The 144,179-nt window shown below is 43.1% G+C and overlaps 1 protein-coding gene across 6 annotated transcripts; it reads left to right on the forward strand.

Moving 5' to 3' along the window:
• Positions 1–11,347: 11,347 nt before the first annotated feature.
• Positions 11,348–119,182, forward strand: FGFR2 (fibroblast growth factor receptor 2). 6 transcript variants are annotated; one of them, XM_073546611.1, is made up of 19 exons: positions 11,352–11,947; positions 22,402–22,533; positions 49,546–49,761; positions 59,431–59,697; positions 60,132–60,212; positions 60,344–60,513; positions 74,355–74,478; positions 90,915–91,105; positions 92,207–92,354; positions 94,872–95,077; positions 97,768–97,919; positions 108,786–108,907; positions 110,731–110,841; positions 112,699–112,889; positions 113,406–113,528; positions 114,807–114,877; positions 115,664–115,801; positions 117,614–117,719; positions 117,937–119,182. In XM_073546611.1, the coding sequence occupies exons 3-19, from the start codon at positions 49,614–49,616 to the stop codon at positions 118,102–118,104; spliced, it is 2,517 nt and encodes an 838-aa protein (XP_073402712.1). In that variant the 5' UTR covers positions 11,352–11,947; positions 22,402–22,533; positions 49,546–49,613; the 3' UTR covers positions 118,105–119,182. The 6 variants fall into 6 exon arrangements, with proteins under 6 accessions (XP_073402716.1, XP_073402714.1, XP_073402712.1 ...); XM_073546615.1 differs by lacking the exons at positions 22,402–22,533; positions 92,207–92,354 and adding an exon at positions 93,520–93,664 and having other exon boundaries at positions 11,348–11,947; positions 94,872–95,071; XM_073546613.1 differs by lacking the exons at positions 22,402–22,533; positions 92,207–92,354 and adding an exon at positions 93,520–93,664 and having other exon boundaries at positions 11,349–11,947.
• Positions 119,183–144,179: the final 24,997 nt, after the last annotated feature.

The raw sequence follows: 144,179 nt of genomic DNA on the forward strand, positions 1-144,179 counted from the left end.
AAGTAAAGGTACAGAAATTGCACCCCGCTGTGTCTTTGTCTGCTTCCTACCCTTCCGGCACTGCTACATCCCCGTGCTAACCACATCTACACTGCCCTGGGACTACAGCTTCACCTGTGGGGAGCTTTTACATCTTTGCTGCACCATACCATCAGTCCCAGTGGATCTGCACGCAGCGTCGGCTTAACATCTCACTTGCCGAACACCACAGGTGGCGTCACGAACTATTCGTTTAATCCACTTCATTCCACCATTCAAACTTCCCCCATTAATTGGGTGCCCAGGGCCACGGACCGGGTCACCGCTGCTGTGACACATCCCGCTGACACCGGCCCGGTACCGAGTACCCCACGGCCCTGGGAGGGCGACCCAATTGCATGTTGGTTATATATTTTTATTGGTACTATTATAGGGGTTATGGCTAGTGCACAGGAGATATAGCACTGTGCACACAATGAATAGGTGCAGTTGCAGCAGTACATGTATGTAGTACTGTCACATTCACGCTAGTTTGTGCAGAGAGGAGAGTGTGAACCATGGTGGGAGGCTTTCCAGCCGTCATTATAACATGAAATTGAGAGATTGGAAATTTTGTATCTCCCTTTGGTACAACTGTTCTCACACGTATATACTCACCCTGTTTGGTTTTTGGCCTGGAATCTCTTTTTATGTGCTTTAATTGTTTAGCTATCATGCTTTAATAAAAAATTATACTTTTTATGGCAATGCTTTTTTTTGTCTCTTTGGATATTTCTTGATGCTATAAAGTGCCATTATTGGTAGGCTTGATATTTTTGATATATTTTATCTGTGAATACAGTGCACCATGTTCAATATGACAATGTATTGATCGCTATTCAACCATTTCATTCATGATTCTCGTCCTGTATAAACACTTGTCTGACATTGTGAGATGCAAAGAGAGGGATCAAGGAGCTTACGACGCTGAAAATTCCCCGTTTTTTCATCTACTTGTCTGACACTGTTTTCTGGTCGTAAATTATGGTTGCATTGTTCATCATTTAAACAATTATGTGCTCATATAGATGAACCCTTACTCTAGTAAAATCAGTAGCTTCTACTCCCCTATCTCTATTCAGCACATGTTCCGAAGCATCAGCATTATGTGAACATTATACAACATTGATGAGCAGTGTAGCTGTGAATCCAGCACTGGAGTTAGAGTGCACTTATGAGAGGCAGCAGAATATCTATGTGTGTGTGTGTCTCCGCATCTCCCTCTTCACTTCTCCATAGACTTCTATGGGCAGCGTGTTAGCTAATCCCTCAGTGAGATGAAAGTCCATCTAGTTTTTCAAGACAGAATTTCACAGTTTTTGAGACTGATCCCTGAAGGCACTAGAGCAGTAATCTCCAACTGTGGCAATCCAATTATTGCAAAACTACTACCCTTATTGTTTCCTAATAGCCTTGAACAGTAGTCTCTGTTCTGTGTCTTTACAACAGTTGCAAAACTATAACTCCAACTCTTGGCAGACTGAATATGCTGGGAGTTATAGTTTCACAACAATTGCAGGTACCTGCAGTTTTGTAGGATGACGAAGTCTGTGTTGAGTCTGAATCATTTTATGGTTTGATAACAAACCCTTGACGATGAGCAGGAGAGAATCTTGGGTGATAATTAGTAGGTCGATGGCGACCTGGAGGCGAGGAGCTGCCTGCTGATTATTACTCGGTGTGACCCTGAATATTAAACATATGGACGGGAGAACAATACTGCTTGTTATTTATTTTCAGTGTATGTATCAAGCTGGTGAAGAAAGAACAATGATCTTGCACAAGAACAAGTTGCATCATTTCCAGTTGCACGATATGTGCCATTCCTGTATATTAAAATCACTTTTACCAACTATCAGATATGGCATTTATTACAGAAACTGCCTGGGAGTTAGGACGGTTTTCCAAAAAGCAATTTTCACATAATTGAAAGCACCTAAAGCCTAGTAGTAAATGGCATTTTGCATTATTATTACCCTTGTATTTCACAACACTGTGTGTGATATCTAGTGCCTGGGAAATTAGGAATTCACACAGTGCAGAGTTGGGGCAGTTTGTTAAATGCGTTTTTTTTTTTTGTTTTAATTTACAAAACTGGATACAAAAAACTCCAGAAATTGCTTTAGTGTTGTTATTTTTTTTAATCATTTTTTCTATATGCATCTTTTTTGTGTTTTTTTAAAGGTATAGTAAAAATGTTATTGAAATCTATTAAAAATAGCATTAAAACCCTATGCTGCTTTTTGATAAAAAGACACAAATTGAAATACTGTCACCCACTTTTAGCAATCACTTAGTACTTTTTTTTTTTTTACTGATATAACTTATCTGTTGTGTGACGTATTTATAACTAATTTTCAGCAGAATTTTGTGCCAAACAGAGCAAAGCTTGGATGGGACTTTCAGTCTGGTCAGGATTTGGAAACTTTAATAAAATTCAAAAAAGTTTAATCAAACGATCAGTTGCAAAAAAAAACACAGGTAAAAGGATGACGGCTCAGGAGAGTGCTGTTACTGTAGTCAGGGCCGGTTTTAGGCAAAGTGGGGCCCTAGGCAAAGATTAAAATGGGGCCCCAAAAGCTAACATATTGCACATCACACAGAAGCATTTCGGTTGTATTTATATGCGCTAAGTTCAGGCCGCTAAATGAGTGTGATCGACAATATTGAAGTCGCTCAACACTTGTTTCCCCGCCTCTTTCCACCGTCTGAGAAAGAATGATGGGGACAGAACAATCACTAATGGATCACTAACAAATCACCATACAGTATCATGTTATCAGCAGCACATCTACAGTTTACACCCCATAGTCCTCCATATAATATAATGTGCCCCATAGTCCTCCATATAGTATAATAAACTCCTCAGTTCTCCATATTGCATAATTCACTCCCCATAGTCCTCCATATTTTATAATACACTCCCTATAGTCCTCCATATAATATAATGTACTCCATAGTCCTCCATATAGTATAATACACTCCTCAGTCCTCCATATAGTATAATACACTCCCCATAGTCCTCAATATAGTATAATACACTCCCCATAGTCCTCCATATATTAAAATACACTGCTCAGTCCACCATATAGTATAATACACTCCTCATAGTGCTCCATATAGTATAATGCACCGCCATAGTCATCCATGTAGTACAATTCACTTCCCATAGTATAATGCACACCATAGTTCATCATATAATGTATTCTCCATAGTCCTCAATACAGTATAATGCAGCCCACATAGAGCATAATGCAGCCACCCCACAGAGTATAATGCAGCCCCGCCATACAATATAATGTAAACCCCATAGAATATAATGCAGCCCCCCTCTTATAGTATAATGCAGCCACCTCTTAGAGCATAATGCAGCTACCCCTCAGAGTATAATGCAGCTATTCCACAGAATATAATGTAACCCCCCATAGAATATAATGCAGCCCCTCCATAGAATATATGGCAACCCCCTCATAGAGTATAATGCAGCCCCTTATATAGTATAATGTAGCCCTTCTCATATAGTATAATGCAGCCCCCATAGAATATAATAAAGCCCCCATACAATATAATCTAGCCCCCACAGATAATGCTGCCCCCCAATAGAATACAATGTAGCCTCCTCATATAGTATAATGTAGCCCCCTCATAGAGTATGATGCAATCACCGCCCATAGAATATAATAAATATAATACAGCCCCCCATAGAATATAATGTAGCCCCAAATAGAATAAAATACTGCCCACCTCCCCATAGAATATAATGTAAGCCCCCATATTATATAACACAGCCTCCCCCATAGATTATAATGTAAAATGTACCCCCTTGGTATATAACTCAGCTGCATAGTATAAAGCACAGCACCACCATGGTATATAGAACAGCCCACCATGGTATATAGCACAGTACCACATGGTATATAGCACAGCCCACCATGGTATATAGCCCAGCATGGTATGTAGCCCAGCACCACATGGTATATAGCCCATCATGGTATATAGCCCAGCACCACATGGTATATAGCCCAGCACAGTATACAGCCCAGCATAGTATACAGCCCAGCACAGTATACAGCCCAGCATAGTATATAGCCCAGCACAGTATAGAGCCCAGCATAGTATACAGCCCAGCATAGTATATAGCCCAGCATAGTATAGAGCCCAGAACAGTATATAGCCCAGCACAGTATATAGCCCAGCATAGTATACAGCCCAGCATAGTATACAGCCCAGCATAGTATACAGCCCAGCACAGTATACAGCCCAGTATAGTATATAGCCCAGCACAGTATATAGCCCAGCACAGTATATAGCCCAGCATAGTATACAGCCCAGCATAGTATACAGCCCAGTATAGTATATAGCCCAGCACAGTATACAGCCCAGCATGGTATATAGCCCAGCACGGTATACAGCCCAGCATTGTATATAGCCCAGCATAGTATATAGCCCACCATAGTATACAGCCCAGCATGGTATATAGCCCACCATAGTATACAGTCCAGCATGGTATACAGCCCAGCACAGTATACAGCCCAGCATGGTATATAGCCCAGCATAGTATACAGGCCACCATAGTTTATAGCCCAGCATGGTATATAGCCCACCAATGCCACAATAGTATATAACCCAGCACAGTATACAGCCCAGCATGGTATATAGCCCAGCATAGTATACAGCCCACCATAGTTTATAGCCCAGCATGGTATATAGCCCACCAATGCCACAATAGTATATAACCCAGCACAGTATACAGCCCAGCATGGTATAAAGCCCACCAATGCCACCATAGTATATAGCCCAGCACAGAGTATAGCCCAGCATAGCATATAGCCGCTCCCCCCCAGAATGGCCCCACAGTCCAGTACTCACACTGATATATTAAAAAAAAACAAAAAACTATTCTCACCTTCTCCTTGTGCCCGCGCTGCTGGCTGCTCCTGACTCCTGCTCTGCCGGCACACAGTGAGAGTGCGATGATGTCATCGCGCACCCGCTGTGTCAGTGGCAGAGCGGGGAATGATGGGAGAGGGAGCGTTGGCTGATGCTCTCTCCTCCATTATTGCTTTGAACTGTACTGGCAGTCGCCGGTATAGTTCAATGCGGTGGCGGGGGGAGTCGGCACTGGGGGAAAGCGGGCCCCCTGCTTCAAGGGGCCCTATAGCAGCTGTGTGATGTGCCGCTAGCTGGGGGCCCCTGGGGGAGCGGGGGCCCTAGGCAGCTGCCTGGTCTGCCTGCCCCTAACGTCGGCCCTGACTGTAGTATTCATTGTCACTGTAGCCAGTGCGTTCACTGTCTATGGATCTCAGTGCTTGGCTGTTTCTGGCAGTTCCATAGAAAATGAATGCATGCAGTCTAGCATGTGCACCTCCGCGCCATTCCAGATGGGGACCTGCAGAGCCCAGTTCTTAGGACTGTAAGGAGTCCAATCTCTCAGACCCAGCATGCAGTACGTTATCCATTAAGGTTGGTTTTGGAGTAATTTAAAATTTTACACATCTGAAAAGTAATCTGTCATCAAGTTTTTGGTACCCCATGTGAGAGCAGTATATTGTAGAGAGAGAGACCCTGATTCCAGCATTGTCACTTACTGGGCTCCTTTCTTCAGTAGCCGTGAGTGAGGGACTCGCACTCGTCTCTTTCGTCCCGACATATTACATCAGTGTTCCCCAACTCCGGTCCTCAAGAGCCGCCAACAGGTCATGTTTTCAGGATTTCCTTAGTATTGCCCAGGTGCTAACTGCATGACCTACACAGGCAGGAATTCCATCACCTGTGAAATACTAATGAAATCCTGAAAACATGATCTGCTGGTGGCTCTTGAGGAGTGGACTTGGGGAACCCTGTGTTACATGAAGGTGGGGTCCTGGCTGGGTGTGTGGACTTGTGTCATGAGAGCGCTATGCCCTTGCCGGCCGCATGATGCCGGTGATTTCAGCTGGCCAGGACCAGGTGTAAAGTTCAATGAGGAGACCACCACTCAGCAATAAACTGACTGTAACTCAATAGCAACTTTGTGGGAACTATGTACAGTAGATGGCGGGTGCAATACTTTATGTACGTTTCCTTTTTACACATAGAGCATCTTCACGTTTATTCACCTCTCCTATATCTCCACCACTACCCAGCCCAGTTCTACAGTCCAGTTAGTGAGAGTCCTATTCTCAACCCGCAGTTCACATCCTCTTTGTTCTTAAGAGAACTAGTTTGCCCATATGGCCGGTACTTAGCTTCTCTGCATCTGACGCCATGGAACTCCCTTGGCACTCTCTCCTTGCCTGACGTTCTCTTTCCCATCTCGGCACGTTACCTCTCAGACTTATGAACTCGGGGACATACTACTAGGCGACCTGACCCAGGAAGCATCTCCAGTGCATCACCCCATCCTTCAATCACTTCTCTCTTTCCCTCTCTCTCTTTACTCAGGATCACGCTTTCCACTGCCTCAGTCTCCACTCATGTCAGGGACACCCCCGACACGAGTCTCTTCTCACTAGTCAGGCCATAGGTCCGTTTTAACTGCAGGCTGGGCCCTATCTGTCTTCCTAACAGGAAACTGTCTCTGTCCCTTCACCTTAGTCCCTCCCACTCTGGGCTAGTCCCAATCATTAACTCTAACTCTCCCTACGGCCAAGCAAAACATAACACTATCACCAATAACGCATGTCACATTACACATTAGCATCCATATCCTTACAACCTGATTCCAGCCATGTCCCTTACCTGGCTGCATTATACAGTTTTGATTAAATTACAGTTTTATCTGCTGCAGGTCTCTCAGTTCACCGAACGTTGAGCACTGTATAGCCCATCAGCCCTCCTACATTACTGATTGATAGCTTTTCTGTACACTGTGCATAGGCAGAAAGTTGAGAGATAAAGACCTTCAGGTAATGAGAGTTATCTTTTTATGGAGGAAATTTCAAACAACTCCTTGCGACCAACTGCGGCCCACCTGCTGTCACCAGCCTGACATGGGTCATTGGTTAAACAGCTTAAAAAGAAAAACTTTGCAAACCCATAATAAACACTACATTCGCCATCCACCGTTCCTGCTTGCTTTCAATGAATGGAAAAAGCTTTTGTTCTTTTTATTCCAACTAGCTTAAATTACTGTCTAAAAAAGCCGGCAAATAATTATGCAAAAAAAAAAAAAACGCATGAAAATCACGTTTTTGAGGCTGAATTTTCCTGCCAAGAGATCAGAAATTTCTGCACACAAAATACACAACGTGTGTGCACACCCTGACTGTACTTTACTTTATTTGCAATTCAACGAGGGTAAATCTTCACTAGGGCCACAGCGTAAAGTGACATAATGTGGATTTCAAATCCAAAGGAATGGTTAATTTAATCTGCAAATTTTTGTGCATGAGACTTCAAATCTTATTCAAAATGCTGTTTGCTGTTGATTTTTACATAGGGAAAACCTGGATCTAAGGTGACTACATACGCAGTCCAGATTTTGATGCAGACTTTTGTTTCTGTGGCTGAAAATTGATTCCATTTATCAGGGGTTTTTTCAGAAGATTGAGATCGTTACGAAACTTGCCAAAAGAAAATCTGCAGTGTGTGAATTCACCCTTAAGGCTTGTACACACGTTACGTTTTTGCCATCTTCTATTTCATGCCTTTTTTAAAGCTAAAAAACGCTGCAGTTTACAGTGTCAGCAACATAAATGAGATTTCTGGAAGACCATCCACACGCTGCTTATTTTTTTCCTAGCAAATTTCAACCATCAATGTGTATTTTCAAATTCGGAGCACATCAATTTTTCACCCATTGAAATGAATGGGGAAAAAAAATGCAAAAATGCAACTAAAACTCTGCAAAAACATGGCAAACTTGGGCGTACAGTACACTGCCTTTTTCCTGCTAACACTGGTTTTTGGTGCAGAAAAGTCCTATGTGTGCCCATATCCTGTGTATGTGCCCATATCCTATGTGTGTGCCCATATTGTATGTGTGCCCATGTCCTATGTGTGTGCCCATATTGTATGTGTGTGCCCATATTGTATGTGTGCCCATGTCCTATGTGTGTGCCCATATTGTATGTGTGTGCCCATATTGTATGTGTGTGCCCATGTCCTATGTGTGTGCCCATGTCCTATGTGTGTGCCCATGTCCTTTGTGTGTGTCCATATTGTATGTGTGTGCCCATGTCCTATGTGTGTGCCCATATTGTATGTGTGTGCCCATGTCCTATGTGTGTGCCCATACTGTATGTGTGTGCCCATGTCCTATGTGTGTGCCCATGTCCTATGTGTGTGCCCATGTCCTATGTGTGTGCCCATGTCCTTTGTGTGTGTCCATATTGTATGTGTGTGCCCATGTCCTATGTGTGTGCCCATATTGTATGTGTGTGCCCATGTCCTATGTGTGTGCCCATATTGTATGTGTGTGCCCATGTCCTATATGTGTGCCCACACTGTTTTCTTGATGGGTTTTCAAACAAGAAACTTTTTAACTAATCAAATCTCGCGATTTTCAAACTTCTCATGGTTTTTTGAAAGTTTCTGCTTCAGCAACTCTGCAAAAAGGCTTCAATGCGAACACAACCTCATTCAAATGTCACACAGACGGCACAAAACGTCGGTGCAAATTTGAGCTCATGCTGCAGATTTTATCCAGATTGCCTGGGACGTCACCCATTGCTATGCAAATGATGATATATGTTGCAAAATCTGCATGTAGAGTCACAACTGGAAAATTTCCTACAACAATTTTGGCGACGTCTTCACTTGTCTGCACATGACCGCATTGTCTGAATGCTATCCAAAAAACATCGAATTGCACGGAGACCAATGTCATTTGATGAGGCCACATACATGGAAAAAAAAATGCAACATTCACAAATTGGATCCAATAATCGGATCGCACTCGGCCATGCAAGTCAATGAGTCAGCAGAAACCATCGGACTGCACTCGGATGATATCTGAGTGCAGTCCAATTTCCATGGAATGGAGAAGATGGTGACTTTTTTTTCCCACCTTCCCCTCATCCGAGAGAATCGGAGCGCACCACGATCAAATGCTGATCAGAGTGTGATTAGCATAATCCATCAATTCTCTCGAATGAGAAAATATACGCTGATGTGACCCTAGCCTAAGGATCGCTAAATATGACGGCTACCAAAATACAACTTATTTTTAGTTGCAGAAATTTCTAAAACAAATCTGTTGCATGTGATGTCATTTTTTTGTTAGATATTTTCGGCTAATTTCACATTAGCGTTTTTTTGCGCAGCGCATCGTGCGCAATAGAAACGCATGCAAAAAAGGCATCATGCGTTTTTGCACGCGTTTGCGTTTTTTATGCGCATTCGTTCTCTAGGGGTTAAAACCAGTGTCTACACGTTTTTACGCTAAAAACGCATGCGCACGAAAACGCAGAGGAACGCATGTCCATGCTCACGCCTGCGTTCCCATAGACTGCAATGCGTTATTTTGTCGCATTCCGTGTGCAAGCGCGTGCATGCGGTTTTTTTACGCCTTTTGGTGTACCCAAAAATGCAGCAGGTTGCGTCTGGCGCACACCATAAAAAACGCATGCGCACGAAAACGAATATGAACACCTGCAAACACAAGACCATGCGCATGGACGTGCACGATGCGCTGCGCAAAAAACGCTAATGTGAAACCAGCCTTAGAAATTAGCAGTACCATGTGCACTTGGCCTCCTGATTTCTTAAAATCTCCTGAATATAACGCCGTGGTTTATTTCCTGCAGCATGTCAATTCTTTGTGCGGATTCCGCAGCGTTTTTACACCCATTCCATATCTGTGTTCTTGCAGTGTTTTCTTGCACAACTCATTGCTTTCGATAGGTAAAAACCACCGAAGAAACATCGAAAGAAGTGACATGCTGAATTTGGCGGAAACCAAGGTATTGCACAAAATATTGAGGACCAAAAAAAAAACAATATGTGTGCATGAGGTTTATGAAATCTCATAGACTTTGCTGGTACTGTAAACCGCAGCTGGAAATTTGCAGGAAAAAAAATAAAAATAAATATAAAACTGCTGAAAAAACGCTATGTGTGAACATAGCTTTAGGTTCTGGAAACAAAATAAAAACACATGTAATGTGTAACTAAATATATCAATAAGTTCTGGTCAATGCCAAATACCTGGAACTATCAAAAATGAAGCAACTTTATTTAAAGCCAACAAAAAAAGCAATAAAAATGCATAATAAAAAAACGCATTAAAAAACACAAATAACCTAATTTACATAATAGGTGAAGAGATGGCGCAGAAAATCTGCAGCATCAAAAACTCAACGTGGTAATGGAGCCTTAGGGTACCGTTACACGTAGCGATGCACCAGCGATCCCGACAACGATATGGATCGCTGGTGCATCTCACCAGCGACATCGCAGCAGTCGGGGGTTGCTACTTATCTGTCAGACGAGGCGATCCTGATGTCCTCCCGCCCGCGTCCACGCGTCGGTGCCACAGGAAGCCCAACAGGAAGCTGACGACGAGAAATGGCCCAGGCCGTTCTCGTGCGATCAGTGATCATTCCGGGGGAGCCGGTCAGAGGTATCACATGTAGCGATATCGCTAGCAATATCGCTATAACGTCACAAAATCAGTGACGTTACAGCGATATTGCTAGCGATATCGCTATGTGTAACGGGCCCTTTAGGGTATGTGCACACGTTGTGGATTTGTGTGCAGAGTTTTCCGCGCAGAATCTGCAGGTGAAAATACCCGCGGTTTTTTCAGCGGATTTGTCCTGCATTTTTACACCAGCGGATTCCTATAATGGAATGGGTGTAAAAACGCTGCGGAATCCGCACAAAGAATTAACATGCTGCAGGAAATAAACCGTTGCGTTTCCGCGCAGATTTTTCTGCAGCATGTGCACAGCGATTTTTCTTCCATAGGATAACATGTTACTGTACAACACTAGCGAATCTGCAGCGGATCTGCAGGGCCAAATCCGCTGCGGATCCGCACACGAACCCGCAATGTGTGCACATACCCTTAGAAGTTAGTTAGATGATACCCCGAGTGTCAACGGCTGTGACATCACAAATGGCGCTTTATCTGCTTATTATTTAGGGTGTATTTCAAAGAGGTAAAAAGAACTAGAGAGAAAAGAGACGGGAAAAAGAAAAGCCAGAGCGCACATAGCATAGTAATTCCAATCCAAACAAACCATCCCTCTGTGCAGAGATGTGTGCCAAACTGTGCAACAGAGAGAAGGAGGGAAGAAGGATGGGAGGGATGCAGAAAAGGCTGCTGCACAAAGCCAAAAGCAGCGACTCAGGATTGGGCGAGGGGAAGGGCTAGAAGTTCAGGTTTCAGACAGGGAGGAGTGGTCAGGGAGGAGGAGAGGGCTGGGAATGTGCCTGAAGAGTGAGGGGGGAGGGAAAAGCCTCATCCACTTTCCATTGCTCCTCACACTCGGGCTGCACTGCCTGCACCTCACCTCTCTGCTCACTTTTGGAAGTTCACATATTTGTTACCTATGTTGCTTGTTTTGTTGTTTTCATGGTGTTGATACAATGACACTGGTGTCTGGGGGAAATGCTTGAGCTGATGTTGTGGATTGTTGCAGCACCTTGGATTGCTACTTCTTAAAGAATTAAAAAGAGACTTTTGCATCATCCAAGAAAAGAGTCCAGGACTTGTGCTGACCTCACTCATTCACCCTGGATGGGGGATCTGGCTGGTTCCCCTCTTTGGAACCTCACTCCCCGCTTGCTGTTGGGTCCTGCTGCTTGAGGATTACACACCCTGGACTGTTGCTTCCTTGGGATCCTTATGTCCATTTCTTGGAGAGAAGGGAATTAAATCTGATTGCTAGAACTGAACTTGGGAATCTGTCCCTAGAGAGTGATTGAGACCTCTGTGTTTCCTCTTGCCAGGCACACGCCTGCTGCAAGTCAGGGGGATCTTTTTACACCACAGTCTTTGCAGGTAATGCCAACAAAGTTAGTTTCCCTGCTGCGTCTTTACTTGTTAGTTGTACCACACCATGTGCCAAAAGTTCAACCGGCGCTCTCCAGATTTACCATTGATTGACGCCGATTGTTTCTTTACTTAATTCTTGTAAGAACGCCTGGTAAAGAGGTAATATCTCAGAGCGCGGCCATAAAGAATTATATATGGCTTTTAAGGCTACGTTCCCACGATGAGTTTTTCATGCTGCGGATTTTCGAAAAAAAAAAAAAAAAAAAAAAAAATGCAAGTAACCTATGGGTGCCGAAAACCTGCAACAGCAAAAGCTCCTCGTGGGACCGTAGCCTGATAATTCCTTTTTTTAAAATTTTTTTTTATTTTTTTTTTTACATAAAGGCCTATTTTCATACAAGGTTTTTTTTTTTATATAATGAGCATTTACATAATAAGTAAAAAGAAATGTTTTGTATGTAAAATGTGAACACGTGTCTAACGTAGCGACGTAAACCTGACCGGTTGTTGTCATTGTTACGATATTGCGTTCCATGTAAATACAGGTATCAGTAGTACGCTTGCTGGGAAATCGTTTTTTTTTTTTTTTGCACGTAAATTGGCCCCTAGGTAAAATCTTACCAAAAATTAGCGAGTGGTAGGTATGGCGGCAGTGCACGGCTTAGGCAGGGTTAATCTGCCCCGTGTATGAGATCCTGTCTTGTTTCACGTGGGCGAAATATAAGTCTTAATTGTTGAAAAGTGGAACAATAGTAAAGGGAGGTCCTGTGTTGTCATTGTATTGAGGCTCCGCTTTAGATCTCGCGCTTTGGTTCGCTGGGTTCGCCTCTGTGTATTTTTCTCCTATGGGACTGGCTGGAAGTGTTTGACTGGAGAACAAGTTTCTGTTCCTGGTGAAGTTCTCCAAAGACTTTAAGGATTCGTTCTAAACCAAGTGTTCTATAACCTTGAAAAGATGCAGATTATTCATAGACACGTGATTTAATCACTGCGGCCGGTATACTGTGTCCATCATATACCACTTATGATATTCCTAAGTATATGTGACATCATTATGGTGCATGGCAATCAATCAGAAGTTACTAACTTGTCCAATAAATCTCTCCGGTTAATGGTTCTTGCGCCATAAACTCAATAATTATTAATAGAAGGCTCACGATTGGTCATATTATTCAAGAAACTGACCACGCATGGCCAGCCGGACCCCTAAAAAGGCTTGCTGCTGCAGCACCTCTTGGAATATGCCCTTTATTTGTGCTTATTAGCTAACTATACTGTTGCAATAAGTCTTTTCTTCACTTTATGCCTGGCGTGCAGCGGGTTAAACGCTTTAAGGCTTTTCTCCAGTCATTGCATTCTTCAATTCATAGTTAAATGAAAAGTCTGTAGCACTGAATAGGTTGGACCTGACTGGTTATAAAACTGTCTTAACCAGTGACAGATTTACACAGTCTGGGGGTAGGTACAGGAGAATTGTAGGGTTTTGCTCATGTCTGGGGCCTGCTTGGAATGTCACATGCCTGTGTAGTGTAAACCTATTTTCTCTGAGAGGCCTTTTATGTTCCTCATTATAACAAAGAATCCCTCTTCTGTGCAGTGAAAGTTAGCAATCACTGCTCGGTTAACTAGTTACACCCCATGAGAGCTCAGGGGGTACGAGTTATGTCCATACATAGGATTAAGCTGTTGGATGGATGCATAAAGTATAGTTGCATTTATTACTAAACCTTATTTCAGATTTGGGCATTCATTTGTAAAGAAAAAAAAAAAAGTTTGAATTTTTAGGCTTTTTTTTCAGTTTCCAATAGAGAAACTTAAAGGAAAAATAATTAAAATATGCACGAATTAGAGCATGCTTGTTTTTTTAAAAAGAACACAAGGACCCACCAAAAGTGTTAAAAATACACAATAATATTTCCTATTGATAGGCAACAAATGGTGGCAGCGATTATATAAAAAAAAAAAAAGTTGCATATTTCACTGCTGAAACGGTACGGCTTTGCATTCCATCCCACCCTTTGCTAATCTGCAGTAAAATCCGCAGTATAAATGGACAAACTGCACGTCTCAGATCCACAGTGCACAATTTTCTGTGCAGTTTGGATGAAATATGGGGAAATTTTTATGTATCATGCAACTAACTATAGGGGCTCATTCAGACGTCCGTTTTTCACGTACAAGTTCCTTTTGTCGTATTCATAAATAGAACTTGCACCTATAATAGTCTAGGAGGCTGTCTACATATCTTATTTTTTTTTTTCTATTGGACCGAGTGGTCTACGCAAAATCACGGAGACGTGTCTGATAGTGATCCAGGTTTTCGGATCAAAAACGCTAATGGGAGTCTATGGGCATGCAGAAAAGAAAAATCGGATGGCACTTGGATGCTGTCCATTTTTAAGAAGCTGAAAAAAAAAACACTTTTGAAGTTTTTTTTTTTTTTTTTTTTTTCTTGTATGTGAAAAAACGGATATCTGAGCCTTAATACGCAGTCTAGAATGGAAATCCTGGCCAAAAATATGCTGCGTATATACGCATACAGCTAAGTTCTTCCTTGCCATAGATTCTTGTTAACAATCTGACCAATAAAAATTGCAGTGTCTATAGTGATGCAACCATCAGATCAGCTGGAGTTTAAAGCGTTCAAATATTAGAAACTTTTATTGGCTCGAACTTCATTGATGGTGATGTTTACATACTGTCGCAAAAATAAATGTGGGATGATGGATGGGTAAACTTGTTGAAAGAAAACTTTGCCTTTTTCCCAATGGAGAAACACATTGGGAGCTGGTCTATAGTGATGCAACCATCAGATCTGCTGGAGGTAAAAGCACTCATGTATTAGAAACTTTTCTTGGCTCGAACTTCATTGATGGTGATGTTTAGATGCTATCACAAAAATAAATGTGGGATGATGGATGGGTAAACTTGTAGAAAGAAAACTTGCCTTTTTCCCAATGGAGAAGCACATTGAGAGCTAGTCAGTTTGAGGAGGAATCTTCAGGTCTTTGGCCAGCCTGATTATTGTAGATAAATAGCCACAGGTTGCCATCCCTGACTCTAAACACTGGAGTGACTTGATTATGATGCACCTCAGGAGTTTAGTAACATATGCCAACTGCTGCAATTCTTCTGCCTATAATGTGCTCAGTGTTTGGATTCTTCCATGGTTGTCAATGGTCCTTTCATGCTCTGATCCTGAAGTGTTTGGTGGAAAAGTGCTATCTAATTAAAGTAATTATCGGTACTCTCCAAGCTATAAGACCGGAGTGTTTTGCTGGAGAAAAATCTAGATGTCCTTTGTATGAAACATGTATTGTGCCAAGCTCGGTGAATGTACTTTGTGCTCTGGCATCTGGGACTTACGGTTGTATGTTCGTGTGAAATTTTGCATTCTTAACCTGTAACGTGAAGTGTATGTGAGGGCTGTAGAGGCTTTCAGGTCTCATTGTAACTTTTAATGGGGGTTGCAAAAAGCTTCTTGATTCTAAGTAGTGAGTGAAGGAGACGAGGCTACCCCCTCCCATGCCTTTTACAGAATGCCAATTAAAATGCAGATTAGAAGCATTTTGTGATCTCTACAAAGCTTTAGAATTAATATCCATGGTGGGGTGTTAAGGGAGGAGGCCAGATCTTCTTTGAACTAAAATCAGAAATTCTATATGGGATTTGTAAGCGCAATTAATGGAGATGAAGGCACTCTGCCTTCTAGGGATTTAGATTTAATGGGGAGCAGGGGTTAAACCCCTTTTTTACATGGAAGCTTGAAAGAACTTTAGAGATAGCTATGTTAAAGCGCGACGAGTTGTGTAAAGAAGGTGCCATTTTAATGAGGCGAGATGCTCTTACAATTGGAATTCTTGGCCATAGAAAGGAGTTGCTTGAAGTGTGGAGAAAAATGAGACTCCGAGTTGGCTCTGACATTGCTAACTGATAGTGAGTAATGATTTCATAGGTGGCTTTGATAAATTGCTTTGGACTATGTTTATCAGTAGAGTTGGAGGACAACAACTCAACTTTACCCTGGGCCTCTTTAGTCCACATGTGGAGGAGCTCTTTATCCAAGTCCTTCAAGTGCCCTCTTATGCAGAACTGTTGAAATCCCCAATTAATTGGGAAAACATAATAATCGCCAATATGGACACCTTCACGGCTTCTTCATGCAGTTGTCTATTTATGAGCTACATGGTGGCTCAGTGGTTAGCACTGTTGCTTTGAACCATTGGGGTCCTGGGTTCAAACCCCACCAAGGACAACATCTACAAGGAGTTTGTATGTTCTCCCCGTGTTTGCATGGGTTTCCTCTGGGTACTCCTGTTCCTCCCACATTCCAAAGACATATTGATAGGGAATTTAGATTGTGAGCCCCAATGGGGACATAGATGACAATGTTTGAAAAAGTGCTATAGAATACGGCATTATAAAATTAAAATAAATAATATTTGCCAGAAATAGACAAATGAGGCGCTCAAGGTATTTTAGGTGAAATTGACAAAGTATGGCAAAATTCTCAAAATTGTGCACCCGTGTCCCCCCCCAGTCGAAGTGAACAGATTATAGTGCAGACTGCAGCTTTGAGGATCACTATACACAGGCTGTGGATGAATTGAATTGTTTCTGTGCAACTGAAAGACTTTTATTGTGCTAATGTCGTCATTTAAAGAAAAACAATGCCTTATGAGGGGTGGAGAGGCGCAATAATAACCTTCTGTCTCTTTGTTTTGTTCCAATGTCTCAATTAACTCTGCCATCATCCCAAAATTTTTAAAGCGAGAATCAGCCTTTATCAGAAAATGATACGCAACACATAAGTATAGGTTAAAGGAATGTTCCAACTCTACAAAGTTTCTTTTTTAAGCTAAAAAAAACTTTGTTTCCAAACTAGCCCAAAGACAAAAGGAGAGGTGGTCCTCTCTGCCATTGTGCTTCTAATGAACTGCCTAGTGAAAAAGTAAAAAAAAAATAAATAAATCAATGATTGACCAAGAGATAAGGGATTCTTTAAGATGACAGGGTCCTCATTTTCCCCAGAAACAGCTGCACTCTTCTCTATCTGCTTTTTTATGCGCTTTGAGCTGGGATCACATTGGGTGTTTGGTGCTTGATTCTTCCCCCAGGTTTCTAAACTGAAATCCACAGCATTTCTATATAAAAAATCAGCGCATATTTTGCGTACTTATTGGTGTGTGTGTGCATTAGGGTGACCGCAAAAAATCAATGTCGGAATTTTGTCCGTCTGGACCCCACAAAACGATTCCCCTTTCCAGATATTGAGAGAGCCAAAATTTGAGCTCGATCAAACGAATTTAACCCGTGCCGCTCGTCGCTCAAAGTTTGAAAAAATCCAAATTGAGGTATTTTAAGATTTAGGTATTTTGCATAGTCTGTTAGACTATAAAGAATGTGACAACAACATTGCAGAAATAGCCCTGACCAAATTTTCGAACCATTTGTGGTATTTGAATGCAGAGTTGGTGGGATTATCGTTTTTTGATCCCACCATTACAGACAATGAAAAGTTGTTAATGGCTAATAAATTGCTCAGTAGCACAGATGAACCATCAGAGCACGCTAGGGTTGTAAATCCAAAAGTTAGGAAAGAAAAATTAAAAGAGGTAGGAAGTAACCGACTTTAACGACCTTCTGACAAAAGATGAAGAACAAAAGCAATATGTCCTGCAAGTTGTAAGCAAATGCCGAGCATTATATTCTGACGTTTCAAAAACTACTTTAACAAAAGCTCTAGAATAGATTAGATAACTATGTAAAATTATCAACTCATGTAGGTTAGCGTGCTCTGATGGTTCATCTGTGCTACTGAGCAATTTATTAGCCTTTAACTTTTCATTGTCTGTAATGGTGGGATCAAAAAACGATAATCCCACCAACTCTGCATTCAAATACCACAAATGGTTCGAAAATTTGGTCAGGGCTATTTCTGCAATGTTGTTGTCACATTCTTTATAGTCTAACAGACTATGCAAAATACCTAAATCTTAAAATACCTCAATTTGGATTTTTTCAAACTTTGAGCGACGAGCGGCACGGGTTAACGTCGTTTGATCGAGCTCAAATTTTGGCTCTCTCAATATCTGGAAAGGGGAATCGTTTTGTGGGGTCCAGACGAACAAGATTCTGACATTTTTTTCCCCCCCCATATGAGATCCGGTCACCCTAGTGTGCATATTTGTATCATCGATTTAACTTGTATGTCTAGGGTCGGGTCCACATTGAAAATAATGAGTAAAATTCTCACTAAATAGCTGAATGTCCGAATTTGTCTCATCTTCAGTCTCAGAAGAGTACAGTGTAAACTTTCCTCCTCCATGTTTTTTTGATAAGCGGCTATCACAGAGCCCGTACCCCCACTTATCTAAACTTCTAGTACGTGAAAAGTTTTTGAAAGTGACACTTTTGGTAAGCTGCCATACCAGACACTGCCCATGCACAAGGGTGGCACTGTTTTGGGGATGGGGAATTAACATATCTATGTATTCATATAGCTTTTTTTTTTAACTTTAGTTAGTCGAGAAGAAATCCTATTCTATTCCTTTAGGGATTTGGGGGGAAAAAAAAGTTTCTGCGTATTCCCCAGTGTATACAAGAGAACTTTCTACATATGTGACCACTGATATTCCTGTGCTGCTCCTACATTTGGAAGGAGGACATTTCCTTGGCTTGAGGTGTCTCGTTAGGAGAAAGATGTGTCTGCTTGAAATCTCAGTCATTTTGTTTATATGTTTTAGCTCAGCTATGGACAGTCGCCCCCCCACTCTCCTTCTCCAGGGGTCTGTCTGACTGGCCAGATTGGGAGAGGTGTGATGGATGGATTGGTGACTGTGATATGTAAACTGCTCCAGATCCCTTAAGATCTCATCCTGAAAGTGAAAATAAAATAAACAAATATCCAGTAATAGTCTCCAGGTGCTAAAATCCTCACTCCCCCTCCTATAAACTAATTGATTTATGCAGCCCCGTTCTGGAGGTGGACAATGGCTGTTTACTTTGGAAATGGCCAGTTATTTTGTATTCTTTGCCCTTATTCGCAAGGTATATGGCCCATTAAAGGCTATCCGGAGAGGTAGACCTACCTTCACAATTGATTATTTCCATGAAGCCAAGATTGTTCTACCTTTTACCTTTATTAACTTGAATCTTGGACAAGTACAAGAAGTAGATCCATAAATCTATAGATCTATACAGAATGTAAGTTGCTCCAAAATAGTTTATTTCCATCTTCTTCTTTATGGGGCTTTCAATTGTGGCTTTTTTGATGCAAAAACTAGAAGAACATAACGTCAAAACTACTAGTATTGTTTCTTTATACTTTCCCTCCCTTTAAAGATCCCCTCCTGACATTGGCTTGCAAATCTGCATTACGAGGGCATCCACAAGTCAGTGTGTGACTTCACGCTTCCCTAGACAACTAACCAGTGATTGAGTATCTGATGGACGTTTCTAGCATTATACCTATGTCGCAATTTTCACCCACATGTTCTTCTATGTGCCTGGGAATCTATGGTTAATCTTTTTTGGGGGTGACGGCATGTGTTCTTTATTTCGTACCCAAAGTCGGGATCAGCTCCAAAAGGGAGACATATGATATTTTCTTTTATGTTTCTCATCTTGTTAAGATCTGATCAAGGTTCCGAGTAATAATAAAAATACATGTGAACAATGCCCTGCAAGGACTCTCTCTCCATTACCTAAAGGAGGATCCCAGGCTCAACTTATTTAACACAGCGATTGAAAGTACACGTAAGAACCCTTGTGTCTTATGTCATATCCCCTTATGGCATATGTTGGAGAATTCCATTGGAGTTGTATGACAAGAGAATATATATCTCCGAATAAAAAGCTTAAGTGCAATGGCATTTCACCTGGCACCAAGTGCACATGCCCTTAGTTTTTTGCCTAGTGACCTAAGTTTCTTGAAGCTAGCAAGCCTGAGATACAATTCTATCTGCATTCTCCCTCTTAGCCACTGTCAAGGCTGGCTCCAAGTTTTCGTGGACCCCTTTAACACATACCACAGATTCATGATCCACTGATACGGCAGAGAAATATAGGTATAGTGCAATGCCAAAGATTTCACTTCTTACATTACATGAGTGATATCTATTGTAAATTCTACAATGCCGTACAGCAGAGGGGATTCAGGTGATTGACAGATCCACAGATTTCGGTACCTATAGTATTAGAGGTTAACGTGGTATTGATTAATGTACCCTACTAATAGACACTGTCCTCAGAGTTGTAGCCTATGCAGAAGTCATTTTCCTCCTATATAGTCCTCCATACAGTATTATGGGCAACCACATAGTCCTCCATACAGTATTATGTATAAGGAGAAAAAATATATTTTGGTGCACCGCGTTATATAAATAATTATATGTATGAAATAGGGGTGCAACCAAGTAGTCAAACGTAGCTATGATTAAAGCAGAGAAAAAAGTACTACCGGAAAAATGCACACCACAGAAAAATATATATGAAAAATATAAATCACAACAATTTTATAGGCACACAATGCAATTAAAACAGACTTAAAACCACAGAACTGTGTCCACAGATAAAAATTGATACAATAATAACCCACATGCATGAGAGTAGACAATAAATGACCCTCAATTAACCCTTCCCCTAGTGGCTCATGATGCTAAAGCAATACATGTAAGTGTAACCTGTCCAATAGGACCTGGAAAGCTCGATAGATTAATAATCTCAAAGGGAGAATAATCCCAAGGGGAGAGCAAAGAAAAATATATATATGAACCGTCTCACCAGTCTAATATCGATGGACAATATGAACCCAGAAGGAAAGCTCAAACAATGAAATCACATTCCAAAAAAAAAAGCCCCAATGTCAGCATATTACTAGAAGAGAGTCAGGAACCCACTACTCCCAAGAGTCAGAAATCTAAGTGGCCCGCAGACATAAACCGGGTTATGTCTGCGGTCCACTTAGATTTCTGACTCTTGGGAGCAGTGGGTTCCTGACTCTCTTCTAGTAATATGCTGACATTGGGGCTTTTTTTTTTGGAATGTGATTTCATTGTTTGAGCTTTCCTTCTGGGTTCATATTGTCCATCGATATTAGACTGTTCATATATATATTTTTCTTTGCTCTCCCCTTGGGATTATTCTCCCTTTGAGATTATTAGTCTATCGAGATTTCCAGGTCCTATTGGACAGGTTACACTTACACGTATTGCTTTAGCCTCATGAGCCACTAGGGGAAGGGTTAATTGAGGGTCATTTATTGTCTACTCTCATGCATGTGGGTTGTTATTGTATCAATTTTTATCTGTGGACACAGTTCTATGGTTTTAAGTGTGTTTTAATTGTATTGTGTGCCAATAGAGTTGTTGTGATTTATATTTTTCATATATATTTCTGTGGTGTGCATTTTTCTGGTAGTACTTTTTTCTCTTCTTTAATCACTCCATACGGTATTATGGGCAACCACATAGTCCTCCATACAGTATTATGGGCAACCACATAGTCCTTCATATAGTGTAACGTGCCACAGATATTGCTCCATTCAGTATAATGTGCCCCATATATTGCTCCATACAGAATATTGAGCACCAAACAGTGCTCCATATATTGCCCCATATAGTGCTCCATACAGAATAATGGGCCCCATACAGTGCGCCATACACTAAAAATAAACAAATACTCGCCTCTCCCTGTTCCCCTACGACTCCGGTTTCTGCATTCTCCGATCTTTTGACCCTCTGCACTGCTTGTAGCGACTTCATTGCAACTCGACCTCTGCACTTAGATATCACAGAGCGCAGAGGGGGAATGATAGGAGAGGGAGCTTCCTAAGACGGTTCCCTCTCCAATCATCGCTTTCAACTGTGTTGGCATTCAGAATACTGAAACAGTTTAATGTGTGATGGAGGTGAGGGGACGGGCGCCTGATGCCAGCCTTGGCACCGCCCCCCCCCCTCGACTCATGGACTCCATAGCAGCTGTGTGGTCTTCCGCCATTGGTGGCAATATGCTAATGAGCGTGACCACCCCCCCATCCTTTCTACAGAACCCTGGCACTTGTCCGGAAACGCTGGGTAGTGACGCTGGCTCTGGTTATTGCTCTTGGTGTCTCCAGAGTCTACCAATTCCCGAAAAAAAGTCAGATGATGGCAGCAAAGTTCTCGTCACGTTGGTTCCCTGCCTGTTGGGTTTTGTCCTTTTGGACAGTTTTCTATCTGCATTAGATTATCGGTACATCTCGCAGCTGTCATGACACAAATGTCATAAATCTAGAATGTATCGCATTGAATAAAACATGAGGGTTACAATAATATCACCTTTTTTGGAATAATTTTTTTTGCGAGCTGATGCTCAACAATGAACTTAGTGTCCGCGCTCGTCCATTGTGCAAGGGGGGTTACTTTATGTGCGAATGCATTCATATTTTGCTAATAAATTTACTGTTGTTTTTGCTCTAGTGCTAACATGGACACGGAGGAACAAGAGGATGTATTGAGTAACTCTACGACCGGCACAATATGATCTTATTATTATTCACTGGACCACCCCGCCTGGGGCCATAATGTCACAGTTCTTTTGCTGTTACAAAGGTATTTGTAGCTTTTCCCTGCCAAATCTCCTTGGTCTCATTTCTTGAGATTAGCCAAGTCATTCTGGCATTGTCCAGTGTGCATGGCTCACAAACAGAGGGATGGAGAGAATGCAGCGGATTGATGATTGGGATTGCAGGCCTCTGCTTGTAGTGGTGCGAGTTTAGCAGCCTGTGCTTGGATGTAATTAATCATTGGCAGGTTGACAGCTTCACACTGGAGCTCTGCTCTTTGGTAAACGTGAAACTGGCATTTGGGGATGACATAAAACAGACCCCCAAATCTGAGTGAGGAAAAGAATCAACAATTAGGGCAGTTTGAGGCGGCTGCAGGTTAAGGTAGCAGTTACAGACTATTCCAAGCCAGTTAATAAAAAAAGCAAAATGTGGGCTAACTCCTTGTACCGCACATTCAGTAGAAGCAGTCACAGCTTCAAAGCATGGCTATAGTCACTTAGTTTGAGGAGTTGGAGTGTATTCATTCCCACCTTCCACCCCCCTCAAAAAAAAACAACTTTAATTAAAAGCTTAAAAGTGCTTCGAAAAATTTACTTTGATTTACAGTATGTGGGATTCTGCTTTGCTATTCATATGAGAAATAGTTTGAGCATTTTTTTTTCCTGGTTTTTAAAAAACGCCCTATGAATAGAAAAAAATTAGCATGTTGCTTCTTTGTTCCTAATGGACTGCATGGCAAACTAAGCACTGTTAACTCAAAAGGTTGCAAAAAAAAAAAAAACGCTTTAGGAAAAAAGAACTTTGAAAACTCTTCAAAAGAGCATGAGGAAAAGGAGAACGCCTCCAAAAACTTCTCAAAAACAGAGCAGGTTCCTAAAGCAGATTCTGCTTGAGTAAAGGTACCGTCACACTTAGCAATGCACCAGCGATCCCGATCAGCGATATGACGCGGTCAGGATCGCTGGTGCATCGCTAAGTGGTCGCTAGTGAGCTGCCACACAGGCAGATCTCACCAGCGACATCGCTGGGGTCGGGGGTCGCTACTTACCTGTCACACTAGGCGATCCTGCGTCCTCCCGCCCGGCTCCACGCTCATCTCTCCACAGGAAGCTGGCGACGAGAAGCAGTCCTGGACGTTCTCGCGCGATCAGCGATAAGCAGCGGGGGAGCGGTCGGAGGTAAGTATCAGACACAGCGATGTCGCTAGCAATATCGCTATAGCGTCACAAGTTATAGCGATATTGCGAGCGATATCGCTTAGTGTGACAGTACCTTAACGCATTGTCTTTGAACTACGAGTGACCGCAATAGATGTTATCTCTTGATGCAGATACTGTACATTGGAATAGTCAGCGTTTTTTGCTTTTCTTCATAAGGATGATAACCCCTTTAATCCCTATACCTGGAGCACGCATACACGCCTTGCAACATAGAACAGCACAATCAGATGTGCTATTATATATCACTAGATGGAGGCCTGATGCTATCGCATCGAGAGGGCGGTAATGTCAAGATGGGGGCAGGCTTTGCAGCGTTGAGAATCTCTCCCCCCATGTGCTCCCCCACCTATCCACTCTCTCTTTCCCCATGTGCTGACTTCTCCCGTCCATGCTCTCTTCTTTGACCTGTCTACCCCATGTGCTATCCCCATTGTCTGCTGTCTCTCTCCTTCCTGTGCTGTGTTGTCCCGTTTGAGCTGTCTCTCCCCTGTGCTCTGTCTCTCTCACCCCTGTGTCTGACCGTGTACAGAACATACCACAGCTACTGGGCAGGGGAGGAAGCAAAAGACAATACTGACATTACAGCAGGAGATCGCAGAGGATACATTTTGTGAGGTAAAATATTGTTTAAAAATAGTCAGTGAAATATTTTACCTCGCAAAATGAATCCTCTGTGATCCCCTGCTGTAATGTCAGTATTGTCTTTTGCTTCCTCCCCTGCCCAGGAGATGTGGTATGCGCCGTACATGGTCAGACACAGGGGTGTTAACGCTTGTTCACGATTATCTTGTCGTGTAAATGCCCCTTTAGTTCTCCTAATTTACCACATTACTATTAACAAAAATGGAAAATCATCAGATACTACAAATGCAGTTTGCTGATATGATATCAGACCTCAGAGCAAATATTTCTTGGAAAGTGCTGATGACCTTCATCTAGTGTTGTTAAGTGAACATAGGCAAATTGTAGGGTGAAACTTAAAGTACTGGGGATCACTTTATGGGGTTCTTTTCATAAAGGCTAATGGTATGTGCACACGTTAAATATTTGCTGCAGACATGTCGACACAAAAAATGCTGTATAAAAAACAGGTGATTTTGCGTTATTGATGGGTTTTTTTTTCTCGTGTGTGTTTTTTTTTTTTTTTTTTTTTATCCCACTCATTAGAATGGGTGGAAAAGCGCTGCAAAAATACTGAAAGACTTGACATGCTGCAGATTTGAAACTGCTTCAAGTCTGCAAAGAAAAAAACAAGCAACACGTGTATGAGGTTTCAGAAATCTCATTTATTTTGCTGGGAGAGTAAAATTCTGCAAAAAACATGATGTAGAAACATACCCTTAAGGGTTTTTTCTTTTGTTCTTTCATCTGGAGTGCACACAGCTTGCTGGGGGCGGTGCATTCCTGAAGATTGACAGTTCAAACCAGAAGCATGATCATGCCATGGGGTTCAAACTGTGCTCTCCCCCCATGCTGCAAACAGTGACAGCTTTGCCTCTGCAGCATCGAAGGTCATCATGAGGTTTTGGGTGAAGCGCTTGCTAGATGGCTCTAGGAAAACATCAACCTGTGATAGACTTCAGAGGTGGTCAATAATCTAGGCAACAAGGAGTAAACTATAGAAATAAAATCCCTACATACTTGAGAACGGAGAGGACTTTTAATAAGAAGTAAAGTGAAAGTTTCTTGTTTTTGGAAGCACTTTGCAGTTATCCCTGTTTAACAAGATGAGACAAGATAGTGGGTTGTCTGGCCTTAAGATAGTGATAACCTAAACTCAATTTATATATCTACTCAGGAATTGATTTGTAGTTTTCTTCAATGGCCATTAAATAATGAATGAAGCTGAGTTGTTCTGGCTCCTTTCACTGTTTGCATAAAATCATAGAATGTTAAGGCCCCGTTACATTTAGCGATGCACCAGCGATCCCGACCACGATATGACCCGGTCAGGATCTCTGGTGCATCGCTAAATGGTCACTAGTGAGCTGCCAAACAGGCAGATCTCACCAGCGATGCAGCAGCGGTCGTACTCACCTGTCAAAACGGCGAGGGTGACCGTCTTCCACCTGCGTCCATGGCTCGCTCGTCGGCGCCAGCAGGAAGCCGCCGACGAGAAATGGACCAGGCCGATCTCGCGCAATCAGCAATAACCAGCGGGGGGGTCGGAGGTGAGTATCACATGTAGCAATATTGCTAGTGATATCGCTGCTGCGGCCCTTTAGAGTTGGAAGGGTCCTCCAGGGTCATCATGTCCAACCCCCTGCTCAATGCAGGATTCACTAAACCATCACAGACAGATGTCTGTCTATCCCCTGTTTGAAGACTTCCATTGAAGGAGAACTCACCACCTCTCATTGGTCATTTGACCTTAATGGAGTTAAAAACAGCTGACTGGTTGAAGTGCTGGGTGCTAGACTTCCCATTTTGATGACCTATTCTAATGGCAGGTGCAGACAAACGTATTTTTGATCAGTGTGCGATCCAACTAAAAAAATCGGATTCCACTCAGACCAATGTTATTTTATGGGGCCATGAGCTTGTCCAATTTTTTTGTTGTTGCGATCGCATTTGGCCTTGCAAGTCAATGAATCCGTGGAAAACATCAGGCTATTCTCAGCTGACAGCCTAATGAAATGTGATTTCACAGATTGACGGAGTGGAGAAGATAGAGAATTTTATTTAATTTTTCTTCACATCCGAGAAAATTGGATCAAACTGTGATCAGTATGTGATAAGCACAATCCGCCCGATTCTCTGGGATGAGAGAAAATATGGTGGTGTGACCCTAGCCTTAAGATAAGTCGTCAACATCATAAGGTTGGGCATTCCGTGTATTGTTGGAAAGAAATGTGTAACTCTGAAGAATAAACGTAGAGACATGAGCATTTTAAAATTCCTATTGAAGTGGATCCTAATATGTTCACAAGTCTGGACCTACATGAAGTAGTTATTGAAGCTAATGAGACCTAATAGCCCAGGACACAAGCTGCCTGTGGTATAAAGAAGCCCACCAATAGATGCTGGGTATTCTGCCCATGGTATGGGACACATCCTTCTGCTCTCGCGCCTGAAGTCACTGCCAGAACATTGATGTGGGTATGTTGCTGCCATGTGCCTCAGATGTTACATATGGAAGATAGAAATCTGAGTTGTTTTTTTTCTTGACTTGGATCCATTTGAGAAACTGGCTTGTTCGGCCTTGAAAGGTTTTGTAAAACCTTTAAGAATCATTTCCATGTGGGTTGAACAATAGAAAAACACAGCAGCCTATTTACCACTCACGGCTGTATGGTTTTGCGTAGTTAATTAAAATTTACAGTTGCGTGAAAAAGAGCTGCCTTTGCAGTCGTGAGTGATGTGGTGACTTGGAGCCAGATATTAAATTGGGCGCAGTCGGTAAGCAGTGTCAGGCCGCTGCAAAGAGGAAGATGCCTTGTTTTAGAGTAGCCCAACCTCCGGCACTATTATACATCTTATGGCCATCTTGGGGGTACGGTATGAATTGCACCTGCAGCCTTTCCATGAGCTGATCTGGGGACACTAATGAGAGAGATTAATGCTTGCGCCTCATATTATAACTTTTATGAAGAAATCATACATGTTTCCGTTCTCTTGGCCAATGGTAACACAAGGTCTGGCACTTCTTCTATTTCGTCGTTACATTACACTTGTAATTTATTCCATAATGGAATATGTAACAGAAGTGATGGATGCCAAGCGGCAGGGTGTGAGGAAAGCCCTTAATAGCCAGCGAGTAGGTTTTCATTGTTTTTCTTCATCTGGTTTCATCATCACAAGCCCCATTTCCATGTGCTGTTTGGTTCGCATGGCTAAACACATGAAAACATGAGTTTGTTGTGTAGTCATGGGTTAAAATGATGTATGAAAGTAAAAAAACAAATGCACCAACATCATCAATATAGGAAAAGAACCAACGCAAACCATTGTACTAGATCGCTTAGTATGGATAGGCTGCCAATATTCTCAATAGTGCAAGTCCAGTTTACGTGGGACGCTCCACTGCCAAGAACGATAATCTTTTATGCTTCATAAGACGATTTCACCCGATGAAGAACGTTTTGCTTGTTCATCAGGTGATCGGCGGCCTGTTTGCACGGCAAGATGATTGTGAAATAAGCGTTTTTAACAAAACTCGTTCACGATGGAAATGCCCCTTAATTTACCTGAAGAGTCATACAGTGGGGCAAAAAAGTATTTAGTCAGTGAGCAATAGTGCAAGTTCCACCACTTAAAAAGATGAGAGGCGTCTGTAATTTACATCATAGGTAGACCTCAACTATGGGAGACAAACTGAGAAAAAAAAATCCAGAAAATCACATTGTCTGTTTTTTTTTTTCATTTTATTTGCATATTATGGTGGAAAATAAGTATTTGGTCAGAAACAAAATTTCATCTCAATACTTTGTGATATATCCTTTGTTGGCAATGACAGAGGTCAAACGTTTTCTGTAAGTCTTCACAAGGTTGCCACACACTGTTGTTGGTATGTTGGCCCATTCCTCCATGCAGATCTCCTCTAGAGCAGTGATGTTTTTGGCTTTTCGCTTGGCAACACGGACTTTCAACTCCCTCCAAAGGTTTTCTATAGGGTTGAGATCTGGAGACTGGCTAGGCCACTCCAGGACCTTGAAATGCTTCTTACGAAGCCACTCCTTCGTTGCCCTGGCGGTGTGCTATGGATCATTGTCATGTTGAAAGACCCAGCCACGTTTCATATTCAATGCCCTTGCTGATGGAAGGAGGTTTGCACTCAAAATCTCACGATACATGGCCCCATTCATTCTTTCATGTACCCGGATCAGTCGTCCTGGCCCCTTTGCAGAGAAACAGCCCCAAAGCATGATGTTTCCACCACCATGCTTTACAGTAGGTATGGTGTTTGATGGATGCAACTCAGTATTCTTTTTCCTCCAAACACGACAAGTTGTGTTTCTACCAAACAGTTCCAGTTTGGTTTCATCAGACCATAGGACATTCTCCCAAAACTCCTCTGGATCATCCAAATGCTCTCTAGCAAACTTCAGACGGGCCCAGACATGTACAGGCTTAAGCAGTGGGACACGTCTGGCACTGCAGGATCTGAGTCCATGGTGGCGTAGTGTGTTACTTATGGTAGGCCTTGTTACATTGGTCCCAGCTCTCTGCAGTTCATTCACTAGGTCCCCCCGCGTGGTTCTGGGATTTTTGCTCACCGTTCTTGTGATCATTCTGACCCCACGGGGTGGGATTTTGCGTGGAGCACCAGATCGAGGGAGATTATCAGTGGTCTTGTATGTCTTCCATTTTCTAATTATGCTCCCACAGTTGATTTCTTCACTCCAAGCTGGTTGGCTATTGCAGATTCAGTCTTCCCAGCCTGGTGCAGGGCTACAATTTTGTTTCTGGTGTCCTTTGACAGCTCTTTGGTCTTCACCATAGTGGAGTTTGGAGTCAGACTGTTTGAGGGTGTGCACAGGTGTCTTTTTATACTGATAACAAGTTTAAACAGGTGCCATTACTACAGGTAATGAGTGGAGGAAAGAGGAGACTCTTAAAGAAAAAGTTACAGGTCTGTGAGAGCCAGAAATCTTGATTGCTTGTTTCTGACCAAATACTTATTTTCCACCATAATATGCAAATAAATGAAAAAAAAACAGACAATGTGATTTTCTGGATTTTTTTTTCTCAGTTTGTCTCCCATAGTTGAGGTCTACCTATGATGTAAATTACAGACGCCTCTCATCTTTTTAAGTGGTGGAACTTGCACTATTGCTGACTGACTAAATACTTTATTGCCCCACTGTATACTTAACTTGGTACACTGTTTGTAATTGAAGTAACAGGCAGGGGCACCATGGGGGGTGCAGAAGTAGTAGTTGTACCTAGACTCTGGGGCATGAGAGGCCCTTTGCCATAAATGCTACATGGCACATGGTGGATGAGAGCCCTGATAAAAAAAAAAAAGTTGCATTGTGACCCAGGAGTCTCAAATTTTCTTTCTGTTAACCAGTGTTATTTAAAGTCTCCCATACGCATTAGTGCAATGTAGACAAGAACCCCCAAGATTTTGGGAAAAGCTTCACAGATTATATATACTGGGTATAGGGAGTCTCGTGACTCTCCTCTGACAGATGATGTCAGGGTAAAGAAGGGACAGGTATGGTGAAATCTATGCCTGATTATTCTTGAGGACTACCCATCAGAAGAGATATCTTCTCCCGGACCTATTCTGAATATATGCATGCTCTGCTCAGTTGAATGTGTATGGCAGAGTTCAAAAAGTTAATTTTTGACAGTTATCTTAAGTGCATGGTCACCTTTTGAGTCTATTTTAGCTTCCTAAAAAACTGGATTGCCCAGTTTGGATTTTGCATGTTATCTTGTATTTTTTTCTTAACTCTGGATACAAGATTGTGTCATTGTCTGACAGCCATTTACCAGTGTTGCTAAATGACCTTTTGAATAGAGATGAGCGAATATATGAGCTAGCGCCGAATCGGAATTTGCCATATTGGTACCCTACCCGTGTCGAATTTATGTCTGACAATCGTTTCCGAACATACTCATCTCTACTACCACTGACTCCAATGGCGCTCAGCTATGTTAGGCGAATATTGCAAATACAATATTCACCGACGATCACAATCTGAACCGAATATTGAAAAATTCGCTCAACTCTGCTTTTGAATACCAGAGTGAAGATATCTTTCAGCTTCTACTATCATGGGCATTTTATTGGGATCTGCCATGTAGACACAATAAAGGAAACCATGTTGTTCGGGCTGATCTACTCTCCACCCAGCTGCTTTTTCTAGAAACTGGTGAGATCATTACGAAATTAGTCGTGGTTCAACCTAGAAAGTGTCTGTTTCCGCCGCACTTAGGTGGTGTCAGCTTAAAACCTCCATTTAGTTATGTAAGGAGCCAGAAGAAGGGAGCGATTGTTGTATATAATACAGAGAATTCAATTATTAGAAAACACTTGACAATGAATGGGTCATAGTAGAGCAGAAGAAAGAAGTAATCCTTTAAGCCTATTAAAAATTAAGATAAATTAACTAGAATACTGATTTACACATTATCGGATATAAAAAATAATAAAATCCCTTATACTCCTATAAAGGATATCTTTCACGTCTCAGCTAGAGTCTCCTGGACTGAATTGAATCTTCAAGCTTGTGTTCCCTCTGAACAAACGCAGGTTCCTCAATGTTGTGTGTATTAATCCACATCTGCAAGCGCTGGACAAACAACCTTTTCAACCTGATGGACCAGTAACCTGCCCCGAGCACAATCTGCAGAGACCAGCGTCATGTTTCATCTAGCCTTCAGTAATCTAGCCCTGTACTTACAATTCCTGGATGAGAAGTCTGTAAAACTTGCTCGTGTTTAGTCGTCATCTATTGTGTTTACGGGCTAATAGTCATATAAAATGCTGCGACATTACACTTTTACAATGTGAAGCTTTCCCTTTCTTAAGGGCTTGTTTACACTTCGTGACGACGGATAGGCTACAAATTTGCCAATTGGTGGTCGTTGAGTAGTCTATTTAGACAGGCCGACCGCGCTTCTTTTATAGGTCATTCTGTGCACTTAGTCACTGTTCTCGGCAGCATAGGTCCGGTTTACACAATGTGCTGCCGAGAGAAGTAATTTTTAGAAAACCATGTTGTACTTGCTCATTAGGTGATTGGCAGCCTCTTTACACTGGCCGATTATCGGAAAACAGGTTTGGCTAGGAATGCTTATTCACAATAGGCCAGTGGAAATGAACCCTAAAAAAACCCCCCAAAAAACAGAAGTGGAGGACTTAAGCAGTTCACTACAAAATGGCCACCTGGGAACATGTTGGGCACTGGGGTCATGCCGTATGGTTTATATTTGTATTTTGTGCATTTTTTTTAGGATAGGTGAAGTTGAGAAGAAGGGCCTGTACATGGACTGTGAATACGGTAGGCTGGGCAGTTGCTGTAATGTCAATTATTTCTATAGTAAAAGACATAGTATTGTTACAGAGAACAATTATTCTCATTTTACTTTCACGCCTCAGGCGGTCTGCTTAGATTTTGATAACCTTTATCCAACTTTGCACAAAAAATGATTTGTTTTTCGAGCCTTCGAAAACTGAATAAGCCATTGTATAACATCGTTCTTCTTTATTAGGAAGGTCCCTGTTGCAACACAATTATGTAGATGTCAACCCTGCTAAATATACATATACTTATGCTAAGGAGAGGTTAAGTTCTGCCTTAAGGGAACAAAGTCAGGCTGAAACTATCTTCTTCCTTTTAGGCTACCATTATGGCAGTGATCTTCTCAAACAGCGCTGTGCTGGTACAAAGTAAACAGTTGGTTTACCATCTGGTACATCATTACCTTTATGTGACACATCTTTCGGTATAGTCACTTTGACTATTTACCCGCAAAGGAAAAAATAATATCCACAATTGGCTTTACTTTTAGCTTTGCACAATTTCTTCAAGACAAAAACATTGTATCTGGATATAGTTGCATATGGACGCAATATGGAAGGACACCCGAGAAAAATGATTTTTATAGCTCTCGCTTTGTTGACCTATAATTACTTAATTGAATCTAGATTGGAATGATAACAATAGTGAACAAGAGCTGTGGTTTTTGATGGTAAAGGCATAGTAAAAAAAAAAATATTGGGCTGCCCGAGAAAAACCTGTCTGAGAGATTCTGGCTAAGAACTTGTCTCTCTCTCTGATGTAGGACCCTTTTACGTAGTCTTGCCGTTTATCGATCTGCGGTCGTTTAAATGCCTGTTCACACAGGCATACCAAAGTAAGCAATGCGATTGCAGACTGACAATCACCTGATAAATAAGCAAAATGATAATTGTTTTCATCAGAACATCGTCTGGGGGAAACAGGACTCAAATTGCCGAGAACCATGGCAGCCTACGTGCGCTAAGTGATCTATTCTAGATAGCTCAGTATAATCCTTTATTTTGGTCTGGTAAATGTATACCGATCAGCGGTCATATCATGCCCCTAGTTGTTCCTATTAAAGGGACCCATATTCTCATAGGTAGCTAGAGATTTTGTATTTTTGTTGGCTGACCCAGTTGAGATTCACGTGATATGGCCAGGCATGGACTGGCCCAAAGAAGAACAGGTGACTGCCCCCCCCCCCCGGTTCGCCCCCAAATCCTTCTATAAGAGCAGTAGTTCAGTAGTTGGCACAAAAGATTTGATTCACTAAGTACAGGTACAATATTTACATGTAGCTGAAAAGGGGGCCCTCAGAGTCAATGTTACTGGTGGGCCCATGGAATTCCAGTCCTACAATGGATATGGCTGTAATCTGATAACTGGAAGACATGTGAATGGGATTGTAGAGGTTGGATTTTTCCCATAAGATAAGCCGTGCCAGTTATATTTTGCAGTCACGTTTTAACCTTCAGAGAAATACGTCTGACATTTTTGGCACTTTCCAATGACTATGCTACATTACAAAAGTATAGTCCAAAACAAACTTTTTGTTTGGGGGGAAACCTGTGCCTCATGGAGGCTCCATGGGGTGATTCATAGAGCACATATGAATCGGTGTTATGGACCTGCATTTTTAGACTTCGGGTGCTCGGGTATAAGGTCCATGTGCATCTTGTCCACTTACTGACTTGTGAATACTGAATGAGTGCCACCATTTATGTATAAAAAGATGGATATAGACATTAAATAGTAGATCGAATGATCGTTATTGCCTGTTAGTCATTGAGCCTGACCATATATTTTCAATGATAATTAGTGACGGACTAGAGACCTTTCTTGGAATGTTCTTTCAAAGTAAAATCACTTGTGGATGAAAGATTTGTTAAAGTAATGAAAATGTTTTGTCCAATAACAAGAATGCAAATGTGTCCAACATATTTCCAGACAGAAATGGTGTGTCATCCGTCAGCTAAAATGGTCGTCTACTGTATAATGCGAAACTGGGACAATGAGTGATTGTTCATCGGTTGAATGAACATTTGTTGTGTTGATGTCCCAAAACACATCACTCCTACATCAGCCAATATTGGATTTTTTTTAGCTGAAGATTCAGTCAGTCCTAAACATCTTCAGAAAAATAAAGACTCTAGCGCCCAAGGAGAATATGTGCTGCTGAAAGGAAAACGGGTCCTAGTGGCAAACCCGTGGAAAAAGGTAATCAGATAAAAATCCTCAGAAAATCAGAAAAATATCCAACAGGTGTTGTAGATGATTATATAAGTCAAAACAAAGACTCCTATGTTGTGGTTGAAATCGTCCATTTCGTTCAACTTTAACCTCCTGTGCGTGAGGTTCCTTACACCTGAAGAGCTGCTGAAACTCTTCCTGTAAGGGCTCGTTCACATGACCGCATTTTTGGTCCTACTGCTGACTGTGAAAAAAACGGACCGCACTCGGACCAATATAAGGGGTACTTCACACATAGCAAGATGTCACAGGTTTTGTGATGCAACAGCGACCTCGCCAGCAATCTCGCTACGTGTGACACATAGCGGCGACCGGTCCCCCGCTGCGATATCGCTGATCGTGCTCGAATGTCCTAGGCCATTTTTTGATCGTTGGTGTCCCGCTGGCCAACATGCATCGCTGTGTTTGACACCATAACCTCGTTGGCGACTCAGAACTCGCGTCTATCGAGGTCTGAGTCGTCAGAATAGCTGCTGTGTGACAAGGTCCCAACGACCGCCGAGGTCGTTATATGGATCTCCGCATCATTGCTGCGTCGTTGAGTAGATCTGCCTGTCTGACAGCTTATTAGCGATCACGTAGCGACGTACCAGCGATCCTTACCAGGTTGTATCGTTGTCGGTATCGCTGGAGCGTCGCTATGTGTAACAGTACCCTTATTCAGTAGGGCAGTCCAGAGGAGTGATTTTTTTTTTTTTTTTTTTTGTTGTTGTCACTGACCAAATCTGCATGTGAAAAAACATTTGGTATGTCATAGCTTCTTCCATAAATCGGATGAGACTCGCTCATTCAAGTCTATGGGTGCATAAAAAAATGGATGCAATTCTGTACTATAGGAAATGGTGTAAATAATTAATAGTTGCTAGTGGGAAAAAATTCATTGTAGGATTGTATATGGACTGCACACAGTCTGCACATGGGTGACTAGTAATAAAAACTTTTTTAATATACTCGTGTGAACTTTAGCATCTCAGTTGTGAAACTGCTGAAATTACTAGCTCTAATTCTAAACCTTCAACCTTGGATGATCGTAGCAAATTAAAGTCAAGTGGTATAAAAAAAAAAAAAAAAGTGTTCCACATAATCCGTGTTGAGCATTTACATACATTATGTGACTTTACTCGCTAAGCTGTTTTATATGAGTTTGTGGATATGGCTTTTTTTTAATTCATCGCTGTTTACCGAGGCAAATGGCCTACAAGCCGGATTACACAATTCACGTCCTTCACAAAGCATCTCCCCCAAGTTTCTATATGACCAAGGAGAAAGCTGAAAGATAAAGTTCTGTTTACAGATATAGCTTACAAAAGCCAAGTCTCCAGAGACGGTCAACAAACACAACCACCTGGGCACTTACATTCCGAAACGTTTCTTCCTTTCACCTTCTCACAAAAGAGGCTTTTGACTATTGTAACACACGGGCCTTTGTGCCTTTTGTGGTAGTCTGCTGAAGCATGTTGTGTGTTTGTGGAGGTGTGTGTATGTGTGTGCTTAGCGGTTGGAATGTGGGTTGGTTCTTACAATTAGAATTAATTGCCTCATTTTTCCTTCCATGCAGTTATGTTGGGGCATTACTACAAGTCTCCAATATAAACTTGTTCTTGGTATATGTGTCAGTGAACTGGAACAGTTCTTTCCATTGTGTCCTGACCGTGTAAATAATCAGTTCTTCAGCCGACAAATTGATTAACTCTCCGCCTCCCTTCGTCTTAATAAACCCGCGAAAGATCACTGAAATTCATCGTGTAAATTTTCCTTAAAACTTTATCAAATTGCAAACATTTTTGTATATTTTTTTCTTTTTAATATACCAAATGGCCCAGTTCATCAAGACTGGTGACAGTCTTGTTGAAATACAAGGAGCCAAATTAATTGAGAGCGACTTGTGCCTACGTGTGCCACATTTCTGCCGTATAAAACATCCTCACTTTGGATGACATGGATAGGCAAGTGTGTCCACACCATGTCGTTTCTCGACTTCTCCCCATTTCCCGTGATTCAAACTGGCACCAAAAACCACAAAAGTTGCAAAATTTTTGCACAGCTGTGAGTTGAGCAAAAATGTATCTGTTTAGCTTACTTATTTGTATAGCGCCATCATAATCTACAGCGCTTTACAGACACCATCATTGCTGCCCACATTAAGGATCATAATCTACATTCCCTATCCTATAACCCAAAAAGAAATAATAGGACACTGGTGCGTATCAAGTAAAAGAATAAAAGTCTTTATATGGCCAATTAATAAAAACATCAGACAAATTCGAATAAAAAGGAAGAATAAAAAAGGGGAGAAAAAGTGACACCGAAGTGCCACGTCCATACAGGAGGCACATAACACTTGGAGCGACAAAGCGTGAAACGAAAACTTGGAGAATCAAAAAAGGCTGTAAAACTGAGCAGCATTGAAAAGAAAATTCTTCATAATCCCTCAATAGGTCAATAGTAATGCAAAACAGTATATAATGGAGTATGAATCCTAATGAGCTCTATAAAGTGCTTGTGCAGAAAGTAAGAAAATCTAATTATACAGTGCTAATGAGGTAAATCAAACTTCAATTCTCAAAATAGTAAGTTATGCTAGGTTCACATTAGCGCTTGAGTCCGCAGCGTATGATCCGCATGCAAAAACGCACGCAAAACGCATGTTTACGCAGCGTTTTTTATGCGCATCATCTTACGCATGACAGAAAAAAAGCTGCTTGTGCATGCGTTTGTATGCGTTTACATTGTTTATGCGCATGCGTTCAATATAACATCAGACAAAAATGGGCGTGTCTCATGGGATTGCTATTTACATTTTGAAGAACGCATGCGTACGCATGTCCTTGCGTACCAATGTGCTCCCATACAGTAATGCGTTTTTTTTTATGCACTTATTCGCATATTTGACGGATTTTTGACGCCTCAAAAAAATGCAACATGTTGCATTCGCTGCGCCCCGCCGCACACCGCAAAGCGATGCATGCGTACGCAAAAGCATGCAAACACATGTCCCTGCGTACACCATGTTAAATATGTGTACGCATGACGCATGCGGATCTATGTAGATCAAACGCTGCGCAAAAAGACGCAAATGTGAAACCAGTCTTATAAGCATAAGCAAACAAGTACAAACAAAGCCCCATCATAGACACATGCGCATTATATAAACGGCAAGAGATTATAGTTATGACCTAAGAAGTTCAGCAGCCACCATAAGTGAAGATATAATACCAATCATTCCTGACTCCAAGCTAACGATATAAAGCGGAATAATCCCAGGTGTGCAACTTGATAGTGATGTGGATAAGTGGCCCCAACGCGCGTTTTGCTTTTGGCTTCCTTGGAGGGCGTTTGGCGTTTTCTGGGTAAAAGTTTGGTGAATCGGCCCTTAAGGTTATGTTTATTATTTAGTTATTTAGTATACGGTACTCATTTGTATAATGCCATCATATTCCCCATCACTACTTTATACAGACATCATCACTGTCCCCACTGGGGCTCACAATCTACATTCACTATTAGTAGGTCTTTGCAGTGTGGGAGAAAATCGGAGCACCCAGAGGAAACCCACACAAGCAAGTCGTGGTGTTTTTGGAGTTTCTTTTGTTTGCAGCCAAAACTTTCTCTCTTGACAGTAAAATCGCTGCAAATAAAATGTTTTCTTTTTTTGGTGCAGGTGACATGTGGTTTGACAACAGTACATTATTAAAGTTAGTTTTATACATCAAGAAAGCAGCACAAATGTTTTACTTTTTTCCAGTTTCTCATTACTTTCAAAGGGTAAACGCAGCAAAAACGCTGAAAGAATTGACATGCTGCAGATTTTCAAAAATGCAGGAGAATAAAAGCTGTGTGTGCATGAGATTTCTGAAATCTCAAGGCTTTAGCTAATATTGTAAAAGGCATCTTCTTTTGTGCACAAAAAAAATGCCACCAATAAAAAAAAAAAAAAAAAATTACCAAAACGTGTGAATGTAGCCCTAATCTGCAATTCATCTTATCAATATATGTTATTATTGGCCGAATAGTATTTTGGACGTTGTCTACTATTAACTGTTTGTAACTGTGACAATATACTCTCCATAGCTGTTGGTCACAAGCTTGTAAGTCCCCCATAGCTGGCTAAAAGATGGCTAATCCGGTAGCTATCTTGGCTGTTTCTCTGATACCCAGGTGCTCCCGCTCTGCGGAGTGCTTGTGTTCTTTAACTGAGGACTCCCGCAAGACATCTCTGCTGACGGCTTATCTCAGGGAGAGCAAAAGGATTGGCAGTCTGAAATTGGGCATGCTGTATTCATCTCTCCCCCTACTTCATCTGTCCGGGACCCCCACACACATTTAAACTATCAGCTGGACCCATCGATATTGGATAAAATCTGAACTGCCAATAGGTATGAAATGTGTATGGCTGGCTTTACGCTGCCAGCAGAACTCTAGAGATGTGCAAGGAACTTACTTTCCATAAGGGCAAGACCTCTAGGCAGGACAGCTCCATAATATGGCATCTAGATGAACATGCCAGTTTTGGATTCATACAGATTCTCGCCATCATTAGTTGGAATTGGTGGCATAGGGATATTTAAGTCCCGGACTGAGCGTTCTGGACCTGCGTAAAATATCTTTATTATACAGTACCTTTTTTGGCCATTAACAGACTAAATTTACCAGGATTTTAGCTAAAAAATCTGGACAGACCTGGGAAAAATCCAGCCGTCAGCTCTCTCTTTTCTGATTCTCTCATACATAAGGACACTCTGCTCGGCTGATCATTCCTCTCCAGTCTATGGGAGAGTGGCTGCCACAGTCATCGGCAGCAGCTTGTCTCTTCGCTGAACCAAAGGATTGAATTCCAACGGCCCGATCTTATATCCTCCCATATAATCTGTCAGGGGACAGTTTGGAGGCCCCAATACACATCAGATGGTCAGGAAATCCCTGGCGGGTCCAACCAACTTATATCTAATATGTAAGAGGGTCTTTACTCCATAGAAACCAAAGTAAACCATTAAAGTCATGTGTAAAGTACAGAGCAGATACCACTGAGAGATGCTGCATGTAAACTGAAGAAATGTACTTATCAGTAAATAGTATAAAGAATATCATTGTCGTCCCGAATTGTCTGATAATAGGTAATTCTTAGTGATGAGCGATCTTGCTGGGATAAGGTGGTATCTGAGCATGCTTGAGTGGCTTCGTCGTGCTCGAAAAATGTGTCGGCCTGTGTTAATGTGGCGCCCCTGAGGCTTCAGTCGCCAAAGAGGTACTGCACCTTCTCCTAAGGTGTAGTGCCCCACCATCCAGGTAAGGTGGGAACTCCTGACCACGCTCCACACCTGCATTCCACACACAGCATAGTTCAGTGGGGCCACCTAACAGCTTCAGGCTGGGGGTTAGCAGAGCACCCCTCGTGGAACCCTGCTTCGTAACACGAGATGTGCTGGGAGGCGGGTGGAGTGAGATGATACAAAAGAGTGGGAAGAGTGAGAGTTAGTGGGTTAGTTGGAGAGAGAGGGAGAAGAGTGAAGATGGGTGTCTGAAGGATGTGCTGCAGCAGGTCCCAGTGATCTGGGCTGCTGGCATGAGAAAGACCAGAGAAAGAGACTGATAAGATTGATAACCTAACCTTCCATAAGAGAGAGAGAACAGATCGGAACGAAGGAGAATAGAAGGACGGTGGGAAGCTGGTTGAAGAAAGATAGAGAACCCTTCCAGTCCAGAGCGCAAAGGCCGGGGCCCGGTCCCCGAGGTTGATTGGATCTTTATGTCCGGCAACAGACACCGGAGGAGTAGTGAGCGACTAACGCCTTGCTCCCATCATAGACTTGGAACACAACAGCAACTGAATAGAGAGCCAGGACGCAGTGAGGAGTCTCCGAAGCAGGCTACAGCTGTCTGTCATACAAGTAAAGACTAGGAACACCTAGAGAGGCATTCCAGGGTAACTATGTACTGGATTGCTTCGCACCTAAAGGCGCATTTGAGGAGTTGTTCAGTAAGGTACATATTGGCGGAGTGTGGAAGGGAGAATCCTATCCTGCCTGGAGGTTGGCTGGAGCCCTGACCTGGAGAACACAGTACGGAGGCAAGCGTGTGTGTGAACTGCAAACAGTGAGTAAAGCTTTGGAACCGCACACCCTGGTGTCCTCCAGTTATTCCAGCACTGCTACACCTGGGTAACAACATCTATACCATTCTGCACCTCTCCTCATCCATTGCACCTACACTGCCCTGGGACTACAGCTCCACCTCTGGGGAGCTACACCATCTTTGCTGCACCACACCATCAGTCCCAGCGGATCTGCATGCAGCGTTGGCTCAATATCTTACTTGCCAAACACCACGGGTGGCGTCACGAACTATTCTACCATTAACTACATCTACCCTGTTGCTTGGGCGCCCAGGGCCACGGACCGGGTCGCCGCTGCTGTGACACACCCCCCTGGCGCCGGCCAGGTGCCGAGTGCCCCGCAGTCCTGGGAGGGGCGACCCATTAATAAGGACTCATTCAGACATCTAATTTTTTTTGTAAGTTTTTATCCAATTCTTATCCATTGTTGATCTATGTGTCTGTTATTAGCGTTTGCTAAGCAAAAAAAAACCCCTCCAAGCTTCTCCTGCCCATTAAAAAGTGAAAAATGGACATCACTTGGATGAGCCACAAATGGTGTCAATGTTCTTCCCATTTATAAACTGTATCTGACACTAATAACAAACATGGACATATCTGTCTTTTCGTATTATTATTTTTTTCTCTCTTGCTCTGGTCTCGATTCGGTGATTATGCCAGAATTCTGGCATGAAACGCTCTGAAAAGTTGTAATATTATTGCACAAATTTTGCAATTTTTGGTCTTGCGTCACTTTTGGCCAGCTCCATCAAAATGGGCAAAGTGGAATGGGGACGGGGAGTGGCGACTCCTGCTTGCCGTGATATACTTTTGACACAAATCTTACTCCAGTCGTTGACTGGAGTAAGATTTGTGGCGAGGTGCATGCCCCTTTTAAGATGAACCTTATTCAAAAATTAATTAACATTCTATAAATGAAAAACTTGGATAGAACACTTGCGTGAAAATTGGATGTTTGATGCAAACCTTTCCATCACTGGTGCCATTTCGAGGGCTTGAAAACAGTTTGTACCATGTGCTGCCTATGACTATTGATTTCTAGTCATGGGCAGGAAAGATGTATATCTTTGTACCGTGTTAGCCAGTAGATAGAAAAATATTCAGGATTGAGAGTCCTCAGTAGTTGATACCTTTTAATGGCTAACTGAAAAGATGGTAATACATTGCAAGCTTTCGAGACTACTCAGGTCTCTTCATCAGCCTGATGAAGAGACCTGAGTAGTCTCGAAAGCTTGCAATGTATTACCATCTTTTCAGTTAGCCATTAAAAGGTATCAACTACTGAGGACTCTCAATCCTGAATATTTTTCTAGTCATGGGCAAGAACTTTAATTGTAAACTTACGAACTACTAAAGTAAACAGCAGCAAGAAAAAGTGACGACATTGTAGTGTTTATCGCAACTGTCTCAAATACTTGTACACGTGTATGGCAGAATGGATTTTTATACATTTCTAATAAGTCAGTCCTCTTGTTCTGGCTGAACTCGCTGCATTTTTAGCTTAGGGGCCTCTCTTTCTTTCTTTCTTTCGCTCTTCCCTTTTTTTTTTTTTTTTTTGTTCTTGTTGAGCTTTAGGTTAAGAAAAAAAATTGTTCATGTCAAGAAAGTTTAAAAAAAAAATGATTCCAGTCTGAGTAGTTGGCACAAGCCATAAATATGTTTTTATGGAGGCAGCAAGTTTCAGCAGGAGATTGTATAAAGGGAATGTTTGTGTAAGTGCAGTTTTTATAGGGGAGTGTTTATTTAAGTCTTCCATGGTAAAGGCGGGGGGCTTCAAGAGAGGTGTGTATACTGCCCTGCTCCTTCTGTATACCGCCGTGCCCCTTGTGTGTATACCGCGGTCTGCCCCACGTGTGTATACCGCCCTGCCCCACGTGTGTATGTCGCGGTCTGCCCCACTTCTGTGTATGTCGCTCTGCCCCTTCTGTGTATGTCGCTCTGCCCCTTCTGTGTATGTCGCTCTGCCCCTTCTGTGTATGTCGCCCTGCCCCTTCTGTGCATGCCGCCCCGCCCTTTCTGTGTATACCGCCCTGCCCCACGTGTGTATGTTGCAGTCTGCCCCACTTCTGTCTATGTCGCTCTGCCCCTTCTGTGTATGCCGCCCTGCCCCTTCTGTGTATGTCGCCCTGCCCCTTCTGTGTATGTCGCCCTGCCCCTTCTGTGTATGCCGCCCTGCCCCTTCTGTGTATGCCGCCCTGCCCCTTCTGTGTATGCCGCCCTGCCCCTTCTGTGTATGCCGCCCTGCCCCTTCTGTGTATGCCGCCCTGCCCCTTCTGTGTATGCCGCCCTGCCCCTTCAGTGTATGCCGCCCCGCTCCTGTGTATACCGCTCTGCCACTTCAGTGTATATCTACACGTGTACATATAGGTGCAACAGGAAAAAATGATTGTGTATTGTGAGAGAAACCCAAGCTTTAGCTGATGGGGAGGACTTGGCAGCAGTGACGCTTACATGGTGTTTTGTTATGTCCTTGAATGTTAATAAGATGTGTATATATACATACAGATGTAACGGAGCAGAATTTTCATTTTAACCCTTTGGGGCATCGTTAGCTGCTTGTGACTACATCAGGACCGATATAAAACCTCATCTCCAGAGATCTAGCACAATGAATATATATATATATAATGAATTTTTTTTTAAACATTTGAGATCTGTGTAGTAAATCATAACCACAAGTTGAGATGTCGATAATAATCTCCATACGGCGCACATACCATACATTCTCTTATGTTTTTCCTCTTGGCCAGGGAGGACAATCTTACTCCTTTGCGCCGTGGGGCTCCTTATTGTAATGCCAGGATTTGCCACTCATGATAAAGGTCAGCACTGTTGTTTTATAGCGCTGGGGTTCTGTTCTCCCCGTGTTTGCGTGGATTTTCTCCCGGTACTCCGGTTTTACTTCAAAGCCTTACTGATAGGGAATTTGGGATTTTGTGAGCCTCAAAGGGAACAGTGATGATGGTGTCTGTAAAGCAATACAGAATATGTAGGCACTATGTAAGCAACGGCAAGCATAATAGATAATAAAAGATCCTGCTGGCATTTCTTTCTCCATCTACACTATGTCCATGATCCTTGGACAAGTCCTTTCCCTTGTTGTATGCTAAAATTCCAGTTCCTTTAAGAGATGAGTGCCTCTATAATGTGTCCCCAAAAACAGGGGCCCCCAACTTTTCTTACCTCGTGAGTCAAATTAAATTCTGTCAATGGTTGCAAACCACAGAATATGCAAAGAAATCGTGGAACGCCACCTATGAGCCTCTTTGAAAATTAGATTTCCTCGAGTACCCCTTTGTAAGCTAACAATACTTCAAATGCCCCTTTATAAAGTAGTAATACCCCAAGTGCCATCTTATAAAGAAATAATGGCCTGAGACCACCGTTATAAAGTATTTGTAACCCATAGTGCCCCTTTAGAAAATAATAATGCCAAGTGTCCCTATATAAAATAATCTCCCAAGAGCCCCATTGTAAAGTAGTAATTATTTGAGTACCCCTTTAAAAAGTAATAATACCACAAGTGCTTTCTTTGAAATTGATAATACCCTGGATGCCGGTTTACAAAGTACTTATACCCCCTCCCCCCCCGAGTACAACCTTAAAAAGTAGTGCCGCTTATAAGGCCAGGGTCACACAAGTGTATTTTATCTCTTCTGAGAGAATCAGGGCCCCGTCACACATAGCGACTCACCAGCGATCCCGACAACGATATGAACTTGTCAGGATCGCTGGTGAGCTGCCAAACGGGCAGCTTCACCAGCGATCAGCACCAGTGACGACGAGCGGGCGTGTCGCTGTGTACCTTAGTTGCCAGTGCGCTGATGCAGGGAGCTGGTAACCAAGGTAAACAGCGGGTTTCTAAGCTTAGAAACCCACTGTTTACCTTGGTTACCAGCTCCTGCTCGCTGGTCGTTGCTCTCCTGCCTGCCACACGCAGTGATGCGTGCTGGGCAGCGGGAGACCAACGACCCAAAAAAAGTCCAGAGCTTTCAAGAACGATCAGCGATACCTGGCGGGGGGGGGGGGCGGTCGCTGATAAGTGTCACACACAGCGATCTAGCGCAGTCCGATGATTTTCATGCATCCGTAGACTTAAATGAGTGCCATCCAATGAATTGGTACGAGAAAAAACCACTGATCAGCACTGATCCATGGTATAACATTAGTTCTTCAGTGCCCCCATAGTATGTAGTAATGTCCCTGGTGTATTCCAATACAGTTGAGAGTGGCACACAATTGAACAGCCGGGATCCACATGCAAGGGACATGTGAGCCACATATTGACTCCCGAGCCACAGATTGGGGGACCCCTGCCCAAGAAAATACTAGAAAACAGCCACATTTTTTCTTAAACTTTTACGCTAATTGCTAGCTTTACCCTGTCCTCAGACGTAATAAAGCATGGGGATAGGCGTCTGGAACCACTTATCCCAAGAGAAAGCAAGAGTATAGAACTGACAAATCTGTCCGGTTGGATCCATGTTTTCTTTGAAATTAGGTGTCAGGCCAGGATTTTGTCGTTGCGTAGACCTTATACTGTGTACAGGATCCTCTAGTGAAAGAGTAATGTCTGTGGGTAGCATAATTAATACTGCCCTTTCAAGGTTTACATGTAAACATAATTCTTATTTTCTCTTTTGAGCTGCATACACCATAACATCATCCCGTGTTGTTAAGACATAAAACAAAAAGATATTCGACTTATGGGGGAAGACCAATGAAAAGTGGAGATGTATCAATGTTCAATAGTCAGCATCATAAGTACACCTTGTGAGGAGCTGGCCTCGTTCTAAGACTAGTAGACCAATGGACATAGAGCTGAGTCCTCGGCTCTAAGGGACGCAGACTTTTTCCTGCACGGAATACCGATTACCGCCGATTTTATTAATGTGTTTTATTAGAGATTTTCTTGCTCTTCAGTTGAACCTCAGATCTTCACGCACTTCTTCATGGCTAGAAAAACTGATGGAAGCAATCATGATGACCATGCAACCAAGGGATTCAAAGATGAGTGGTTATGTGGACATGGAATTTTCTGACCAGAAACGCCAAGTTTTTGAGGAGGTTTTAGATTAAGAGATTTTCCACTCAGTTTCTGCTCCAGAATCTCATTGAAAAACTCTAGATCATTTCCATTTTATTCCTTACCTTGCGTCCTAAAATAAGTTTCTAAAATATTGATGAACTGCTCTACCTCCCCTATATGTTTCTGTGTGCCCGCGTCCATCCGTTATTCACTATAGGTTTATAGTTTGAGAAAACCAGGTGCATAGAGATTTTATCATTTGCATTCCTAAAGTTGATTTATGGTTTCTCAAAAATAAATAATAAAGTAATAATATAAATATGATTTTATATATAGTTGAATGATTTCATTGTCAGTTTATAAATAGTTGTTACATACATTACATACAATGCATTTAGTGTTTTCTAATTTTACAGGTCATTTACACAGACTTAGGCAATCAAAGCTGAGCCCCCCTCACCCTCTCTGGAAAGTGACGCTCCTTATTCCTAGTAGGAAGGGGGGCAAGTTGGAAAATGCAGCTGTAAAAACTCTGCTGGCAAGATTGAAAAAAAAAAAAATGGTTGTCGGTCCTGCAAACAAACTGTTCTCACAAGAGTCCAGAATGGAGTTTTTGAGCATAAACTTTGCCTGCCGAAAATTCCTGATAAGTTACACAGTCATTTGCCTTAGCATATGCATTAATTTTGTATGTTTGGAATTGTGTAGTAGATGCCATCATCACTTTGAATACATGGGCGTGAAGTATCCTAAAGCGATTGTCCAGGCTCTTGGGCTCAAGTCTTCAATCACTCTATGTGACTGCAGACTTGTGAATCCTCACAGCGTGCACGTTGCGCACTCAGAATTCTCTGGTGCCAGTCAGGTGACAGCCACTTTCCTACTAGACATGTCCAACCTTTCAATTCACTTGTATTGAGCAAGGCCGTAACCGTATGTATGCAAATTGCAGAATCCTGACCGTGTGCACACTGTGCGCTGTGAGGATTCACAAGCCACGAGCCTGGAAAAATCCCTTTAAGGCCACCATACTTATTAGACTAAAATCATCTGAACATGTGATATGGAGGCTCCCAACTTTCCCTCAATAGCTGATCCTTTTCCTTGGGAGATGTGGCACTGCTAAAGGAACTGTCAATTGCTTTCTCAGAGAACACCAGCGCTGAGTGTTCCAGAGTATGGGAGTCGGGGGAGATATCTGCTGTCCGAACAATTGTTTGCCCGACAGCTATCCAGTATGCATGAGGGGTCCTAACTTTTTTTTTTCCACATATAGATGTCATTAGTGCTATACCCAGTGATGATGTGGCCTATATTAAAATCAACTTGTGGCTTCTTCTATATTTTCCCACCAGTCTCGCACCATAATTCGACATCCATAGTGTCATAGTGTCTGTAATCACAGATTTCTTAGTCTGCAAGCTATGTTCAAGGATATGTTATTTTCAAGCAAATGAGAACTGCTTTCCACCCCTTATACAAAGTCAAAATTAATTGTATAAACTTGATCAACTTGCCCTACCTCCGTTGTTGGCCCTCAACGTTTTAGCACCAAACTTCCAACCATAGCATTCACATGGATTCATGAATTCTTTAGCATAAACTTGATCTTAGAAAACTCTTCTAAGCATCTTACTTTTTGGGTTATTTTTAGCTTCTGTTTCACCCTATTGTAACAGCAGAACTATTAAAGCTTCCTATTGTGTAGGCTACCTTCACCTGCTTTATGGGTCCCCTGTGATCCTTCCTACTATAGCCGTCCATGCTTATTGATTATAGCTGTACACCCATCCTTTTCCTGCGTCTCATTAGGGTCAAGCATCTGCTCGAGTATTTAGGAATCCTACAAGACGCAGCACAATCTCCTGAACCAAAATTCATAACCATTTTGATTCATATTTAATAAAGCCAACCACATTTTATGTTGAGATGAAAGTTTCTCACCACATCTTCGTTTTAAAAATGGAGATCTATACTTTTGGACTGAAGGAATTTTTATCGCAGAGATGTGGCAGCAAGTTCTCCTCTGTGTGGTTTGCTTTCTTGCTTGCATTGCAGAATTGTGTTCTACCACCTTAATAAAAGTGGATTACATGGGAAAAATCTTCTCACTCTCCAGTACTCATGGAATTTTGGAACCATTTTGAAAACTTCTGAAGTCTTTGCTTTACCATGGTTGCTATCTTAACGTCTAAATTTTTTTAAAAATTTTTTTTATATCTCATTGCCAAATGTGACGGGAGAAAGGGAAATATAGCGACATATCCAAGCTGTTTTTATGAAGATGACTCACAATAGAGAGAAGATGGCAACATTTAATAGTGACCCTTCAATTTTCTTTATTGTAAGGATCGACTGGATTTCATGGACTCAACCATTCATAATAGAAGTAGCTGTTTTATAGTATAAAAGTACTAACTAAATACTTAAAAATGACTTGCTGTGCTTATGTTCAGGCTTTGATCTCCTTTTAACCGCACTTGAAATAAGTGACCGGACCTTTCTTCAGGCAGTTTCGGCTTGAAAGTTGTTCTCTAGTTTATACAATACAAAACCTAGTATAAAAACAAAATGAGCACATACCCTGAAGTAAGCTTAAATAAATAGTAATAATACATGCAAATAACATAGGATACATAGTTGACACTATTTTGAACAAAAGAGAGTAAAAGCCATCCAACTGCGACAAGGTGACCCAATCAGGATGGTTCCTAAATTTTGTAGTTCACCTCCCTATGTGTCAGCAGACCTCAAAATAGACTGGGGCAGATCAGGACCCACACATGTCTGTTTAGCACCTGCCCTTGGAAAGCTATGTTGAAAAGATGCCCAGGCCAAAAAGGGGAGCCATGTTCCCATATGTGCAAAGTGTAAAAAAAAAAAAATTCTCTTGGCCAAAGATATCGCAATAAAGTCACTTCAGGACAAAAGACACTGGAATGTCTTGGTACGTTTTGCTCCCAAAAAACACGGTGGGTTCACATTTGTCTAAAAGATGTCATATTCATATACCCTATTTTTCTCAAATATTTCCTCAGGGAGCATCAACGGGCAATACTTTGAGATTTCCTATAGTGAAACATGAGTTAATTAACTACAGAGTCAACATTTAAGGAAACCCTAAAGAGTTGGCTTGCGGGGGTTCCCCAAGGATACATTTGAGAAAGTTGACTCTAGAAGATAAACCATAGTTATCATGTTGGGCCAGGTTCGCTAAAGCTGTTATGTAATCTGTGAAGAGCTCTTGGCTAACATTTATGATCCCCGTGAAGGATTGGCGAAGAAATATGGTCAAAGTGGCCAATTCTGTTGACAAGCAGCCGGCAAATCCTGCCAGGGTCCATAGACATTAGATCATTGGCAGATTACTCCCAACTATGGTGGGATCTGTCAACAAGACATTGGTGCCAGAGCTTTCTATTAAGTTCTGTAAGAGTAGAACTACGTTGAAATTATGCGGCGTACTTACCGTATGTTTTCCTAATGATGATGCTTTTATAAAAATGGAAATGTGTAATGAAGTCTATCCATATACTTCAGTAATAAGTGACACAACTGGGGTACAGTCAACATATATAAAGAATATATAAAAATACTAAACATAAACATTACTATTCTGTATGATGTTTTATTCTATTGGGTTACTCTCCGCATTGTAAATCGTGTTGATATTACAAGTCACCAAGGGTTACTATAACCAATGAAACTGCTGCCATGTGAACTTTATTTAATCGGTGAGCTTTAATATCCATATAATTAAGAACAATAACTAATATAGTCTACATAATGGAGTCTTAACCACTCCTTAGTAATCTGTTTGTAAAATGACATTTGCACAATCTCCCACACCTCCCTTGGCAAAGTTCAGGGCAATTTTTTCACCATAAAGGAACACAGTCCCTAATTTTTTGTTTTTTCTTAGAGGATACAAGAGCAATTGGAAGTTTATAAAATACTGACTACACAGGAGTCTTGGCTTGATTTTAGATTAAGTGAGGTCAACACGGGATTTTTTTTTTTAGATTAGAGTTGGCCGAACTCACCAGCTGATCTTCTAATAATGTGTATGGTGGGTGTCTTCTGAATCTGTCCTTGATACTTGATGGGAAAGAGAAGGAGCAGGCAGTTTTGATTACAATGCCCCATCTTTTTGTTCTCCCAAGAGCTATAATTTTCCAGAAATGTCTGACAGCTGTCTACTTCTCCAATGAAAATGTATAAAATTTAGGATCAGCCGATTGTTCTTGTGTTTGGGAAGGATGGCAGAGATGAGTTGTCAGCTGAACAATCGTTTGGGCTGACAGAGAAATAAAGTATATTGAAAACTTTTTGGATCTTTTGCATCAAAATCATTAATATGATCTCTGGTCACTTTGGCGAACAAGTACATTGTTCTGAGATGAACATTTACAAGTGTCGACGTAAAAATAGGCTTAAAAAAAAGAAATTATGAATCCATTTTAATGTTCCCATTAATCTCTTACAGGATCTCCCAAACAGGATTGAGGACCACATAGTGGTGATTACGTCTCATGCTTGCTCACAGCCAGTCAGATGGGGTTGTTCTCGGTGTGGCGCTCAGGGAAAACAGGCGGTGGGTACACTGACGACATGCTGCTGCTACTTTGCCTGTTTCTGGTTGGTTTGGCGATTGCTCGTCCATCTTACAGCCGGGGAGAGGATACCACCATTGAACCAGAAGGTAAGATATAGCAAAAATGTGTCCCAATATAAAACCAGAAACATATCAAGGGACAGTTACAGAATGTTGGAGATGAACGCTCTTGTTTTGATGATTGATGTAATTTATTGAAGACAATATTTGGGAGCGTTTATTTTTAAACTTGGAATTTGACCAGAGTTAACTGTTTTTCTCATACATGGAGAGAACATTTTTTTTCTCCATCTAGTCTTTTCTATCTGTCCATGTAAATTATACCGCACGTGGATGTTATCCAAGTGTGATCCAATTTTTTATTTTTTTTCACGGACTCTTAGACTTGCATTGCCATTTTTGATCAGACCATTGGATCAAAATCGGACATGTCTCCGATATTTTCTATCTACTGCTCGGTATGAGAAAAAAATTGGACTTGTGCACTGCCCGATTAAATATCAAAGGTACAAGTGCTATCTGTAAAAACCATGTAGAGCACTCCTATGAGAAAACTGGCTATGTGTACAAGCCCTCTTATTAAGATATTGATGAGCTGAAAGGTAGTGATGCACAATCTACAATCTAGGCGTGCTGCTTACACACTGTTTATATTGTGAGGCCACCATGTCCATAACATATTAAGACGTGCGATCACTCATCTTCCCAGCCTAAAGATTTCTAAGCACTGGTTGCACCCTTGCCCAGGGGAGATAGTTTGTAAGAACACCGGTGACATTGCCCTGCAGGAGACTCTTCTTGAAGACCTGATGCATCAGAGCATATAGTTATCACTCTGAATTCCAGGCTGTCAGTCCGTCTGATATGTGCAGCTTTAAAAGGTATGGGAGCAATGCCGCCTGTCCTGTTTGCAGTGTCTGCAGGACCACACCTGAACCTGTACAACCCTCCATCCAGTGGTGATCGGTTTAAGGTTGTGCTGCCAACTTTCCTATTGTGCCAAGGTTTAGGTATGGGAGCAGCAAACTGACAACTTTTCATTAAGATAACCGGATTTATAACATTCTTACAGCATAGTTTTCTGTTGGCTTTTGAATGGTTGGATAGGAATCCAATCTTATGGTAAAATAGCGTATGTGTTTTTGTAAACTGTTTTTGCCCTGTGTCTAGGCAGGTGGAGCCATCCATACACCATAGTTTCATTTATTATATGTCATCACATCAGCACTCTTCGTTACTGTTTTTCACACATTTGCAATTTTGCAGTCCTTTTATGTTTTGTAACAGTTTCTGGAAAACCTGACACTCAACATATTCTAGACGTGTGTCAGCGGGTACAATTTTTGACCGGGAGATTTAGTAAATAACAAGCTTTGAATCTGAAAACTGTGTTGAAAACACTTTTGGTGACTTCACTTATATGCTGGAATATAGTAATTGGATGGTCAAGTGATATCACAAACCATTTGCTTTGGCCAGCAAAATTCTATATCCTCTATTGAGGTTAGTTTAAAAACAAAGTGCCTTTTATAAAACTTATTCCATTTCATAATGAGACATCAAAACCTTTGATCTGTGCGGGTCATCGTGTTGAAAACCCCCCAACAATTACTAAAAAGAAAAGAAGGGTGCGAAGGTGCTCAGCCAGGCTTCATCAGCTGTGATCAGCTCTGCGGTAAAGGGTTTGGTGAAGATGGACCTGTAGACATCTATGAGCCATCTTCAACTAAGCTTGCGGTTCAGCCAATTTCAGAGGATAAATGAGGATCCCACCAATCAAAACCACTGACATGTCAGTATAACTATGATTTCATTTGATATATCGCTCCTTAGATTTAAAATTGACATCCAATGTGACTCCTGGAGCTGGACAACATCAGAAAGTCATTACATGTGAGACTTGTTTTCTCTATGTAGGCAGCCAATGTAGATGCTATGTTACCCAAATCAAGTTAGCAAAACTACCATTTAGGGAATTCACCAAAGGATCATGGCAAGGGGTGAAAATTGGCCTGTCCTGCTGTCCTAGGTGGTTAGGAGTTAAGAAGGCAGCAGATTTTAATCTGCCATAGAGACCCCTCACATATATACAGCCATGAATACAGTAACTAGTTACTGTCTCTGCAATGTAAGTCCGTGGAAAAAAAATGTGCGAATACAGCAGCTCCTCTAGAAGGAAGGGTCCATGAGGACTGGGCTCGGGCACCAATGAGAAAATGTTAAAACATAACTTTTACTGTGCATTTAAAAATGGTGAGGAAAAAGCAAAAAAAAATTTAGGGATTCATAAACTTACACATTTTGGGTTAATCGCTTTGAATAAGGGCTGCCAACGCAAAACTTGCAAGCTTACGGATCCTTCTTTTTTTTTTTTTTTTTTATTAATCTTTTTGCTTTTTCTCACCTTTTTTTAATTGCATATCAAAAGTTATGCTTTAACGTTTACTTTTGGCTGCCAGAGCTCAGTCCTCATGGACCCTTCTTCCATTTCTGACCTGGATACCGGCCGGCTTGCTGTGTTTCTGCACTCCCTGCACCACCCCCTCACCAAGTAAGGTCTACCAGGGTTCCTATGTGAATACAAGTGGTTTTCACACTGAATTGTTCTCTTTGGAAGGTGAGCTGATTACCATTTTTCTCCTTCACTGCAGTTTCTCTGCCTATAGAGACTTATCATACATGTTTGCAATAGAAATTAGTGGGTTTTTTTTTTTTTTTTTTGAATACTCTAATTTTTAAGACAGACACTTTTTCCCCGCAAAATTTGGAGGGAAAATGGGGGTGCGTCTTATAGTCGGAATGTACTTACCGGGAGTGTGGCGGCAGCAGGAGTCTGGCAATTCTGGGCTGGGAAGAGGGTGTTCGGTGGTCTGACGCTGCAGGTTGATGATCTGAGTCCCATCCCAGACTGGTGCAGCTGTATTCAGTGTTGCTCGGTGGTGCGGGGGCTCCGCTGACATTTTGTGAAACCCCAGAGCCCCCCCCCGCACATTCATTGCTGCAATGCAGTGGCCTCCAGGAAAATGGCTGCCGGATGCGGCGCATGTGCAGATTGAGATCTTGGCAATTTGTTGTTTGCGACTATTTTCCTGGAGGCCATCGCAATGTAACAATGGATGTGCAGGGGCTCGGGGCTTTCACAAAATACCCCCGTACCACTGAGCACCACCAAACCTACCACATCAGTCTGGGATGGGAGTCATACCAGCACTGCTGATCCCCCACCAACCCGGTAAGCTGAATTTGGACTGTAAGATGGACCCTCATTTGATGCATTAATTTTTTTTTTTCACTATTTTCCTTCTGAAAATTTGAAGCGCGTCTTATGGTCCGGTGCGTCTTATAGTCCGAAAAATTATGGTACATGCAATGCAAATCAGTTCCTAACCAGGAGCACAAAGAGATCACTAAAGTTTCTTTCCATGTATCTAATAGACATTGTGGCTCACCATGTTACTAAGAGAAGGGCAGAATTCTTACTGCGCTCAGTTTCATATTTCGACACTGAAGCCCCCACCCTGTAAAGCAGCACATAATTATCTTCAAGAGCGTACCTCAGGATGTGAGGAACGCACTAGTATTATTATGGGCTTTAGAAGGAAGTTATACCAGAAGCAAAATAGAAATAACTTAAGACGTACATTCCTGCTGATGGCTGATCAGCCAACCTGACAGCTTTGACATTAGATTGCTGTCGGCTACCTTTGCGTGCTGGGACCTGTGGTTCCAGCACTATAAACGATCCATAGGTGTCACTTTCTGAATTCAAAGACATTCGTATCCATTCACACTCTTAGTAATATATATTTTTTTTTAATTGTTCATTTTTCTAGAACTTATTAAACTAACTATTGTGTACTGTGCAGCATATAAATAGAAGGGAGTTGTTGGCAAATACGAGGTATTCCTGGCGCAATCTTCCAAGAACAGCTGCCATGCAGTCACCTCCGTTCTAACAGGACACACAACATTGGGTTAGTAAAAAAGAATTAAAATAAAGTTCATCATTATAAAAAAATAAACATTTATAGAGAAGATGGTCCTGAGCGCTGCCAGCAATCTGCTTAGGCTATGTGCACACTTTGCAGATTCAGCTGTGGGTTTTTCAGTGCGGATCCACAGGTAAAATCACAGGTGGTAAAGTGACCTGCAGTTTAGCCCTGCGGTTTCACACCTCTACTATGTTAAAGGTGTGAAACCGCTGCGGAAACCGCCCAAACAATTGACGTGCTGCGGTTTGTAAACCGCAGCAAAACCGCAGCGTGAGCACAGCGGTTTTGAAAGTCCATAGGGTAACATGGTACTGTACCATGTCAGCGGAACTGCTGCGTTTCCGCAGGGCCAAGACCGCTGCGGAAGTGCAGCAGAATCCGCAACGTGTGCCCATAGCCTTACATCCACCTATACAGAGCTTATACCGCCCACAGGTGAGAGTTTGCCACAATGTATCCTGTCTAAGCAACCTGCTGTTACATTTTTTTTTCTTACTTAGATACTTTGCAAACTAATTGGACTAGGAGATATTTGGGCTTGCAGACTTGAAAGAATTTTATAAAAAGGTAATTGGTGAAAATGATTGGATCTGGATAAGACAAGAATATTTTAGGCAGAAAGAGAAACATTGCCACTTAGACCCCAGTCAGAGGCCTCTCATACAGCTGAATCAGATCTCTTGCTTTGCACTGATGAGGTGCAACGCTCCGAAACATGTGTCTGCAAATTGAGATTTTGGTTTGGCTTTTATGCTGTCATTTGTCAAACACCATTTAAAGGGTTGATATTGACTTTTAGAATTGCTATACTAGAGTTCAAGACCTCTACTCCTCTGCTTGCATATTTAAATTCCCAAAGGGTCATTGCATGGCCTATAAGTCTCCTTACTCTGGCATGTCATTCTCTGCAAGTAGGAGGACAGGAAGTAAAAAAATCTTTCTTGGTGAGCTATCAACACAAAACATTAATAAAGGATTGCAGCCTCTCCTAAGCCCTGTTAATCTGTGGGGGGGCTGGGTCCCGAGAAGCATATTTAACCCTTCAGTCACAACCAACTCTCAGCTTGAGCCCTCGAACAGCAGAGCAGTGACCCATACATTTTCTGATGAGTCCGCACACCAATGCCCACCAATGCCCAAGCAGAAGTCTTTGCCACATGGTTTAAAAAAATTAGTGTGTGACTCGGGACCCGGACATCCACTGATCATTGACAATTTAGACTAGCTGTAATGTATAAAAAGTTTAAATTGTGTAATTTCACTTTTAAACTTTTTCACATAAAATTGGAGTTGCCAATAAGATGAGTTTTAGATATCGATGTCCATTTAATCGTATAAACCAATAGTTAACCAGTTGATTTGCAAGGAGTGGATGACATGTGTAAGGCACGATGCACGTTCTTGATAGGTTGCATTCTTAGGAATTAAAGTTAATCCTCTCCTAAAGTCGCTGCGCTCCTACTGTGTGCAAGTAAAGAGTTAACTTCAAACACGTAGTCATGTAAAAAGAAATCATTTTGAAATGCATTTTTTTTTTCCTCTTTGCTTTATGGCCGTGTTCGGGCTTGTGCCCCTGCTTACAAGCGGGGGCTATAGTTTTACTGGTGGAGCCTCAGCACCCATCCCTGTGTAAACACCCTTATGTAAACCTCGGGAGCCTGTATCGTTGACTTGTCTTGCTTTGCATTGAGATCAGACCAGCCATGACCAAGTACAGCGTGTACAGGTATTTTCCTTTTCGCTAGGTTGTGAGACTAACAAGGTATATGCTTGAAAAAAAAAAAAAGATTTTGATTGATCGGGACGGCAAGGATCTGTATCATTAAGTCATGTGAAACACAAACCAAGACCCATTAGGACAACCCTAATGGATCACATGGACCTCAGTAAGTCCTTCAACCGCATATCAGAGAGCTGCCCTAAGGCTCTGTTCACACCTGTATGGGATGATCACAGATTTCCTTCTATCTGTCAGAAACACATTGGGTCTGTCAGGTGACGTGATGGTCCTGGCACTTTGTGCTTTTCTATAATGTAACGGAAGACCAGAAATTACAATACAGATATAAACTTAGCCTAAAGAACAGCTCCAGTTCTGAAGGACTTGGCACAACTATGTGAATGTGCTTTGTAGTAATACATGACCCTCCAGCTTTCTATGATAATAGATAGTAATGGCCTAATTTTAGCTACCAGACCCCTTAAAGACTGCCTGAATAGGAGCTGTGCCCGTCGCTTTGTTCCTCACAACCGATGTATGGTTGTAAGACAACTGGCTGCAGCAGGAGCCTCCCCCCATCTGTAGGACATAAAGATTGTTAAGCCTTACTCACTTGGCTTCACCCACCGTTCCCCCACATTACAGCCAATTATAGAACAGATGGGCTGGAAATGAGACAACTGTGTCATCTACTGATCATCTCAGGAAAATGCAGAGAATCTCACCGACTGTCAAACAGTAGGGACGAGATTATCTCTGGATTACTAGCTATAATCATTTATTTCTGGTTTTAGCTGAAAGACTTTAAAATAAAAATGGCTTGTATTTTAATTTATAAAAAAAAATTAGAAATTAACTTATTTAAATGGAATCTGTCACCAGATTTTTGCTTCTTCATCCGAGAGCAGCATAATGTAGGGATGGAGACCCTGATTCCAACAATTTATCACTTGCTGCTGATTTGAAAAAAAAAAACAAAAAACCTCACTGTTTTCTCTACTGCAGATCTCCTACTACTCTGAATGCTGAGCTCTGTATAGCCCCGCCCACACCACTGTCAGCTTTCTGCCTATGTAGAGTGAAAGCAGCCACTCAGCGGTGGGGGCGGAGTTATACAGAGTTTGTGAATATGGAGGACTACATGGCAGCAGGTTTACTAGACCTTTATTGATAATCTTCTGCTAAACACTGATAGCAAGCAGCCCAGTAAGTGATACATTGCTGGAATCGGGATGTCTGCTCTTACATTCTCCTGCTCTTGGTTTAGGTAGCAAAAACAGTGGCAGATTTCCTTTTAAGACTTGACCATGTAGTCCTGGGGTACATGGTTGTCTTCTGCACATCGATCATGTTTCTATGATTTTGGCATGACGCCCAGGCTGGAGAGAGCGCAGGCTGGAGAGCGCCCAGGCTGGACAGCACTCAGGCACCCTGGCTGGAGAGCGCGCAGGCTGGAGAGCGCCCAGGCTGGACAGCACTCAGGCACCCTGGCTGGAGAGCGTGCAGGCTGGAGAGCACCCAGGCACCTTGGCTGGAGAGCGCGCAGGCTGGAGAGAATCGAGGCTGGAGAGCGCCCAGGCACCCTGGCTGGAGAGCGCGCAGGCTGGAGAGAATCGAGGCTGGAGAGCGCCCAGGCACCCTGGCTGGAGAGCGCGCAGGCTGGAGAGCACCCAGGCACCTTGGCTGGAGAGCGCGCAGGCTGGAGAGAATCGAGGCTGGAGAGCGCCCAGGCACCCTGGCTGGAGAGCGCGCAGGCTGGAGAGAATCGAGGCTGGAGAGCGCCCAGGCACCCTGGCTGGAGAGCGCGCAGGCTGGAGAGCACCCATACCTTTTTCTCCTACTTGTGTCTGAAGGAGTAAGCTTCTCGCTTGACTTTCTCCTTCTATGGTCATGCATGGAAATTGAGAACACAATTCTCTCTCCACTTTAGTGAATTCCGCGGTGTATAGGGAGCTTCTCTTGTGTCAGCTGGAGTTAATTAAAATGAGCTGCAACTTTTGTATTTTTTTTTTTTTACCGAAATGGTTAATGACGAAGCAGCGATGGCTGAAAGTGAAAACCGCTCCAGCCCTCCGATGCGCACAACCTAGTATAGCTAAAGCTGACAGATTCCTGAAGTCAGTTTAATTTTGAACCAAAGGATGATCCTTACCAGGTTCCCATTACATTGCCCTTGCTACCAAAACAGATGGTCACTTAACTAAAGTGCTAGCAGGCGGCTCGAGCCGAGCTGATAACTCCGTGCGGTGACGTAATGCTAAGAAATGAATCTGTAGCTTCACCAAGGTAGAGCTCCTGCTATCAGTTTAGTGTTTGTTTTGTAACTACTAGAAGTTGACGTAATTCGGTGTAGTAACTTGGTTTCATGTGCACCGTATGTGGCTTTAATGTAATATGTTCTTCCTTGTGTCACTTTGCTAGTCTAGTGGAGGGACAGGGGGGCAGCAGCTCGTACAACTTCTGGATACGATACATTACAAAGACACCGTTTGGGTAATAGGTGGTGAAACTCTGTAGCCAAAACTTCCTTTATTTCGGTCATTAAAGGAGCTAATTATCAGCTCTCCGCAGGATAGGTGATAACTTTAGGATCGTGGTGGTCCAAACCACTTGGACCCCCATCGGTTGCCAAAACGGAGCACTTTATTAATCCCCATTAAAAAGAGCTGCAGTGCGCATGCTTGACTGCCACTTCATTCATTCATTCATTCATTCATTCATTCATTCTCTACGGTTAGGTGCACTGCAGCTCCATTTTTCTGGGGATAAAAATTCCTTCTTCTGGATAACAAATGGGGGTCCCAACAATAGGACCGCCGTTGATCTAAGTGTTGTCATCTGTCCTGTGTATAGTGATAACTTCCAATCTGACAACCTTTTTTAATAGGACATACTCAGGGGCAAACACAGACAGCAGAGAGCCCCGGAGTTGGAGCAGTATGTGGACCCCTTGCACCTTCATCAGCTCAATATAGATCTCCTCCTAGGATGACCATATACAATACAGAAAAGTTGTCCAAACCTGACAATTTTTGCAGGATTGTCCGACTATCTTATCCATTTGGGGGCTTCTCAAATTTCCCCTAAAATCAAGGACCTACTCCCTGCCCACCATTAATGGCAATCTGTCAACAGATTTTTGTTATGCAATCTAAGTACAGCATGAAGTAGGGGCTGAGACACAGATTTCACCAATGTGTCAAATATTAGGCTGTGTGCTATTTATTTCGTACAATGAAGGTTTTATCACCAGGAGTTTATCATTGCATGGACTACAGGGCACTGGAGCTCTAGTCTGACCACACCCCCTCCTCTGATTAGCAGTTCACTGTCAATATACAATATATACAGAAAGCCTGGTGTGGGCAGAGTTAGCTTTCTGAGCTTGGATACATGCTACATCTGAAAACTCTGATTGTGTCACAACTGCTGCACCCAGAAACCTAAGTGATACATCGCTGGAGTCAGGGTCTCTCTCCTTACCCTAAGCTGTTCTTAGATGAGGTAGCAAAAACCTGGTGATAAACTCCCTTTAAAAAGACATACATGCTCCAAAATCAAGCATGCATTTGTGTGCAGAAGTCTGGAGAAATAGTCGAATGGGTCAGCCTGACGTTTATGGACAATTTAACCTGCTCTCGAACAATCCTCCAGTAGTTTTGAGGCAGACAAATCATTAGATCAGACCCTCTACGTGCCATATAGCTGACAGTCGGAGGCTGCCGTTAGTGTGGCAGTGTGCGTCCTCATATAGGATCTATGAAATGAGGGGAGTTGCATTTGGGCAGATTGCAGGTGGTTATACCCGTCGTGTGCATTGTGCGTCTCACACTGGAGCTTTTTGGTGTTACCCCCGTACTACACTCCGTATTGCTACACTACTCCAATGCATGGTTTGTTTAACCTCACTAATATCTCTGCATAGCTTGTACACCAGCAAGTAGGACCTGCACTGCTTGCTGAGAATTGATTTGCTGTGGGTGCTTTTACTGACATGTGGTGTCTTTCCGTTTTCTGCTGCTTCTCCTCTATCCTTTCATGCAGAACCTCCAACCAAATACCAAATCTCCCAGCCGGATGTTTTTACCGTTAGCCCCGGCAAGCCACTTGATCTGCGCTGTCCTTACAACAACGTGTCCCTGGTGCTTTGGACTAAGGATGGGGTGAAATTAGAATCCGGCAATAGGACGGTGATTGTCATGAACTACTTGCTGATAAACGAGACGGCCCTCAGGGATTCAGGGCTGTATGCCTGCGCTGCGCATAAAGGCGGCCAAAGCAATGCGCATTTCTTCCTTGTGAATGTCACAGGTGAGTGACTGGAGGAGAGAGGTGTCCCCTATCAGACCACAATACTCTGTATGTCATCGCCATTTTGTATTCAAACAATAAACTGGATTTAACAATTTGCCATTGAAAAAAGATTAGTGAGCCCTCCGACTCCACTCCATTCTTGGACTAAATGTTGAAGAATTTGACCCCTTTCCAATTTTTTTTACCTCCATTTTTTTTTCTGCAATATCCAAGAAGTATTGTAAAGTTCCACCAAAGCTCACAAACAAGGGTTGCATGTGGTGTTGGCTTACTTCTACGCTGCACAGCTTTCTAAATATTCACTTGAACAAGTCTTTTACTGTTTGGTCACTAGACAACACTAATGCAACCAATGTCCAAGTTGGGGGTTTAATATCAATTTTGTTTTTTTTTTTTAATCTCCATTGCATTTCTGTCTCTTTTTGTTGCAGAGGCCAGCTCTTCAGGAGACGATGAAGATGACAATGATAATGATGTTTCTGAAAATGTCATCAATGACAACAATAATATCAGTAAGTGCGTGAATGTGGTCTCCTTAGTTTATATTGATCGTGGCCATTGACCACAGTGGGGTTCTGGCTTCACATGGCAACTCTTGAGAAGACACAGATTACAAATATGATATTTTCTCCTTTTTTTGCAGAAGCTCCTTATTGGACTAATCCTGAGAAAATGGAGAAAAAGCTCCATGCTGTTCCAGCTGCCAATACAGTAAAGTTACGCTGCCCGGCTGCAGGGAACCCTGTCCCTACTATGAGGTGGCTGAAGAACAATAAGGAGTTCAAACAAGAACATCGGATTGGCGGCTACAAGGTAAAGTCATGCTTTATTATCTATGTCATTCAATTAAATGAGACCCTGGAGCAATCCCCTGTAGTCCCTTTCCATGTAGTTGCAGTGAATATGTAGAACCAGGCGAGCACAACTGTTTTTTGTCTATTGATATAACTTATTTTACAGTTAGGGTAAGTTCACAGTGGGCGTTTTTTCAGCATTTTTTAATGCATTTTTTAATGCAAATTTTCAGCTGCTTTTTACAGTAATTGCTATCTTTTTTATAGGTAGCATGGCCGACAGGTTTTAAGGCTTTGGATTAGGGCTGCAGTCAGAGACATGAGGTCTAATCTCAATGCTGCCGGTAGTCCGAAGTTGCAAAAACGTATTCTATTTTTTACAGTATCTGCTATGCCCATGAGATTTCATAAATCTCTCATAGCAAAGACATTACAGCACAGAGCACAAAATAAGTAAGCACATACATCTCAGCTACAAATACCAACTGGAGAAATAAACAATTCCGTGTGGAAAGATGGTATGTGAGCTAGCAGGTATGCATCTGCATTATCCTGGATATAAAGTGATGCTAAGCCATGTGGGAGAGAGAAGGTGAGGAGCCGTATGTGCCGTAGCCCTGACGCGCGTTTCGCGTGATGGGTTTCCTTGGGGGGCTGTCAAAGCTCTGTGCTGTTATGGCTTTGCTATTAGAGTTTCTGATGAATCGTGTTGCCCGATTTTCCGCCCCCCACCTTTTTTTTTTTTTACTTTTTTTTTTTTTTACTCGTTTTGTACTGTGATGTGGGTTATTTATACCCGTACTATTTATGTGAGCAAGTTTTTCAATAAAAAATTCTTTATATATCACCGATATTACTATGTCTCACCTCACATTACTCTTGAGGACATATTGCTCCACAGTTTCTTTGTAGGACATTAGTTTTTTGTGCCAAAACCTGGTAATGTAGAACAGAATGTTTTTTTTTTTTGTTGCGCTAACCTTTATCACCATGCACAAGAGACAAGTCTAGCATGCCAAAAACACAGCAAAAAAACTCACGCAAAACCTGCTTTTTTTCTGCAGTTTCTTTCCCACCAAGAGATCAGGTTTTGCTGCAGAAAAAAAACGCCTAGTGTAAACTTACCCTTACACATATTTGTTTTGACATTTTGTACTTTGGTCGGAAATCTTCTGATTGTTTTCTGTTTTTACATTCGCCTAAAATGGACCATTTTTTTTCTGTATCACATGTTTTACTTCTACTTTGCATCCATGTTGCAATCATTTTTTGTCCTCATCCATCTTTAAAAGCGTAAAGACATAGAAAGTCCGAACTATTTTTTTTTTTTTTAAATCCATTAAATCTTATTAATGGATCATTTTAGAAACGGATGAAACATGGATGGAACAGTGACATAAAAAAAGTCATCCATTTTTTCATCAGTTTTTATTGGAACCCCATAGACTTTGAGTCTGGTCCGCAAAACAGATTAAAATAGGACGTGTTCGGAGTCTCATGGTTTTTAAAACGTACACGTGTGTGGATAAGTGTAACTCATGAGTCCGAGTTCTGTCTGCGAAAAAAAACAAGCACATGGATGTGTGCAACAGATGTATGAATTCAGCCCCATGGGTAGGATCGCATGACCGTTTTCTAGACATCCGAGAAAAATTGGTCCGACTATTCTGATCAGACTTTGATGCCACTCTGATCAATTTTTCTTGGACATTGAGAAAAAATGAAAAGTATCTCCACCTTCTACATTCAGTCAGTTCGAGAAAAATCTGACCCAACTTGGTCATAGACTTGCATTGCCGATTTTGATCCGACATTCAGATCAAGATCGGACATGTCTGAATTTTTCCGCCTAGCCCCACAGGACATCATAGATACGAGTTCTATATTTGAAAACCATGGGTAGCACTTATCCAAGAAAATCGGTTATGTGCACAGGCCCTAATTATGTTCTAGTAAGAACTCCCATTTCCCAAATGGTTGATCTGCTTATTTAGATGCTTTTATATTATTTATGAAGCATAAAATATAAACCGGACTATAGAGATAGCTGTAATAGGATCCGTCAACAGCAGCGACCTTTATAGGTACCAACAGGTGATAATTCCAACATTATACAAATGTCGTCAAAAGGCATAAAATCAGCAAGTTAGATAGTAAAGGTTTACTTGGGTGGAGCTTTACTTTAAGATCCTAATAACTAGGCTACCTCTTTTCTTAAAGCATGCATGGGAGAATTAAATGTAACTAAATAACTAGAAAATGACCTGATCGGTGCAGATTAAAGGGCAGATTAGAGATAAATTGCAGTTTGGTCAATATTTTTTACAAAATAATGAAAAAAAAAAAAAACTAATTATATGTAGATAATAAAAGAGCCAGGTGCAGAGCAGTTATCAGACCATTAACACGGGCAATTACCCTTAATAGCAGCAGTAGCCTCAGATATGATTGTAGTGTTTGGGTGTGTTGGGACTTTGTCTGGGCCATAATGTTACTATATGGAGTAGTTTGGCAAGTACATATTTTTCTTTTTTTTTTGCCTGCATCTAATAGATAAAAATGTCCCTTAAAGTAGGCGAGATGTAGCCACAATAACAAAAGGGGTAACTTCCTATTGACGAGGCTGTTTAGATTCCCAGGAAATGTAGAGAAGGAAAATGTATTCATGCTTGTATAATCAGGATGTCCCTTGGCCTTAAAATGTCTTCTGTTGTAAATTATGGAGATGTTATAGGCTTTGATCTCTTGCACGTGTCTGAAATCTTCATGGAGACGTAAGAAATCCTGATTAGCATCTGTAGATTGTATGCTTAAACCAAAAGCGAGTGTTCTTTACTGATGTCATTGGCATATTGGGACCTTGTTGTAGAACAGAAGATACTGCAATAACTGGTGGGAAGACCAGTTTTTAGTGGTTAGTTTTATTTTTTTAGTAACCAATGGTAGTAGCCATTGAGTCGGCTTTGAAAAGCCACAGAAGAGCCCAGGAACCTCAGGTTGCCCGGAGTGCTCCTCTATAGGTCATACAACTCGCCAGAAACCAGCATAGTAGAATCCAATCTCCTATCCAAGAAGAGATGAGAATATGGAAGCAAAAAATTCTGGTTATGTGAGTTTTTTTATATCTCCTCCTAATGTAGATGGTCTTGTGATGTTGAAAAAAATCTGAAAAAATACTGCTCTGATAATCTTTTACCCTTTACAGTTTCTCAACTCCAGTCCTCCAATCCCACCAACAGGTCATGTTTTCAGGATATCCTTGGTATTGCACAGGTGATAATTTCATCACAAACATTAATTCCATCACCTAAGAAATACTAAGAAAATCCCAAAAACATGACCTGTTGGTGGGTCTTGAGGACTTGAGTTGAGAAACACTGCTTTACAGGATTGGAATGGGTGCAGGGTGCTACTGAAGAAAGAGCCATGGTCACTCACAAAGGGTTCCACCCCATATATACAAAGACTACAGATACTTGCCACTCCAAAGTACGCAGTTGGGTTTTTTATTTTGGCAATCCAGATAACACATCAGTGATGTTTTGACCACAAAATATGGGCCTATATCAGACTAAGATTGCGCTAGTATCATGGTAAACATTTAGGATAGATGGTGCTGAAGAAAGGCAACATGCGATTAGGTTTGCCTTTCCTAGGACTTTACCACAATACTAGAGAAAGCTAGGTCTGATGAACGCCCATATCTTGGGGCCGAAATATCACTGACTTATCTGGATTGTGATCAGCTGCATACTTTGGAGTGCCAAGTATCTTTAATCTTTTATCCTTTACAGTCATTTCTCACTGAAAATGTCCAGCTGAAGGTTGAAACTTAAAGTGCCTGATCCTTAAGGCCTTCATACACATTAGCTAAAAGCTGTCTGAACCCTGGGCTGCCACTAGGAAATTCAGGGCCCCCTTGAGACTCTGCCCATGCTCCACCCCAGCCCTGCCTCCACCCCTCAAACTGTCCCCAGTCAAAAGATTTTTTTAAACCACCACCACGACAAGGTAGACTCTTTTGGCTGGACCCTACTCTACTCTAACCTATTAAACATTTAATTAAATATCCAATACAAATTAGTTATATTTTTATTTGTTTTTCAATTTTTAAAATGACCAATAATTTCATATACAGGGGACATATACCACTGCACCATGACCCGACACCATATTACCACCACATACAAGGAACAAATGCCGCCACATCATGTCCAGACCACGTATTACCACCACAGTGACCGAATAATACCACATACAAGGAACAAATACCCCCACACCATGTCCAGACCACATATTACCTCCACAGTGATCAAACAATATCACATACAAGGAACAAATACCACCGCACCATGTCCAGATCACATATTACCACCATATGATGACCAATAATACCACATACAAGGAGCAAATACCACCACACCATGACCAGACCACATATTACCACCACATAGTGACCAAACGATAGCACGTACAAGGAACAAATATTGTCACACCATGGCCAGACAACATATTACCACCACATGGTGACTTAATGCTACAATACTGATCAGTAATAAAAAAACAGTACTAATATCACCGGTGACATTATACACAGGAGCTCTGTATATAGTGTTAAGATAATACAGTGATCACTGGTGACATTGCACACAGAACTGCTGTATATAGTATACAGTGTATAGTGTCAGTGTACAGGTAACACATTGACTCACCAGTGAGGTCTCTAGGTGAAGTCCTTCATCTTTGTTTTTCATCTTGATGAATAAAAAAGGCAACAGTGTTGCTCTGCACAGTAACAGGACCGCCTCCCCCGTTTAAAACAGTATCCTCAAAAAATAAAATAAATACATCACTGCAGTAATAATATCTCTTAATTGGCCCCTATGGTAATAATAATCTTTTATTTTTTTATATAGCGCTAACAAATTCCGCAGCACTTTACAGTTTGCACACATTATCATCGCTGTCCCCAATGGGGCTCACAATCTAAATTCCCTATCAGTATGTCTTTGGAATGTGGGAGGAAACCAGAGTGCCCGGAGGAAGCCCACGCAAACACGGGGAAAACATACAAACTCCTTGCAGATGTTGTCCTTGGTGGGATTTGAACCCAGGACCCCAGCACTGCAAGGCTGCAGCACTAACTACTGAGCCACCGTGCCACCCAATATCCTAGCCACCCCGTGTGTCTCATTCCTGGCTCCAGCCATATGCTCTCCCATCCTGCCCCCATGTGATGTCCCATCCTGCCCCATATGATTTCCCCATCCTGCCCCATGATCCTTCCCCATGATCCTGCCCCATCTTTCTCCATCCTGCCCCATCTTTCTCCATCCTGCCCCATGATCCTGCACCATATGTCTCCATCCTGCCCCATATTCCTGCCCATCTGGCTTCATCCTGCCCAGTGTCTCCATCCTGCCCTCGTATCTCTATCCTGCCCCCGTGTCTCTATCCTGCCCCCGTGTCTCTATCCTGCCCCCGTGTCTCTATCCTGCCCCCGTGTCTCTATCCTGCCCCCGTGTCTCTATCCTGCCCCCGTGTCTCTATCCTGCCCCCGTGTCTCTATCCTGCCCCCGTGTCTCTATCCTGCCCCCGTGTCTCTATCCTGCCCCCGTGTCTCTATCCTGCCCCCGTGTCTCTATCCTGCCCCCGTGTCTCTATCCTGCCCCCCGTGTCTCTATCCTGCCCCCCGTGTCTCTATCCTGCCCCCCGTGTCTCTATCCTGCCCCCCGTGTCTCTATCCTGCCCCCCGTGTCTCTATCCTGCCCCCCGTGTCTCTATCCTGCCCCCCGTGTCTCTATCCTGCCCCCCGTGTCTCTATCCTGCCCCCCGTGTCTCTATCCTGCCCCCCGTGTCTCTATCCTGCCCCCCGTGTCTCTATCCTGCCCCCGTGTCTCTATCCTGCCCCCGTGTCTCTATCCTGCCCCCCGTGTCTCTATCCTGCCCCCCGTGTCTCTATCCTGCCCCCCGTGTCTCTATCCTGCCCCCCGTGTCTCTATCCTGCCCCCGTGTCTCTATCCTGCCCCCCGTGTCTCTATCCTGCCCCCCCGTGTCTCTATCCTGCCCCCCCGTGTCTCTATCCTGCCCCCCCGTGTCTCTATCCTGCCCCCCCGTGTCTCTATCCTGCCCCCCCGTGTCTCTATCCTGCCCCCCCGTGTCTCCATTCTGCCCCCCGTGTCTCCATTCTGCCCCCCCGTGTCTCCATTCTGCCCCCCCGTGTCTCCATTCTGCCCCCCCCGTGTCTCCATTCTGCCCCCCCCGTGTCTCCATTGTGCCCCCCGTGTCTCCATTGTGCCCCCCCGTGTCTCCATTCTGCCCCCCCGTGTCTCCATTCTGCCCCCCCCGTGTCTCCATTCTGCCCCCCCCCCCGTGTCTCCATTCTGCCCCCCCCCCCGTGTCTCCATTCTGCCCCCCCCCGTGTCTCCATTCTGCCCCCCCCCGTGTCTCCATTCTGCCCCCCCCCGTGTCTCCCATCCTGCCCCATGTGTGTCCATCCTGCCGGCAATTTCAATAAAAATGTTAAAAAAAAAACAAAAAAACTTTCTCCTTTCCTGGCCATGCTCCTCGGGTGATGATCTCTCCAGGCATTTCAGCCATGCACTCGCTAGTGAATGACAATGACGTCATATGCCTGCGACATGCGTGCTGATGTCAGCTGCCAGCCTCCGATTGGCTGGCGGCTTTAACTATCGCCGTGTCGGCCCGCCCGGGGTCGCAAGGCAATAGAGTAACTGAATCTGCATCTTGGATGCAAGTTCAATTACTGCACCGGCAGAATCCTACCGCTGGGGCCCGATCAGCAGAAGAGACGGGGCTCGATGCGTGCCCACTTTGCTGATCGGGCCCCATATGCCAGTCAGGGCAGTAATGCCCTGATGGCGGCCCTGTTTGAACCTGCTGATTTCTGAGATCTGCCCACCATTCTATTTTTTAGGATACCTCCCAACTCTCCCCGATAGAATGAGGTAGGGAACATTAAGGATAGGGAGTTTAGAATTCAATCTCTTGATCCTGTTGTTCGGTGAGGAGATAATACACTGCTAGATGATTCTGGCATTAACTTGCTCACCGGAAACTCAGGAATACTCTGGTTGTTCCTGTGTGATGAGGATGGGAGAAATTGCTGTCCACCATATGATAGCGTGACCAACAGCAATCTAATGTGTATGGCTATTTTATTTCCCCTGACATCAACTGTCAGGGACAGTCATGTGGCCCCCATACATATTGGTTGGTAGCTGGTCAGGCCGAAATTGGCAAGTTTGACCAACTTAACGTTTATAAGGGCCTTACTTACAGGTAATGCTCTATTAGAAAAAGTAGGAAATTGTCTTGTTCCTTCTGAAGGAGAGCTAATTTGCAAATCGGTCAAACTAGATGCCCATCTGTAGACAGCTGTTCTGGAGTTTGTCAGTACAGAGCAGCATCTAGTTTAGCTATTATGAAAGCATTATTTCTTCCGTCTGGATGACAGCTAATTTGCATACCTGAGCATTTCCTATAACTAAACCTCTATATAGAAGCTGGATTTATAAGAATCAGTACCCCTCAAAGGAATTGGTACAATCACCACCCTACTTCGTACTGGTGGGAGTAAAAAAAACCCAGAAAAACCTGTCTGCAGATGGGTGTCTATTTTGGGTACTATTTTCTTTTTTGCCTTCTAGATTTCTACAGTCAGTGACTAATTCAGCCTTTGACGTTGTAATGGCGTTCCTAATTGTTCATTTATATATGTCAAGTTTTACACTGTGGTTCCAGAATGTTCCTCAGATGCCCAGACAGAGGTATCATGGTTTTGTTCAGTAACATGCAGTGGTGAGCTTGGTGGACCTTAAAAGTATATTCCGCACTCGTAATGCTTCAACACTTTGACTCATGCTGTAATTGTGCTCGGTGGGTTGTGTACTGTACGTGTGCTTCTTATGTGCTTTTGTCTGTTGGAGTTCATACGTGAGCTCTCAGATGGCTGCCTGTTGGTACTTGCGATGGTGCCTGTGTGTTTTCACTGCACATTTTTATAGCAATATGTAAGTGCTGAACCGACCCCCCCCTCCATCGGCCGGTCTCCCTCCCCGCCTGCAGTGTATATGTAAGCACTCCTGGGCGTGCGTTCTACAGCTGTTGTGTGTATTTTCTCTTGTATAAATTACTATGTTGGACATCTACCTTTTTTTTTTTCTACTCTTTGTACTCCCCACACACACACTTTTACCTGTGTCCTGCCTCTTCGGTTTTGTTCCATTTACTCCTTCTACTGTTTGCTTTTCGTCTTTGCTGATGAGGCTCAAAGCCATTTGTAAATCTGGACGTAATAAACAAAACGTACTTACATAGACTTGATAAGGTTGCTTCAGAAAAGTAATTCCTACATACACTGGACCTGAACTGACAGGGGTGATAAAATTAGAACATTTTAGATAAAAAACATACAAAAATTTTATGTCAATTTAGAATTTATTGTATTCTTCAGTTCACGATTAATTTCAGGAAGATGGGACTAGTAATGTAAACGCTTTCTGATGTTATTCTGGATGAGCATATATTTAGAAATATACAGAAACTATATCCTGAATATAGAGATTAGGGGTAATCTATAAATCTATATTCAAACTACTGAAATTAAAGGTACAGTTCTATAAGGGAAGGCATTGTGTGGGTACCATATCGTGTTGAAAGTGATGTACACTAGATGTCTCATTTCTGCTGTCGGTGTTATATCTTGGTGTTGACAGTCTTAACGTATGCCTTTTGGCCCCTTTTACACTTCAAACTTGCCTTGGCCAACTACGCTGATATTGATTGGTTTGGCCGACAGACAGTCTAATGTGTACAGACTCCCCTGACAGATGATATGGGGAGGAGATATTTCAGACTGATGGTCCTTTTGTTCTCCAAGAGATAACCTGCCACCAGAGATGTGTGGCAGCAGGTCTCTCATAGAAGACACAGGAGCCCTCAAGACAGCAAGTGCTCCTGTGTATGGGAGAAACTGGCAAGCCAGTTGCCGGCCAAAAGATTGGCCAACCTCATGTTTGGCCAAAACCTATCCACAGTGTATGGGAGGGTATTCCACTTAGAAAGAAGCATATCTGGCCATGTTGGATACTTTTAGGTTCCACCTAAAGGTAGTATGAGTGGAAAGGATGAGTGTCCTGTCAACAGCTTGGTGGACAAATCTGTCACCTTGATTGTCCTTGGCAAAATTTACAGTATATATTTTGGACACTTAGACCACTGTATTACACTGGGATATTGCAAATGATATAGCAATATCTCATGAGCATGATTAGAGTTACATTTTTCAGTATTATGCCGTTATACATTTTTTCATGGTTCTCCTATAACGGCATGTTGTGTGTAATGTGGGAGGGAGGAGGCGGTACTTGTATATGAGACAGGCAAGTAGAAAAGTAGCACGATGTATGGAATTTGCATGAAAATTCTATGCAAAAATTGTAAATCTAGATTTTTCTTTTTTCAAGTAGTATAACTGCTTAAATGATAAATTTACAATTTTTCTATTATATTTCATTTACATACAAATTTCAGGCAGATTATGTTTTACAATATTCTGAAAATTGCACGATAGCCTAGTTTGATGGATGTCTTTTTATATTTTAACAACTGTCTTTGTGAGATTTGTGCCCACCTAAGCCAACCTTTCTTATGTGGCATGCAATCCATGGTCACAAAATCTAGCATTTCTGCCCTTCCCAAAAACCAAACTTGCTTCATCTTGGGACTTAAGTTTAACATTAACAGAATTCTGTTCCCACATCTGCTGGCCCCGATAAGTCGTTCCCGCCACAGCCCTTTCTACACAGGTTGATGAAGGTAAATAAAAAGCTAAACAAACAGTTTAATCGCTGGGAATTGCCTGAGTACACAGCGCTGATTGTAGCTGAGATGACTGCCCTGGAATGAAGGGCGAGTGTCCTGGAATTTAACAGGCCAGGGGTATACCTCTCTGTTTAATATGGCCTTGAATCCACAGACATGCCTTCTGGTTGATAGCTACTCCTGTTTGTGCGTCTAGGTCTTCTCTGAGTTCTAGACGTGAAGAGTCAGGATTAAGAGATCACTATTGATTGACAGCGAATGGCTTTAACATATTTAATGGGAATACAGAATTTGGGATGGGAGCTATAACACTTGTCACTTGGACTGTCAGGACATGTAGAGCCTCGTCCTACCGGAGTGATTCTGTTTCTTCATTTTGCATGCCTGAGCGACACAGGTGGATTTATCCTGAGTGACCCATTAGCTAGAGATTAGCAAAAAAGCTCTGGAATGCAATTTAACATGGAATATTACTGACGCTCAGTTGAGGATTTAATCTGCTTGTCGTAATCTGCTATTACTCCCTATTGCTCAGTCATCTGGTGCATTGAGGAGAAGAGGTTGGTAGTAAACCGTTCACTACTACTACACTAAGCTAGTAGTCACTTGATAAAGAGACCTCCATAACGACTAGTAAAAAGTAATTCCCCAAATTATTTTTTTGGTGGGACTGGTTTACCATCTAATGCATATGTAGGACTCCAATTCTACCCCAACAAAAAAAGGGTGAAAAGAAAGGTCTGGCATGCTTAAAACTATAGAATGTTAGATTTGGAAGGGACCTCCAGGGTCATCGTGTCCAACTCCCCTGCTCAATGTAGGATTCACTAAACCATCTCAGACAATGTCTGTACAGACTCTTGTTTGAAGACTTCCATTGAAGGAGAACTCGCCACCTCTCGTGGCAGCCTTTTCCACTCATTGATCACCCTCACTGTCAAAAAGTTTTTTTTTCGTAAATCTAATCTGGGTCTTCTCTCTTTCAGTTTAATTCCATTGCTTCTCCTGTTTTAATGTCTGATTTTATTTATTCATCTAGGAGGTACGCCACCTTCATGGATGTCTAACAGAGGTTTACTCGCCTCTGATTGACACTGAGCTGAGCACTTTTACAACTACTACTAGTCTATTTGAACACCAAGTGTGTCATATGTGCATAGAGATTGGCCTCTATGTCAGGCTCGTTTCACCCTACTGACCTCGCTTCATGTTGAGCACCCAAAAAGGTTTCCATACATATTATATAGAAATGGTTATTGGCTGAACAACCATTCATTGTCTGTTCATCTGGTGCACAATTCCGCAATCAAAACCATACACATTTAGTTGGTATTGGTTGTTTGAAGTGGCCATATATGTTCGATTACATTTGAGCAGAAGACCTTCCATGGAACAATTGTTCATGTTTCACGCCCCAAAAAATTAAGCCTGGCCGACTTTGCTCCAGGTAATGACAGTATGTGATTGGATGGTAAAATGATCCTTTATTGTTGAATTTCACCTGACGAACATTTCTTATGCTCAAAGTAGTCCGGACAGTTCTGGTGGCGGCTTACCTCCATTGAGAATAGAAGAGTTGGCTGCTGAAATTTATTCGCCGAGTATCGAGGCCCTATATATTGGCAGCTTTGGCTGTTTTTTTGTCTGTGTATTGACACCTTTATTTTTTATACAGCAAGAACAAACACCATTGTGTCTTATCTTCAGTTTCAGGTTCCGTGTTATCTGTTATCCTCTCTTCCATTTTTTTTTTTTTTTTTTTAAATATTTGCTCAGTTTACAGAATATCAGAACATTTACTTGAGCTTTGAAGAGGAGGCTGTCCTTTCCATCTGCCCTATTGTGAAAACCCATATACTGAAAGGGAATTAAAGGGATTATTTTGAACTGATTATCTCTAGCAATATAGTTTTTGCTTTTATAACAAAAAAAAAAATTTAAAATATCTGCGCTTGTTGGTAATAATTAGTGGAATCATCATTTTTCCTGCTAAAACTCTGGCTTTTGGTGCAGAAAATTCCTCTGCAAATATGCAACTTGTGTGCACATGAAAAGTTGGGTCAAAGGTTTAGATGAGCTTCGTCAATAATAATCTTTACGTTGAGTGTGTTACGCATATTGAAGCACTCTTTTTAGGTGAATCATTCTCTACATAAAACCTAAGGCCTGAGGAACGTTCTGGGATTCCTTCCTAAAAGTGACATAAAGAGCCATTGCATACTCTGGATTCCCCTGATCAGAACTGTCCCTCATCACCCTAAAATGATTTCACAATATGAGCTGCTGACAGAGCAGAGGTCTCTGCTGAATAGGACTTTGTATACTCTGAAAGGAGGCTTGTTACTCCATTAAAATAAAGCGATACCTGTTCTCCCTTCCCCCAATCCATGCCATCACCAGCTCTACTCCCCTCCTCTGCATTCCTCTCTCAGCTCTGCAATTCTTTCTTGATAGATAGAAGTTCCTTAGTCTGTAATTACATTTGGGACCAGTAATGGGCACCAGATTTGCTGTATATAGGTTTGAAGCATGTGGAGAAACCAACTGCGCTGTCTCCGGATCAGTCATGATTATTACCGAGTAGTAGAAGACTTTTACGTACGGCTGTAGTAGATCTTGACTCGTTTTATGGCTGCATTATTAGTACATTTTGATAACTCTGAGATATGATCCATACTTTTACCTCTACTCTTGTCCCTTAAGTTGCTTACAAGCAGGCTTGGTCTGGCCCATAGGGTCACAGGGGAATTCTCCGGTGGGCCCCTGTCCAGATCTGAGCCCCCAACCCAAATGTATAGGCAGTACTTGGCATAATTCACTTGATTCATTCTGGATAGAAAAAAATCAGCATCTCATCATTCATTAACCAAACTACCCAGTTTATGATTGTATAGAGGTGTAGAAACATTTGTAAATGAGGACAGTGTAATATTTGTATGCAGGTGAAAAGTGGCCCCCCAAAGTCATTGTTGGGCTAGTTTCACACTAGCATTCGAGGGTGCAGGGCTGCCGCTAAGCCCCACCCCTGGCCACACCCCCTCCGGTCAGTTCCTCCTTTGATTGCATGACACTGCATGCGATCACAGTAACCTATATTTAGCGTTGGGTACGCTGACCGTGCGCTGGTATGGTTTTGCTGGCGCTGCGCCTAGCGCACAAAAGCGCGCTGTTGCATTTTTGTGCGCTGGGCGCAGCGCCAGGAAAATCATACCAGCGCACGGTCAACGTACCCAACGCTAAGTATAGGGTACGGTGATCGCATCCAGTGTCATGCGATCAGAGGAGGAACTGACCGGAGGGGGCGGGACTTAGCGGCGGCCTTGCGCTGCGCCCGAGAACGCTAGTGTGTAACTAGCCTTACTGGTGGACCCTTGGCACCCCAGTCCAACACTGCTTGCAAGAGAATATAATAAAAATAAAGTGTCACTATGAATAAATTCCTAAATAATGTGTTATGTCTCTGGAATTAATAGCTATTGTGCACTAAAATAGCCTCGGTCTAGAAACCTGCCCTAGAATGTTAGGACTGATCAGATACCCGTGAGCATGTGCAGAAGGAATCTCTGCTGCTGTGACCTGGGAATAGCTTGCCAGTATAGGTAATTTTCAGGTCACAGCAGCAGATCTTCCTTCTGCACATGCTCACAGGTATCCGACAAGATGTAATATTCTAAGGCAGGTTTCTCTCAATATAACAATCCATAGTGATTACCTCCCTACATAAAAACCAGTGTGATTTGCTAATTAAAGGTATTTAGGAATAAATTCATAATGACATTTTCTTTTTCACTATTTTTTTTTACATTTTATTTATTTTTTTACTAATTTTTACCTGTTTTTTTTACATGGAGAACCTATATTTATATATATATATATATATATATATATATATATATATATATATATTTTTTTTTTAAGTCGGCCAACTGCATATGATATATTCCAACCATTTTTGAATGTGAATAGTGTATTGTCTATAAAATGATGAATAATAAACTTTGCCTACCTCTTCAGGTTCGTAACCAACACTGGAGTTTGATTATGGAAAGCGTTGTTCCATCGGACAAAGGCGTCTACACGTGCATCGTAGAAAATGAATATGGGTCAATAAATCATACATACAGCCTTGATGTCATAGGTGAGTGACATTACAAAATTCATCACCACATGTGGTGTCGAAAGAGAGGAATAATCCAGCACACGCCCGGACCGCAATGCACCGTTTAAGATAAGGCTTAATGTATTTTTTTCAATGTTTTTAGTGTATTATTATTTTGCTTAGGCCGGTTTCACATTTGTGTTTCAGGGCGCAGCGACGGCCTGCGCACGGCAGCCGCTAAGCCCCGCCCCCTGACGCGCCTTCGCCGGTAGCTCCGCCTATCGGCGCATGACGCTGCATGCATCCTGCGTACCCTATCTTTATCACTGGGGACGCAGGCCGTGCGCAGTATGCGTTTGGCGGCGCATGTGTCCTTTTGATGGTGCACCGACCAGCGCCAAACGCAACCTGTTGCAATTTGGTTGCGCTCGGCGCACCGTCAAAAGGACGCATGCGCCGCCAAACGCATACTGCGCACGGCCTGCGTCCTCAGTGATAAAGATAGGGAACGCATGCAGCATCATGCGCCGATAGGCGAAGCTACCGGCGGAGGCGCGGCAAGGAGCGGTGCTTAGAGGCGGCCGTGCGCAGGCCGTCGCTGCGCCCTGAAACGCAAATCTAAAACCGGCCTTACTTTTTCATGATACTGGAACTGTTTCTTCAGACATACATGTGCATGAAATTAATAATGCCATATGTTGTTGGTGTATTGGGAATTATGGACCTGGAGCATTGCCTTAAAGGGCAGTAGAAACAAGCAAAGCCTTGGAATATACAGTATGTTCCAGAAACAGAAAGTATGACAGGCATGTGTGAACGCTTCCTTCGCACATACCAGTCACAGCAAAGTACAGCTAGTATAGTATTGCTGCAAAAATGTCAGAGGAGTTGAATATTTTGACCCTTGAAAATGTATTTTAAGAAAAAAGTAAAATATCACATGTAGTGGCGCTGTATTATGTAATTACCATGAGAACATGCACAAAAACAGAAGCCAGAGGGTATAGAAATATGGCTTCCTAGTAGTGATGAGCGGAAGTCTTATCCGAGCGCGCTCGTGTCCTAAACGAGTATTTTTTGGCATTTTTAGTCGAATTGTGTGACCAAATTCATTAGTGTGACCTGCTGTCACATGACATGAGAGGGAGAAGTCGACTTGCATTGAAGCCTATGAGACCAAGGTGGTCACGTGCAAAAGTGTTGGATTTTTTTCTGATGGCTGCACTGGAAGAGGTTGAAAAATTTGCAAGTTCTTAGGTCACAAAACATTGCTGTGTAGCTCTAGCCTTACTGAAACGTTAATCTATCCTTGACCATTTCCGCCTCCGTAGGCTTGAGGTCTATATTCTCTACCCTGGGACTGTATATAATTTAGCAAAGAAGACCAGAAAACATATGGAGAAGCACATCCAGTAATGAATGAATATATATATATATATATATATATATATATATATATATATATATATATATAATAATCTAATGATATTAATCAAGAGATTAAAAGAAGTGAACCAAAATGTAAAAACAACATATTTTTATTGATGGTCTTTAAAAAACATGGGACAATAATAAAAGGCAAGAATGTCTCGAAAAAAGAACCGCCACTAAATAACATGAAAATTCATGATAAACAGGGAAAACACTATATAAATAGAAAGACTCTGTCTCATATGTAAAAAGACCCAGTATATGTCCCCCATTAACAAATAAGTATAAGATTATATACCCAGAATACAGCGCTACAAGGTATCCACAAAACGTATATAAGCTAAATAATTTCCGCCCCGGAAGAAGCCTGCAGTGAAACGCGCTTTGGGGTAGGGAGCCGTCACTTTTCTACCTTCCAGGTACTATGAGTTCTGGGTTATCTTTTTTGGCTTTCACTTGTGCCTATTTCATTGTCACTAGAATGTACGGTAATTTGGGCTGTTTTTTGGTGCAACGTAATAAGTTTTACCCAAACTTCCACATATGTCTTATTTGTTGTTCCCCTCTATCCAGATGCAGATTTGCACAGTATTGTAAACCATTGAGGCTATATATACATTACACTTCCCTACTAAGTTTTTGCTACTATTGTTAAATAATTTAGCAGCTTATATACAACGTTTTTTGGACATATTCTAACTCTATATTCTGGATATATAATCTTATATTTATTTGTTTATGGGGGACATATACTGGGTCTTTTTACATATGAGACCTAGAGTCTTTCTATTTATATAGAGTTTTACCTGTTTACCATGAATTTTCATGTTATTTAGTGGCAGTTCTTTTTTCGAGACATTCTTGCCTTTTATTATTGTCCAATGTTTTTTAAAGACTATCAATAAAAATGTTTTTATATTTTGGTTCGCTTTTTTTGATCTATTGTTTAATATCATTAGATTATCTCTATATATAAATCTGAATGTTTGTGTATCACCAACCAATCACGAAGCAGCAGAGTGGGACACCAACCAATCACGAAGCAGCAGAGTGGGACGCGGCTGGAGAGCGGGGCTGAGGACGGATACAGCAGGACAGTGCATGGAGAGCGGGGCTGTGAGGAAGACAGTCTTCAGGACAGGGGCCGAATAGTGCCGGCACCCTTCCAGGCCTGTTCCGGCTCAGTCGGCGCACCCCGTCGCCAACTGCGCTATCTCCCTCTCCCCTGCAGCTTCCAGGCATAAATTTAGTCCCCGGCATCTACTGCGGCCTACTACAGCGCTAGGCCATGCCCCCGCAGGCCGCCCAATCACACTCGCTGCAGCTCCGCTCTAGTTCCGCCCACTCCTGCAAGCTCCACCCTCTCCGGCCGACTGCACTAGGCCACGCCCCCGCAAGCTGCCCAATTGCATGCGCTGCAGCTCCGCTCTAGCTCCGCCCACTCCGGACGAACGAACAATCTGCGCACATCTTCCCTCTTAAAGGGATCTCCTGTATGGAAGTTAGGGCAAATCCCTCAGAGCTCTGATTCTGACCCCAGGCCCCACTTAAAGGGATCCCTGTTATGGAAGTGAGGGCAAATCCACTCTGCGCTTTGGTACTGACCCCAGGCCCCTATTAAAGGAGTCCCCGGTATGGAAGTGAGGGCAAATCCACTCTGCGCTCTGATTCTGACCCCAGGCCTCTCTTAACCCTTTCGCGCCTGAGCCTGTTTTTGCCTTCGTGACCAGGCCAATTTTTTCAATTCTGACCAGTGTCACTTTGAGGCCATAACTCTAGAACGCTTCAACGGATCCTGCTGATTCTGACATTGTTTTCTCATGACATATTGTACTTCAGGATAGTGGTAAAATTTCTTAGATATGAACTGCGCTTATATGTTAAAAAAATCGAAATTTGGCAAAAATTTTGAAAATTTTGCAATTTTCAAACTTTTAATTTTTATGCCCTTAAATCAGAGAGTGATATCGCACAAAATAGTTAATAAATAACATTTCCCACATGTCTACTTTACATCTGCACAATTTTGGAAACATAATTTTTTTTTTTTTAGGAAGTTATAAGGGTTAAAAGTTGACCAGCGATTTCTCATTTTTACAACAAAATTTACAACACCATTTTTTTTAGGGACCACCTCACATTTGAAGTGAGTTTGGGGGGTCAATATGACAGAAAATACCCAAAAGTGACACCATTCTAAAAACTGCACCTCTCAGTGTACTCAAAACCACATTCAAGAAGTTTATTAACCCTTCAGGTGCTTCACATGAATGAATGGAATGTGGAAGGAAAAAATAAACATTTAACTTTTTTTCACAAACAGTTTAATTCAGAACCATTTTTTTATTTTCACAAGTGTAAAAACAGAAAATGAACCACAAAATTTGTTGTGCAATTTCTCCCAAATACGCCGATACCCCGTATGTGGGGCTAAACCACTGTTTGTGCACACGGCAGAGCTCAGAAAGGAAGGAGTGCCGTTTGACTTTTTCAATGCAGAATTGGCTGGAATTGAGATAGGACGCCATGTCGCATTTGGAGAGCCCCTAATGTGCCTAAACAGTGGAAACCCCCACAAGTGACCCCATTTTGGAAACTAGACCCCTTAAAGAACTTATCTAGATGTGTCGTGAGCACTTTGAACCCCCAAGTGCTTCACAGAAGTTTATAACGTAGCGCCATGAAAATAAAAAATCATTTTTGTTCCACAAACATGATCTTTTAGCCCCCAATTTTTTATTTTCACAAGGGTAACAGGAGAAATTGGACCCCAAAAGTTGTTGTCCAATTTGTCCTGAGTACACTGGTACCCCATATGTGGAAGAAAACTACTGTTTGGGCACACGGGGGGGCTCGGAAGGGAAGTAGTGACGTTTTGGAATGCAGACTTTGATGGAATGGTCTGCGGGTGTCATGTCGCGTTTGCAGAGCCCCTGATGTGCCTAAACAGTGGAAATCCTCCACAAGTGACCCCTTTTTGGAAACTAGACCCCCCCAAGGAACTTATCTAGATGTGTGGTGAGCACTTTGAACCCCCAAGTGTTTCACTAAAGTTTATAATGTAGAGCCGTGAAAATAAAAAAATCATTTTTTTTCCACAAAAATGATCTTTTAGCTCCCAATTTTTATTTTCACAAGGGTAACAGGAGAAATTAGACCCTAAGAGTTGTTGTCCAATTTGTCCTGAGTACGCTGGTACCCCACATGTGGGGGGGGACCACTGTTTGGGCACACGGTGGGGCTCGGAAGGGAAGTAGTGACGTTCTGGAATGCAGACTTTGATGGAATGGTCTGCGGGCGTCATATTGCATTTACAGAGCCCCTGATGTACCTAAACAGTGGAAACCCCCAATTCGAATTCCAACCCTAACCCCAACACACCCCTAACTCTAGCCCTAACTCTAGCCCTAACTCTAGCCCTAACTCTAGCCCTAACTCTAGCCCTAACTCTAGCCCTAACTCTAGCCCTAACTCTAGCCCTAACTCTAGCCCTAACTCTAGCCCTAGACCGCCTACCTGCTTTTTTTTTCTTTACTTTTTTTTTTTAATTTTGTGTTTTTTATTTTTTGTATTTTTGACTCATAGTAACGCCACTTCTCCTCTGATCTCACACTGGCAGATGATCAGAGGAGAAGCAGCGTTACTATGTGACAAGATCGCTGCCTGGCACATAGTAACGCCACTTCTCCTCTGATCTCACACTGACAGATGAGCAGAGGTGAAGCAGCGTTACTGTGTGACAAGATCGCTGCCTGACACAGCTGTGCCAGGCAGCGATCAGCTGTGCCAGGCAGCGATCTAGTCACACAGTAACGCTGCTTCACCTCTGCTCATCTGTCAGCATGATCTCAGAGGAGAAGTCGCGTTATAATGAGGGAGATCGCCGGGAAACAAGCAGCTTTCCCAGCGAGCTCTCTCATTGGCTGCTGTGACGCGACGTCATCAGGACCTGAACCAATCAGGTCTCGATGACGTCGGGGGTCCCAGCATGCATTGTGCACCGGGATCCCCGCGTTATAAGGTATGAGGGGGTCCCGGGGGGCACAAAACTGCCGACAGTAGATAAACGTCGGCGCTGCACAAAGCCCAGCAAGCGCCAACGTTTATCTACTGTGGGCGGTCGCGAAGAGGTTAAAGGGATCTACGGTATAGAAGTTAGGGTAAGTCCCTCAGTGCTATGATTCTCACCCCAGGCTTCTATTAGTAGTAGTCCAGTGACTCTGGCTGACGGGATGATGTGGGATATTGAGGGTAGTAGTCCGGTGGCTCTGACTGATGGTATGATGTGGAATATTAGGGGGAGTAGTTCGGTGGCTCTGGCTGACGGGTTGATGGCTGACATTAGGGGGAGTAGTCCGGTGGCTTTGACGGGATGATGTGGGATATTAATAGTGCGGTGGCTCTGGCTGATGGAACGATGTGGGATACTAGGGGTAGTAGCAGAGGCGTATCTAGGCTTTCTGGCACCCGGGGCAAGAATTTGGTTCGGCGCCCCCTCCCCCCAAGTACATATGCGACTTGCACAGTTAGTCGTGTACCCACGAGCTGCTCTCCCTAATGCTCTCAATGTTCAGTAAAAAACTGAAAGCAGGAAGAGAAGCTCGTTGTCACAGGACCATACCTATGAAAATCGCATATGATTTAGGTGTCCATGTGATGAGTACTGGAACCTGCAGAGCTGAATCCTGACATTGCAGCTTCTGAATTCTCACAACTAATGCACTGCACACATTTAGGATTCTCCCTTGCCGATATACAGTCATGTCAACACAAGTATGTGATTTGTATACTTCTGGCCACATTCCAACTAGACGTGCCCGGCCTCGCTCCGTTCACTTTCATTGAGTGAGGCCACACATGTCTAGTCAGCATGTGACCGCATGTATGTAAATTACCAGCACGAGAGAATCCTGACAGCAATCAGTGAGCACTGTGAGAATTCAGAAGTCTGCAGTCACATAGAATGACTGCAGACTCAGCACAGACCTGGACAACCCCTGTAATGCTCCTGACATAAATAAAAAACATGAGAATTAGTCAATATCACAAATAATATTTACATCCAGGTACCTTATAGATGACGTCATCTCTGGAGTCGTTCTCCTTTTCTTCTTGTCCAGACCCCATGATGAGTTTTCTCATCCACATCTCGTCTCTGCAGACTTCCATCTTCTCCGGTCTTCTGCAGCAAATCCCCACACGATGCCCTTAAAGATAGAAGTGTCATTATAATGCCCCTAAATACAAATATCTGCAATATACTGTCTCCTCACACTATATTCCCCTCCCTCCTCATACTGTCTCCTCATATATTTACCCCCTCACTCTCTATACTGTCTGCTCACACATATCCCCGACTCCCCATACTGTGTCCACATGCATTCACCCGTTCGCACCCCTTACTGTCTGCACCCATCCCCCATACTGTTTCCTCATACATGCCCTCATACATACTCTTCATTTTGTGTCCTCAAATCTCCCCACATACATTAAATACCATCCCCACTCCAAATCCCCCCCCATCCCCAATCCCCCACACACATTAAGTACCCCCCATCCCCACTCAATAACCCCTCGTCCCTACTCCCAAATCCCCCCACACATTATGTACCCCCACTCCAAATCCCCCCCCACATTATGTACCCCCACTCCAAATCCCCCCACACACTCATTAACCCCAATCCCCACATTAACCCCCCACATTAACCCCCATCTCCACTCATTAACCCCCATCTCCACATTAATCCCATCTCCACTCATTAACCCCCATCCCCACATTAATCCCATCTCCACTCAGTAACCCCCATCCCCACATTAATCCCATCTCCACTCATAAACCCCCATCTCCACTCATTAACCCCCACACATTAACCCCCATCTCCACTCATTAACCCCCCCACTCATTAACCCCCATCCCCACATTAATCCCATCTCCACTCATTAACCCCCATCTCCACTCATTAACCCCCACACATTAACCCCCATCTCCACTCATTAACCCCCCCACTCATTAACCCCCATCCCCACATTAATCCCATCTCCACTCATTAATCCCCGCACATTAATCCCCATCTCCACTCATTAACCCCCATCTCCACTCATTAACCCCCACCCCCACATTAACCCCCCTCTCCACTCATTAACCCCCATCTCCGCTCATTAACCCCCATCTTCGGTGGTTCTTCAGCTCCACAGAGGAGCACACTTACCACCAGCGTTCGCTCTGGGCGCCGGGAGTGACGTCAGCAGCGTGATCACATGACCTGATCACGCTGCTGACGTCGCTCTGACCCGGCGGTCAGAGCTTCAATTGTACTGGCGTCTATATATACAATTGCTGCCCAGAACACAGCCGCCGGGGGGGGGGGGGGAGGGAGATACTGGCATACTGCGGACCGCTGCATTAGGCGGCCGGGCGGCTCGACTGCGCCCCCCTGCTGCCTGCGCCCGGGGCCCCCCCCTGGATACGCCACTGGGTAGTAGTCTCGTAGCTCTGGCTGACGGGATGATGTGGGATATTATAGTGAATGGGGCTATGCGGAGTGGGCGGGGCTATACACTCAGCTTTATATATAGATATAATCATTATAATTTGTTATAACTAACCGTAGGTAGTTACTATGCCCGGGCAGCGCTGAGCTCTTCAGCTAGTTATATACAGTATATTCCTGGGACTGTATAGGCTAGAGACGAGTGATTTTGTCAGATTGCGTCAGTAGTACCAGTTTATTCTATGACTTCCATAATGTTAAACCTGACACACCATCACAGAGGGCGGCCAGGAGCCGAGGAGGAAAATTCCAAATAAGTCTCCAGGAATAGGTTCTGCTTCCTGCCAAACTGGGCCCAGTAGTGCCACAGCTTACACAGTAAATTAGTTAAATTCAGCATTGCTCTCGCACCTACACAATGGGCTGCTTTGTATGTGGCTAGATGGGCTCTTGGCATGCTGTACTAGATGAACTATTTTAAGGTAAAGAAATGGCCCTGTTTTAATGAAAGTTAAATGTTTGAATTCAGCGTGCTTAATGCCTTATGCAATCTTTGGCTTTCTTGCTGTTGTCAAACTAAAAATGACACCTCCCATCATCTGTCTCTTACCTGCCAAACGTATTCCTCCTTAGTGCCATGGACTATTTTCGCCTTCTACTCCAAGGAGCATAACCTGTAACTTTTTTTTTCTAACTTTCAACTATTCTACAGTTAGCCATACACATGACAGAGCTGTTAGCCCACGATTCTCCTGCTGACCATCAACTCTCCCGACTCCCACATACACAAGAACTCTTGGCCAAGCGTTTGTGTTCTCCATGACAGCGGCTTAGCTCACTGCGGTACAAAAGGATTGAATTCCAACCACTCAATCCTTACGTTGCCCTACATAATCTCTAGATGGTCGTCCCATCCTACCGATATCATCTATTATCTAATGTGCATGGGGGTCTTCTCTCACGTTATAGACCCAGCAAGGATATATGACCATATACCGTGATAACCAGTCCCTCTAACCTCCATCTGACCTGTATTGAACCAGTATAAAGGGATTGCTCTTCATTGTGCTTCGATAAGATCCGTGTAATTTTTACTACCACGGCAGAAGATCTTGGCGGGAGCTAGCCAGCAGAATAATGCAAGTTATGATTTTCTGCAAAAGTGTGACGATGCATAGACCAGGTGTGCCGCTATGGTGCTCATGCCAATATTGAGGTTATGTTACACCTTTCCTGCATTTAGTGCAGACAGTGAGTGACTGGATACAAGGTAAAGAGGAGATATTCCAGAAGATAACAGGAAGGATGAGGAGAGTGCAATGCTCTATAGATTTGTGGGCTCAGGAGGCGCGAATCTGAAGGACAATAGTCGGGGATTGCTGAAGATGAGATCATTAGATGTTCACTCTTTGCGTGCTGTCCTGCCCTGACTTGCCTGTTCAGCAGGTGGGGAAGAAGTTGTTGACATACGTCGAAAATGGTTAGGTGAGCTGGAAGCGGAGACATGACGGTGCAGAGCTCACGAAGCTGGAGGCATCTTCTGCACCGTGACTGCTACCATGTGCGGAATGGTGATGAGCGCTATGAAAGCACCAAGTGAAGTGGTGGTAGTTTATATTGTGCTGGACGGTGGTAATAGAAAGATTTGGGTGGGGGGGGACTGTACAACATATATTATTTATCCGACTTCAAACCAGATAATGATAAATAGTAATTTATTCTAATCTGGTTTTATTTCCTGATTGTACTTTTTTCTATTTCTTTACATTCATTATTGGCACTGTCCCCATTGGGGCTCTCAATCTAAGTTCTCTATCAGTAAGTTTCGGAGTGTGGGATGAAACCTACATAGACATAGGGGGAACATACAAACTTCTTGCAGATATTGTTCTAGGTTGGATTTGAATCCAGGACCCAGCGCTGTAAGGTTACTGTGCTAACCACTGAGCCACCGTGCTGCTCGGTAGATAGGGCACCACAGTATAGATTATGAGGTCCACAATCGTGGCTACGTTTTCTTTGCAGCATCTAGATATCTTTACAACAGCCAATAGACTGGAGAGGTTCATTGACCTCTATAGTGGTGTGTTGTGGGCATGCCTTGTGATCTGTGCAGAGAGGGAGAGGAGGTGAGCTGTGATATCACCTATTGTGAATGGTGGCTTGTATGTTATCTACTGCATATAGAGGTGTTATGTGTTTGTGGTATCTACAGAACAGGATGTGTCAGCTAATTGTTGTCGGGGTGAAAACTGCAAGATTTCTGGATTAAAAAAATAAAATGAGTAAACATATTTATATTAGAGTGAGAGTGTTGCATGTAAAAGTTAAAAAAAAAAAAAAAATCACATTTCATAAAATAACATTTTTTCTGATGATACATTAAAGGGAACCTGGCACTAGATTCATTCTGCCCGAAACGCAGATACCGTGAATCAGGGCCTAGCTGATTAGTTTGAGTAGTCGGCTGTGCACCATAGTTAGAGACATGAGTACTCCGATATGGAGAACTTCTCCCCGTGCCACTCCAGCTGATTGACAGGTCTCACCCACGTGTGCACAGAAGGAAGATGCATGTCAGCATAAACCATACCTGGCTGCAATATACAGGCTCTGATTCATACTGCCCATGGTTCGGGCAACATAAATCTATTGACAGGTTTCCCCTTGAGCATAATTGTCCCATTATTCGGGGTGTAAACACTTTTTATTCATTCCTGGTAAAAGAACTACAATTGAAATGTTTAGCGATGGAGAACTTTGAGAAATGTGGCATTGTACAAATCACGTTGTAATATTCGCAGTGATCATCCGAAGTGCTCAGGGAACATATTACAATATTTTCGGTTCATACAATTGCTCTATGAAAGAGATCATGAATATGATGACCAGGACAGCTATTAACCCTGTTATTGGTGATGTCCCAGATTGGCCTAGGATGAGTTCCCTTGCTGGCCCCATTAACCAAAGTGCTTCTAGGGCAAAGGAAATGAAATCCGGCTGCTGAGCTCTGAAACCCAAAGCTCAGAAAGTGAAGGAAAAGCAAGAACGTAAGACTTGTAATAACACCATAGCTGCTCCCATAGGATGCAAAGAGAGGGTTGTGGGGGAGCTGTAAGGTTCCAATTATGCAGGGATCATGTGCAGAAACCTGCCTTTTTTTTCTAAACAAAGTCAACTTCCCACAAAATGTTTGAAGGAGAAATGAAAAGGAGCATAGATTCCAAGCCAGACTGCATTAAGCACGGCTTTCCAGCACTCACCGGCAGAGGAATTTGGTGGCGCAAGCACACTTGAAACCTGTTTGTGAAGGAACAGATCAGGGCACTCAAAGGATGTTGTTCCTTGATATAGAAAATCCACTGCACACAGTTATAGAAAAATTCTTCCTAAAGCTGAACCTTCCCAAAGTCATCAGACTGAGATATTTCAATTTCCTTATCTGATCCCTACATACAGAAAAAAACATATGGAACAAATGTTGTAAGAATATTTATTGCCATCTCGGAACGTTAAACAAAAAATTGGACTACCTGGAGGAAACGCTGGCAAATTTCTTAAAGTTAGTCACTTGCATTAGACATAATGCCTCTCATGGTGGCCATTCTTTATATTCCCGAAAGAGTCCATCTTTTCTCTAGACATCCCTTTCAGAGGAGTCTTCTTTTGACCCCCATGGAGAATATATTTGTTCAACCTGATTGGCTCCAGTATTGAAGAATTTTACCGTAAGTGAGTTCAAGGACATCGATCACAGGTCATTCTTTTATAGACAAAAAAAAAATTTGTGTATAATATGCCTTGAAGGGAATTATACCTTAATTTTTATTAGTCGTTTTAATTTTGTAAATCAATAGTACATGTGAAAATAAACAACTTTGTAATATATTTTATCAGAGAAATCTGCTTCTTTCTTCTCCTAGACACTTGCAATTCATGGGTAAAACATTTTATCTCCCTGGATTTTAATAGCTAACTGAAAAGATGGTAACAAGCAATCGCAAGTAGTGATGAGCGAGTATGCTAGTTACTTGAGATTTCCGAGCATGCTCTGGTGTCCTCAGAATAGTTTGGGCTTACTCAGAGATTTAGTTTGTTTCCCAGCAGCTGCATGAGTTGCGACTGCTAGATAGCCTGAATACATGTGGGAATTTCCTAACAAACAGGCAATCCCTGCATGTGTTCAGGCTGGCTAGCAGTCGCAAATAATTCAGCTGCAGCGACACAAAATAAATCTCCGATCACGCCCAAATTACTCGGAGAATACCCGAGCATGCTCGGAAACCTCGAGTAACGATCATACTCGCTCATCACTAATTGCAAGCTTTCGAGAATACTCGGGTCCCTTCATCAGGCATAGAATTGGCTCACTGGTACAAAGATATATACTTTTTTCTGTATCAAAATGAAGGATACCAGAATGTACTGCATCTTTATGGAACAAAATTACAGGCTAACACGGTACAAAGGTATATTTTTTTTCATGGGTAAAACCTGTATTCAGTCTTCTCCATTACTGAAAGTGGAAATGACAGTTGGGGCTTTAAAAATCCATGAAGGGAGGAGCTAGAAGACACGGTCATTCTCCTGAAACAACAATTACTGTTCACCATACACTTTATGAGCACCAACTGTCATCTCCTTTCTCAGTTAAGGGAATATTTGTGCTCGCTGAAGACAGATTTTACCCAAGAATTGAGAATTTTAAGAATAAAACATCAGATCAGGAGGAGAAAGAAGTAGAATTCTCTGATGAGATATATTACAAAGTTTATTTTTTTCATGTGCACTATTGATGGTACATAGTTTGGTCTTTTTTGTGGTAACACACATATGCAAATCATGGATGATAAAGAAATAAGACTGAAGAAGTATTGATGCCTTCAAAATGTGGTGCTAGAGAAGGATGTTACCAATACCATGGATGGCAAGAAGGACAAACAAATAATTATTGGAAGAAATCATGCCAGATATGTCATTCGAAGCAAGGACCACCAAGAGGGCAGGACTGGCCATCTGGCAAATGACAGAAGGGCCTGTGGTCGTGGGCCACCTTGTCTGCTACGTTGTTAATAGATTCGGTGTTCTCAAGACACCCATACTGTTAAGAGTTGTGATGGAGGTATCATTAGAAATGCATGGGCCTGTGTGATTTAAAAAGCCAGGGCTGAATTTCAGCCCCAGTCGGTACCTGATCACCAACCTACAACTTGCCTACTTTGGACACATCATACAATAAGTGCAATCACTGGAGAAGGACATCATGGTTGGAAGAATAGGCAAATAGGAAGTCCGGCCACCCGATGGCTAGATACTATCAAGATAACAGCTCAGAAGACTCTGGTGGACCTTCTCTCGGTTTGCACAAGATCGATCTTCCTACAGATCGTTCATCCATCAAGTCTCCATGGCTCCAGAGATCGAGCCAAAGGCAGTAAAAAAACCTCTTTAACCATCCCTAGGTGTGCTCTTGCATGCGCTACTGAGGATCCATGGTCTACACCAAATCTATTTATACATCTGTAGATTTGTCCGTCGGCCTCTATTCTGTACACATCTGCTTTCATGTTGGAACTAAACAACGTCAACATGAAAACAATTTCCGTGAAAGTCAAGTTTGTGTTGTCTGCTATTTATAAGTTGATTGTAATATGGCTTTAGTTAGCACAGGGTTAATGAAATAGTTCCGCTGCTAAAAGGTTGTCCAGGAAAGGATGCTGACATAGTTTAGGCTGGGCTTGTGATTGCAGCCTTGATAGTGTTCTTGGAGGCTCCACAGCTGTCTTCTGACCACCTTGCTCATATTTTTTGCTTAATGTCTCTTCCGAAGAATGGAAACCGTTTTATTAACTGTTAAAACTCTTGTGCCTTTTCCTCCTCTTTTTATTAAACTATATATTGTTTATACTGCGGAGAGAAGTAGGCAACTACTTATATTGCTCAAAGTTGCTGCTTCGTTGGACATTAGGGATGCAATTGGTTCATGTAGGGGAAATGGGAGTCCTTCTGAGAATTGGCACCAGGCGTTAATTAGGGAACACTGGATCCATACATGGTTCTGGTTTGGTGTCACTACACTGTCTCCATGACTATTGTGCCAATTTTCACCTTCGTTTCTTGTCATCTTATTGCAGTGCTTACACAGATAAGTCCTTCATAGATTCCCTCCACTTAAAAGGTCTGTTAGTAGAAATGGACTATTCAAACTAAGCTCCCTTGACGTGGCCAAACAGTTGAGTGCTCCTTCCTACTTAGTTAATTTACATCCATCTGGATCCGGTTTTTCTTTGATTTGACACCCGTGGCTTTACAGGATTTCCAAAAGGGCATAGAGAGATGGAAAAGAAGTAGGCAAGATGGTGCGCTGAAATGTTCTGTGCAACAAGTACCTGTTCTTGGTTTGAAGAGTCATTTTGTGCTCCATTTTAACAGCAGGTTCGTTTTCACCGGCTGGATTGACCACCATCTAGAAATTCCAGGACAGTCCATAAAAATAGGGCACTTTTGTCTTTTCCATAAGAAAAACTTGTCACCTGTGATTTTTTTTTTTTTCAAATGAAGAAACGTCTACAGATTATTTTGATTTGTAATAATCATCATTTTACACTTTACGGTGAATGCAGCTGATGTCGTCTTATCATAGTTGTGTTGTGGCACACATGTATCACAATCATAATGACTTACCGTATAATGGTTTCCAATGTGTGTGTAAAAAATATTGTCTGCCCTTGATTTTTTTTTTGATGACCTTCCAGCAAAAGTAAAAACTCAAGTTGGCAACCCTGCTACCGGGCGCCCCATAGTAGCTATAGGAGATCCTTATGGTACCCATGCATACAGGAAAATCTTCACCTTTTTCTTTCTAAGGATTCCATGGACAGTCGACCATAACGCGTCATGAGGCCAAATTCGGAGGGCATTTACAGATCTTAGGAGGAGTCTTTCACATGGGGTCTACTTGACGTTTGTTTTATGGAGTCCAGAATGATCTTCTTCTCCATTGCTTTGTTTCTGTCTGGTCTTGGTGAGCTGTGAGTCGCTTGTTTAACTTAATGGGTAGTAAAAATGTAGGCAGGGAGTCATTTATTGTGACTTCAAAGGAAAAAATACAGTTTGATAAATATATCTTTTGAACTACACATCATTCTCCGGTATTCTACATCAGTGCCCGAAATCTGGAGTGATTGTTTTAATATTCCTTTCTTTTTTTTTTTTTGTAAAAATTTCTCCCCCCTTTCCTTCTATGCTTTAGCTTACTGCAAGTTAAACAAGGTTGGCGCTTGTGCTGGGGCTGCCAGGATTACGTCAGCGGACCAATTCCCCACAGAGTGCCAGGGAGAGCAACCTGCATGAAAGCCGCCTTTGTTCCAGGGAGGTGTGCTGGCTTTACATGAGGCTGCTCTCTGGACGTCTGTTTGTGAAACAATTTATTGGAACATGGTATGTGTGTGTGTGTGTGTGTAAGACGCTCCCAGAGATTGGATTCGTTTCGTTCCTTAACACCTTCCTTGCCAGTGGAATACGGAGCGCAATTAAAGATCAGTAGCCCCAGTCTTTGAAAGTTTTGTTGCGGAGATTAAAATTAGAAAGTGTCAATCTCCTTTACTCATCCGCATTATTACTCTTTTCCGCTCTTCTCATAACACCGAAAGTGTGAAAAGTAACGTCATTCGTACGTCAGGAGTGACGAGAGCTTCTGCAGGTGGGAAAACCTCTGGATGGTAATGGGAAACCCGAGTAATGAACCAAGCAAAAGTTAGTTATCAGATGAAATGAACAGGACACTGTAGGGGCATTGCTTGGCACCATGATTTTCTCTAAGTATTGCGTCATTCAGGTCAGTATTTCTACCATTGATGGTGGATTCTAGAACCACACAGGTTAATTGCAGCACTCTCTGTCACAGGTGACACACAAATCTTGGCATCCAAATATATGGGCACAGAATCCATGCCCCTTGTTTCTTTCTTCTCTGGCCTGTATAAACTAGCATGTTTTCTATTGTCCTCCCCTTGGCGGTATCATTTGAAGATTGAGTTATTACCTCCTCCCTCCCCATTACTTACAAATACACATCTCCCTCCCTTCCAACTTGGCACTGATTTTTGCTTTAGGGACCCTTGCCAGGAACTTAACGGGTTTACAGACTGGAGTTATTCCCCCCTCCTTCATTGGCGTCTCTGCCCTTATTTATTTTATAACATGTATAACTTTGAACATATATGCTTGTGGTGTAAATGTGTGATCTGTTGTAGAAGGTCCTTAAATACACTTTACAACTTTAATGTAGAACAGGCTTACAAAAATATCGACCTTAAGCTACAGTTTTTTTCTCTTTGCTCACCAATATATTTCTTTTTCATTTGTGATTTTTTTTTTTGTGGACTAATGTTCTTGGGAACACTGCATTAAGTTCCTTGTGTGCATTTCACTAAAGAAAAGTCCATGTTCCACATCACAGAGATCCTCCTTTAAGATCAAGAATTCTGAAAGTCATCTAGAGTTTTGTGATTTTTTGTTAAAGCCCCCTTCTCTGTGGTTTTTTTCCAACAGAGCGCTCCTCTCATCGGCCTATACTTCAGGCAGGCCTCCCAGCCAACACAACTGCCTATGTTGGAGGAGATGCAGAATTTGTATGCAAGGTATACAGCGATGCCCAGCCCCATATTCGCTGGGTGAGATATGTGGAAAAGAATGGAAGCCGGTATGGAGTAGACGGGATCCCATACATGAAGGTCTTGAAGGTAAGAATCTGTTACATAGCATAAATGTGTAAGGTGTTTTCTAGATAAATTCTTCCTTAAAACCAGAATATTAATAGTTATTAGTCTTGATGAAATTATGATATTCTTTATGACCAAGGTTTACTAGAACCAACTTCTATTGTTGTAAAGGAAGAATAGAAAATTATATAACTCCACCTAAACTTAAGGCCTCTAAACACATTCGGCTAATGTCAGCTAAACCCGTCGAGATTGAAAAGTTTAGTTGACGGTCTAATGTGTATGTTGGTGGCAGCCGACTGATGGTTGGGAGTGATGTCGATTGCACAGGACTGGTTTTGGACTGACGATCGCATTGTTCTTCTGGAGGTACCCCACTGGCTGATGTGTCAGTCGGAGCCTTTCCCATAGAGATCATGAGTGCTCAGTCGATGAAACACTCCTCTGTATTGGAGAGTTGGCCGAGATGGCTGTCGGCCAAAGCATTGTTCAGCTGACAGCCATCTGATGTGTATAACCAGCGTTACACACTTGGATAGATCATCAATGTTTGTTTTGGGGGCTAGATCCCTTGAGGTCATTATTGATTTAAATGTGGTAGTCGTTTTATTATTTTTGGGTTGCTGTGCCTCTTCATTGTTTCCAGGGGCACAGTAACTCAACCTCTGGAGTGTCAGGCCCTTTATATGCTCATCAGTCCCTACTAATCAAACATTACTGATTAATCCTAATTGAAAAATACCTTTACCTTACATCAGAATAACTTAAGCAATATATTTAATATATGTTGTAGAACATTAATAATTTATCATGAGTAACAAAGAGCAAAGTTCCTATTTTGGAACAGAATAATTCAGTTACAGGATTATTCCCATCATTGGATATGCCATGTCTGTGAGATGCAGGTCTAGCCTCTGGGACCCCCACAGACCACTGTGAATGGAGATGTTGCAGCATATGTGTGCCTCTCTCCATTCTGAGATGGGAATACCTCTTTATGAGGTCTATCAGCAATAGCCATTTTTAATGATCATGAGGCATATATATAGGGACACTAATACCGATACACCCGATAGTCAACGGCTCTATGTTTTTCTTCCTGTGTCACCTGACCATGTCTAGCACTCAGGAATAAACAGTTCCAGCGCTGAGGTGCTGAATCTGTACAATGTGACAGAAGCAGATGCTGGCGAATATATTTGCACGGTCTCCAATTATATTGGAGAGGCCAACAAGTCAGCCTGGCTCACAGTGGTGAAGAAAGAACCAGGTAACGTCTCCTGCCTCTGCACACGGGCTGCGAATGGGCTCTTGGTGCTTTTGGCAAAGGTGGCGTTTGACAAAATCTGGAGGTGGTGTTATGCCGTACTGAATTACGGCCATGGAAAAATACCCATTGAGCTTAAGGATTTCATTAATTATTAACCTCTTTTGTTTTCCCCTAACACTTTAATACCCAAACTCATCTTGTGTTATACGTTCGTCCATATTTTTCTGTCTGTCTTCCTCTTATGACCTTCACACACATTGGAGGCCAAGCTATATTCAGAAAGCTGCAACACGTTAATGAGGACACATTGCTTCTCTTAATGAGGTCAAAGGTTCCTCGTTAATTAACAGCTTATCCTGATACGATTGCTGACTTGGCCCACTTAGGTTATGTGCACATACAGTTTTTTAGATTCCAGCATACAATGATTTTGAAGCAGAAGATGCTTATTTTCCCCGAACTGTCCATTTTGACGTTTACTTGGCTGTCTTTTAAGGAAGATTTGCCGCCATATATAACATTGTGTTGCCAGAAGAATGGATCAGTCACTTCATTTAGCCGCATCACAGTTTTCAAAGTCTGATGCAACGAAAAGAAGTGACAAACGATGGAATGTGTGCACAGCAAGTCGCTTTGACATTGCTGTGCATATGTTCTCACTTTTTGGCGATTTTTTTAGCACTTTTTCAGACGAAACCCACCTGAAAAAGACATTTTGTGCAATTACCCTTATTACCTATCTTTACTTTATGAAATGATGGACAGTAAATAAACCTAATTCATTTTTACAGACTTGTTGATTAGAATTAGGAAAGTCGATAGCATTCCGACCCCTTCCCCCTTATCTTGTATAAGAAGATGAAATCCTTACTCATGGGTCTGATTTTTTTCCATGTTCTGTGATTGCACTGCATGCATAAATGGTGGTAATTTCTGGTGATGGGCAATGTGTATTAAACTGCTGTCTGTTTTCATAATGTCTTCATGGTGGCTCTTGGTGTGTTGGGTCTTTTGGAGAAGGTCTCTGTGGAAAGCAAGGGAGATCCTCAAAGGTCAATGTGCCTCTCCAAGGCTTGAGACGTCTCCTGAGCACACTCCACGTGTTTCCTTTTCTCATGGGGTATTGCTTTTCTTTTTCTTTTTTTTTGCCATCGTTCTCTTCCAGGCTGCCGGTGTTAACATTACAGATGAAGAAATAGAAGTCTTATATGTCAGAAATGTTTCTTTTGAGGATGCTGGGGAATATACTTGTATAGCTGGAAATTCCATTGGGATTTCTCAACACTCTGCCTGGTTGACGGTTCTGCCAGGTATTATCCTCCTGTCTTGGGTTTCTGTCTTTAACTTTTCTGTTGCTGGGGTAAACCATGAACACTTCTCCTGTCCAAGGAAACCAATATAAATCACGCAAGGAAAAAAACACTAGTGATACATTTTATATTCTCTGTATGCTTTTGGAATAGAACATTATCCAGTCTGACCTTTAGTTTAGCGGGATTTGGAGCCGTGTAACCGTGTTTACCTCTGCATCTACTTTCTTAGTTCCCGAATTGCATAGCATGGGCTCTTTATGCATTCGGGGGCGAGATGTTTTTGCTTTGTTGTGTTTTAACCCCTTTGGCGCTGCTGAAAGTGTTTAAGCCACAACAGAAAAAAAAACATTGCTGGTGTACAGGACTCTTCTCTCCTTACTGTTCGGTCTCTTAAGACTTTTCATTCTATTTTTCTTCTTTTCCTGCTGCTTTTTTTTAACTTTGGGGGACAGACATCTACGTGAAATAGAAAGGTAATGAACCCCCTTGTCAGTACTAGTTACCTTTTTTTGTTCATCGGATGAATAAGTCAATGCCGTGGAGGAATGTGTGAGTAAATGTGTTTGTTTAGCATCATACATTATGGTAGATTCCACAATCCAATAGGGTAAGAATTTCCATTTTTCTTAAGTTTTTGATTCATAAAAACTAAAAAAAAAAAATCTTGGTTAAACCTATGATTAGATACCTAAATGTAGGCCCTTTACTTACAATTGTTCCCCAGTCTTTCCGTGCCTCATTGTCTAGTTGCTTTTCTGTCGAAACCGTAAGCTAGTGTCAAATCAGGTCAAAGCGTAGTGAGTCACCACCTTGCCTTGTCCGCTGTTGGGCATTATCTTTGCCAGCACTAGCAATGCGTGATTGCACTGTGCTCACAAATCAAGCATCGCTTAATGTCTAGTAGGTTCCCGGATGCAGAGATCAGGTGCTCATGCTGTGCTTGTAGTGTTTGTGGTCTGCTGGGTGCTTCGGACTAGGAAATATTTGCTAGGATTGAAATGCCGTAGTAATGAATTTGTAAAGAAGAGTTAGTCTTATGTTTTTGTTTTTTTTTATTCATTAGCTATAACAGTTAATTCACCACACATTGTGAGACCCATAGGAGTTGACTGTTGGTGTGTTTGTGAGTCTTGATATGGACAATATAGAATATTTGAGATTCCTGGAAATCTTACTCACTATTCCACCCTAAATACTTTTGCAGGTATAGATCCTCCCGAAGAGGTCAGTTCTTTACCGTACTATATGGAAATTGGAATCTACATTGGTGGAACCTTCTTTATCATCGGTTTTATTGCTATTTGCCTGATATTCCACTTTCTCAACGGAGCCAAGAAGAAGAAGACTTTAATTGGACCACCTGTAGTCCACAAGCTCAGCAAGCGAATTCCTCTACACCGCCAGGTAACAGAAAGTAGATAAAGAGTTCAAAAAACTGTATGCGCCGACCAGTAGCCGCCATGTGCCAAGACACCAATACCAGCGATCTGATTGTGAGGTGCGTCTCATCAGTGCTAGTCCAGGGGTACTGCCCATAGTCTCTACAGTTCACACTAAACACTGTGATTGCAGTGGCATTATTCACAAGGTTTGGGCTATGTTATAGGCATGATGTCCATTCAGTATTCTAATTGATGGCATGAATCTTCAGATCTCCTCTAGACAGGGTTTCTCTGTTTTGCATTATCTATCATTTTGTGTAAGTTGTACTACATAGTTTCATCATTTATATTGCCTGTCCAATTTTTTTATGTTTGTATTATTTGACTAAGGCTTAAAATACTCTCTACGTTGCAGCATCCCGTGACCTTATACCTTCTGTCCACCATATGTATGTTATTTTTAGTGACTCTCAAGGATGGGATGAAGCAGATGCTAAGAAAGCAGTTGCCTATGATATCGAGGGAAAGTGGTGCGCAATTCATAGCGTAAAAATAAAATCAGACTTGTATTGTTTTTTTGTAGAGCAAATTGGACACTGTGTCTTGATGGCAGTGGGTTTAGAGAGCCTTCCCGCACTAAAGAGAAGCACTAGTGTCTGTGAACGAGATTTATTTTTGCTGGATGTGGAGCCAAAATTGTATATCATTAGTGGAGAATATTAGCAATAGAAATGTGAACAACAGCTGGAGGGACATTGTGATACTCCATGCCTCATGCTTCAAAAGACCTTGTATTGCGCATAGAATTATGGCTTCTTTAGATGTGCCAATCCAGGCCTACACGCAAGTCAACTAGTGGTCGTTTAATGAGCTATGCAAATAAGCTGATGGATATTATATTCTCGCAGAACAATCATTAACAACATCTTTCTGTTCCTAAAGAGTATCATGTTAGCTGCAGGTGAACACCTCTTTACACGTCTGCCGAGAAAGAGAGGATTTTTTAAGCCAAAAAAATCTTCCCACCTAATAACAAAAGTTTTGTTTATTCGATAAGTAGTTGCCTGCCTGTTTAGTCTGGCGCGAACATTCATACTAACATTCGTTCCACAATTTATAGCCAGACTAATACATTCTTGTGCATTCTGATATTGTGATTTTTTTTTTTCTTTAATTTTCTGAGGGTTGGGCAATAATACATTTTGCGGAGAGAAAAAATATTACTAATCTGTATGTAGGTAAATCCTATTGAGGGAGGGATAGATACTAGACTTGCTCTGGCAAACTTTTAACAAGTTCCTTTTTTGTTAGTTATTTTTCAGGGGTTAAAGGGGTTGTGCAGGCTTGGAGCTCAAGTCTTCATTCACCCTATGTGACTGCTGATTTGTAAACCATCACAGTGCACACAGAGCACGCTGTCGGCATTCGCCGGGAGCAGGCAGTCATGTTATCACAAGTATGTGATTTGCATACTTCCGGTCACATTTTCACTAGACGTGTCAATTTGAGCGAGGTCACACACGTCTTGGCATGTGTTCAAATGTGTGCAAATCGTATATCTGCAGTTAAGCAACCGCCTTCTCTCGGTACCGGAGTCCTGACGTCCCACACGCGGCATGTCTAAGGTTACATACAGTGACTGCAGACTTGAACCCCAAGCATGGACAACCCCTTTAATAAATATTTGTAATTCAATTAATAGAATATTATGTTAAACATAACAAATTACTTTTCCTCCAGCACGTGTTTAGTTGGACCAGATTTCCAAGTTTGACACCACAAAGCAAATATATTGGTATTGTGGTCATGCCAAGTAATCCAGTCATGATGGGTACATGACTTTTCTCTTGTATAGATTAAGTAATAAATTGTAGTTCCTGATATCTACCGAGAATGGACCTTTTACGACTTGTGAATCCTGATCTACCCAACAGCCAAAACCTTCGGGATTGTTTTGGAAGAATGGGAAGTCATGAAGTGCCAGCTGGACTCCTGCAGAATCATTTTTCACCCTTCTATGTGGCTTTCTATATCCTCATATATTGTATAATGAAGGTTGTAATACCTAAGAGATGTAAATGCAAAACTTTACTTTGGTATCCGGTATCTTTATGAACTAATTCTCCATAATTTAATTGGTATTTTGCTCTTCAAAAGGCAGCGGTATCAGGTAATCATGATATGAGCTAGAAATACCACATGTAACACACACTGACTTGAGCCAGCAGACTAAATGACAAGACAATACCACAGTATAGTACGTCAAAAACCCAAACATGTCTTCTGACTACCATGTACAGATGGGAAAAACAGATCCAAAAGTGACAGAAAAAAAAGTAACAAAAAAAGATGTGGCTCTAAAGTGACATTCTCCTCTCGTAATGTTATAACATTTTGGTAAAATATGCCATGACAGTATGAAAACCGGGGTCCGATCTATGGGATAAAAATCTACTATGCACAGCAGTGAATCAAGAGCCTGTAGGGAAGTATTTGGATTTGGGGGTGGAGGTGGGGTGTTTGGGCATTTATTGATTAATTTTAACCATTTTGCTATATGGAGGGAGCTATTTTTTAAAGGCCTTGAGTTGATCGTCTCTGGAGTGATGGAGGCACATCTGCTGACTAGAGCGGAGTTTGCACATGGACGGCTGCCTTGAGATGACTCTTTGTTCTGCTGTCATTAGACGTATATCACAGACTTCTTTCCACTTTCAGGTGTCGGCAGATTCCAGCTCTTCTATGAATTCTACAACTCCACTGGTGAGGATCACTACGAGGCTCCTATCCAGCGCCGACACGGTGCTCCTACCAAACGTGTCCGAGTACGAGCTTCCTCATGATCCAAAGTGGGAATTTCCAAGAGACAAGTATGCATTTCTAGTAGTATACTAATAGTATTTGTTTTACAGATGTAGGGGGTGTTATTTTTAAAGCCTTATATTACGGTACATTTTAATGATTTTTTTTTTTTAAATATTTTACTAGGTTTTTTATGCTTTGTACTAAGTCAGATCAGATATTGATGACCTATCTTAAGGATAGGCCATAAGTAGAGTTGAGCGACTTTTCCAAAAGTCGGGTCGAGCAAGATCGTCCGATTATAGGGAAAAGTCGGGGTCGTCCCGAAACACGAAACCCAATGTAAGTCAATGGGGAATAAAAGTCGGCAGTGAGAGGAGGACAGGAAACACACCTACAGTGCCCATTTGAATGCCAAAAGCATCAATTCTTCTTACTTAAGCTTGTCAACCTTAATTAACTTCATAATACAAGTTATGCACTGAAAAATGGGGGTTACTTGGCTAAAGTTGTTGGGGGGGGAGGGCTGGCTGCAGGTTTTCATGTGCCCTGGGCGAAAGAGCGCCCCTTTAACACATACCACAACTCATCATGCTCCGATACGGCAGATAAATAGCGGTATAGTACAATGAAAAATACCTCACTTTTTACATCTCATGACGAGGCCCATCTATTTCTCCATACAGAATCATTGGTCCCATATAATGTTTGAAACAGTATATGATGAGCTCCACATAATGCTACAGTATATGTTGGTCCCCATGGATGAAGCTCCACTGTCTTATGGGCCCAAATAATGCTCCAAACATAATGGGCCCCATTTCTAATGCTCTAGTGTATAATGGGCCCTGTAAATGCTGCTCCAGTGTCTGATGTCCACCTTTGGAATGTTCCAGTGTATGGTGGGCCCCATCTATCATTCTCCAGAGTATAGTGCTCCCCAAAAATTGCTGTCCCAACATTGAAAACAATCAAATAAGTCTCCTCGCTAGGGAATCCCTGTACTTGTCTGGACAGGTGCTGTAGCTTGCTTAACAGCTCGCCAGCCGTTCTCACGCCCAATATGGATTGCACGTGATTGCACAAAGGTTAGAAAGGGTACCGTATCCCTGGATAACATGTATGGATAGCGTACACATTCAAAATATATGTCTCAGGAGGCAGGCTCAGACGGTGTCAGGCCCAGTATGGATTGCACGTGATTGCACAAAGGTTAGAAAGGGTACCGTATCCCTGGATAACATGTATGGATAGCGTACACATTCAAAATATATGTCTCAGGAGGCAGGCTCAGACGGTGTCAGGCCCAGTATGGATTGCACGTGATTGCACAAAGGTTAGAAAGGGTACCGTATCCCCGGATAACATGTATAGAATAGCGTACACATTCAAAATATGTCTCAGGAGGCAGGCTCAGACGGTGTTAGGCCCAGTATGGATTGCACGTGATTGCACAAAGGTTAGAAAGGTTACCGTATCCCCGGATAACATGTATGGATAGCGTACACATTCAAAATATATGTCTCAGGAGGCAGGCTCAGACGGTGTCAGGCACAGTATGGATTGCACGTGATTGCACAAAGGTTAGAAAGGGTACCGTATCCCCGGATAACATGTATGGATAGCGTACACATTCAAAATATATGTCTCAGGAGGCAGGCTCAGACGGTGTTAGGCCCAGTATGGATTGCACGTGATTGCTCAAAGGTTAGAAAGGGTACCGTATCCCCGGATAACATGTATGGATAGCGTACACATTCAAAATATATGTATCAGGAGGCAGGCTCAGACGGTGTTAGGCCCAGTATGGATTGCACGTGATTGCACAAAGGTTAGAAAGGGTACCGTATCCCCGGATAACATGTATGGATAGCGTACACATTCAAAATATATGTCTCAGGAGGCAGGCTCAGACGGTGTTAGGCCCAGTATGGATTGCATGTGATTGCACAAAGGTTAGAAAGGGTACCGTATCCCTGGATAACATGTATGGATAGCGTACACATTCAAAATATATGTCTCAGGAGGCAGGCTCAGACGGTGTCAGGCCCAGTATGGATTGCACGTGATTGCACAAAGGTTAGAAAGGTTACCGTATCCCCGGATAACATGTATGGATAGCGTACACATTCAAAATATATGTCTCAGGAGGCAGGCTCAGACGGTGTTAGGCCCAGTATGGATTGCACGTGATTGCACAAAGGTTAGAAAGGGTACCGTATCCCTGGATAACATGTATGGATAGCGTACACATTCAAAATATATGTCTCAGGAGGCAGGCTCAGACGGTGTCAGGCACAGTATGGATTGCACGTGATTGCACAAAGGTTAGAAAGGGTACCGTATCCCCGGATAACATGTATGGATAGCGTACACATTCAAAATATATGTCTCAGGAGGCAGGCTCAGACGGTGTTAGGCCCAGTATGGATTGCACGTGATTGCACAAAGGTTAGAAAGGGTACCGTATCCCCGGATCACATGTATGGATAGCGTACACATTCAAAATATATGTATCAGGAGGCAGGCTCAGACGGTGTTAGGCCCAGTATGGATTGCACGTGATTGCACAAAGGTTAGAAAGGGTACCGTATCCCCGGATACATGTATGGATAGCGTACACATTCAAAATATATGTCTCAGGAGGCAGGCTCAGACGGTGTTAGGCCCAGTATGGATTGCACGTGATTGCACAAAGGTTAGAAAGGGTACCGTATCCCCGGATAACATGTATGGATAGCGTACACATTCAAAATATATGTCTCAGGAGGCAGGCTCAGACGGTGTCAGGCACAGTATGGATTTGACGGCCCAGATTACACAGCGGAGGAGCAGGGAGAGGTAAAGATTGCAAATGCTGTGGCCCTGCCCAAGCAAGGTGGGCCCACTCGTGGGCGTCGGTACTGGCACTGGGCCCCTCATAGTACAGCTGTGTGTCTGACGGCGGGTGTGCACCACCACCGTCAGAGACACTTGATTGCACTATGAGGGACCCTGTGCCAGTGCCCGCGCTCAAGAGTCGGCCTACCCACCTGTCCAGGGCAACGGCACTCGCACGGTGTCGTGCGGTAGGTGGTGACCCCGGCCATGGGGGGGGAGGCAGCACAGTTAGGGAGTTATAGAAAGTGGCATATGTTGATGTTGGACATTCAGCTGATGCAAAAGGCGAAATAGGTGAAGTACCAGGAAGAGGTGGACCAAAGCAAGCCATTTTTCTGTTACCCTATGTGTCATCAGGGGAAGGTGGGACAAAATCCTTGGAAACCCATGCGTGGTTCATTTTAATGAAGGTTAGATCATCCACATTTTGGGTTGACAGACGGGTCCTTTTTTCTGTCAGGATTGATCCAGCTGCACTGAAGACTCTTTCCGATAGCACACTTGCAGCTGGGCAAGCGAGCTCCTGTAAGGCATATTGGGCCAATTCAGGCCAGGTGTCCAGTTTAGCGGCCCAATAGTCAAAGGGGAATGACCTGTGTGGGAGAACATCGATATGGGAGGAAAAGTAGTTTGTAACCATAGTTGACAACTGCTGTCTCCTGTCACTTTCCATCGATGCAGTATTACCAGTTGTGTGAGCGGTATTTGAAAAATCAGTCCACAACATTGTCATGAAACCCCTGTCTCCAACGCCACTTCTGCTGTGTGCACCACGAACACCTCTGCCAAGCTGCCCCCAGCCCGTACGGCTCGTGTGAGAACCATCACCGCTGCTGTGTGCTGGGAATGCCTCAAGCAACCGATTTACCAGAGTTGCTTGTTTATTAGCCAATATTAGGTCAAGGTTCTCCTGTGGCATGATGTTTTGTAATTTGCCTTTATAGCGTGGATCCAGGATGCTGGCCAACCAGTAGTCGTCATCGTTCATCATTTTGGCAATGCGGGGGTCCCTTTTTAGGATCCGCAAGGCATAATCTGACATGTGGGCCAATGTTCCCAGTGTCCATGATGCACTGCGAGTGCTGGGTGGAGGAGCACTTTCTGGCAAATCCACATCCCTCCAGTCACGCACAAACCCTGTACCAGACCTTGCCACGCCAACATTTTTACTTGCCCCACGAGATGCAGCCTCCTCCCCTAAGTAATCATCCCCATCATCCTCCTCCTCCTCCTCTTCTTCCTCCACCTCGTCCAGGAGAGGTCCCTGAGCAGACAATGGCTGAATGTCATCAAGGATTCCCTCCTCCTCTTCCTCCTCATCAACATTGGCTGCAGACGCCTGCTCCTTAAGGTGGGTCAAAGTTTGCATGAGCAGACGCATAAGTGGGATGCTCATGCTTAGGATGGCGTCGTCTGCGCTTACCAGCCGTGTGCATCCCTCAAAACACTGAAGGACTTTACAAAGGTCTTTCAGCTTCGACCACTGCACGCCTGTCAACTCCATGTCTGCTCTCAAAGTGCCTGGCCGTGTATCCTCCCACAAATGCATTATGGCCTGCCTCTGCTCGCACAGCCGCTCCACCATGTGCAGGGTGGAGTTTCCACCTTGTTGCAATGTCGATAATGAGGCGGTGGTTGGGAAGGTGGAGCAATTGCTGCAGCTTCTGCATACGAACGGAGTGTACAGGCGACCGGCGGATGTGCGCGCACAGTCTTCGCACCTTCTGGAGCAGGGCTGTTAACTCCGGATAATTTTTGAGGAAGCACTGCACCACCAGGTTCAAGGTGTGAGCCAAGCAAGGTATGTGGCTGAGTTTTGAAAGGGCTATGGCTGCCACAAAATTACGGCCGTTATCACTAACTACCTTGCCTGCCTCAAGATGTACACTGCCCAGCCATGACTCAGTTTGTCGCTTCAAGTACTCGGCCAGCACCTCGGCGGTGTGTCTGTCGCCCAAACACATCATCTGCAACACAGCCTGCTGACGCTTTCCACTAGCTGCTCGATAGGGGGACACATCGTGTGCAACAGTGGCAGCTGCAGATGGAGTGCTCGTACGACTGCGCTCTGTGGACGAGCTTTCGCTTCTGGAGGAGGAGGAGGAGGAGGGTCGAACGCCTACAGCCAACTGTTTCCTATACCGTGGGCTAGGCAGCACTGTCCCACCACCGCTGTCCCCTGTGGACCCTGCATCCACCACATTAACCCAGTGCGCAGTGATGGACACGTAACGGCCCTGGCCATGCCGACTGGACCATGCATCAGTTGTGAGGTGCACCTTTCCGCTCACTGACTGCTTGAGTGCATGGACAATGCGGTCTTTCACATGATGGTGGAGGGCTGGGATGGCTTTGCGAGAGAAGAAGTGGCGACTGGGTAGGTCATAGCGTGGTACTGCATAGGCCATGAGTTCGCGGAAAGCTGTGCTTTCCACCAACCGAAAGGGCATCATCTCAAACGAGATTAGTTTGGCAATGTGGGCGTTCAAACCCAGTGTACGCGGATGAGAGACTGAGTACTTTCTTGACCTACTCATAGTGTCTGGGAGGGTGAGCTGGACTTGAGAGCTGCATATGGTGGAAGTAGCGGTGGACAGGGCGGACTGAGAGAGGGTTGATGATGGTGATGGAGTTGGTGTTCTTTCTGATGGCCTAGAATCAGTCTTTCGTTGATATAACAGTGGGATTCCCTGACTGCTGTGGTCTTGCAACGACACCTCAACATTTGCTGCTGTGCTAACCGGTGGGCTTACAGTGGGGGAAACAATGTAGCGTTGCTGACTACCTTCGTTGTGATCAGTTGCACATGTGGCACTTGAGGTTTGGTGTTGTGTCCACGCTTGCAAGTGCATGCTGGTTAAATGTCTAAGCATGCAACTGGTATTCAAATTTTTCTGATTTTTCCCTCGGCTAAAGGTCTTTGCGCACTTCTTACAGATAACCTTGGCCTGATCATGAGGATTTTGTTCAAAAAAGTGCCACACTGCACTCTTCCTACTTTGGCAGACATTTTGCGGCCTAGCACGCTGTGATCTTTTGACCCTCTGGACAAGCTGTCCAGCAACTCTTTTGATGTTTGGAACCTGTCTTTGGAGTTCTCCGGGCCTGCCAGATAACAGCTGTTGCGATGTCGATGTCTGCTGTGGATGCTCCTCATCTGAGCTATTGGAAGCAGCACCCTCTTCCCCCAATGGATGCCAATCTGGGTCAACAACTGGGTCATCCATCACCTCCTCTTCTATGTCATGTGCACCTTTCTCTGTGTCACCGTGTATGGTGGTATAGTGTGCGGGAAGGGGCACCTGAGTCTCATCAGGGTCAAAATCTGGCTCTGTACACTGCGAGGACAATGTAGTGCTCTGAGTGAATGTACCAGCAGAATCATCCATCAGCGGCTGTGCATCAGTGCACTCCATGTCAGATTCATCTTGGCCTGGGTAATTCACCATTTCACTTGATAATCCAGGCATGGTATGTGAAAACGGCTCCATGGAGTAATCAGTAGTATGGCCTGCGTCATCCTTCAATCTTGGTTGGGGTGAAGGACACAAGGAAAGGTGTGGTTCATGAACATGAGCCTCCAATGACGACTCAGTGCTTTTACTTTTTACAACTGAAGAAGAGGAGGCGATAGAGCTGGAGGCTGAGTCAGCAATGTAAGACAAAACTTTTTCCTGATGCTCTGCCTTTAAAAGCGGTTTGCCAACTCCTAGAAAACTAAGCGTTCGAGGCCTTATGTAGCCAGACGATGACGCAGGGTCAGCACCTCCTGCATTCGGTCCTATTTTGCTCTTGCCACTACCATCAGATCCACCACCAACACCATCATTACCAGCTGCCAACCCCCGCCCAATTCCACGGCCTCTTCCACCAGCCTTCCTCATTTTTGGTAGAAATGTAGCCAAAATCCAACAAACTATATAGTAATGTAAAACAAGGTACAAGGTGTCTATAGGACAGGGGAGATTTAGAATTTCTGCACACACTTGTGGACAGTGGACACTTTTGGATTGTGTGAGGCCCACTGATATCTGAGCGCTATGTGACAGGCTCGATGGCACAGCTGCCTGTGACCAAAGTGACGAGAGGATAATGGAGATTTTGAATCTCTGCGCACACTTTTGGGCACTGGACACTTGTGGATTGTGTGAGGCCCACTGATATCTGAGCGGTATGTGACATGCTCGATGGCACAGCTGCCTGTGACCAAAGTGACGAGAGGATAATGGAGATTTTGAATCTCTGCGCACACTTTTGGACACTGGACACTTGTGGATTGTGTGAGGCCCACTGATATCTGAGCGCTATGTGACAGGCTCGATGGCACAGCTGTGACCAAAGTGACGAGAGGATAATGAAGATTTTGAATCTCTGCGCACACTTTTGGACACTGGACACTTGTGGATTGTGTGAGGCCCACTGATATCTGAGCGCTATGTGACACGCTCGATGGCACAACTGCCTGTGACCAAAGTGACGAGAGGATAATGGAGATTTTGAATCTCTGCGCACACTTTTGGACACTGGACACTTGTGGATTGTGTGAGGCCCACTGATATCTGAGCGCTATGTGACCGGCTCGATGGCACAGCTGCCTGTGACCAAAGTGACGAGAGGATAATGGAGATTTTGAATCTCTGCGCACACTTTTGGACACTGGACACTTGTGGATTGTGTGAGGCCCACTGATATCTGAGCGCTATGTGACACGCTCGATGGCACAGCTGCGTGTGACCAAAGTGACGAGAGGATAATGGAGATTTTGAATCTCTGCGCACACTTTTGGACACTGGACACTTGTGGATTGTGTGAGGCCCACTGATATCTGAGCGCTATGTGACAGGCTCGATGGCACAGCTGCCTGTGACCAAAGTGACGAGAGGATAATGGAGATTTTGAATCTCTGCGCACACTTTTGGACACTGGACACTTGTGGATTGTGTGAGGCCCACTGATATCTGAGCGCTATGTGACACGCTCGATGGCACAGCTGCCTGTGACCAAAGTGACGAGAGGATAATGGAGATTTTGAATCTCTGCGCACACTTTTGGACACTGGACACTTGTGGATTGTGTGAGGCCCACTGATATCTGAGCGCTATGTGACACGCTCGATGGCACAGCTGCCTGTGACCAAAGTGACGAGAGGATAATGGAGATTTTGAATCTCTGCGCACACTTTTGGACACTGGACACTTGTGGATTGTGTGAGGCCCACTGATATCTGAGCGCTATGTGACACGCTCGATGGCACAGCTGCCTGTGACCAAAGTGACGAGAGGATAATGGAGATTTTGAATCTCTGCGCACACTTTTGGACACTGGACACTTGTGGATTGTGTGAGGCCCACTGATATCTGAGCGCTATGTGACACGCTCGATGGCACAGCTGCCTGTGACCAAAGTGACGAGAGGATAATGGAGATTTTGAATCTCTGCGCACACTTTTGGACACTGGACACTTGTGGATTGTGTGAGGCCCACTGATATCTGAGCGCTATGTGACACGCTCGATGGCACAGCTGCCTGTGACCAAAGTGACGAGAGGATAATGGAGATTTTGAATCTCTGCGCACACTTTTGGACACTGGACACTTGTGGATTGTGTGAGGCCCACTGATATCTGAGCGCTATGTGACACGCTCGATGGCACAGCTGTGACAAAAGTGACTAGAGTATAAGGGAGATTGGATTGCTTTTAAAAAAGCAGTTTGCGGAGCAGTGGGTAAACAGCAATGCCAGCGTGTCAGGAAGCCTTAAAAGGCAGCCCAACAACCAACACCACTGATACACCGCAATATAGCCTCCCCTTGCACTGCACACACAGTGACTTGTGTGTTGTGCAGGCCAAATCGCTAGCAGCAGAAGCAGTTTTTTTGTCTTCTTCCCTGCCTAACGCTCTCCCTACAGAATCAGCAGCAACCTCTCCCTATACTAAGATCGGCAGAAGTAAGATGGCGGTCGGCGTGCACGCCCTTTTATACCCCCTGTGATGCCCACCAAAGCAAGCCAATCACTTGCATGCCCTTCTGAAAGATGGTGGTGACCCGTGCCTAGGTCATCACGTTGCCCACAGTGTCCGTGGATCCTGATTGGCTGAAAAAGAGCGCAAAACAAACTTTTGAAACGCGACTTTGGCGCGTAAGTCGCCGACCTCGTGGCCGACCTCATCCTAGGGTCGGGTTTCGTTTCATGAAACCCGACTTTGCCAAAAGTCGGCGACTTCTGAATTTTTTCGACCCGTTTCGCTCAACTCTAGCCATAAGTGTAAAAGTAGTTGTCAACCTTTTTATCTGAGCATCTTTCAGTAATCCCTCTATGACCGGGTGTTTTTTTTTTTTTTTACTGTTTTTACCTGTTATTTCTGAGCTCCTCTCAGCTGATTTATGATCCTTGACAACATCAAAATTGAATATGGCAGGAAAGAAAGAACCTGTAAAATCTAAATAGTGCAACATTTTTTTTTGTAAAACCCAATAGTAAAAACTATACATTCAGGGCTCAGTCCTAGGCCCCCTCCTCTTCTCTTTATACACTGCCCCTATTGGACAAACAATCAGCAGATTTGGGTTCCAGTATCATCTCTATGCTGATGACACCCAATTATACACTTCTTCCCCTGACATCACCCCTACCCTAATTCAAAATACCAAGGATTGTCTGTCTGCTGTCTCTAGCATCATGTCCTCCCTCTATCTGAAACTAAATCTCTCTAAAACTGAACTTCTTGTGTTTCTCCCCTCTACTAACCTCACTCTACCTAACATCGAAATAACCCTGGAGGGTTCAACCATAACTCCCAAGCAGCATGCCCGCTGTCTTGGGGTCATATTCGACACTGAACTTTCCTTTACTCCGTACATCCGATCACTCAGTCGCTCTTGTCACCTGCATCTTAAAAACATCTCCAGAATCCGACCTTTTCTCACCTTTGAAACTGCTAAGACTCTTACTGTCGCTCTTATTCATTCTCGTCTGGACTACTGCAACTCTCTTCTGATCGGTCTCCCTCTTACCAAACTTTCTCCTCTCCAATCCATCTTGAATGCAGCAGCCAGGGTCATATTTCTGTCCAGCCGCTTCACCGATGCCTCCATCTTATGCCAGTCATTACACTGGCTACCTATTCGCTACAGGGTCCAGTATAAACTTATCTCTCTCACCCACAAAGCTCTCCACTGTTCTGCACCGCCTTATATCTCCTCTCTCATCTCTGTCTATCGCCCTACACGTGCCCTCCGTTCTACAAATGACCTAAGACTAACATCCCCCGTAATCCGAACCTCGCACCTCCGTCTCCAAGACTTCTCTCGTGCTGCTCCAGCTCTCTGGAATGCACTTCCCCAGACGATCAGACTGATACCTAGCCCTGACCTATTCAAGCGCGCTTTGAAAACCCATCTCTTCAAAGAAGCCTATCACATCAACTACTCAGCAAGCTAACTTTGCCCTGTTCCCTCCTTCCAAATATTATTCTGAATCTGCACCCTACTATTCATCTGTCTCCACACCCTTCATGCACATGATAACTGCACTTGATACTTGTCTATTGCACTTAAACACACGGGCTGATGACCGGATCATGCAGCTTTATATGAAAATCCCTATTATAATTGCCAGACCTGAATTAACAAGCATTTCTCACCTACTGTGTCCCCCCATTTCCTTGTAGATTGTAAGCTTGCGAGCAGGGACCTCACTCCTAATGTCATTGTTTGAATTGTCTTAACTTGTATTGAATTTATTGTCTGTACATGTCCCCGCTTAATTGTAAAGTGCTGCGGAATATGTTGGCGCTATATAAATAAAAATTATTATTATTATTATAATTATTATTATAATAATTAAAAAAAGTGAAAAAAGAAAAAAAAATTCCTTCCATAGGTGGTTAACCCCAATATCAATTTTATTTTGATGTACTTATAGATAAGATGTATATCAGCCAATGTAATTAATATTATTTAACCTATTTTGCAGATTTTTTTAAAATAATTTTATTAGTAAAACGTGTGATTTATAAGGATTTTTTTTATTTTTTATTTTTTTAACTATAGACTGACGCTGGGTAAACCCCTTGGCGAGGGCTGTTTTGGACAAGTGGTTATGGCTGAGGCCCTTGGGGTTGACAAAGACCGGCCCAAGGAATCTGTGACTGTTGCTGTGAAGATGCTGAAAGGTAAAGGGGTGGGGGATTGATGCTTTTTCCTCTCTCAGTGGGGGAAACCAGGTCACATTCCTGACCCTACAGATAAATCGGTAGCCCCTCTCAGTATTGCTGCCCCTCTCTGTGATTTAAAGACAGCAGCTTTGGAAAGACGTGTAATTTACAGCCTCGCTGCTTTCAATTATGCAATCCTTTTTGCCACCAAGACTCAATATGATCCCTGGGTCCTGTGAATGCTCTTTTCCATTAAATCCTGTCTGAAAGTCATTTTTTTTGCCCTTCCCTCTCATCAAAACTTTTTTTTTTTCTACTTGGCTATATGGATTCTTATCCATCATTAAAAAAAGACCCTCCTGAATCCTACACATGTATAATAGTGGCTAGTGGTGAGGAATGTCATTATTTTATAATAATGTGCTAAATAATGTTTTTTCACATTGGGTGTTGTGTGTAAAAAAAAAAAAACAAAAACCCTCCAAAGAAAAAAAAATAAATACATTTTACCTACATGAAAATTATATATAAGAAATTTGAATCTCACTATAATTTTTTTGCATCTCAACCGCAAAACTTGATCATTCTATTTTCACTGTAACCTGTTAATTTATATTCCTTCCCCCCCCCCAAGTCTATTTCCTGTTGAATATGAAAAATTTTCAATAAAAATTACAACTATATGAAAAAAAACAACCTTGATTTTAATTTTTATGTCCTAAATCAATAGTACACATAACAATAAGCAAATAAGCAATTTTGTAATATATCTGCTTTTTTTTTTTCTCCTCCTGGATTGATTTTTCACTCTCAATTCAGGGGTAAAATCTGTAGTCAGTGAAGACAGATTTTTTGCTATTACTGAGATAGATGACAGTTGGTGCTTGTAAAATTCTATGGAGGAGGGAAAATAGACACACACATTTGACTGCAAGTTGTTCTCTTGAAATGCCAGATACAGTTCTCCATAGAATATTATGAACGCCAACTGTCATATAACTATTATTCCTAAGGATATATACCAGCGATGTCTGTCCGAGACTTACTCCACAAAACCACTTTCACGGACATGCATGAACGAGCATTTGGCAAACAGCTGTCTAAATTGTATGGCTGACTTTACTTGTTCCTGACAAAGACAGGCATTTTTCCATACATGATTCTAAGTATTTCACCAATTTGTCCAAAGGCTGTGTTCACACAACCATCATGGCATCTTTTTTAAAAAATAAATAAGGAAAAAATTGTGGCTAAATAGTTATACCTACAAACCTAACCCTGAAACTCCACTGCCTACAACACAGACCACATTTTCAAAACATCTCAATTTATTCAGTATAGGGTATGAGTGCCAATCGCCGTGGTTGCCATCAGTGAGGTTTATTCATGGTTGTCTGAGGAATGTTCTGCTGCGATGAATTCTCCTGGACAAATCATCAAGATCCGCTGCTGGCAGCTCCCTTTCCACTTGCTGACCAATGACGTCCTCGATGGGAAGCGAGTCCGGAGGCGCTGCAGGTCATGGTACCATGTTTAGGCCACCGGGCTGCTCACAGTGTCCCCAGTAATATACTGGCATTGTTGTAATAAAAAACGGTTCCTCGGACACTTTGAAGAAATGGCCGTACCAATGGCTGATTTATTGAATAAATTGAGATGTTTTGAAAATTTTGTTTCCATTTTTTGCATATCTGTAACATGTCTATCCGTCCAGTGATTTCCACAATTGTATGACTTTTTCTTCTTTGTGTTCAATGTTGAGGAGTTTAGAAATAATAGTATAATCGTTGGATTGGCTATGTATAGTAATAAGACATGCGTGCCTATTGTAACCCATCTAGATGATGCTACTGAGAAAGACCTGGCGGACCTGGTCTCTGAGATGGAGATGATGAAAATGATTGGAAAGCATAAGAACATCATAAACTTGCTGGGTGCATGCACTCAGGGGGGTAAGTGACGTTCAGGAACATAAGGGCCTCAATTTTGTCACTAGTAATGAAAGGACCTGGTGCAGGTCATTAGGTTGGCCCAGAGTCACTAATGGGTGAAAGAGAAAGAACGCCCTGCAGGACATGAGAGGAGTTCAATGGCCGCCGGCACTAAACTGTAAATACATGTAGCTTTCTGAATAGTATGGGGACTCCTGCAGTCTTCCAGTTTTTCCCTGGTCCTGTTATTAGCATACATGTTCATTAGCGAGGAGAGCGCCTGTCTGCCTTTTACAAGTACATAGTAGTTACTTGTTAGTGAACAACCCAGTTATTAGACACCTTGCATTCAGCTTAAATGGTGCATGTGTGTGTATATGTATGTGTGTGTGTGTGTGTGTGTGTATATATATATATATATATATATATATATATATATAATGTGTATAATGTGTGTGTATATACACTCACTGGCCACTTTATTAGGTACACCATGCTAGTAACGGGTTGGACCCCCTTTTGCCTTCAGAACTGCCTGAATTCTTCGTGGCAGAGATTCAACAAGGTGCTGGAAGCATTCCTCAGAGATTTTGGACCATATTGACATGATGGCATCACACAGTTGGCGCAGATTTGTCGGCTGCACATCCCTGATGCGAATCTCCCGTTCCACCACATCCCAAAGATGCTCTATTGGATTGAGATCTGGTGACTGAGGAGGCCATTTGAGTACAGTGAACTCATTGTCATGTTCAAGAAACCAATCTGAGATGATTCGAGCTTTATGACATGGTGCATTATCCTGCTGAAAGTAGCCATCAGATGCCTGTTCTCAGCTGAGAGGAGTGGTACCCAGTGTGGTCTTCTGCTGCTGTAGCCCATCTGCCTCAAAGTTCGACGCACTGTGCGTTCAGAGATGCTCTTCTGCCTACCTTGGTTGTAACGGGTGGCAATTTGAGTCACTGTTGCCTTTCTATCAGCTCGAACCAGTATGCCCATTCTCCTCTGACCTCTGGCATCAACAAGGCATTTCCGGCCACAGAACTGCCGCTCACTGGATTTTTTTTCTTTTTCGGACCATTCTCTGTAAACCCTAGAGATGGTTGTGCGTGAAAATCCCAGTAGATCAGCAGTTTCTGAAATACTCAGACCAGCCCTTCTGGCACCAACAATCATGCCACGTTCAAAGGCACTCAAATCACCTTTCTTCCCCATACTGATGCTCGGTTTGAACTGCAGGAGATTGTCTTGACCATGTCTACATGCCTAAATGCACTGAGTTGCCGCCATGTGATTGGCTGATTAGAAATTAAGTCTTAACACACAGTTGGACAGGTGTACCTAATAAAGTGGCCAGTGAGTGTATGTGTATATATAATGTGTGTGCGTGTGGTGTATGTATGTGTATAAATGTGTGTGTGTGTGCGCGCATGTCCACACATTTGATGGAAATTATGTGAAATAAAGACTCAGTTTTTCAGCTACATCGGTGAGTGCTGCATATTTCTTCTTTTTTTGCTTCACAATGATGGTAATGTGTGCAAACTTGTGAAGTGCTGCGGAATATGTTAGTGCTATATAAAAATAAAGATTATTATGTGTATAAAAATACTGTGTGTGTGTGTGTATGTGTGTGTGTGTGTATATATATATATATATATATATATATATATATATATATAATGTGTGTGTGTATATGTTGCATGCGTGTATGTATAATATGTTTAATTTTGTGTGTGTGTGAATATAGCACATATATAATGTGTGTATATGTTGCATGTGTGTATGTATAATATATATAATTTTGTGTGTGTGAATATAGCACATATATAATGTGTGTATGCATCCTACTGACTCAACAATGCTATGTATTTGCAGGTACCCTGTATGTAATCGTAGAATATGCTGCTAAGGGGAACCTGCGAGAATACCTCCGGGCCCGTCGACCGATCGAGATGGAATACTCGTATGACATTAATAGGGTACCCGGAGAGCAGATGACTTTCAAAGACTTGGTCTCATGCACTTATCAGCTGGCCAGGGGCATGGAATACCTGGCATCCCAGAAGGTATAATAAAGGGAGATAGCTGCGCTGGGCGTACTCTCTTTTCATGGCTCCTCAGTTTTGTATTAGGAGACTGCTGGCAGAGGACAGTTATTACTTTTAATAACGTGTAATTGTCGTCTGTTAGGCAGACTGTATATCTCTGCGCTTAGTCATAAATGACTGGTGTTTCAGCCCTAGTTGCAAAATAAATTCTACATTAAAGGGATATTCCCATTGTCAGGATAGAAAGTGACATTTTTGAGGCATCGTGTATGCAGAAATGGGTGTGCATGTGCGACTTTCTCCACTTCTGTAGAAGTTGCAAAGAACTGTAATAAAAGTGAATGACGAAGGCCATCCATGCACGATGGGGTGAGACATGGATGTGCCATAGATATGTCAGTATCCCTTTAAGAGTTGTGTTCCAATTAATTTCCTTATTCAGCTAGTTGTAGAATAGTGGGGGATATGACTTCATTACCATATAGACTCCCACCCATCTGGTAATTCTGCCGTGTGTTCTTTCCTTCTCCATAGTGTATACATCGGGACCTTGCTGCTAGGAACGTGCTGGTGACGGAGAGCAATGTCATGAAGATTGCTGACTTTGGGCTGGCAAGAGATGTGAACAATATAGATTATTATAAGAAAACAACAAATGTAAGTTGTGCAGGAGGAAAAAAGTGTTTCCACAATGTTCCTTGTGATGAAAGGGTTTCTGGGATTCTGATATTGATTACCATAGGCTAAGAAGATCAGATTTGTAGGGGTCTAACATCAGTAATCCCTATCAGTTGATAGGCGAGAACCTCGTTCCCTTTATTGTTACCAAACACCGTGTCTTACATTTCCCTGTCCTGCAGCTCTTTTTAGCTTAGTAATATACAAGTCAATACGAGGAACATTCACAAGAAAATGCATAAAACTCTGCCTGGTAAGCAATGAAGCGGATGTAGTGGTTGCCATAGCTTCGCGGCCTCTTAGTCAGCTCATGCTGCAGGGCGCTCCCTACTGATCTGGTGTTATACCATGTGTCTGGTCACTGGAGGTCACACAAAGAAGAACAGTATATGGTCCCTTTGCAACCCAAGAGCTCATCATAATGCACAATTCCACTTACTTTGGTGGTTAGAAATGGGCCCCTGTACCCCTAGGGCCCCTCTGCTGCCTCACCGGTTGCTCCAATGATGTATCCGCCCCTGTGTCCAGTTCCACAAGGGTGCCGATGTTGTCAAATCTACACATACTTCCGGGGATGTGATCACACTTGGTATCGTTCACATGGCCTGATTAATTGAATATACCCCTGCGGAAAAGTAAGTTGCCCTGGACAAAACTTTTTAATGGCCTCCCCTGAGGATAGGTCCCAGAGAACCCCTTTGAGAATGGAACTTGGGTTCTGTCCACTCTACCTTCATGCAAGGTATGAAGGATTACACGTGGGCTGCCCGGTGGCTCAGTGATTAGCACTGTACTCTATATAGGGCAGCACGGTGACTCAGTGATTAGCGCTGGGATCCTAGGTTCAAATTTCACCCAAGGACAACATCTTGAAGGAGTTTGTATGTTCTCCCCATGTTTTATGTGGGTTTCCTCCAGGTTCTCCGGTTTAATCCCACTTTCCAAAGACATACTGATAGGGAATCTAGATTGTGTGTCCCAATGGGGACAGTGATGAAAGTATCTGTAAAGTCATGTGGAATTAATGGCATTATATAAGTTAAAATAATATTTAGAAGTGGTTTAAGAATAAACATTTATTTGTCCTTTGGTTTCTGGTGCTGCAGGGTTGCAGACTGTGCTGTTCTTGATGTCACAAATGACATAACTGGACACCTGATGGGATTGATGTGGACACAACCTTTGAACCACCGACAGCAATGATTATTATATTCTTCATTACCTTCCATAGTAAATTGTTTTTCTTTTCTCACCCAGGGCCGACTTCCTGTAAAATGGATGGCACCTGAAGCACTTTTTGATCGGGTTTACACTCATCAGAGCGATGTGTAAGTTGTGACATGGCTTCTATCCATCTGGCTGTAGTATTTTATACTCCCGTGGATGTCGACAAGTGATGGTTCACACTAGATCAGTCTCAGGCACTTCTAGTAGGATAACAATTTGAGGGAAAATTACAACATATATATTTTTTATATTGGAAGATCTGAGCAATGTGGCATTTACCTGACTGATCAAGGAATGCTTAAAGCAAATCTGTCACCAAATTACACAATAAACACTGTATACTTTACTCAATTGGCCTTAGACCTGATGAGGCTGGTGTGCTTACTTCAAACATCATGTATAATGTTTTTGTTAAAGCTTTACCTTGACTCTAAAATGCTCATTTTTTTCATACCAAAACACTTAAAAAGGATTACACAGTTATTCTAGCACAGAATTTAAGAGTTAGCACACCAGCCTCATCAGATATCAATTTAATAATATCTTTAAAATGAAAGTTTGTATCCTTCTAATGGTAGTAACTCATCTGGGAATGTTCTCTGGGGGGAGCGTTACACAGGGGCAAAGGAGACAACTGTCAGTTTTACATAATGGGAGATTGGAAAGGCTATGGCATGACAGTGTGCATGATGAGTTAACTCCATCACAGGTTTCTATCAGAAAGGCACTCTCGATGTATGGAGGCTCGACACCCAGTACGCATACAGCTCATATGGGCTCAGCAAAATGAATACATTGAGGTTTTTAACGCTTCCGCCTTCTGGAGACCGGCGTGAACATGAACTGACTATTATGTTTAATTAAGGTATTTTTCCTTTTGTTTCTAGCTGGTCATTTGGTGTGTTAATGTGGGAGATTTTCACCCTGGGAGGTTCTCCATATCCAGGAATTCCTGTTGAGGAACTCTTCAAACTACTGAAAGAGGGTCATCGAATGGACAAACCAGCCAACTGCACCAATGAACTGTGAGTGGTGGTGTGATAAGAAAATGCCCCAGGTTCTAGTAATTTATCATTGGGTTCCCGCTTCATCTGACAAGAATTACTGACGTAGATTATATCAAAATCTATCTTACTGTGACACTTGGAGCTTTTTCCATTACAGCACTGTTTTTTTTTTTTTTTTTTTTTTGCAGACCTGACTTTGATTATGATGATCTAATTATACCTCTTATGATATCAATTATTCATAAAGTAATTAGGGTAGCACCATTTCTCTTTGATCCTATGTTTTGGCCAGGAAGCAATGGTGTCCAGGAGGTCAGTGACCTCCTCGGAGATCAGATGTCTTTTGGCAACTTTCGTCCATGGGGCCATCACTTCTCAACTAATAAAACCCATGTGCTGTTCTTGCTGGTGACTAGTAGATTAACTGACTTAGGTAAAGTAGTAACATGTAGTGTCATGGGTAGCTTATCCACTATCTAAATTTTTGCAAATTTCAGGCATCAGAGGTAATTCTCACAATCTTCATTAAACATTCCGTGCATACAGGGCATTTGCATAGTCCTTATTACTCAAAAGAAGTCCTTCAGAAATCAGTGACAAAGGTCTAGGACTAGGTTTTGAAAATTTTCCATTTTTTTGGGGTTGTATAGACCATTTATCATCTGCACCTGCTATGTATTAGGCTGGGTTCACTTTACGTTTAGGCATTCCATTAGACGGACTGCATTACACCGCGGTATAACACAGTCAGGTAATGCTACCATTCAGCCCAATTGTCAGGCGCATCGCGACGCATGCCATAAAGCGGCACGCGTTCACGATGTGCCGTCATTCACTGATGGAGCCCCGGACACGGGCTGCAGCATCTGAGGCTCCGTCACCGCTAGCGCAGTCGAATAATCTGTGCTAGCACAGATGATTTATATGCGCTAGCGGTTATAGCATAAAGCGATCGCGTTATGCTATACCGTTAACGCAGCCCGTCAACGCTATGCGTTGAACGGGCTGCTTAACGTAATGTGAACCTAGCCTTATTTGGAGGCAATTCTCACCAAGTAGTATCTGACACTACATGCATTATACTGCCTACCGATTTCCAATCTACTGAACCAGTAGTGCGGTCTACTCTTCTATCCAGGGGTGTAACGGCGATGTTTGCAGTCTCACCATGGATGTTAAACCATGGAGAGCTTAAAAGGTGAACTGAGGCTTGTATGGAAGAACTAATACTAGTAAAGACATATGATTGTCAGGAGCCCTGTTGGTGATTTTGCCCTGGATCTTACGAGCTAAAACCCATGCCCTTCTCCTCAAGATTATTGTAAAATAGGGATGAAAAAGAGACTTAATTGGGAGCTGAGGTCATAGCTACAGACTGGAGATCAATATTTCTAACTCGTAGATTGCAATCAACCATTGCAGGTAGGGTCTCGCATGGACGTCTGCCTCCATAATGTACAGAGACGATATTACTCTTGTATTCAGTTTCGTGCCTGAGAAAGAATCTAGCCAAGAAGTCGCTTAAACATTTCCCCATGTGGTTTTGAAAAGTTTCTTTTTATCTTTCAGTGCTGTCAGTCTGTCTTTTAGTAAATCATCCTGATTAATGATGGTTGTTAAGCCGAAAGCCACAGATACATCTGCTGTATCGGTCTTCTTTGTATATCATTTTACTAAACTTTTGTTGGCTCAGTGATTAGCTTCTCCTAATACATTACCATCCTTGGCACATGCGGATAATTTATTGGTCTTAGGATGTATAATATATCCATGCGGAGTGTGCGTTGTCTGACTTCCAGACTTCACAATGGTGCACCCTCTTCTCCATAGGTACATGATGATGAGGGACTGTTGGCATGCCATTCCTTCCCATAGGCCTACTTTCAAACAGCTGGTGGAGGATTTGGACCGAATACTCACGTTAACCAGTACCGAGGTCAGTAGAAAGGAGATACAGTGAAACCTCATGAAAAGATCATAACCGGACCTTGCTACATCAGATTTTCTGTTCCATTGTACTCTATGAATACTGGCCATCATCTTCAAGAAAAATATAATTTTGGGTGGTCATCTTAATAAGGTTTCACTATTTGTTAGAATATGTTTTGTAAATTATAAGCATATTAATGGAATTTTCCATTCCCCCTTTACAGGAGTACCTCGACCTCAGTGTCCCTTTGGAGCAATATTCTCCGAGTTTCCCTGACTCCTCGTGTTCTGCTTCCTCATCCGGTGATGATTCTGTTTTTTCTCCCGACCCCATGCCACATGAACCCTGCCTCCCCAAAATCCAAAATGTAAATGGCAGCGTAAATACATGAGGCACCTTGCGTTCTGCAGTTCGGCTCTAAGGAGCACTACCAATAGCACTGACTCATTCTGCAGAACGCCAAAGCATGTGGACCTTTCTGTGAAAGTGGACACACGTGGTGGGAAGAGGACGCAGGAGCAGAATCCACTGTTTTTCTCTTGCAAATTCCATGGGCGTGCAACAGCTGGTAAGATGCGTGAACCCCAAGTGAATAGTGAACGCATAGAGACAACAGGAAGAATGTGCCTGGTTTGAAGCTACATCAGGCATGGCAAAGCCAGCTACGCAGTTGCTCCCCGATGGATTTCTATGGACTCAAGGCTGATACACTTATTTCCCTGCCTTTCTTGTTAATTTTGTAATATTATGAGAAAATATATTCCAGCACCCTAGCCCCTTCCATCCCTTCACCAGAGCACATATGCAGCATTATCGCTGTTTGGATATAAATGTAAATATATTCAATATATGTACAAATATATAAATATATATTATATTTACAATGAATTATTTTTTTGTATTGATTTAATAAAAAACTAATTAAAAAAAAAAAGAGAAAAGAAATCTTTCTGTGCTAGACAGGAGCGCACCAGTTTTGTGCCATGCTCCTTTTCTAGCAAAGAATGCATGGACAGAATAGATATCTGGGGTTTCGAATTCCTTGTTTTTAAAATATATACAAAATTTGCAAATGCCCTTTCCCCTCCCGTCACAGTAAAAACAGGTCAGTGGATGTTCTAAAAATGTAAGTAAAACAGGGTCAACTTTTCTTATATTTCGCTATGGGCCCTGAGAATTCCACAAGCCGTTCCAGAGATCTAAGGACTTTGTGCCAGTGGTTGACTTGGCGTAAAAAACAACAACCCAACTATGTTGAACACTATGAGATCTAAAGATTAAAGGCCTTATTGTAATAAAAAGATTTTTATGATATTTATGCTATAAATAGAAAGGAATGGATCTTTCTTTAAAGAATAAAAATGTCTATTTGTTTCTTTTCAATGCAAATTAAATGTACTTTGTGAATAACGGCGGACAAGACCGAGGATATGTTTAGTTTGTAAATAAAGAGACCAGTTGCTACTCTATGATTTTAGTTTTTACCGTGTTTTTACCAGTGGTTTGTGAATGGAAATGTGGAACATCTAGACATATAGATTGTGATAACACATTAATCTCGTCACCCTAAATCATGAATCGACCCTTCTTTAATGCACACCTAATGGATGCTGCACAGAGGGTCCATAGCCTTAAGCAATGAAGACCTTTCCACTGGCACAACCCTTTAGTTGGACCATGGACCACATGTGAGGCTACTGATGTCAGAATTTTGTTGTGTCAAGCTCACCTCTCTGAGAAATGCATGAAATAAAGTTCTTATGTAAAAACTTGTTTTGGTCGTGAGAACAAACTTATGTATGGTAATTATTTAGTCTAGTTTGAGTTTTACACTGTGAAAGACCTTAAATATTGATTTTTCCCAAATATTTTTTTTTTGCCTCTTAGTTGCTGTATTACAGTGTTTTCCATCTTCCTACTAAGACAGTCATCGAAAAGGAAATTAGACTTAGGCTGGGGTCACACTTGCGAGAAACTTGCACGAGTCTCGCGTCTCAATACCAGGCACTGCCGCCAGCACTCTGGACCGGAGTGTGCGGCTGCATGTATTTCTATGCAGCTGAGTGCTCTGGTCCAAGTCCCGGCGGCACTGCCAGGTATTGAGATGCGAGACTCGTGCGAGTTTCTCGCAAGTGTGATCCCGGCCTTAAAGGGAATCTGTCAGTAGGATCAACTCTCCTAAGACTTATACATCATCATGTAGATCATAGAAAGTTAAAATGATTCCTTGATATCTGCAATCCGTTGTCTTAGTCCAGAGAAATAGGTTTTTCTTAATATGTAAATGAGTTAAGTTCTATGGGCAGGACATAGATCTCCCTGAGAATCTGCCTCCTCAGCTTATCGTAAATGACGTGGGGCATTATCAGTGTGAGACATGTAGGTCAGGAGAGCAGACTGTCATTACATGTCTCACACTGGTGGTATCTTCTCCATTTCATTTAAAATAAGCTCTGGAGGCAGATCCTCGGGGAGATCTATGATCCACCCATAGATCCTAACAACTCATTTACATATTGGGGGACCTCTTGACTTTCCCTCGACAGTTGATGTCACCAGACAGAAGGGTCGGGCGGTTGCATTCTAAACTTCCCATCTTTTGTTTTCAGGGAAGATAAGCCTCTGTTAGAGATATCTGAAAATGCATTTTTTAAGTTTTCTCTTGGTTATATCACCAATATATTCCATAATTATCATCACTTATATCCGTGTCTGTCCACTATGGGGCTTACAGTCAAATCTGATAAGCAGCTAAATAATCTACCAATTTTTTAGACAGAGGAAAACTAGGCAGAGATGGAGACTCTCCAGATACGGTATGTTTATTTTTATTGTATTCCTCTTGCATATACAGGGTCCACATATTCCACAGCACTTTACAGACCTCATCACTCCTTGTCCCCATGGGGCTTACTATCTAATTTTCCTAACGGTATGTCTTTGGAGTGTGGGACAAAACTTGAGAACCCAGAGGAAACCCTTGCAAATTTCAGGGGAACATATAAACTCATTGCAGATGTTGTCCTTGGTGGGATTTGAGCCCTGGACCCCAGTATATGGTAAGACAACAGTGCTAATCACTAGGTTCTGTTTTGTGATCTTAGGAATACAAAACATAAAGGAAGGGAATAAACTAAAGAGAACCATAAACATTAGCCAATTATTGACCATAACTCTGTATGTACCTCCTAATAGAGAGGTGTTATAATTCTGCTTGTGCGGACGCGTCATCATTTTAGTATCACCGATTAGCTGTGATGAAGAAATCCACAAGGCTTGATTGCAACATGCACCTAAGAAGAATTTTTTTGCTTCTATTTCTATTCGACTCCATGAATCTGCACTATGTGCTCTTAGCCTGCTGTTCGCCCATCTTCCTGAAAATAGCAATTTAATACTAAGGTACTGAAAATATTATACTAGAGACCCATTAGCTCTCTGTGTATTGCCATATAGCATATAGGTCACAATCACAGACCCTTACAAAGATGTCATGTCCCACCTTTATAACTCTTCTCTTGTGTTAAAAGGATCATAGACAAGAGATGTGTAAAGCAGCATTCCAAGATTTTAGTGTAATTGCAGGGTGGGAGACCTTTAGTGGGATTCATGATGGGATAAACGATGCTTACTTTACTGCAAATTTATTTTGTTAAAGGGACTCTGTCAGCATAGAATGACTGACTGTTCAAACAATACACCGGCTCTCTGTGCACCTTTTGTGTGGCCGAATTATTCAGTGCACCTTCCCACCTACTTTTTTTTCCACCTATCTCTACCTTACCATGATTCCTATAAAGCCAGAGAAGGGCAGAGATCGATGGAAGATAAGTAGGCAGAGGAAGGTGCTCTGAACTAGTCTGCCATGCCAATTGTGCACTTGTGGTACCCCTGTAGGTAACAGCAGGTTTGCAGGATGCAGTGACGAGACGCGAGACTGGTTGAACTTTGAAAAGCAAACTTTTTTATAATTTAAAGCCGCTAGGGCTATATTAAGCAACCAAAAAGGGATAACAGTTGTCCTCGCAGGAACTCAGTACAACCAAACACTATTTGGAAAGAACACGACTAACCCGGCCGAGTCCGGTTACTATGGGACCAAGGTATGGTCATCTACGGGTCCTTATACTCTATAATCTCACTTATCTGTCCTGACGTCCCTCGGCGTCTCTGTGGAAGCTGCGTTGCTGATGAAGCTGCTTTAGCGTCTTTGATAAGGATGCTTTGGCATCTTTGATGAGGCTGCCTTGGCGTCGCAGCCGCTGGGCCCAGCTGCTGAAGATTTGGAGTAGTTTTCGGGTGCCCTAGCGCCCAGGAGGAGTTAGGCCACAACAGGCCCTGATGGAGTCCTGAGATCAAGTAACCCCCTGTTGTAACAGCGGGGTTGCGCTTGTTAGCGAGTTCAATGGGACTCCTGTCCCCAAGCAGAGTTGTGTCGCAGTGCTCAAGAGTGGCGGTTTACTGGCCGTGCGCACAGCCTGGGGCTGTGTGCAGAGTGGCTCTGTTGACGAGAACAGGCCCCAACTGCCGATTGCAGCGTGGTGAAGGCGGCTGTGAGCGGTGATAGACAGGCCGCAACCACGGGCTGACGTGACCCGGCAGCGTCTGCGGGTGGCAGCGGGCAGGCCGCAACCGCGGGCTGAAGGGGGATGGCAGCAGCCGGGAGAGGGAGCGGACAGGCCGTGGAGGGCTCGAGCTCAGCGGTAACGGCCAAGGATGACCGGGGGCAGATCGTAACCAGGGATTGGGGTGAAGAGATAGTCCCCTGTTGGTAAGCTTGGCGCCTCTTTACTGAGGGCCATTGCGTATCTACCCTCTGTTGCTGGTCTCTTCTCTGAACTGTCAGTGTCCTTCCCGCTCACTCACGCCCCCTCCGCCTCCTGTTCTGTGTCTGACGTATCACCAACTGACTCCTCTGCGCGCTCCCTGCCCCTTTTATACTCGCCCCTCCCCTTGCTGTCCTGTCACTCTCAACAGTCCACTCTTCTCCTCTGTTCCCCGGGTACTGTGTCCTTAGGAACTCAGATGGCGGTCCCCTTGGTTCCGGCCTGGACACTCTGTGGGGGTCCTCCTCCCTACACCCCTGAGGGTTCAGTCACCACAGAGGTACTGCACCTCACCCAGAGGTGTGCTATCCCACTTCCTAGGTAAGGTGGAGGTACCTATCAGTACTCAAACACCTGCACCCAACACACACCATATAGCAGCAGAGCACCCTGGATGGACCCTATGGGAGGAGGATCTCAACCCTGTCTGGGTAGTAAAGGGTGTTGGGAGGTGGGTGGATCTTGTAGGTTCAGAGCGGGAGAGTAGGTTTTCTAGTTAGGACAGTCTTCCTGTAGGGGAAGAAGTGGACGGACATGAATGGAGCAGCTCTTAGAGGAGTTGCTGAGAGGGGAGAGGCAGAAGGAAGCTCCCTGAAGGAGCGGATCCTAGAGGCATGGAACAGTGACCATACTGCCCGTGGGGCTCGTTCAACGCTGACTAAGGTTGGGTGGAGGGATGGGGTCGCAGTGGGGTACTGGCCCCCTAGCCTAGTGGAGATATAATCTGACTCGGCTAGAAAGCCGGAGGTAGAGGCACCTTTAGCTACCTCAGCCACAAGCCACAGTTATCTTTGCCGGAAAGACAGCCAAAAGGGAGCAAGGGAACACGGCGAGGACGCTACCCGACAAGGTCCACCGCTGCTGGTCTGGGACACTGACTGTGAGGTGTTGGGACGGAAGAGGTGAGAAATCAACACAGTGAGACGGCCAGGAAAGGCACGTACTAAAGGGAGTTATGGAAAGGTGTTCTCCATCCACTTGGGAGTTGACTGGGCCCCTCACCTGGAGGAAGCAGCACCAAGCGGGCACGTGAATGCAACTGAACTGTGAGTAAAGATTTGGAACTGCACCCAGCTGTGTCCTCTGAATTCTTTCTGCAACATCTACTCAGCACTGCTACATCTACCATCACCTTCTACATCTTACATCTGCCCTGGAACTAAGCTCTGCCTGTGGAGAGCTATACCAACTCTGCTGCATCACCACCAGTCCCAAAAGGATCTGCTCTGCAGTGCTGGTCACCTCTGACCAGAAACCACAGGTGGCATCAGGAACACTTTACAAACTCTTTATTTTTCCCCTGTAAATAATCCCCTTTTATTGGACTCCCAGGGCCACGGACTGGGTCACTGCTGCTGTGACACTTTCCCTTTAAGAAGCGGCCCGGTACTGAGTATCCCCACAGCCCTAGGGGGCGATTCACACTGATGCAGATAAAAAGGGCCCCGGTGCATCACCTTTTTCAGTACAATTGCTCTGTCTATAAAACAAGCTGATTTGGAGATGGATGTTGGTCCCTTACTTCTACGATCTCTGAGGTTGCACCAATGAAATGTACACCTCTGCACTGAGCGCATGTGCTTGGTTTGAACAGTCATTTTATGCTTGCAGATTCCATTTAAGCATACAAATTCTATGTCACTAACGTGGGACATGGACATGTCCATTAAGCTCATTTTCACCTGCATTGAACTCCTATAAAAGCTGCCATTGCCTTACAGTATAAATACTATCCAGCTTTAGGGTGTGCCAAACTAGGCAAATACCCAGGGCCTTAGATTCTTATGGAGATCCCTAGGATCACCCTGAATTTTAACATTTAAGAATAAGTAGTTAATAAGAACTCTTAAATCTACAATTAATTTGCTCATTGAGCCATCAGTGAGTGGGGTCTATTTTACTAATTGCCTAAGACATTATCTTCTATGAACCAGGCCAGAATACAGTGTACATAATAGGTTTACTGGGTGGAGTCCACTTCAAATTGTAGACATCATACATGTTTTATTGTAAACCTAAAGAGATGAATTGGAATATAAGTTGGTGTGCATGCAAAAAAGCCATCCCACCACTTCAAGGTGACCCTATTCGGGATGGTTCTAACCTCTAGTATTAAGGGTATGTGCAAACGTTGCGGATTCTGCTGCGGATCCGCAGCGGATTTGGCCCTGCGGATCCGCAGAAGTTTCTGCTGCATTCTACAGTACCTTTATAGTCAATGGAAATGGAAAAATGCAGTGCACATGCTGCGGATTTTTCCGCGCGGTTTCAGCATGTCAATTCTTTGTGCAGAAGCCGTTGCGGTTTGACACCTGCTCCATCACCAGGTGTCAAAATGCAGGGGAAAACCACAGGCTATTCCACACTAAATCCGCAGGTAAAACGCAGGTCATTTGACCTGTGGATTTATCCAAATCCGCAGCACAATCCGCAACGTGTGCACTCACCCTAAAACGTTATCATATTATTATTATTATTATTTATTATTATAGCGCCATTTATTCCATGGCGCTTTACATGTGAGGAGGGGTATACATAATACATGCAAGAACAGTAATCTTAATACAAGTCACGACTGGTACAGGATGAGAGAGGACCCTGCCCATGAGGGCTCACAATCTACAACGGGATGGGTGAGGATACAGTAGGTTGAGGGTAGAGCTGGTCGTGCAGCGGTTTGGTGGATCGGTGGTTACTGCAAGTTGTAGGCTTGTCGGAAAAGGTAGGTCTTCAAGTTCTTTTTGAAGGTTTCCATGGTAGGCGAGAGTCTGAAATGTTGTGGTAGAGAGTTCCAGAGTAGAGGGGATGCGCGGGAGAAATCTTGTATACGATTGTGGGAAGAGGAGATCTTGTGAGGATCGGAGGTTTCGTGCAGGTAAGTACCGAGAGACTAGGTCACAGATGTACGGAGGACTCAGGTTGTGCATGGCTTTGTATGTCAGGGTTAATGTTCTGAACTGGAGTCTTTGGGTAATGGGGAGCCAGTACAGGGATTGACAGAGGGGAGAGGCCGGGGAATAGCGGGGGGACAGGTGGATTAGTCAGGCAGCAGAGTTAAGAATAGATTGGAGGTGTGCGAGAGTGTTAGAGGGGAGGCCACAGAGCAGGAGGTTGCAGTAGTCAAGGCAGGAGATGACGAGGGCATGGACTAGGGTTTTTGCAGATTCTTGGTTGAGGAATGTACGGATCCGTGAAATATTTTTGAGTTGAAGTCGGCAGGAAGCGGAAAGGGCTTGGATATGTGGTTTGAAAGAGAGATCAGTGTCAAGTATAACCCCGAAGCAGCGAGCTTGTGGGACTGGAGAGAGTGGGCAGCCGTTTACTCTAATGGATAGGTCCGTTGGGGGGGTTACGTGAGATGGGCGAAAGATGATTAATTCTGTTTTGTCCATATTAAGTTTTAGAAATCTAGCGGAGAAGAAGGATGAAATAGCAGACAGACATTGAGGGATTCTGTTTAGTAGGGAGGTGATATCTGGTCCAGAGATGTAGATCTGTGTGTCATCAGCATAGAGATGATACTGAAAGCCATGAGCTGTCCAGGGCCGAAGGTGTAAACGGAGAAGAGAAGGGGCCCTAGGACTGAACCTTGCGGGACTCCGACGGATAGGGGGCGCGGTGAGGTGGTGTGCGAATGGGAGACGCTGAATGTTCGGTCTGCTAGGTATGACGCAATCCAAGATAGGGCCAAGTCTGTGATACCAAGAGATGAGAGGGTCTGTAGTAATAGGGAATGGTCCACTGTGTCAAAGGCAGAGGACAGGTCCAGGAGGAGGAGGACAGAGTAGTGTCGCTTGTCCTTGGCGGCTAGTAGGTCATTGGTGACCTTAGTTAGGGCAGTTTCAGTGGAGTGGTGTGGCCGGAAGCCGGATTGCAAGTGGTCAAGGAGGGAGCAAGAAGAGAGGTGGGAGGATAGTTCAAGATGGATGTGTTGTTCCAGTAGTTTTGAGGCATAGGGGAGAAGTGATATAGGGCTATAGCTAGATACAAAGGATGGGTCAAGAGAGGGCTTTTTGAGGATAGGTGTGATTGAGGCATGTTTAAAGCTTGAGGGGAAAACACCAGTTGTTAGTGATAGGTTGAAGAGATGGGTTAGGGTTGGGATGAAGACTGTGGTGAGGTTTGGGATGAAGTGGGATGGGATCGGGTCAAGTGCACAGGTAGTGAGATGTGATTTTGAGAGTAGAGTGGAGAGTCGATCTTCTGTAATGGTGGAGAAGTTGGTTTTGGGGGAGGAGGGCAGGGCAGGTAGGAGGAAGGGCACTGGAGGTTGTTGACCAAAACTGTCTCTGATGTTATCAATCTTCTCCTTGAAAAATGAGGTAAAGTCTTCAGCTGAGATGAGTGGAGAGGGAGGAGGTGCTGGGGGGCAGAGGAGAGAATTGAAGATGTTGAATAACTGTTTAGGGTTGTGAGACAGGGAGGATATGAGAGATGAGAAGTAGGTTTGTTTTGCTGCAGCGAGTGTGGCCTTGAAAGTAGTGAGGGACTGTTTGAATGTGATGAAGTCCTCTTTGGAGTGGGATTTTTTCCATCTCCGCTCAGCAGCCCTGGAAACCCACCTCAGTTCTTTGGTCAGACTGGTGTGCCAGGGCTGTCTGTTGATTTTGCGAGTTTTGGTATGTTTGAGAGGGGCAACTGATTCCAAAGCTACAGCAATTGCGGTGTTATATAGAGCGGCAGCGGCATCCACATTGTGTAGGGAACTTATGTCTGTAAGAGGGAGGAGGGATTCAGACAGTGAGTGTAGATCGAGGTGTTGAAGATTTCTGTGAGGGGGCGCGAGTTTTTGAGGTGGTGATTGTGGACCTGAGGAGGAGAGGGAAGAGAATGTAAGTAGGTTGTGGTCAGAGAGAGGAAGATGTGAGTTAGAGAGGCTAGATAGGGAGCAGAGGCGGGTGAAGATGCGGTCTAGTGTGTGGCCATCTTTGTGAGTGGCTGCAGAAGACCATTGAGTGAGGCCGAAGGAGGAGGTGAGAGATAGAAGTTTAGTGGCAGCTGAGAGGGAAGTGTCAATGGGGATGTTGAAGTCGCCCAAGATGATAGTGGGGATATCAGTGGAAAGGAAATGCAGTAGCCAGGTGGTGAAGTGGTCAAAGAAGGTGGTGGCTGACCCTGGAGGGCGGTATATGACAGCTAGTTAGAGGTTGGAGGGGGAGTAGATGCGCACAGAGTGCACCTCGAAGGAAGGGAGGGTAACAGAGGGCGGCAGTGGGATTGAGGTGAAGGAGCAGTTATCTGACAGGAAAAAACCAACTCCTCCACCATGCTTGCAGCTGGGGCGGGGGGTGTTCGAAAGGTGGAATCTACCATATGAGAGTGCAGCAGGAGAGACTGTGTCAGAGGAGGTGAGCCAGGTTTCGGTGATGGTGAGGAAGGAAAGTTTGTTAGTAATAAAAAGATCACGGATGAAAGAAAGTTTGTTGCAGACAGAGCGAGCGTTCCACAGAGCTCCTATTAGTGGGACTGGGGAAGCTGGGGCTGGGCGAATGTGTATAAGGTTGGAGTGGTTACGGAAAGTTGTGATTGGGTGTGGATGGGAGGTAGAAATGACTGTGGGAATGTGGTGAGGAGGACCAGGATTTGGAGAGATATCGCCAGCAGTGAGGAGGAGCAGGAGAGGGCATGAGGGGGCTGTCTGTGTTTGGAGACAGAGGATTGTATGTTGAGGAACAGATCTGAGGAAGAGGCGAGGTGGATTGGAAGGATTGAAGAAGAGATGAACAGTTCCTTACTAGGTGTAGGGATTAGTGGGGTTATCAGAAAGTGAAGGATTATGGGGGTTAGAGTGGAAACAAACAAAAACATTGTTTACAGTGACTCTTTCCAGTTACCTTCTGTTCCCTTATGGTTCAATTCTGGATTAATTCATATTTTCATATCATCACACACTTCTAGGATACACACTGCATACTAAAGTCTTGGCAGACTTGTGCTATGCAATATATGTGCTACAAAGTGCATTCAGGTGTGAAGCTGAGAGGAATGGTCTGTGCTCCTCTTGGTCAGATAATTAAGAGTGGACCAGATGCATCTGATCATATGTCAAGTTATGCAATGTGAATAAGTACTGAGAAGGACTGAGACCTGGACACCCAGCCATGGGAAACTATATGATTGTAATGTCCAGCTCAAGGAAAAGGGAGGCCACACCCTTATTTGCACACAGTGCAAAAAACCTAAAAAAACCCCATAAAGAAATGAATTGGGATATAAGTTGATGCGCATGCAGGCATATGTTCACACTGGCCACTAAACAGACTAAAACTAAGGTAAAACAAAATAAGTAAATACCTTGCGGTAAATAAATAAATAACTATACTGTATGAAGATAATATTGTGCACTTGACATATTTTTGATCACAAAAAGCATAAAAAACATAAAAGCCATCCCACCACGTCAAGGTGACCCTTTTTAATACTTGTAATATTTCTATATATTTATATAAAGTATAATAATACTAGAGGTTTTAATATTCGAGGCTAGGACCATCCCGAATAAGGTTACCTTGACATGGTGCGATGGCTTTTACGTTTTTTATTTTTTTTTATTTTCATGCACTATTGCTATTACTTACTGCAAGGCATTTGCTTATTTTGCTTTTATCTAAGGTTTTGTATAATTTAATTGTAAAGCGCTGAGGAATATGTTGGTGCTCTATAAATATAATTAATATGTTAACATGTCAATTGCTTCAGAACTGAGCCTCAAACTTTTAATCTATTGCATGGTTGCTCTGTCCACATATCTTTTTGCTTATTATTTTTCTGGCATCTTGGTAGATGAACGAGATAACTGTTGGCTCTGATCCTTCATCTTATTTCTCTGCCATTTATTACTAGATGGTGATGCAAGCCTAAGGCTCAATGTGTTCATACCCCCCATTGTTCTTCATGGAGCCTCTCCCTCCCTACAGACCCAGCACGTTTACTCCCAGCAACTTCGAAGACAAGAGAAGAAAATGAGGATTTATGGAATCGCTTCTAGGTTTCTGCAGGGAGGGAGAGCAGCACTCAGCTTGTCTCGACACGCTCGCCTGGCAGCTAACTAGTACTCTGTTCAATCCAATTTAAAACTATCTGCGAGATCAACAAGTATAGGTATGTGCGCACTATTGCTTCCCCACTCTACTCACATTCATTGCGTTATTTTAAGGGGCATTCCATAGTTATAAATTTTCACTTTCAGAAGTATTTTTTAAGTTTTTTCAGTTTTCAATAATGATTTGCAAAAGCCGGAACAATTCAAAATTGCTGTCTTCGGCCCATTCCTTTTCCAACCATGCTGTGAAAAGGCGTGGGCCAGACTAGTCTATTGCAGAGCATGTGCAGAACTAAGTAATAAAGTCTTTCATACATGTGTGCTAAATAATATATGTATGCTCGTGTATGGTAATATAGTTTGGTCTGGAATCATATGTGTAATTGTTGTAATACCATCATCTTGTCTATAGGGAGCAGTATAGAATGAAGAGAAAATTGGGTGGCTCACTCCCCCTGCCTGCACCTTGATTTACTGCCTGCTCAGCACTTATACATTGCTGTGCAGACTGTCGGGGAGTGATTACAGTGCATTCACTGTATAGAATGGGGTGAATTATAGCTTTTTGCACCACCCTAATGACTGCAAGCAAAAAGTTGCAGGGATAATATAACTTAATTTTCTCCTTGTAGCTGCGCTCCTGTAAGCCTGCCAGATATGATTTAAATGTTAATTACCTACAGATTACCACTATACCTGCAAGTAAATAGAATTTTTGTAGGGGTCAAGTATTTTTTAATGTACTTTATGGGAGTTGTCAAAGTATATTGCAAATAGACATTACAAACATATCTACAGAGTGACTGCAGACTTGTGACTCTTCACATCAGCCATACAGTGAGCTGTGAGGATTTTCCGCTTCCGACGGAGAGAGCAACAGGCGCGTGACTGCAAATATGTGATTTGCATACATGCGGTCATTTGCCGATTAGCTGTTCACAGCCTTGTCTGATGCAAGTATATTCAGGGAAGCCGGATGAAATCTAGTCGTAATGTGGACGGAAGTATGCAAACCTCATACTTGTGGTCACATGACTGCCCACTTTTGACGCCATTGAATCCTCTCAGCACGCAGTTCACGTGATGTGAGGATTCACAAATCTGCCGTCTAATGGAGTGACTTCAGACTTGTAGCTTAAAGGGGTTGTCCGGGCTTTTCACATAATCTCAGTGCATATCTTCTGTGGCCAGTATGCACGGTTTCCAAGATATGATCTCTTGCTTCTATGAACAACGTCCAGGGGGTGTGTGTTCTGGCATTGAAATGAGAACTGGTAGTTTCCTCCTACTCTACTAAAAACATGCCCTCTATAGCAACAACCCCACCCTCCATAGCAACAGGCCCTCCCCGACCACATGAACAAGCCCTCCTCACACAGTAACAAATCCTCCCCCTCTAGCAGCCTCAGTGCAGAGAGCAGCTGCTCCTCCTCCAGACACACGCTGAACAGTGATCTATGGAAAGTGAAACTAGTGAGGAGGAAACGACCAGTTCTCATTTCAATGCCAGAACACCTCCCCTTGGACGTTTTTCTTACAAGCAAGAGATGATATCTAGCAAACCCTGTAAACTGGCCACAGAAGGTAAATTACTTATTGTCAACATTCTGCAGCCCAGATATGCACTGAGATTATGTGAAATAATTGTTCTTTTGGTCTTTGTTGAGCTGGTATATATCAGTACACTTTTTCTTCAACTGTCTGCGTTTTATCTATTAGTATTAGTATTGTGCAAAAAATATATAGTTGTGTGAAAGCGTTTTCCCCCTTCCTTATTTCCTATTCTTTTGCATGTCTGTCACACTTAAATGTTTAAGATCACCAAACAAATTTCAATATTAGACAAAAATAACACAAGTAATCACAAAATGCCATTTTAAAATGGAGGTCTTTATTTTTATGGAAAATAAATCCAAACCTACAGGGCCCTGTGTGAACAAGTGATTGCCCCCTAAACCTAATAACAGATTGGGCCACCCTTGGCAGCAACAACTGCAATCATGCATTTGCGATAACTGGCAACCAGTCTTCTACAATGCTCTCGGGGAATTTTGTCCCACTCATCTTTGTAGAATTGTTGTAATTCAACCACATTTGGGGATTTCCAAGCATGAACCACCTTTTTAAGGTGATGCCACAGCAACTCAATCAGATTAAGGTCAGGACTTTGACTAGGCCGCTCCAAAGTCTTAATTTTGTTTTTTGTAAGCCATTCAGAGATGGACTTGCTGGTGTGTTTTGGATCATTGTCCTGCTGCATAACCCAAGTGTGCTTTAGCTTGAGGTCACAGATTGCCGGACAATGTCCATTGGAATTTTTTGGTAGACAGGAGAATTCATGGTTCCATTTACAACACCAAGTCTTTCAGGTCCTGAAGCAGCCATCACACCATCATATTTTACTATTGGTATGAGGTTCATTTTCTGAAATGTGTTACTTGTATGCCAGATGTAATGGGACATTCACCTTCCAAAAAGTTAAACTTTTGTCTTGTCAGTCCACAGAGTATTCTCTCAAAATTTGTGGGTATTATCAAGATGTTTTCTGGCAAAATTGAGATGAGCCTTTATGTTCTTATTGCTCAGCAATGGTTTTCGTCTTGGAACTCTGCCATGCAGGCCTTTTTTCCCAGTCTCTTTCTTTTGGTGGAGTCAAGAACACTGACCTTAACTGAGGCAAATGAGTCCTGCAGTTCTTTGGATACTGTTGTGGGGTCTTTTGTGATGTCTTGGATGAGTCTTTGCTGCTCTCTTGGGGTAATTTTGGTTGGACACCCACTTCTGGGAAGGTTCACCACTATTCCATGTTTTTGCCATTTGTGGATAATGGCTCTCACTGTGGTTCGCTGGAGTCCAGAAGCTTTAGAAATGGATTTGTAATTTTTTTCAGACTGATAAATTTCAATTAGTTTGTTTCTTATTTGCTCTGGAATTTCTTTGCATCACTTCATGATGTCTAGCTTTCGAGGATCTTTTGGCCTACTTCACTTTGCCAGGCAGGTTCTGTTTAAGTGATTTCGTGACTGAGAACAGATGTGGCAGTAATCAGGCCTGTGTGTGACTAGGGAATTTGAACTCCACTTCTCAAAGAACAACAATTAATTTGTTTTAAGTGGGGGCAATCACTTTTCACACAGGGCCCTGTAGGTTTGGATTTCGTTTTCCCTTAATAAAATTACCTTCATTTAAAAAGCTGCATTTTGTGATTACTTGTGTTATTTTTGTCCAATATTTAAATTTGTTTGGTTATCTGAAACATTTAAGTGCGACAAACATGCAAAAGAATAGGATATTAGGAAGGGGGCAAACACTTTTTAAGTCAGTGTAACATTGAAAAAAAAAATCAATGATGAACAAGGGTTTTAGTCTCTAAACACTATAAAGTAAATAGTACAATCATGATAATATCCCCCAGATATTATATATGCACAAATGAGACAGAATAGCAATGTCTATAGGTAGAGGTCTGCATGTAACATGGTATAAGAACTACTCAGTAAAAGTACAGAAAGGCCACATGCAAGTTTTGAATGGGAGAGAAAATGCACCCAAAGGGCCATCTTACCCATAGTACCCCATGTGGAAATGAGCAAAGGTACTATGACTAAGATGGGCCTTTAGGTGTATACTCTCTCCCATTCAAAACTTACATGTGGTCTACCTGTACTTTCAATTAGTCATCCATACAGTTTTACATGTTGTGCATAAAATTATGGTGCGTAAGCCTTGCAATATGGGATGGAACTGGTGCTAATGATGCAAGCAGATGCCAAGAACATAGAGCAGGTGTGACTATGCCAGTTGCTGGAGCACAAGAAACACGCCCATTCACCACAAATAGCTTTCTGTCCCATTTTCCAGGGAGACCACTTCTGAATCCACACCAGTGTGAACAGATGGTCAGTTGGATAGCAGATAATGCTTCCAACATGCCTGCCAGCACCACCCAGTCTTCCACATCGTACAGTCTCACCAGCCAACAGTCTGGATCACTTAATCCTCTCTCTGATCCTCCTTCCTCCTATCTTGCCGAGTTCCAGGAGACCAGTGATCCAACACTAGGACACTCCGAGGAACTTTTTACATCATTTCTTGATTGTGGCCTGTCACCCTGCATGTTCCAAAAGGTACAGGATAAGATGCTGTGTAGTGATGCACAAAACTTAGAGTAGTTACAGTCACAAGAAGATGACGGTGGGGAATGGCAAATTTTGTCTAAGGAGGTAAATGATGATGAGATACAGTTGCCGATTAGCCAGGTTGTTGTTAAGTCACATAAGGATTCATTAAGATCATTGTATTTTAGGTCATTCATATCATGTTCTGTCCATATAAAATAGACAACACATTAACCAATAAAAAGCTCTGTGCAAGTACACATAGTCCACAAAATCACAGCATGCACTATTCTGGTCCATTTTGTTGATCAGAATAATATATGAAATAGGCAGCTTCTGCATGTGTCCGTGATGGTTAATTTGTGGACATGACTGGCTCGATTTTAACAACAGTTGTCTGAACCAAACCTATATCAACATTACTAGTGAAGATAAGAAACGTCGTAATAAAGTTTATTGCAGAAAAATGCCTTTTCTCCACCAGACCCGTCTCCTGCTGTAATCATTCAGAAAACTAGCTGCTATGATATTTCCATACACTACACTCAAGGAGAAGAGGAGTTACTGATATTGCTTTCCCTATCTCTTACAAGCACAGAAGCAGCAGCATTACACATTAGTAATAAGCATTGTAGCTGTGATTCCAGCACTGGGTTGAGGCCATAGAACACTCACTACAAGCTTCCGCAGCTTTGAGAAATGGATTGGGAAAAATCAACTCTAAAAACAACAAGAAAAGAATTGTTTCCTGGCATAGAACTTATTGAAAAGCTCATTCGATTTTTACACCTCAAAACAAAGCCTTGTGATGCTAGTCTCCAGGACAAATGTCCTTCCTGTCAATTATCCAGTCCTCCCCCCTGAACATGTTTTGAAAAATGCCTGGTGGAAGGAATAAAGTAATGACTGTGCAAACAAAAGGCTGCAAAAAACAAAATCAGGAAAAAAAAACTCTTCCAAAACCGCTTCAGGAAAATAAAATCTTCTCCATAAACTCCTCGGAAGGTATGTTCACACCAGGAGCTTTTGCTACATTTTTCCTTGCACGTTTTTGCTGCGGAAAAATCACAAAATTTTACAAGATTTCTGAAATCTCATTCACACTCTGCTTTTTTTCTCTTGCAGATTTGAATCATCAAATCATTTTTTTTAAATCTGCAGCATGACAATTCTTTCAGTGTTTTTGTAGCACTTGTCACCCATTCAAAAAGGCAAGCAAAAATTCATGTATTTTACATAGCGTTTTCCCAGCCATCACTTTGGTTTTTGCACCAGAAAAGAAAAGCAAAAAACGCCACGTGTGAACTGAACTGACCCAAAGGAGAATTTCTTGAAGTGGTTTCTGCTCAAGACACTTTTTTGGACACCTTAGAAAACCCCTAGTTGTACCTTCTCCTAATGCCTGGTCCTTTTTGAGCTAATTTTGCTAGCCCATACAAAAGTGACAGAAGATTCTGTCAAACGTCAGATCCATTGTACAGCGCTAGGGGAGAATATCGCTTTCAGACGGCCATCGTGCACAGGGCTTTGCCATAAACACGGGAACCAAGGTTTGCCCAGAGTATTTCCTTAAATGCCAAAAGCAATTGAAAGAAACTTGTATTATTTGTGTATTTATAAAAATGTCAATCATTCAAATAAATCAACGTCGTGATAAGTTTACTAATAAAAAATACAATTTAATATATAACTTTTGTTTCCGTAATCCCGTTTTTTTTATTTATTACTATTGTTTTGTGACTATAGATATACTCTAGAGCCAGGTGGCACCTCTACATACCCATCGGGCACAGAAGAATTCCCATACGCCAATGTTAGCAATTCCTTCACACAAATTGACTGCCTTGGGGTTTCTTCCTGCTGCATCGTATAAACTCGAGAACGCTGCCAGGCAGAGGAAATCGAAGGAGCTTTGTGCTGAAGACAGTTACTTTTTTTGGTCTACAGATTCTGTATTGTATTCCAGTCCCGTGCATGAATACCGAGCCCAGAGACACAGTTGGTCATTTGTTGAATTAATACTCCGTGCCCACCAGGTGTGTTGGGACCAGAGAAAGGGCGAAGTAATTAGTAGGAGAGACTGTCTGTCCAAAGAATGCAGGGTATGCAATTTTTATTTTCATATATTACATTACAAATACAGATCATCCTTGGGAAAATATTACTCCTGGCACTTTGCCTGGTAACTACCTGCATGTGCTTGCTCCTATCAATCTGTTGAAGGAAGAGAGAGGAGAACCTGGCTTAACCCCAGTGACTGTTCAAAAGCTGAAAAAGATGAAACGCATTGGCACATGGAATTCAAATAAAATCCTTTTTTTTGTACTTTATTCACCAAGTAAAATATAAGTGATATGAGCTACTCTGTTATTTCAGGTGCAGAGCTGCAAACAATGCTTCTTGTCTGTGGAATGCTAAAGGCGATTGTCACAATTAATGACCTCCATACACATTAGACTATCGATGGCCGAACCTGCAGACATCGTCGGGCTTGGCCAATGCACTAAAGCCCCCATCACACACAGCAATCTCGCTAGCGAGCTTGCTGCTGAGTCACAAATTTTGTGACGTAACAGCGATCTCACCAGCGAGATCGCTGTGTGTGACACTTACCAGCGACCGGTCCCCCTGCCGGGGGTCCGGTCCCCCTGATTGTCCTGGAATGGCCAGGACATTTTTTTGATCGCTGGTCTCCTGCTGGCCAGCACGCATCGCTGCGTGTGGCAGGCGGGAAACCAGCGATCAGCGACCTGCTGCTGGTAACTAAGGTAAACATTGGGTTTCTAAGCGGCGCACAGCGCTTAGAAACCCGATGTGTACCTTAGTTACCAGCTCGCTGGTGCAGGGAGCTGGTAACCAAGGTACACATAGGGTTTCTAAGTGCCGCGCGCTGCTTAGAAACACGATGTGTACCTTGGTTACCAGCACGCTGGTAACTAAGGTGCACAGTGGGTAACTAAGCGACGTGCGTCACTTGTTACCTGCATGTCGCTGGTGCTGATCGCTGGTGAAGCTGCCTGTTTGACAGCTCACCAGCGATCATGTAGCGACACACCAGCAATCCTGACAAGGTCATATCGTTGTCGGGATCGCTGGTGCATCGCTATGTGTGACGGGGCCCTAATGTGTATGGGACCCGCCCGACACTCCCCGACAGATGTTGGCAGAGAGAAGGATCTGGCACGTCCGATTTCAGACTGCCGATTAAAAATTAGCGAATTGATATGTGGAGGATCAAGTTTGAGTCAAATTTTCTGAATTTCTCAGCTTCACGCAAATTTGAACACTTTGAAATTCGATTTGCTGTTTGCAAAAAATAAAAAACCAACCTTGCCGGCTGCCATTTCCCACATTGCTTAAGCATCCGAGTGCAGTCTAATATCTTTTTGCGTGGTCGTGTAGGTCTTCCCATAATGGCCTGCAGCTTTCATAATTTACAGATATCATACCTTGTACAGTCGTGATCAGTACCTTGGCCATCAGGAATTAGAGGTTCCCAGCAGATTACAGTTTGTACAGCAGAGTCGTTTTCCATCTACAGAGTCATTGCTTAAGTCTCTCTCTTCTGTAAAGTGTAAGCTCTTATGGTCACGGGTTCCTATCTCTCGCTTTCTCCTGTAGATTATAAGCACTTAGGGTCACCAAAATCCAATATATTTATCTCTGACCTGTAGTGTGTAAGTTCTTATGGTCACTGGGGTTATATCTCTCTCTCCTGTAGAGTGCAAGTTCTTATGGTCACTGGGGTTATATCTCTCTCTCCTGTAGAGTGCAAGTTCTTATGGTCACTGGGGTTATATCTCTCTCTCCTGTAGAGTGTAAGCTCTTATGGTCACCGAGGTCCTATCTCTTTCTCCTGTAGAGTGTAAGCTCTTATAGTTAGTGGCCTCCTCTATCCAGTAAAGTGTAAGCTCTTATGGTCACCGAGGTACTATTTCTCTCTCTCTCTACAGTAGAGTGTAATCTGCTATAGTTAGCGAAGTCTTCTCTCTCCTGTAGAGTGTAAGCTCTTATGGTCAGCGGAGTCCTATCTCTCCATTTCTCTCCTGCATTGTGTAAGCTCTTATCCTTACGGGGGACCTCTCTCCTGTAGAATGTAAGATCCTATAGTCAGTGAAGTCCCCTCTCATTCTCTCTCTCTCCCCTTCTCTCTCTTGTAGAGTGTAAGCTCTTATGATCAGCAGGGTCCTCTTTCTCTACAGTAGAGTTTAAGCTCTTATGGTCACTGGGGTCCTATCTCTCTCCTGTAGAGTGTAAGCTCTTATAGTCACCGAGGTCCTATTTCTTTCTCTCTCCTGTAGATTGTAAGCTCTTATGGTCACCAAGGTCCTATTTCTCTCTCTCTCTCTCCTGTAGAGTGTAAGCTCTTATGATCAGCGGAGTCCTATCTCTCCATTTCTGTCCTGCAGTGTGTAAGCTCTTATCATCACCGGTGACTTATCTCTCGTGTAAGATCCTATTGTCCTCTCTCTCTCCTGTAGAGTATAAGCTTTTATGGTCACTGGGGTCTTATCTCTTTATCTCACTCCTGTAATAAGTAAGCTCTTATGGTCACAGGGGTCCTATCTCCATTAAGTGCATGGAGGATCTAATGGATACATCACTGGGTCAGGGCATCTGCACAATGATAGATATTCTGGTATGTTCCCGGTATGTAGTGGTTAATACCTATAAAAGTACAACTGGTGACTCCGCAACAGATTTATTGGTGCCCATGTCTTATTGATTCAGGTGGGCAGTAAAGGCTAGGCTTTCTGGTTAAATTCTGCCTAAACTACTGTAGCAGAAATTGCTGAAAAATTATTGCTGTCAATGATGGAAAGGTGTTGTAACCCACAAAGCATCAGAGTTTGCTAGGCTTAAGCCTGTGTAGCTACAGACCAGTCATAGCGTCCATACAGAGCCCTGTCCATTACCTACGGGGATTGGTACCTTTTCTTTTACAATATGTGGATGACTATTCTTACCGGGGAAGATATGGCACCAGGATACAGTGCTGAATAAATACAAGTAAGTGGAGGCAATGTGATATTTGGGCATTGTTCTGCTGGGACACCTTGGGTCCGCGCATTCACTTAATTGTTACTTAGACTCGTATCACCTGCCTGAACATTGTTGCATATAAATTAAACCCAATCACGACTGCGGTATTCCCTAATGGCCATTTCATCTTTCAGCAGGATAATGTGCAACAATTATTCAAGAATGGTTTGAGGGACATGACAAAAGGTTCAAGGTATGACCTTTATCCTCTGAATTCCCCAGATCTTAATCTGTTCGAGCATCTGTGGGATGTTTTGGAAAAACAAGTCCAATCCATGGAGGTGCCTCTGAATTTACAGAACTTAATGGATCTCTTGCTAACCTCGTGGTGCCAGATAGCACAGCACACCATCAGAGGTCTTGTGGAGTCCATGGCTTAGCAGGTCAAAGCTGTTTCAGTGCCATTAGGTAATCTTAAAGAGTATCCATTGTTTTATTTTTTTTAATAAATCAATGAAAATAGGAAACTTTGTAATATATGTTCTCAGAGAAATCTGCTTTTTCCTCCTCTTGCACTGACCATTCATTCTTACTACTGTCAATTCATAAATAAATTCTGTCTGGAGTCAATACAGATTTTCCTATTAGTGAGGCAGGAGGTGAGAGTAGGAGATGATTTAGTTTTATGCAATGTACATTTCAGGAGAACTTACAGCAGAATGTCTGTGTCTGCCTCTAGCTCCTCCCCCTTCCGTCTCCATAGAATTTTACACGCACCAACTGTCATCTCCTATCTCAGTAATGTGAAAATCGTTCTTCACTGAATACAAATTTTACAGATTTTACCCATGAACTGAGAGTGACAGATCATTCTAAGAGTAGAAAGATGCAAATTTCTCTGGCAAGATATATTACAAAGTTGCTTATTTTCATGTTTACTATTGATTTATAAAAAAAAATTTAAAGTGACAGCTACTCCTTAACCCCTCCACAACCTTTGAATTGATGTCAATGGTTGTGTCCTCCTGCCTTTGATGCTGGCTCACTTGCAGAGTCCACATCTTTACTCTGCACATGATGACTGATTTAATCAGCCATCATGTGCTTTTAACAGCCGCGAGTTCACACCCTGATCAGTGTAATTAGCATAATCGGACCGATTTTTCTCAGATGGAACATATGGTCGTGTGACCCTAGCATTAATGTTATGGCTGATTGGTTAATAATAATTGGTATCAAACAAAAATCCAGGCGAACCCAAGCAGAAAGCTAGAACTGATTTAATGGAAGCTTAAATTTCTCTCTAATTTATGGCAATTTCCTCTTACATGTGTTTGCTCTTTATGGCACTTTTATGGACATGCACTGTCACCAGCAATAAAAAAGTACTTACCGTATATACTTGTGTATAAGCCGAGTTTTTCAGCACATTTTTTTGTGCTGAAAATGCCCCCCTCGGCTAATACACAAGTCTATTGTCCCAGATTGCTGGTGGGGGAGGGAGAGCAGCGGGTCACAGAGGCAGGAGCCAGCGGCTGTGGCTAAAACCTGTGCCGCTGCTAAAGAGAAATGAATATTAATTTCTCTTATAGCGCGCTCAGTGACAGCTGCAGCCGCCGGCTTCCAGAAGACATCCTACTCACCCTCCAGCATGCCCTCGCAGCATCTCGTTAGTCCCGTGGCCCTCGCAGCATCTCGTTGGTGCCAGCTTCCCGCAGCACTTCCTGTGCTGAGCAATCACGTGGCACTGCTCATTAAGGTAATGAACATGCACGCGTCTCCACTCCCATAGGCTTGGAGGGAATATTCATTACTTTAATGAGCAGTGCCACATGATCGCTCAGCACAGGAAGTGCTGCTGGAAGCCGGCACCAACGAGATGCTGCGAGGGCACGCTGGAGGAGGGTGAGTAGGATGTTTTTTTCTCTTTGTAATAGGAAGTATGTATACCAGAATGGGAGGGGGGAGCCACGCATACCAGGACAGCTACGGGGGGGGAGCCACGCATACCAGGACAGCGACGGGGGAGCTACGCATACCAGGACAGCGATGGGGGGAGCCACGCATACCAGGACAGCTACGGGGGGAGCCATGCATGCCAGGACAGGACAGGGGGAGCCATGCATACTACAACAGGACGGAGGGGAGCAACGCATACCAGGACAGGATGGGGGAGTCATGCATACTACGACAGGACGGGGGAGCCACGCATACCAGGACAGGGATGAGGGGACAATGCATATCCAGCTTTTACGCGAGTCAATAAGCTTACCCAATTTTTTCGTGGTAAAATTAGGTGCCTCAGCTTACATTCGGGTTGGCTTATACTCGAGTATATACGATATTATTAGAAATTATCTTTATTAGTAAGGAGAGATCTGAGAAAATGTTACTGTGTTGTCTTATTATATTTATCCCTATGCTCAATTGATTTCCTTTAAAACAAGTTAGGAAACTACTGCTTAAAGGGGTTGTTCAGGCGTATCACAAAAGTCTGCAGTCAGTCTATGTGACTGCAGAATTGTGATTCCTCTTACCACACACAGGATGCACTGTGAGGATTCTCTGGTGTGCCGAGACCAAGTGGTCAAGTGATTGCATATATGTGATATGTATATTATGAGTAGACGTGTGCGGCCTCGCTCAATTCACTAACATTCAGAAGTCAGAATGTGGTCGGGAGTATGCACATCACATATTTGTCATCGCATGTCTGCTCGGTCTCATCATCGGCACTGGAGAATCCTCAGGGCGACATTGTGAGGAGTCACAAGTCTGAAGTTACATAGACTGATAAGCCTGCACAACCCCTTTAAGCAATTCTCTAATATATTGCCACATAGTCTAATGACATGAACATTTTCTCAAGACACACAAGAAGTTGTTTTCTCACATGCTGCTCTCCATTCCCTAGCTGGAAAACTGTTAATCCATAAGAATTTCACCAGCCTAGAATTGTTCTCACTTCCAGAGACAAGAGGATTTCAGACACTCTCCTTCTCATCCTTCTGCCATAGACGGCCCAAGTCTAATTCTTTGTCTTAGAACTGTGTGTTCTCCATCCAAACTCTACAGGCAGCCAATGGAAAAGAGAAATCTCACGTTAATATTGGACAAGAGTGTTTTGGGTTGGACTGGAAGATATAGGAAAATCAGCTTTGTATCTCTATATCGTCTACATCTACTGAACAGACTTGAGACATACTCCCCTGCTCCTGCAGCCACTAAATACCCACACATGGTAATGGTCATATACAGTATTTAGTCATCCATGTTATCGAGAGGTTAGTAAAGTATCAAATGCATGTCATCTACGGATGTGTACTTTTAGGAACAGGATGGATTTTAATGGGTACAGAATTGGGCAAATGCCCAGCGGCCTCCATTTATAATGGATCCAAAACCACCAAAAACAAGGATTTTACCTAAATACTAATGCCTAAATCTAATCCTAGTTACTTTTGTATGGTACAGTGATATTATTTAGGATTACAAATGCCATATTATGCAGGAAGTATATGGCAGTATTTTGTGGGTAGTATTATTTGTGTGCTACATATTATTTTGGTATAATGTGGGCTGAATTTTATGCTATTATTTTGACACTATATTGTGCTGAAATTACATGGACAACTGTTAAAAAATGGCAAAGGGACACGTCACTGAGTTATCGCAACAGTGTGGAGCCAGAAGACTGGAGCATCTGATTTCTCCTGCTCCTGCACTTTGAAGAAGCACTTCTCCTTCATTTTAGTGGTGTTTATTCCTTCTGGCAGAATAGGGGTTAATCGGCCATGTTGGAAATCTGTGCTCGCAGCTGTGCTCGGTTAGCCACTCCTTTCCCTTTACAATCTGGGCTCTGTTGCAAATCCTTGTCAGAGGTAGCATTTGCTGCATGGCTAATGGAGGGAGAGGTGTTTATATGAGGAGAGTTGGAGGAGTTATCTGTGACTGTTGCTTGGTTTGTACGCATGGTAAGTCCTTATCCTTCTCTATTTTGGTTTATTCCCCTACCTACATGCCCTGGTGCATTCCTCTGTTATATGTGAGTGAATATTTTGTATGCCTGGAGTTTTCTGTTAACCCTTGTTTGTATTACCTTGTTTGTCGGGTTGGTGTACTACAGTGCACAGTAGTGCTCACTCAGGAGATAAGGCAAGGATGGAGGCCTCGGCATCTTCACCTTCAGAAGTGCCCCAGGAAATAGTGCAAGCTAGGGCACCCCCTAGTGTTAGGGACTGGGAAGGAACCCCTGGTCCCGGGTCACCCGACAGCTGTGTCATGACAGGATGCAATATTTTGCTTTCTGCCCAGTGCCTTTTTCCTATAAAACTGGGCTTCATGCACATAACTGTGTGATTTAGACATGTATATTGTACAAATCTATTGTCACGATCAACGTGTGGCTGGACACACGCGACCCTGGATACACCGCCTCCAGCAGGGCGAATTTAAATAATAAGACGCGCAGCCGGATACACCGCCTCCAGCAGGCGAATTTCAGAAATACACGTAAAACCGGATACACCGCCTCCAGCAGGGTGAATTTAAATAATAAGGGGAAACACCAGGGACACTAACAATGGTGGGCCCTGCGATAGGAAACGGGGATATAGAGACCTCCAGCACTCCCCTGAGTCAGTGTCTCTACACTCCTACCGATCCCTAGGCCGGTTCCGCTCCGGGCGCCACTCAGGATACCTTTAAACCCTAGCTCGCCCTGCACCTACCTGTCAGGAACACCGCACTGCACATGCTCACTGAGCCAGTGCGCGTGTTCTGAGTACAAAAACAGTGCTCAAAGATACCTGTGGAGCTGGGCAGCAGCGGTGACGATGCGTGCTTCAGACTATCAGGACCTGAAGCACGTGACTGCTGGGGGCATGGCCTAAGCTCCACAGATCTAGGAGCTGCAGGGAAACTCCTAGAAAGGTAGCCATGGGACAAGTTACCAAGGGGCATAGACTAGGACGTAAACCAGATCAAGCCGGGTCAAAGCACGAGATAGCAGGACAGTACCAAAGGGTTAGACAGCGAATAGTCAGGACGTAGCAATAGATCAGAAAACCAGAACGGGCAATGGATGGTACAATAGGGAAAAACTGTAACGGAGTAACAATAGCCAAGCCAGGAGGTCAGAACCGGAGAAGACAATAATACCAAAGCGTGAGACAGAGAACTGAGTGAGGGGACAGACTGGGTCATACACTGGAATCAAACAAGCAATGCAGTATCCACGCACACCAGGGGGTTCAGACACAGCCAGAATAACAGTATAGCTGACAGGGAATCCTAGTCTGGAGTGAGTATAAATACCCCTCCCAGATCCAAAGAGGGGCCGGCAAAAGTTAACCCTGTGAGAACAGCACATTAACCATGTCCTAACCATGACAGTACCCCCCTCTTAATGGGGGGGGCAGCTGGACCCCCCAGGTTTCTCAGGGTATCTGGCATGAAAAGCCTGCACCAGTCGATCAGCGTGCACCGAACTGGCCCG

Source organism: Dendrobates tinctorius, unplaced genomic scaffold (genome assembly GCF_039654945.1).
Source record: "Dendrobates tinctorius isolate UK_male_01 unplaced genomic scaffold, ASM3965494v1 ptg000149l, whole genome shotgun sequence".
Taxonomy (NCBI): Eukaryota; Metazoa; Chordata; class Amphibia; order Anura; family Dendrobatidae; genus Dendrobates; species Dendrobates tinctorius.

Bases quoted from the DNA above. Each gene is read 5' to 3' on its own strand.
- FGFR2 (XM_073546611.1), top strand. From the start codon at position 49,614: ATGGGGTTGTTCTCGGTGTGGCGCTCAGGGAAAACAGGCGGTGGGTAC. The intron at 59,698-60,131 runs GTGAGTGACTGG...TTTTTGTTGCAG, and splicing joins CTTCCTTGTGAATGTCACAG to AGGCCAGCTCTTCAGGAGAC. The intron at 114,878-115,663 runs GTAAGTTGTGAC...TTTTGTTTCTAG, and splicing joins TACACTCATCAGAGCGATGT to CTGGTCATTTGGTGTGTTAA.